We start from the raw sequence: 121,896 nt of genomic DNA, 5'->3' as shown, positions 1-121,896 counted from the left end.
GCAACACCCAGACTTTGGTATATTCAGTATCAGCTCAGTGTCTGCAGGTGATGTGAAATCAGAGATGAAGTCAGCAGTGAGGTGGGTGGAAAAACGATGTAATCCATTTGAATGATATCATACAGCTTTGTGATTCTTTGATTTATTAATAGACAGAGAATGGAATAATAAGGATATTGAGGGACGCTGACACATCTTATAGTACAGATTCAGGTTCAGCTGGAATATTGTGCTCAGTTATGTGTAGCTCACTGTATGAAGGACATTAGACAGGATGCAGAAGAGACTTAATTGAATGATCACAGGGTTGGGGGAACACCAATTCCATGGGGACAATGGAGAATTTGGGGGCTGCTCCCATGGAGAGGGAAGATTATGAGAGGATTTGATGGAGATGTTCCAACTCTTGAAGGATTTCATAGAGAGCAACAGTTTCCCTGCAGTAAACTTGAAGCTTCCAGGTCAAGAGGTGAGAGTAGGTGAAGAGGGTGAATTGGACAATGTCACCAAACAAATGAGAAGGAATAGTCTCACCTCTGTTGCTCTTTCCCAACTTCCCGAAGTACCTCCCATCCAGTGAAGAGCATTTAGATCTGTGGCCAATGATGTAATACAGGAAGTACAGGAATCAATGTCCAGCCAGCAAGCTCCAACTCACGGCAACATAACCAGATCATCTGCTTTAGTGAAGTTGATCCAGAGCTGGTTTCATTGTGTCTCTTCCTCAAGATGCACCATTGGCTCTTTCACATCGACCGGAAAGGACGCAAGACCGTGGGTTATGTCAGATCTGAGAGTCAGCACATACAATTAGCAACACAACCTTTCTGCACAATTGAAACCATTGGGCCTGGACTTCATGCTCATCCCTGGTGTCGGACTTCAACCCAGAGCTGAGTCACCCATTGAGCCACAGGTGTCAGTAGCACCATCTTCATCTGTACCAAGAAGTGAAACTGGTGCAGTTGGGATAGGCAGATTCATGCAAGAGGTCTCCAACTTAGAACAGATCATCCCACGATGGAGATGGAGCTTGTGGAGAGATATCATGAAATAAAAACTGACAAGCATCTGGTAGGTCAGGCAGCATTTATGGAAGGTGAAATAGTTAAAGTTTCGATTGTGAGACCCTTAAACAGACTGAGAATGGGAAGGAAACCAGAAGAATGGTCTTAACCTCAAAGTTCAAAGTTGAAAGTAAATTTGTTATCGAAGTACCTGTACGTCACCATATGCAATGCTGAGATTTGCTTTCTTGCGGGCATACTCAGTAAATACAAGAAACACAACAGAGTCATGAAAGGCCCCAGCCGATAGGACAAGCAAATGACAACAAATTCTGCAATAAATAAATAAATAAACAAACAAACAAATAAATACACAATAAATATTGTGAATATGAGATATTCTCCACCACACATCTATACAAGTTTGTCAAAGTTTTAGTTGCCACACTGAATCTCCATTTACTTCTAAGGAAGTAGAGGCACTGCCTAGCTTTCTTCATACTTATCTTACGTGCTGGGCCTAGGACAGGTTCTCTGAAATGCTAACAGGAATTTAACATGGCTGCCTCTCTCCACCGCTGATCCTCCAATAAGGATTGGCTCATGGACCTCCAGTTTCCTCCACCTGAAGTCACCAATCATCTCCTTGATCTTGCTGACATTGTTTCCCAAATGTGCTGGCAACTGTGCTCAGGCAATAAGGGGCAGTTGTCACCAATAATGACCAGAAAATGCTGATGTGCCACCACCAGCACAGAAAGCACAGGCAGCACTGAAACGAGACTGACACTGAGGAAAGGGTGACCACCTCTATCTCCCAACCCCTCCCCCAGCTGAGACCGATGATAAAGGCAGCGGAAATGCCAAACAGGAGAGGTTAAATTGGAAGGGAGCCTACAGGCAAATATGGATAAGGAAGGAATTCTGCTGAATACCCCAGCCTCGGGAGATGCCATAGGCATCCAGATCCATCAGAGTGTGAACAATACAGTGTCCAGTACATACCAGCTTTGGGAAACCGGGGGTTGTAGAAAGGACAGTAGACCCCCACCCTTACCCCCCTCCTGGAGTCCGGGAGCAGACTAGTGTCCGGCGCCCCCCTGTTCAGAGAGACGGACGGTGTGGGTCAACTGGAGCAGGATGTTGGAGGAGGAACAGTGACCAGTCTCCCCCCCAGACACACCACCACATCACCTCACACATTGGGGGACCACCTGCAATACCTCAGGCAGATTACCAAGGCTGTGGGCGTGACAGTTCAGAGTGAGACCTGTGATTCCAGAACTCAAGTGTGGAGATACAAACAGGCTCTTTGGACATGCACAGTGTGAAGAAAATTGTGACGTGTGTTGCCAAGGTCAAGGGCTGATGTGACTTTGTCAAAAGAGTGTGGGTTACTACATCTCCAGAACTACTGCAGGAGGTCACAATGGTGTCCCATGGTTTGTCTGTGTGGTTGGGTGAAGAGTGTCTGCAAAGGGGTTCAGAGAGCAAGACAGGATCAGAGGGAACTGTGCAAACTCCAGACAGAGTTGGAGCAACTTCTGCTGCAGTCAAAGGGGATGGACGTGAGGGGAGGAGATACAGGAGGTGAAAGGCAGGCAACCCCAGCTCTTCCTGCTGAACCCTCCAAGGTCATCTTCCAACCCAGAGTCCACACCATGGAACAGTGTGAGGAATGCTCACACTACTTGTTCTAAAAGTCTCACAGTGGGTATCTGTGACCCTCAGCCCTGAGGAAGAGGAGGGCTCAGTAGCATCCTCACAGGTGGACATGTCGAGGGTCTGCAGATGCCAGTCATTATGACAGAGAGGTCACGAACAGCACAGCTTCCCAGAACCTCCTGTCCTATACCACTAGCAGTAAATGGGAGAGTCTGGACCAACCACTGACCGTGGAGAAGCTGATGGGCTCCATCCATTCCTTCCACTCGAATAAAATTCCCAGGTGCGAGGGCTTACCGGCTGAGTTATACTCGGCTCTGTGGGACTGAAAGGGATGTCATCAGAAGTTGGTGGCCCATCTGTTGAATGTAGATTACAAGATCACGTCCAAGGCCAGGCCAGTGTTATCTCTGTTCTGGGACAGGTGTCCACCCAGTCCAAAGCTGTGCTGTACCTACAGGAGGATCTTTGACAGCCTTGCCCTTGTCAGACATGTCATGCCTACGTGTCGGATGGGGGGAGTGGATGCCTGCCTGATCATTCTGGACCTGCAGAAAGGCTGTCCTCAGAATATCAAATTCACAAGTGATGGACTTACTCTCCAAAATAAGCTTTGAGGCAGCATTCAGGAATTGTATCCAGCTGCTCTATACAGATGTCTGCAGTACAGTACAAATCAATGGTTGGGAAGGAGAGGCAGGGAACAAATGTGGAGTCAGACTGGTTTTCCATTCCTCCTTCTCTTGTGTGCTGTATAGAACCCCTTGCCAAAGTTATCATGATGAAGAGGGTGACGTTGCTGGTCAGTGGATTGGATCCAGGTAAAAACCTTGTACATGGAGAGAACATCAGCATTAGTTTTCAGGCTGATCAGCATCTGCAACCAGCTGAAGTTGGCATCAGGGGCCAAGGCTGACCACACGAAGAGCGAGGCCATGCTCTTTGAAACTGGCCCGACCAATCCAGTGTCCTTTTCACCAAAAAGCCTTAATACGTGAAGGTGCTGGGGATCTGGTTTGTAGGGGCCAAGGTGTAAACAAGAATTGTCTGGAGTAGTGACAATTGCCAGGTCTTTAACATTTGATATATATGATATATTACAAGTCCTCTTTTCCCAACTTCTGAGCTTGATGCTATTCAAGGTTCAGTTTATTTACTAAGGAAAATAATTGTGAACCTTATTCAAACTTCGGTGCTATTATAAAATATAATTAGAAGAAGGATGGTATGGTAGCGTAGCACTATTACTGCGCCAGCAACCTAGGTTCAATTCTGCCAATGTCTGTAAGGAGCCTTTAGGTTCTCCCCACCACCGCGTGGGTTTCATCCAGGTGTTCTGTTTTCCTCCCTCCTTCTGAAGACATTCGGATTAGTAGGTTAATTGATCACATGGGTGTAACTTGGCCACACCATTTTGTTGGGCAGAAAGGGCCTGTTACTGTGCTGTATCTCTAAATATATATATATAGTGTATAGAGAGAGAAAGAGAAAGATAGGCTTGGAGATAAGATGGAGATAGAGAGAGATATTATGGAGATACAGATGGAGATAGAGAGAGATATTATGTTTGAAATTTATAAAAGGAATTCCTGGGCAAACCAGTTCTTGCCTGCTCTGTCAATCCCTCACTCCTCTTCTTTGTCAAAACAACGGCACAGAGGAATTGTTAAACCCGGGACAGAAATTAATAATCCTTACCGAACAGGCTGAACGCGATGTATTCACCTGGGATAGTTCAGCCCGTGTAGAGTCTTGATTGATGTTGAAGCGTTATGAGTTCACTCCACATCATTCTGCAAATCCACTCCCCGCTGGGAAGCTCCGTGACCCGGAGTACGGACACTTCTCTGCTCTGTGTGTGACAGTGAACAGGGTCAGTATCCCAGAGCACAGATCCGGCACAGATTATCTGCGAACGGGCATGGATCGGATGAGCTTCAGAACCAGAAAACTACATTCCCGGGTCGAGAAACCTGGATCACCCCTCAGTCTCTGGATATTTTCACTCGTTCACCTTTTCTGGCTTCTGCTCCAGCTTGGTGTGGTCGGTGCCGAAGGTAAGGGAATGACTTCAGATGTGAATCCGAGAGCCACAGTCTCCATTTCCGCGCTCGGAGACTGTGGTGTCACCACAACAGATTGCTGACTGAACAAGCTTTTTCTTTCGGGGAACTGCAGCTTTGCAAGCTGAAGTCTGTTGTCCGAGCCATTCGCTTTTTTAACAGCACAGTACATTACAAACATGACAAAGATCTTTAAATTTTGTTCACGTGACTGAAGGTATGCACAACTTACATGAACAAATAAACACAACACACCGGTGCCAGCTGAGAGAGAGAAAGAGGTAGTGTTCGGGGTTTTCAGTTCAATTCCAGACCCTGACTGTAATGGTAAATTGGAGGGACATGTAAAACTTTTCTTTTACATGTCATACAGAACTCCCGCGACATCAGTACATTGAGGTGGTACAAAGGAATATGTACAACAACGGAATGAGGTATGAAGAGTTACAGTTCCCCAGAAAGCTCAGTGCAAGCAGACTATGAGGTGAAAGGGCATGATGAGGTCAATTGTGAGGTCAAGTCTGCATCTTATCGTACTAGAGAACCATTCAAGGATCCTGGAGCAAATTTATTTGCCATAAATATTAACATGTATTCGGAATTTGCTGTAAGCACAAAAGGTCTCAGCCCAAAATGTCTATTGCTCATTAATTTCCAGAGCTGCTGCCTGACCTGCTGAGTTCCTCCACCATTTTGTGTGTGTTGCTGTGAATTTGCTGTTTCTGTGCTAGTGAGACATGAACATTGGCCTTCAGAGATCAAAGTATTGAGTCCAGGAATTGGGATGTTACGTTGAAGTTGTATAAGACATTGGTCAGCCTAATTTGAAGTATTGTGTGCAAGTTTTGGTCAATTACCTACAGAAAGGATGTAAAAGATTAAAAGAGAAAATTTACATGGATGTTGCTGGGACTCGAGGACCCGAGTTATAAGGAATGATTGAACAGGTTAGAACTTTATTCCCCAGAATTTGGAAGATTGAGAGTAGATTTGATAAAGGTATATAAAATTATGAGGGGTATAGATAGGGTAAATGCAAGCAGGCTTTTTCTGCTGAGGTTGAGTGAGACTGCAACTGAAGGTCGGGGGATAAGGTGAAAGGTGAAATGTTTAAGGGGAACGTGAGGGAATCTGTGGTGGTGAGAGTGTGGAATGAACGGCCAGTACAAGTGGTGAACGTGGTTTCGATTTCAATGTTCAAGAGAAGATTGGATAGGTACATGGATGGGAGTGGTATGCAGAGCTATGGTTTTGGTTTAGGTCGATGAGACGCTAAGGTTTCAATGGTTCTGTATGGACTGGATGGGCCAAAGGGCCTGCTTCTGTTGTTTTCTAGGACTAGGACTTCTAATAAACAGCATTCAATAATTATAAAGAATAATAAATGATATAAAATAAATTTAGAGTTTAAAGGACAGATATGGAACATAAATACATAGAAGTATAAATGTAAAAGTGTATAAATACATAAATACCTGTCTCTATTCACAATGTAAACAGCTTTATGAAAAGTAGTTTACAGTGCAGTCCAATGACTGAGGTAATATATGGAGGTGGGTGTAACTGAAATAATTGATCAGATTTATTACCTGGTGAAGAAACTTTTAAGATATGAAGTTTTTGTTTCAATAGTCCCATAATAGGTGGGCAGAAGTTGTCCTTGAGCCTGATGGGACATGCTTTCAGGCTTTTGTATCTATTGCCCAATGGGAGAGTGGAGAAGAGAGAGTGACCGGGGTAGATGGGTCTTTCATCGTCCTGACTACTTTTCTGAGACAGTGAGAAGTATAAACAAAGTCCAGAAATTGTTATGGAACTTTTGAGGTGCAGGTTTCTGGGCTCCATTACCTCTTGCCTGATGTCAGCATCAAGAAGAGGGCATGGCTGGGACAGTCAGGGTCCTTGATCATGGAATTCACAGAAGTTTTGTTTTGACTTTTTACACATGTGGAAATAAGATGCTAAGACATAATCTGATTAGGGATAGTCAGTATGGCTTTGTCAAGGGTAGGTTGTACCTTATGAACCTGATTGAATTCTCTGAGGATGTATCAAAACACATTGATGAAGGTAGAGCAGTTCATGTAGTGTATATTGATTTCAGTAAGGTTCCCCATGCAAGGCTCATTCAGAAAGTAATGAGGCATGGGATCCAAGGACACCTTGCTTTGTGGATCCAAAATTGGCTTGACTACAGAAAGCAAAGAGGGATTGTGGATGGTTCATATTCTGCATGGAGGACGGTGACCAGTGGTGTTCCACGGGGATCTGTCCTGGGACCCCTACTCTTAGTGATTTTTATAAATGACCTGGATGAAGAAGTAGAAGGGTGGATTAGTAAGTTTACTGATGACACAAAGGTTGAGGGTGGTGTGGATAGTATGGAGGGCTGTCAGAGGTTACAGTGGGACAGCGATAGGATGCACAGCTGGGCTGAGAGGTGGCAGATAGAGTTCAACCCAGATAAGTGTCAAATGGTTCACTTTGGTAGGTCAAATTGGAAGACTGAATATAATATAATTTAATATAATTGGAAATTGTTTATATTATAAACACTCCTGGCAGTGTGAAGGATTAGAAAGATATTGGGGTGAATGTCCATAGAACACTCAAAGCTGCTGCACAGGTTGACAGTGTTGTAATGAAAGCGTTTGGTGTGTTGGCCTTCATCAACAATGGGATTGAGTTTGAGCCGTGAGGTAATGTTAAAGCTATGTAAGACCTCAGTTAGACCCCAGTCAGAGTACTGTGTTTGGTTCTGGTCACCTCACTATAGGAAGTACAGGGATGCTATGGGTAGAATGCAGAGGAAATTTACATGGATATTTCCTGGATTGGGCAGCATGCCTTATGAGAATCAATTGAGTGAACTTGGCCTTCTCTCCTTGGAGCGATGGTAGATTAGAGGTGTCCTGATAGAGTTATATAAGATGATGAGAAGCATAGATCATGTGGATAGTCAGAGGCTTTTTCCCAGGGCTGGGGCTAACATGAAACATAGAAGCATAGAACATATAAACATAGAAAACTTACAGCACAATACAGGCCCTTCGGCTCACAATGTTGTGCTGAAAATTAGCACCTTTCAAAACCTTTGAACTAGCTAGGCTTACCCATAGTCCTCTATTTTTCTAAGCTCCACATACTTATCCAGGAGTCTCTTAAAAGTCCTTATCATTTCCGCCTCCCCAGCCACCGCCAGCAGCCCTTTCCACGCACTCACCTCTCTCTGTGTAAAAACAACTTACCCCTGACATCTCCACTGTACCTACTTCCAAGCACCTTAAAACTATGCCCTCTCGTGTTAGCCATTTCAGCCCTGGGAAAAAGCCTCTGACAATCCACACAATCAATGCCTCTCATTATCTTGTACACCTCTATCAGGTCACCTCTCATCCTCTGTCACTCCAAGGAGAAAAGGCTGAGTTCACTCAACCTGTTCTCATAAGGCATGCTCCCCAATTCAGGCAACATCCGTGTAAATCTCCTCTGCACCCCTTCTGTTGCTTCCATATCCTTGCTGTACTGAGGCAACCAGAACTGAGCACAGTACTCCAAGTGGGGTCTGACCAGGGTCCAATATAGCTGTAACATTACCTCTTGGTTCTTAAACTCAATCCCATAGTTGAAGAAGGCCAATGCACCGTATGCCTTCTTACCACAGAGTCAAGCTGCACAGCAGCTTTGAGTGTCCTATGGACTCGGACCCCAAGATCCCTCTGATCCTCCACACTGCCAAGAGTCTTACCATTAAATGCTATATTCTGCCATCATATTTGACCTACCAAAATTAACCACCTCACATTTATTTGGCTTGAACTAATGTCCCGCTGTAACCTCAGACAGCCCTCCACACTATCCACAACACCCCCAAACTTTGTGTCATCAGCAAATTTATTAATTCATCCCTCCACTTCCTCACCCAGGTCATTTATAAAAATCACGAATTGGAGGGGTCCCAGAACAGATCCCTGAGGCACACCACTGATGACTGACCTAGATCTATAGATTTTCAATGTTCTAATAACCAATGAGATGAGCGTGGAATTGGTGTAAGTGGGTGGTGGGTTGTTGGTGGAAACTTGCTGGGCTGAAGGTCAATGCTGTGTCTCTGTCTTACAATGACTAACTGCGATCACATTGCGACTCAAATGCAGGGCATGAATTTGCAGGAAGTGCAAGTTAGTCACTGCTTCACCTGTCAAGACAGGTTTGGTTACGTGGGTGGTGGGAAGGCGAGAGTTTAAAGGACAGATGTTGCATCTGAAAACTGCAGATACTGAAAATCTGACAGATAAACAGGAAATTCCAGGAAAACCTCCAACAGATCAGGCAGTATCTGAGAAAAGAAAAACATTTATTGTTTTCTGTCTTCAAAACATCATCAGTAACTGTTCAGTGTTCCCAGCATTGTCTGTGTTCCATTTTGGGCATTGCATCTCCTGTGGTTGTATGGGGAAGCACCTTATGATACGGAAGTGTTGATGGGAATGGAAGAGTGGATCAGGGATTCACAAAGGGAGTGATTCATTTATAAACTGGATAGGAGATGGGATGGGAGTATGAGTCTGCCAAAATCCTGGCATCAATTGTGAAGACTAGGCTCATAAAGACTGATTGAGGAGAAGGTGAGGAGCAGTGGACCTTTGTTAATGCTCTGTCCAGGAGGAGAACAGGGTGAAAACAGATGTGTGTGATTCAGTCAAGGCCCTTGCCTGTTGAGGAGAAGCTACTGTTTGGGAGGAAGGAAGACCTTTCTGAGGCAACTGCAGAATGATCATCACCAATGAGGCCTGTCATATGGGGAATGCAGCTGAAGGAGAACGTGTTCAATGTTAGGATGAATCTGATCATCAGACCCTCCTGATCTGAGACACCAGTGCAGATGGATTGCATATCCATGGTGAAGATAAACTGACTGGAACAAAGGAATTGTCAATATTCTGATAAAATTCTGATTAAATTGGGCAGATTTCCAGGGAAGGTGGGACCTGTTCCGGCAGGATGGTTTACATCTGAACTGGAGAGGGACAAAGGTAGGTTTGCTAGAGAGGCTCCAGTGTATTTAAACTAGATACGAGGGGGGAGGGGAACCAGAGTGTAGGAAGAGTTGTGTGGGAGAAGGAAGAAAAAGAAGACAGTAAATTTCTTTGTACTGTTAGAGATAAACAGAGAGGAAGAGGTGAAGAATTTCTTAAGTGCATTTATTTTAATGCTAGGAGCATTGTAAGAAAGGTGGATGAGCTTAGAGCATGGATTGATACCTGGAAATATGATGTTGTAACTATTAGTGAAACATGGCTGCAGGAGGGGTGTGATTGGCAACTAAATATTCCTGGATTTTGTTGCTTCAGGTGTGATAGAATCGGAGGGACAAGAGGGGGAGGTGTTGCATTGCTTGTCAGAGAAAATATTACAGCAGTGCTCCAGCAGGATAGATTAGAGGGCTTGTCTAGGGAAGCTATTTGGATCATATCGAGGAATGGGAAAGGTGAAGTAACACTTGTAGGAGTGTAATATAGACCACCTGATGGGGAGCAAGAATTGGAGGAGCAAATTTGCAAGGAGATAGCAGATGTTTGTAATAAGCACAGGGTGGTGATTGTGGGAGAATTAAATTTTCCACACATAGATTGGGAAGCTCATACTGTAAAAGGAATGGATGGTTTGGAGTTTGTAAAATGTGTGCAGGATAGTAGTAGGTACCAACTAGAGAATGGGCAGTGTTAGATCTTCTGTTAGGGAATGAAATAGGTCAGGTGACAGAGGTCTGTGTTCGGGAGCACTTCGGGTCCAGTGATCACAATGCCATTAGTTTCAATATAATAATGTAGAAGGAAAGGTCTGGACCCAGGGTTGAGATTTTTGATTGGAGAAAGGCTAACTGAGGAGATGCAAAAAGATTTAGAAGGAGTGGATTGGGACAATTTGTTTTATTGGAAGGATGTGATAGAGAAATGTTGGTCATTTAAAGGTGAAATTTTGAGGGTACAGAATCTTTATGTTCCTGTTAGGTTGAAAGGAAAGGTTAAAAGTTTCAGAGAGCCATGGTTTTCAAGGGATATTGGAAACTTGGTTCAGAAAAAGAGAGATAGCTACAATAAATATAGGCAGTGTGCTGCTTTTATGGCAGTTATTTAGTTTATAATATTTTTGCTTAGTAATTCGTGTGTTAGCACTTTTTAGTTAAAGTTAGGATTGTTTAAGTAAATTTGTTGTCTGTAATATATCGTGGCATGCGATGACGTCACATCTGGTTTTGCCGCGTCCTGTGGGAAAATACCGGTTTGGGAAAGACGGGAAGGTGGGGGCCACACATGTGCTAGTCCAGCGCAAGAAAGGTTGTCTTCTACGCACCAGAAACATAGTGAAAGCAACGCTGTAAGTCATAGATAATCGATAGGTTGAATTAAAATGTTAACGCTGATTCCGTTAAAAGTAACCACGGTCGATAAGGTTTATGTTTTTGTTAGTTAAAGAGTCGGGATAGTTTGTGTTGAAGTGTATTTAAAGCAGTCAATGGCGTAGATAGATTCTGACTGTATGCTGCACTTTAATGTAATGTAGTTGTTGTAGTTTTACCTTTGCAAGTATTCACGATGTAAATGTGATATGTAGAAGAAAACAAATACTGTACCAATCTTGTATTGTTTTATCAACAGTTTTCACCATACGTTAATGTGGAGGAGTGAACTTACTTAATCTTACTGGTTAATCTTACTGCGACCTTGTTTTCATTGACTACGGTTTACCTCGGCGTTTAACTCGGGTTCCGTTACACCCGAGCAAGAATGTTACAGTGAAAAAGCGTCATTATCAGGTGTTTCAAGTGCAGCAATGACAACTCGATTCAGCATCAAGTCGTTGCCATTCAGCAACAGGGGCAGTAGGGCATCAAGTAAGGCCGCCCAAGTAAGAGCTAAAGCAGAAGCCGCCAAGGTGCGAGTGCGCTACGCCAAACAAGAAGTAGAAATCAAAAAGGAAGCGGCTGCCAGAGAAGCCGAAAACCAGAGGGAAAGAGCAAGGATAGCGTCAGAGTTAGAAGTGCTGACGCTAGAACGAGAAGAAGAAGCTGCCAGGGTGGAAGCAGATTACATAGAAGAGGCAGAAGGAATGCATGATCCGGTTGACGGAAAATCTACTTCAGAAAAGATCAGGTTGGAACGCACAAGCGACTATGTCCAATCTCAAATAGACTGGAAGATTTGTTCTTCCTCTCCACGCTCATTTGATAACGTCTCACTTCATGAGGAGTCTCAGAGAGGCCTGATCGCATCACATCCATCCGAGGAAATCAATTTACGCTCGCAACTCCGCGACGAACTCAAGAGTGAAAGGGCTCACGACAAGTACTTCTCGACACCAAACTTACCAGATTTGGGGAGAAGAGAGGCAAAGACCGAATTCAGAACAGCAAATTCCATAACAGATGTACGCCCTCAGTTGTATACCCGCCGACATGTTTCCCCAGCCTGCATGCCACTTGCAGTCGAACCCGTAGCACGGTATTTAGCACAACGGGATCTCGTCACTTCAGGACTATACCAGTTCGACGATAAACCTGAAAATTACCGTGCATGGCACTCCACATTCACCAATGCTATCAACGGAGTCCAGCTCAGAGCAACCCAGGAGTTGGATCTTATGATGAAATGGCTGGGAAAAGAATCATGCGAACAGGTGAGACGCTTACGTTCAGTGTACATCAACAAACCCGAGCTAGCCTTGAGCAAAGCATGGGCGAGACTTCGGGAGGGCTATGGGGCCCCCGAAATTATTGAAGCAGCGCTATGCCGACATCTGGAAAATTTTCCTAAGGTGTCAGCCAAGGACCACATTAAGTTAAGGGAGCTCATGGAGATTCAAGGCGCCAAAGAAGACGGCTACTCAACTGGTCTAGTATACCTAGATACTCCATCCGGGATTAGACCAATCGCGGACAAACTTCCATTTGGGCTGCAGGACAGGTGGGTGTCTGTTGCCTCAGAGTACAAGGAAGATCGCAAAGGTCAATTTCCTCCCTTTGAGTATTTCACAAGGTTTGAGTGCAAGGAGGCGAAGAAGCGAAACGACCCTAGCCTCATGGGTCCAGGAAGCAGTACAATTTACACCAAGCCAGATAAATCCTCTTCGAATAATTTCAACATTAATAAACCAGTCTCAGTGCTTAAGACTGAAGCCTTTACAACTAACAACGACCCTAGCAAGAATTGTCCATTGCATAACAAACCCCACCCCCTCAAGAAATGCAGGACGTTTAGGGAAAAATCCCTCGAAGAGAGGAAGGCCCTTCTCAAGGAGAAAAGAATATGTTTTAAATGCTGTTCCTCAACCTCTCACTGTGCTAGAGAGTGTATGATCGCCGTGAAGTGCCCGGAATGTAATAGCACTAATCACGATGGGGCCATGCATCCCGGCCCGTTACCGCGAACCGACAACACTCCTTCACCCCCACAACAGGACGGCGGGGAGGGAGAAGCTCACTCCAGGACAACTGTTGTCAGCTCGAGCTGTACAGAAGTTTGCGGTCAAGCTCAGTCAAGCCGTTCTTGTTCAAAGATCTGTCTCACTAAGGTGTACCCTAAGGGAGCCAAAGACAAGGCCATCAAAGCCTATGTAATTCTGGACGATCAGAGCAATCGCTCGCTAGTCAGTCCAGAGTTCTTTAACTTGTTCAACATTGAGAGTGAGCAGTTCCCATACTACCTTAGAACTTGCTCAGGCAACATGGAAACTTACGGAAGGAAGGCTGAAGGCTTCCAGATCGAGTCCCTGGATGGTAAAGTCATTATCTGTCAACCTCCACTCTTAGAGTGCAATGAAATCTTGAATAACCGCACTGAGATCCCGACGCCAAGTGCGGTGCTACACCAACCACATCTCCAGCACATCGTCAAACACATCCCAGAGCTGGATCCAGAAGCAGAAATACTCCTGCTATTAGGGAGGGATGTTCTCCGGGTACACAAGGTTAGGCAGCAGGTCAATGGACCACACGACGCCCCCTTTGCCCAACGCCTGGATCTGGGCTGGGTGGTGATAGGAGAGGTGTGCCCTGGCAACGAACACAAATCAACGGTTAACACACTCAAGACCAATGTGCTAGAGAGTAGCCGCCATATGATTCTTCAACCCCGCAATCTTAGCGGACATCCAGCAGATGTTCCATTGTTTCTTAGTAAAAGAGGACTATCGCGATTTCCTCCGTTTCTTATGGTACAAGGACAATGACATTAACAAGGAAATCATTGAGTACCGGATGAAAGTCCACGTTTTCGGCAATAGTCCATCACCTGCCGTGGCCATCTATGGGCTGCGAAGAGCCATCAGAGAGGGCGCACAGGAGCACAGCGATGACACCGTTCAGTTTGTAGAAAGACACTTCTATGTCGACGACGGCTTGATATCACTACAGAAAGAAGACGAAGCAATCGATCTGCTCGGATGTACACAAGCCTCACTCGCTGAGTCAAACCTCCGCTTGCACAAGTTCGCATCAAACTGTCAGGCAGTAATGGAGGCCTTTCCACACGATGACTGTGCTCCGGCAATCAAAGACCTAGATTTAGATGGAGAAACCATACCCACGCAAAGGAGCTTGGGTCTCCTTTGGGAGATTACAACTGACACATTCACCTTCTCCGTGCCGGCAGTGATCAAGCCATTTACCCGCCGTGGAGTTCTCTCCACTGTTAACAGTGTTTTCGATCCCTTGGGTCTACTTGCGCCAGTTACGATCCAGGGAAGAGCCCTTCTCAGGGAACTTACCTCTGAGCTCTCCGACTGGGATACTCCCCTACCAGAAGACAAGCTAAGCAAATGGGAGGCTTGGAGAGATTCACTTCAAGATCTAAAACAGCTTCATATCCAACGTACGTACACTGCGACCTCACTCACCGAGGCAGCGCACACAGAATTGTGTGTTTTTTCGGATGCGTCTACCAAGGCCATCGGTGCTGTGGCTTACTTGAAAGTGGTCAAGCAGGATGGTCAAGTTGAAGTAGGATTTGTAACTGGTAAGGCGAAGCTCACTCCCCAGTCCGAGCCGACAATTCCAAGGCTTGAACTGTGCACAGCTGTCCTGGCTGTGGAAATAGCAGAGCTTATCCAGGACGAGCTAGACCTAGAGTTCGATGAGGTCAAGTTCTACACAGATAGCAAAGTAGTGCTTGGTTATATTTATAATGAATCAAAACGCTTCTACGTGTACGTTCATAATAGAGTTCAATATATCCGCCTGTCTTCAAAGCCCAAACAATGGCATTATGTACGTACCGAGGATAACCCTGCAGACCATGCGTCGAGATCCTTACCTGCATCCCGCCTGGCTCAGACATCCTGGTTCACCTGACCCCCTTTCTGTATCAGCCACCAACGGAAAAGACTCAAATGAGCGAGACATTTGAGCTGATCGAATCCGAAAGAGACTCGGAAATTCGCCCACAAATACAAACAGGAGCCACCTAACTCGAAGAATCGATACGTACTAACGAATGCTTTCAACGGTTCTCCACTTTGCATTCTTTAGTGAGAGGACTTGCGTTCCTCATTCACATGGCCAGATCACACAAACGGTCGTCCCGAAACAGTAAATGTAGGGGATGGCACAAATGTAACTTACCTCGCACTGCGGACGAATTGGCCCAGGCAAAGGACGTCATCTTTAAAGCAACTCAAAGAGCGGCTTTTGCAGGGGAGTTTTCAGCTCTCCAAGTTAATAAACCAATACCAAAGGACAGCCCCTTGAGGAAATTCAGCCCGATCCTGAAGAACGATATCATCTGCATCGGAGGCCGGTTAATCCACTCCCAACTTCCAGCTGCAGAAAAAAGTCCAGTAATCCTGCCCAAAGACAGCCACGTGTCCTTACTGCTCACTCGCCATCACCATGAACAGGTAAGGCATCAGGGCCGTCACCTGACGGGAGGAGCAATAAGGGCAGCGGGACTGTGGATCTTGGGTGGTAAAACACTGATCAATGCAGTACTTCATAAATGTGTAACCTGCAGGAAACTGCGAGGCAGGTTGGAAGTTCAACGTATGGCGGACATCCCACCAGAACGCCTCGAAGCCTGTCCTCCTTTTACATATGTGGGGCTCGACGTATTTGGTCCCTGGACTATCACTACAGGATGCACCAGAGGAGGACAAGCAGAGAGCAAGCGGTGGGCCATCATGTTTAGCTGCGTGAGTTCAAGAGCGGTACACATTGAGGTCATCGAATCCTTAGATACATCCAGCTGCATTAACGCTCTCATGCGCTTCGTTGCACTAAGAGGCCCTGCAAAACAGTTAAGGTCTGATTGCGGCACGAACTTTGTTGGAGCATCAAAGGAGCTGGGGATGGACAAAACAGTGCAAAAATACCTCAGTCAGCAGGGATGCAACTGGGAGTTCAACACACCACACACCTCTCACATGGGAGGCGCATGGGAGCGGATGATTGGTATCGCCAGAAGAATTCTTGATTCAATGTTTCTGCAGCAACGCACCCGATTGACCCATGAGGTACTGTGCACACTAATGGCAGAGGTCACAGCCATTATAAATGCATGACCACTCCTACCCGTGTCTTCTGACCCGGAAAACCCCTTCATACTCTCGCCATCAATGCTCCTTACGCAGAAGGCAGGAGCTGCCCCTCCACCAGGGGACTTCTCTGATAAGGATTTGTACACAAAGCAATGGAGGCAAGTCCAGGCTCTGGCAAATCGGTTCTGTTCTCGTTGGAGACAGGAATATCTACCTTTGTTGCAACACAGACAAAAGTGGACAGAACCCGGCAGGAAAATTCAAGTTGGAGATTTAGTCCTGCTCAGGGACAAGCAAATCGCCTGCAACTACTGGACAATGGCCAGAATCACTGCCACATTCCCTAGTCGGGATGGACATGTCAGGAAAGTCGAGTTGAAAACTACCGACCAAGGCGATGTGAAAATTTACCAAAGGCCAGTTACAGAAGTCATTCTACTTCTACCTAATGACTGATTTATAGACTGAAGTTTTGTATTATGTTCATTGTGAACTTACGAAGGTCAAGCGGGGAGTGTGCTGCCTTTATGGCAGTTATTTAGTTTATAATATTTTCGCTTAGTAATTTGTGTGTTAGCATTTTTTAGTTAAAGTTAGGATTGTTTAAGTAAATTCGTTGTCTGTAATATATCGCAGCATGCGATGACGTCACATCCGGGTTCGCTGCGTCCTGTGGGAAAATACCGGTTTGGGAAAGACGGGAAGGTGGGGGCCACACATGTGCCAGTCCAGCGCAAGAAAGGTTGTCTTCTACGCACCAGAAACATAGTGAAAGCAACGCTGTAAGTCATAGATAATCGATATGTTGAATTAAAATGTTAATGCTGATTCCGTTAAAAGTAACCACAGTCGATAAGGTTTATGTTTTCGTTAGTTAAAGAGTCGGGATAGTTTGTGTTGAAGTGTACTTAAAGCAGTCAATGGCGTAGATAGATTCTGACTGTATGCTGCACTTTAATGTAATGTAGTTGTTGTAGTTTTACCTTTGCAAGTATTCATGATGTAAATGTGATATGTAGAAGGAAACAAATACTGTACCAATCTTGTAGTGTTTTATCAACAGTTTTCACCATATGTTAATGTGGAAGAGTGAACTTACTTAATCTTACTGGTTAATCTTACTGCGACCTTGTTTTCATTGACTACGGTTTACCTCGGCGTTTAACTCAGGTTCCGTTACACCCGAGCAAGAGCATGGAGTAAATGAGGTGCTCGGGGAATATAAAGGATGGAAGAAAGGATTTAAGAAAGAATTGGAAAAGCTAAAAGAAGATATGAGGTTGCTTTGGCAAGTAAGATGAAAATAAATCTGAAGGGTTTCTACAGTTATATTTAATATCAAAAGGATAGTGAGGGATAAAATTGGTCCCTTAGAGAATCTGAGTGGGCAGCTATGTGTGGAGCTGAAAGAGATGGGGAAGATTCACTAAGGAGAAGGATATTGAATTGTGTAAGGTAAGGGAAACAAGTAGGGAAGTTATGGAAACTGTGATGATTAAAGAGGAGGAAGTGCTGGTGCTTTTAAGGTATATAAAAGTGGATAAATCTCCAGTTCCTGACAGAATATTCCCTAGGACCTTGAAGGAAGTTGGTGTAGAAATAGCAGGGGCTCTAACAGAAATATTTCAAATGTCATTAGAAATGGGGATGGGGCTGGAGGATTAGCGTATTGCTCATGTGGTTCCATTGTTTAAAAATGGTTCTAAGAGTAAACCTAGCAATTATAGGCCTGTTAGTTTGACGTCAGTGGAGGGTAAATTAATGGAAAGTATTCTTAGAGATGATATATATAATTATCTGGATAGACAGGGTCTGATTAGGAACAGTCAGCATGGATTTGTGCGTGGAAGGTTATGCTTGACAAATCTTATTGAATTTTCTGAAGAGGTTACAAGGAAAGTTGACGAGGGTAAAGCAGTGAATGTTGTCTACATGGACTTCAGTAAGACCTTTGACAAGGTTCCGCAGGGAAGGTTAGTTAGGAAGGTTCAATTGTTAGGTATTAATATTGAAGTAGTAAAATGGATTCAACAGTGGCTGGATGGGTGATGCCAGAGAGTAGTGGTGGATAACTGTTTGTCAGGTGGAGGCCGGTGACTAGTGGTGTGCCTCAGGAATCCGTACTGGGTCCAATGTTGTTTGTCATATACATTAATGATCTGGATGATGGGGTGGTAAATTGGATTAGTAAGTATGCAGATGATATTAAGGTAGGTGGCGTTTGTGGATAATGAAGTAGATTTTCAAAGCTTGCAGAGAGATTTAGGCCAGTTAGAAGAGTGGGCTGAATGATGGCAGATGGAGTTTAATGCTGATAAGTATGAGGTGCTACATTTTGGTAGGAATAATCCAAATAGGACATACATGGTACAAGGTAGGGCATTGAAGAATGCAGTAGAACAGTGTGATCTAGGAATAATGGTGCATAGTTCCCTGATGCTGGAATCTTATGTGGATAGGGTGGTGAAGAAAGCTTTTGGTATGCTGGCCTTTATAAATCAGAGTATTGAGTATAGCAGTTGGGATGTAATGTTAAAATTGTACAAGGCATTGGTAAGGCCAAATTTGAAGTATTGTGTACAGTTCTAGTCACCAAATTATAGGAAAGATGTCAACAAAATAGAGAGAGTACAGAGAAGATTTACTAGAATGTTACCTAGGTTTCAGCACCTAAGTTACAGAGAAAGTTTAAACAAGTTAGGTCTTTATTCTTTAGAGTGTGGAAGGTTGAGGGGGGACTTGATAGAGGTATTTAAAATTATGAGGGGGGATAGATAGAGTTAATGTGGATAGGCTTTTTCCATCGAGAGTAGGGGAGGTTCAAACAAGAGGACATGAGTTGAGAGTTAGGGGGCAAAGGTTTAAGGGCAACACAAGGGGGAATTTCTTTGATCAGAGATTGGTAGCTGTGTGGAACGAGCTTCCAGTAGAAGTGGTAGAGGCAGGTTTGGTATTGTCATTTAAAGTAAAATTGGATAGGTATATGGACAGGAAAGGAATGGAGAGTTATGGGCTGAGTGTTGGTCAGTGGAACTAGGTGAGAGTAAGCGTTCGGCATGGACTAGAAGTTCCAAGATGGCCTGTTTCCGTGCTGTAATTGTTATATAGTTATATCGTTATATAAAATTCAAAGGTCAAAGTACATTTTTACTTGGCTTATGCTCAGTTTCTATTAACTTTCAGCTGTTTTATTTAGTGATACAACACGGAGCCAGCCCTTCTGGGCCTTAGAGCCACGTCACCCCAGCAACCCCAAACAAACCCAATTAACCCTAACCTAGTCACCAGACAATTTACAATGACCAATTAGCCTCTTTGGAGGAAATTCTGAGGAAATCAGAGGAACTGGAGGAAACACATGCATTCTACAGGGAGGATGTACAGAGACTCATTACAAATTGGTGCAGGAATTGAACACCAAATGTCAGAATGGTGAGATTTGTAATGGCATCATTCTAACCACTGCACCACTGTAGCACTTGCTGTGTGCAACATCACAGGTAAACTAGTTGCAGGGAAGATGTGTGAGAATCTTGTTGTGTATATTATGGATGAGAGGAGGTAATTTCAAAGGATATGAATGGGCAGGTTTTTAACACCAAGTGTGGTTGCTACCTGGGTGGTGGGACAGGCAGAAACATTAGAGACTTTTCAGAGACCTTTAGATCGACAGATGAATGTGAGGAAAATGGAAAGATATGGACAGTGTGTAGACAAAGAAGCTATTTTAATTTACAACAATTAAATTGGTTCAGCACAACATTGTGGGCTGAAAGACCTGTTCCTGTACTGTATGGATCCATGGTGGAAATTGAGAGAAAAACGGGGTTCAGTGTTTCTGTTGAGGATGACAAGAGATTGTGACAAGCCATCTGCATTGATTCCTGACGAAGGGTCTCGGCCCGAAACGTCAACAGTGCTTCTCCTATAGATGCTGCCTGGCCTGCTGTGTTCCACCAGCATTTTGTGTATGTTGCATTGCTGTTTTGTTTGGTATCCTTGAACAATCTGAGAATTGTTGCATTCCACAATCATCAGTGATCTTGAGGCAAACACAATCAGACGTTCAGATCCACTTTTCAAAGTGTGTGACAAAATGGCTCCAATGGCATAAGGGGATGCATCACATGCCAGTATGATGGGCGGAGATGGGTCATAATGTGTGAGCAGTACATCAGATGTTAATAGTCTCTGTTTCCTTGAATGCTCTTTCACATCTTTCTGACCATTCCCCCTTAGCTGCTGTTTACAACAATGCATACACTGGGTGCAGCACTGTAGCAATGTTGGGGACTAACCAAAGTAGTAGTTTACAAGACCTGAGTGGTAACATATTTCTGGTTTGAGTGTCTGCAGCACTGCTTCAAGCTTCTCTTGTAAGCCACACTTGACAATGACATGTCCACAATATAAGATTTCGTTTTTGAAAAACTCACATTTCTCTCTCTTTGCATGCAGACCACACTCACTCAGCCTGTAAGCACTTTACCAAGGTTCTGAAGGTGCTCTTCATTATTCTTGCCAGTTATGATGTCCTCAAGGTAACATTGTGTTGCTCGGGTATTTTGGAGAACTTGGTCCATTGTTCTTTAACAAGGTGCTGATGTGATGTCAAAAACGAAGTGATTAGATTGAAAGAGTTCCTTGTGAGAGTTGATTGTGAGGAACTTCCTGCTTTTTGCCTCAATCTCCATTTGCAGATAGGCAGTCTCTTGTTAGTGGTACTGTTTGGGCTGCAGTTGCATGTTGATGATACATTGAGAGCTTTGATTGAATGCCAATCTAGTTGGATTTTTCTCAACCATTCAAGTCCCAAAAGTGCTGGCCCTCCATCATTCAACATAAAGCTCTAACTGCTGTGTTTGGCCTCCATACATCACATTCACTTTCAGTTTGCTTTTGGGAGACACTTTTTCACCTGTGTGGGACGTTAGCATCACTGAGGTCTTCTCTAATGTTATCTCTGAAAACAGTCCGTTGTAGTCAGCCTCTGAAATTATAGACAAAGCTGACCCTATGTCCCTGCACCCTCTCCTGATGAAGGGTTTCGGCCTGAAACGTCGTCACTACCTCCTCCCATAGATGCTGTCTGGCCTGCTGAGTTCTGCCAGCATTTTGTGTTTTTATTTATTTCCAGCATCTGCAGATTCACTCGTGTTGCCCTGTATCCAGCTCCATTTTTACTTTTACACCAGTCACACCTGTTGAGATCCATATGATTTTGTAATCTGTTTCAGTAACACTGTGCAGTTCTGAGCATGACAGCTCACCTCCATCAGACTCTGTGTTGTCTGATTTTGTTTTCTGTTCAGTCACTTTATGCATTTGATTAACTTTGTGTTTGAAACTTTTCACTTGGTGTATTTTTTTTTTGTTTGTGCTTTTTGTCAGCCTTGCACACTCTCTCTGTGTGACTTTGTCTGTGACATTTTCTGCAAACATTTTCTTAGAACCAACAATCATTTGCATCATAGGAGGATTTGCCACATCATAAAGTTTTTGCTATTTGCACCATTCAAGGACATTTTCTGCATTTCACATTTTAACCTCTTTTTCTTTAGTTCTGCTATATCATTTGCTGTTGTCTCCAATGGTGTTGCAATGACCAATGCCTTAGGTCTCTTTCTGACTGTAGTCTCTTCTGAGTGCTTTGACTATGCATGCCACATCCAAGCCTGTCCCTTAATGCATCAGAAAATCCATCTCTAAGGTCACAGTGCTGAGAAAGTTTGCACAGTTCTGCAATGTATTCAGATATGCTTTCATCCTTTGAATGTTTTTTTTTGGTAAAATCTAAATCTCTCAGCTATTACCAGTGGTTTAGGGCACAAGTGATTTTGTAAAATTGTAACAATTTTGTCAAACATCTTGCTTGCTGGCTGGCTTATCAGGGGTTACAACCTTGTATAAGAGACTGCTTGTCCTAGCACCCCAGTTGAAACACCATGGTTTCCTTGGCTGTGTAAGTTGAGTGAAGACAAGCTCTGGTCCCGCCAAACTCATGAGATTAAGGGACGCTTGTTCCCACCCCAAACCCTTGTTTGCATGGATGCTGTGTCATTTACTATCCTGTTACAAATTAATGCCATGAAATAACAGAGAGTACACTGTATACAATTAAAGGAAACATGTTTATGAATCTGAACTAAAGGGTTAGTGGAGAATAACAAAAAGAAAAAGGCCCATTTTAATTAAACAGTCAAATGTGCACAAGTTGGAGCTCATCTTGAACTCCTCTGTCACTTACATTCTGGGCCCTCGGTCAATGTGAATGTACAGAGCACTTTCCAACTTCTCACAATCCACCTCGAACAAATGGGTCTGCTACTAGATTTTATGCCATGACCGGTTCTCCTCAGCATCTTCTCTCTTCATCTCCTCTTGAACGAAAGCTCTAAGCCCAACCTTGGTGTCCCTCACCAGAGAAACCTCTCTTTAATCTGATTATCCTATTCAGATGCTACACATTTCTCCTCTTATCTTCAACAGTAACCTGAACAAGTGTGAAAACAGAACAGACTGCTCTTACAGAGCTGCCAAAATGAAATACATTCAGCATAACAGTAAAAAATATGAAGCAGTGCATTACACTCTCCCCACACCAAAATAGTCATGTCCTCCTGACTTTGAAATTATTTGCCATTCACGTCATTAATAACACCACTTTCAGAAGAATTTCATAATGTCCGAACCTCCAACCCATTTGTAAATGATAGTGACTTATCTCACTAGGGGGATAGTCGCAAGCCTCTGTACCCCGAAGCCACATAGGCTGGCCTATCTGGGGGTCTCCTGACTCTTTGAACTGCCATATCCCATCATCTACATCTTCAGTTTCAGACATTCCTTGGGATACTTCTGGTCTACATGACAAGGCCTCCCCTGCTCTATCACTCGTGCCTTCCTGCATCTGAGATCCCTCTGCCACTTGGCTGAGTTCAGTTTCATTCCCAGTTACTTCAGAGCCCAGCCCTCCTTCGTGGTCCAGCTGCAAACCTGCCTGTCCACAGACAGTTCCCCCAATTTCACCTGGCTCAGCGTGAGAACGGTTGCGAACCTCTTCCTCAATTATGGGGGAGTTGGCAAAAGGCAGCATACACCACACCCCCGTTCCCTCATCCTCCAAATCTGTATCCCATTCAGGGGTGGGGGCCGGTCTAATATTTCCAGCTGCTGATCCTTCAGTCTCTCCATGTCAACACAGTGTCCTCTTCCTAGGTGTACGGTCCAGGTCAGGCTCTGGGTCAACACACACCTCTTGTCCCAGAGGTAGAAGGTGGTTCCAATGAAGAGTCTTGATAGGCCCATTCCCATCCTCTGGATTCACCCGGAAAACTGGTACATTTGACATCTGACTCTCCACTACGTAGGGTGTAGCCACCCAGTGGTCAGCCAGCTTATGCTTCCCAGGTAGCGCTAAATTCTTTATAAGGAATCGGTCTCCAGACATGAGTTGGGAGAACCTGATTGTTTGATTATACTTCCTCTTATTTCCTCGATTCTGCTTTTCCAAAACTGCAGCTAATTCATAAGCCTTTTTCAGCTCCCTTCTCATATCAGACACATATTTCAGATAAGTATTTACAGACGGACAGACATACTTTATTGATCCCAAGGGAAATTGGGTTTCATTACAGCTGTACCACCAAGAATAGTGAAGAAATATACCAATATAAAACCATAAATAATTAAATAATAATAAGTTAATCATGCCAAGTGGAAAAAATAAGTCCAGGACCAGCCTATTGGCTCAGGGTGTCTGACACTCCAAGGGAGGAATTGTAAAGTTTGATGGCCACAGGTAGGAATGACTTCCTATAATGTTCAGTGTTACATCTCGGTGGAATGAGTCTCTGGCTGAATGTACTCCTGTGCCTAACCAGTACATTATGGAGTGGATGGGAGTCGTTGTCCAAGATGGCATGCAACTTGGACAGCATCCTCCTTTCAGACACCACCATCATTTTCTTTATTGGACTCACTCATGGGGATCTGGTAATACCCACTCCTCAAGTCCAGCACACTGAACCACAGTGCACCATTCAGGCAGGCCAGCACATTCTTGACTCTCAGTACTATATACTGATCGGGGACTGTATGCCTGTTCAGGGTCCGAAAGTCCACACTCATCCATACCTTCCCATTCTTCTTCCTGGCCACCATGACTGGAGACACGTAAGGTCTTCTGGACTCAGTGATGATCCCAGCTTCCTTTAACTTCCGCAGATGCTGCCAAACGTCCTCCACCTCTACAGGTGCCAGTTGCCATGATCTTTCTGTGAATAGGGTGTTGTCTGTTACCCAGATGGTGTTGTGAATGCTCTTTGAACAATGCATATCAAACTCATCAGTAGAAAAGACATCTTACAGCTTGAACATTTTCTCTATCAACCTCTTCTTCCAACCTCCAGGTACTGGGGAGTCCCCAGAGTTTAATGACTCGGCAGTCACCTTTTCTCTTTTCAGAGAGAGATTCTCCCTGGCTTTTCTCAAAGGGACACAAGACATTACCATCACTGGGAACAGGTGCATCATTGGCATCCCCTACCTGAGGGTGAATTCCCTATCCAAGGCGTTCCTGGCGCTCACTGTTGTCCTGTTCACCCGTACAACTGAGGACTTCTCAGAATCAGAATCAGGTTTGCTATCACTGGCATTGTAAAATTTGTTAACTTAGCAGCAGTAGTTCAATGCAATACATAATATAAAATAACAGGAAAATAAATCAATCAATCAATCAGTTACAGTATACGTATATTGAATAGATTAAAAATCATATAAAAACAGAAATAATATATATTAAAAAGTGAGGTCAATGTCCATTTAGGAATCGGATCGCAGAGGGGAAGAAGCTGTTCCTGAATCGCTGAGTTTGTGCCTTCAGGCTTCTGTACCTCCTACCTGTGAAAAAAGGACATGCCCTGGGTGCTCGAGGTCCTTAATTATGTACACTGCCTTTTTGAGACACCACTCCTTGAAGATGTCCTGGGTACTTTGACCTTCTGCAGTTTACTTTGGTCCTGTGCAGTCACTCCGCCCCCATGCCAGACAGTGACACAGCCTGTCAGAATGATCTCCATGGTACATCTATAGAAGTTTTTGTGTGTGTTTGTTGACATACCAAATCTCTTCAAACTCGTAATAAAGTATAGTCACTATCTTGCCTTCTTTGTAACTGCATCGATATGTTGGGACCAGATTAGGTTCTCAGAGATCTTGACACCCAGGAACATGAAACTGCTCACTTTTTCCACTTCTGATCCCTCTATGTGGATTTGTATATGTTCCTTTGTCTTACCCTTCCTCAGAGCTACAATCAGCTCTTTTATCTTACTGACATTGAGTGCAAGGTTGTTGCTGCGACATCACTCCACTAGTTGGCATATTTCCCTCCTTTACGCCCTCTCGGCTCCATCTCAGATTCTACCAACAATGGTTGTATCATCAGCAAATTTATAGATGGTATTTGAGCTATGCCTAGCCACACAGTCATGGGTATAGAGAGAGTAGAGCAGTGGGCTAAGCACACACCCCTGAGGTTCACCAGTGTTGATCATCAGCGAGGAGGAGATATCATCACCAATCTGCTCAGATTGTGGTCTTCTGGTTAGGAAGTCAAGGGTCCAGTTGCAGAGGGAGGTACAGAGGTAACTTCTCAATCAGGATTGGGGGAATATTGAGCTACAGTCAAAGAAAAGCATTCTGACATAGGTGTTTGTATTTTCCAGTTGGTCTAAGGCCGTGTGAAGAGCCATTAAGATTGCATCTGCTGTTGACCTTTTGCGGCGATAAGCAAATTGCAATGGGTCCAAGTCGCTGCTGATTCAGGAATTCACTCTAGTCATGACCAACCTCTCAAAGCACTTCATCACTGTAGATGTGAGCACTACTAGGCGATAGTCCTTAATGCAGCTCACGTTATTCTTCTTAGGCACTTGTATAATTATTGCCTTTTTGAAGCAAGTGGGAACTTCTGCCCATAGCAGTAGGAGGTTAAAAATATCCTTGAATACTCCCACCAGTTCATTGGCACAACTTTTCAGAGCTTTACCTGGTACTCCATTGGGACTTTTGCCTTGCAAGGGTTCATTCTCTTTAAAGACAGCCTAACATCAGCCTCTGAGACAGAGATCACGGGGTCACCGGGTGCAGCAGGGATCTTCACAGCTGTAGTTATATTCTCCCTTTCTGCAGTTCAGGGCTCAACAGTGCCTCATCAGGTAAGCCTGACTCCTCTTCGTGGTCTTCCAGAGTATCCACCGAGAGGGCCTTGGCCACAGGTGTTCCTGGAAATTTGGAATTCACTCTTGGTACTTCCCCAGACTGCAACACGACTGGTTTTGAGTGGGTGAATCACAGTCCCTCGTTTATGCTCATCATCCAGTCCAGAGCAGCCATGCGCTTCCTCAAAAGCAGCTCCAAACACAGGATGAATGGAAAATGTTTTCAGACAGTTCTCTCCAACTCCAACTCTCCTTCCAGGCTCCCACTAGCCTCCTCACAATAGGAGTATTCGTCCCCATGAGAATTGAAGCTACGTCCTTCTCAACTGGGTCCGGACAAACCAGAACTACTGTATCAAGGGCCTCAGCTACTCCCACATCTGCCTCCGAAAACTCCAGCTTCAATGGCAAGTAACCATCGTACGGATAGTCTTCCATACTAAGATCCCAGATCTCTCACGCACTGAGTGGAGTCAATGGTAAATGCATCAAATACTGGTTGTAAAATGAACAGTGCAGTAACCTGAGAGCTGGTGACAAGTGAGACCCTCACTGGGTCTCTCCACTTAGGTACCCAGGGGTTCACTCTCCGAGGGGATTCCGGGCATTCACACTCCTGCCTGAAGTGTCCCTCTTCAACACAGTTATAACAGAAAATACCTGCCGCTGCCCTTCTCGCGGGACCCCAACCTCTGGCAGCCCTCTGCGTAGTCTATCCCCTTGGAGAGTCCGCTTCCCTAAACTCTGCCAAAAGCTCCTTCACCACTCCACAGGGTGGGTTATCAGTGGTCACCTCAGCCAAGGGGACCACTACTGAGGACTGTACCTTGAGGACGTAGGCCTCCCACATTCTCCTCCTCTGATCAGCTTAACAAGCGAGGGAGGTTGGTGCATCTTACAAAATATTCTTAGACCCTAAGCGATCAGGTCCGGTGAATGGGAACTGTTCACCATTTGGTCCATTCTTAACTGATTCACCTCCGCTGTTTGAATGGCCCCTCTACGTCACAAGCAATTTAGCTGCCTCTGTAACCGAAAAATGTATGCAGAAAGCTTCTCTCCCTTCTCCTGAAACATATTCTGAAACCCCGTTGTAAGCTCCAATGGGCTTCCCATCACGCCAAACACCTTTTCTAGCACAGGCATGTTGGCTGCAGAGGTAACAAAGGGGTTCTGTTTCTTTACAGATCTCACTACATCAACAGCTGGCCCCTTCAAACTTCCAACCAATCTCTGTCTCTCTTGCTCATCAGAGCACTGCCCCTCAGTTACTCACGCGTCCCTTTGTGAGCATCCATGACAGCCTACTCCATACTGTTCAACTCCTTCCTCTCACTGTCTCATCCCAGAACTGTTGGCGATATTCTCTGACATTCAGGTTCGTACTTGCTATCAATTTGTTGTGTCTGTGCAATTACATATCAATTAAATAAAGGCATGCACATGGGAGATGGCTTTAACTGGTGTATTCTCACTACAGTGCGAGAGAGAGAGAGAGAGGGGCAATGTGCATGTGTAGACAACAGTCCATACGTAGTGCTAAGAGTGGGTCATTGCTCTAAAAGAAATAGATTGGCAAGATAGACAAAGGAGAATCAATTGAAGTTGTGAACTTGGATTTTCAGAAGGCATTTGACAAGATGCCACACAAGGCTGTTTAATAAGCTATGAGCCCGTGGTATTACAGGAAAGATTGTAGCATGGATAAAGCAGTGGCTGATGACAGGAGTGGGACTAAAGGAAGCCTTTTCTGATTGGCTGCCAGAGACTAGTGGTGTTCCACAGGGGTCTGTGTAGGGACCAATTCTTTTTCTGTTATATGTCAATCAATCGGCTGATGGAATTGATGGCATAGTTGAAAAGTTTGCAGATGATATGAAAATAGGTGTAGAGACAGGTGGTTTTTAGGAAGTAGGCTACTGAAGTAATTAGATTAGGAGAATGGGCAAAGAAATGACAGATGGAATACAGTGTCAGGAAGTGTATGGTCATGCAATTTGGTAGAAGAAATGAAATGGTTGAATATTTTCTAAATGGGGAGAAAATACAAAAAACTGAGGTGCAAACGGACTTGGAAGACCTTGTGCAGAATTACCTAAAACCTAATTGGCAGGTTGTATCTGTGGTGAGGAAGGCAAATGCAATGTTAGCATTCATTTCAAGAAGACTAGAATATTAAAGCAAGTATGTAATGTTGAAACTTTATAAAGCACTGGTCAGGCCTCACTTGGAGTACTGTGAGCAGTACTGGGCCATGTATCTTAGAAAGGATGTTCTGAAGCTGGAGAGAGTTCAAAGGAGATTCACAAAAATGATTCCCAGATTGAATGTCTGGTCATATGAAGAGCATTAGATGGCTCTGGGCCTGTATTCACTAGAATTCAAAAGAATGAGGGATGACCTCACTGAAACTTACCGAATGGTGAAAGGCCTTGATAGAGTGAATAGAGAGGATGTTTCCTGTAGTGGAGGAGTCTAAGCGGACCAGCATAGACCAACGGACACAACCTCAGACCAGAGGGGCATCCTTTTAGAACGCAGATGAGGAGGAATTTCTGTGGAATCTGTGGAACAGGCAGTTGTGGAGACCAAGTATTTATGTATATTTAAGGCATAGTTTGATAGATTCTTGTTTGGTCAGGGCATGAAGGAATACTGGGAGAAAGCAGGAGATTGGGGCTGAGAGGACAATGGGATCAGCCATGACAGAATGGCGGAGCAGATTTGATGGGCCAAATGGCATAATTCTGCTCCTATCTGCTCTTATACACCTGCCGTGTGAGAGGGAACAGCTGTCAGCAGTTGATAGAATGACCCTGTGTCAGGGATGAGGAGATCAGATCTGGATATTTAAATGTTATGTATCCAATCTGTTGTTGTGTACAGATAGGGTCCTAACTAATTAGATTTAGTGGTCTTTGTTATTATTACTGAGAATACATGTGTATTAAGAGATGGAAAAGAAATGTTTCAATATAATTTTTTTATTCTGACTCTATCTGCCCACTGAGTGTATAAGACAAGGCAGCAGTCAGTAATCAATGAAATAGTTGGGATGGTATTCTTAACAATTCATTCTTCAGAGGTATCCTCAGTATTGTACCTGCTCAGGGATGGCAGATAATAGGAATGAAGCAGTGGAAACAAGATGATAAAAGAAAGGTAGAAATAAAATATTAAGAAAAGCGTCAGTACCACAAGCTGAGTTTTTGAAGAAATAAGCATGAATCTGCATAAGAAAACAGAAAATCCTTCAGGGAGGGATAGCAGAGATAGAAAAATACAGCTGAAAATACACTCAGAGAACACTTTGTGAAACTAGATGCATGCTAAAGAAATGTTTCCAAATTCAGGAGCTTATCTAACTAGCCCCGCCTCCAGAAAAAGAAAACCTGTTGATCCACTGTTTCTCAGCAGTGAGGAAAGGAAAGGAATCGTCTGCCCTATCTAATTTCATACTCTTCAGAGCATTCCTACCTGGGGCGAGGTGGGGGGAGGTGCCCCTGAGTTTGGAGCAGCACGTACTGGTTGTTAAACAAGTGTAGAAATACACAAATGCCATTGTATGAGTAACAAATGTTTCAAAGGTATCATTGCACCAAAACTATATGTTGGGGGGGGGGGGGGGGGTTAATCAGAGTCAGGAAAACAGACCCCTTTTAAAATTTTTCACAGATGGATGGTGAAGTGCATAAGTGACCAGGATGAAAGTGTGGATGGGTGGGTTAGTAGGTTTGCTGATGATATGAAGATTGTTTGCATCGTGCATAGTGTAGAAGACTGGCAAAGAAGAGATCAGTTGCAAATCTGGGCAGAGAAACGTCAGACTGTGTTTAAACCAGTGAAATGTGAAGTGTAAAATGTAAAAAACAAGATCCTTCGCAGTGTTGATGAGCAAGTGGATCTTGGGGTCAATGCTCATTGATAATGTTGACATAGATTGTAGGGTGGTTAAGAAGGCAGATGGCATTTAGCCTTTATTAGTCAAGGCAGTGAGTTCAAAAGTTAGAAAGTTTTGTTGCAGCTTTATAAATCTCTCCCTGCCAGCAGGTGGCGTAGTGGCATCAGCCCCAGACTTCGGAGCGAAGATTCCAGAGTTCAAGTCCAGCCAGGTCCCGAGCTGAGCATCAAGCTAGCAACTCAACCTCTTAAAAATCAGAAGGCCTGCAAAAAAAAGCGCTTTCACAATGGCATCCCGATGACTTCACTCGGAGTTAAGGGCTTTCTTCTTTTTCTTCTTTATAAATCTTTAGCTTGGCCACATCTGGAGTATTGCATAGAGTTCTGGTCAACCATTATAGGAAGGACGCCTTGGATTTGGAGAGAGTAGAGAAGAGATTTACCAGGATGGCATCTGGATTAGAGGACATATGCAATAAGGAGAGGTTGTTTTCTTTGGAGCGTTGGAGTCTGAAGGGAGATCTGATAGAGGTTTATAAGATTATGTGAGGCATAGATAGAGTAGACAGAGAGTATATTTTTTCCAAGGGTGAAATGTCTAATACCAGAGGAGTATTTAAGGAGAAGAGGGTAATTTCAAAGGAGAAATGAAGGGCAATTTTTTTACACAGCGTGGTGGCTACCTGGTGTGATGGTAGAAAATGGAAGCATATGGACAGTGTGTAAACTAAAGAGATTAACTTCATTAGCCATTTGATCACTAATTGAATTGGTTCAGCACAACATTGTGGGCCAAAGGGCCTGTTCCTGTACAGTACTGTTCCATGTTCTATGGATCATCTATGGTGGAAGTTGAGAGGAAAACGGGGTTCAGTGTTTCTGTTGAAGATGGCAGCAGATGAGAGATTATAACACCAGCTCTTAAACTATCAGAAACCACGAGTGCACAACACACTGAATTAGTGACTGTGACATGGACAGTTAGTGATTCAGAATAATTGGGGAGTCATAGAATCATTGAGCATTACACCACAGAAACAGGATCTCCAGCACATCTAGTCTGTGCTGAACTGGTATTCTGTCCAGTCCCATTGACCTGCACCTAGAACACAGCCCTCCATACCCCTCCAATCCATGTACGTATCCAAACCTGTCTTAAACGTTCCAGTCAAACCCTCATCCACCACTTCTGCTGGCAGCTCGTCCCATGCTCACACCACCCACTGAGTGAAGAAGTTCCCTTTCAGGTTCCACTTCAATATTTCACCTTTCACCCTTAACCTATGGCCTTGCTCCTTACTGTCTGCGTCACCCAGGACATGTCCTCTTCTCATTGCTACCATCAGGGAAGAGGTAGAGGAGCCTGAAGGTTTCTGATTCGGCAACAGCTTCTCTCCCTCCATCATCAGATTTCTGAATGGACATTGAACCATAAACACGATCTCTACTCTTTTTTCTCTTTAGCACAACTTCTTTAATTTAACTGTTTTACATAAATATATATATACACCGTAATTTACAGTTTTTTTTGTTATTTATTGCAATGTACTGCTGCAGCATGACAACAAATTTCATGACAAATGCCAGTGATATTAAACCTGATTCTGATTCTGCTCTTCACTTTGTTTGTCACGGTAACACTTTATTCTGCATTGTTATTGTTTTCCCTTGTACTACCTCGATGTACTGATGTGATGAATTGCTCTGGTGTTAAATCTGCTCTTCAATGGGAGTTCAGTGAAACCCTCTCTCACTGCTTCTCCTCTGCGATGTCTGCTGTTCTCTGACTCTTCCACCATGTGCTCACCAAGACCCTCTACCACAACCACGTAACCTTCCTGGGAGCTTGTCTATGCCACCATCTTGTGCCACATGGCTTCCAGCTGCGTTTTCAGGTCTCTAGGTCTGGACCCACTGAGGATTCCAGGTACTCATGTTTAATTGACTGCTTCTCCCTCCACTTTCCACACATCACTCTTTCTGCCATGCAGAGATACCTGGTGACTCTGTCTCAGTATCTGCCACAGCTCTGGGCCTTTCTCTCTCCAGCCTGTCATGGGCCTCTTTGATATTTTATCCTGAATTAGATCCATGCCTTCACCAGCCAGATCTTCGCCTTCTGTAATTCCAGCAAAGGTTGAAAGATTGTCCATCTCCAGACCACTCTGCAACCCTGTGTCTCTCACCTCTCCACCTTCCCTGAACACTCCAAACCTCGTCCCTCCTGTGACACCATCTGCTCTCTTCTCCTCTCTGATCTTTGCCATGTCTTCTCAATTTCCTCTGACCTTCCTCTCTTTGGGGCAGAATGTTTTTTCCTCAAAGAGGGCCTCACCTTTGTACCCTTTTGCTCACATCTCCATGAGTTCCATGCCCACTACAGCATTGAGCTCTTCTTCCATCACCCCTATCTCCAGGCCCACCTCTTCGGCAAGGATTTCACACCCTGTGCTGATGACCCCTTCTCCTGTCTCCTATCTCTCATCAATGAGGCCTCTGCGCTTCTTTCTTGACGAAGAACTAACCATTTCCCCTTCACCACCATACTCCTTCGTCTGGCAGAACTGGACCTCACCCTCAAAAATTTTTCAAATTTGGCTTCCTTCCTCTTTCTCCAAACTTGAGGTGTAGCCATTGGAACTCGCATGGGCCCTAGCTACGCCTGCCTCTTCACTGGCAATGTAGAACAGTCCATGTTCGGCCTTCCCCAGTTATACTCCCCAACTCTTCCACTGCTACAGTGACAACTGCATTGGTGCTACTTCATACACCCATGCTGAGCTCGTCAATTTTATCAACTTTGCCTCGAACTTCCACCCTTCCCTTAAATTCACTAGTTCCATCTCTGACATCTCCCTCCCCAGTCTCGATCTCACTGTCTCCATCTTTGGAGGTAAACTGTCAACCAGCATCTTTTATAAACTTCTGATTTCTACGATTATGTCGACTAACCTCTTCCCTATCTCTTGTAAAAATGTTATTCCCTTTTCTCTGTTTCTTCACCTTCACTGCATCTGTTTGTGATGGAACACAAAGTTTCTAAGGAGCTCAGGGGAGTCAGTTTTCTTTCTGCTGGCTGAAATCAGCTCTGGATCAATAAAAAGAAAGGAGGTGTAAGCACAGTGGTCATTGTCGGAGTGGGCCAGTGTTAGTGGTCCAGATTTGGCTCAACAGTCTTGGGCAAACATATTTGGAAGTTCTAAGTAAGTAAGCAAGAAGGTTTCTGGTAATATTTTTTCATTTAGTACATAGCTAGTGTGTTGAGACTGGGTCCGGAGTTAGTGTGTGTTACTTGTAGAGATGTGGGAACTCTGGGAGACCTGCAGTCTCACTGATAATGACATCTGCATGGAGTGCACAGAGTTACATCTCCTCAGACACTGTGTTAAAGAACTGGAGTTGCAGCTGGATGACCTTCAGCTCATACGGGAAAATGAGGAGGTGACAGACAGGAGATACAGGGAGATAGACACCCTGAAGTTGCAGGATGCAGGTACCTGGGTGACAGACAGGAGATACAGGGAGATAGTCACCCCTCAGGTGCAGGATGCAGGTACCTGGGTGACTGTCAGGAGAGGGAAAGGGAATAGGCAGCCAGTGCAGAGTACCCCTGTGGCCGTTTCCCACAATAATAAGTATAACACTTTGGATACTGTTGAGCAGCGGCTGGGTCTCTGGCACTGAGTCTGGCTCTGCAGCTTCGAAGGGAATGAGGAGAAGAGGAGTCCATAATGACAGGGGATTCCATGATTAGAGGATCAGAAAGCAGATTCTGTGGACATGAAAGAGAAACCCGGATGGTGTGTACCTCCCAGATCCCAGGGTTGGAGTTGTCTTGAATCGAGTCCATGGCATTCTAAAGGGGAGGGTGAACAGCTGTAAGATGTGGCACATATTGGTACCAATGACATAGGTAGGAAAAGGGAGGAGCTCCTGAAGAGAGAATCTAGAGAGTTAGACAGTAAGCTGAAAAGCTGGACCATCAGGGTAGTAATCACTGGATTATTACCTGTTCTACGGGCCAGTGAGGGTAAGAATTGGATGATCTGTCTGAGGAATTGGTGCAGGGGGCAGGGTTTCAGATTTCTGGATCACTGGGATCTCTTCTGGGGAAGGAACCACCTGTACAAAAGGACAGGTTACACCTGAACCTGAGGGTCCAATATTCTTGCAGGCATGTTTGCTAGAGTTGTTGGGGAGGGTTTAAAGTAATTTGGCAGCGGGATGGGAACCGCAGTGATAGGGCTGAGGATGGGCAGTTGGTATACAACTAGTCGCAGTGTGCAGTGAGGCTGTGAGGACAGACAGACAAACGATAGGGCAAAATTGCAGTCAGTGCGATGAGTTAAATTGTAACAGGGGGCCAGAAACAAAAAGGGTGATGAAGGTGTTATATTTCAATGTGCACAGTAGATGGAATAAGGGAGTTGATCCTGTGGTGCAGTTAGAGATTGGCAGGTATGATGTTGTGGGCATCTGAGTTGTGGCTGAAAGAAGATTAGAGTTGGGAGCTTAATATCCAAGTGTACACATTGTATGGAAAAGATAGGCAGGTAGGCAGAGGGGTTGGGGTGGCTCTATTGGTAAATATTCAATTAAATCCTTGGAAAGAGATCTACATCAGAAGATACAGAATCCTTGTGGGTAGAGTTAAGTAACTACAAGGGTGAAAAGATCCTGATGGGAATTATATACAGGCCTCCAAACAGTAGGCAGAATGTGGTCTACAAATTACAGAGGGAGATAGAAAACACATGTAAAAAGGGCAACGTTGTGATAATCATGGGCTATTTAAATATTTAGGAGATTGGGAAAATCGGATTGGAAGTTAGGTTTCAGCAGAGTGGCCATTGTGTGAGTAGGCCAGTGTTAGAGTGGAATTTGAGGGTTTGCCTCATCGAGGCTTAGGGGAGGATTAGTCCGTAGGTAGATTTTTCTTTGCCATTTATTCTTTCATTCTGTCTTTTTGAAGATTTAGACCAGTGGGGGTGCCAGACAGGGCAGTGAAATTCTCTTCTTGCAGGATGTGGGAAGGCAGGGAGACCTTCAGTGTCCCTGACGACAAAACCTACAAGAAGTGCATCCAGCTGCAGCTTCTAATAGACTGTGTGAAGGAGTTGGAGCTGGAACTGGATGAACTCTGGATCATTCAGGAGGCTGAGATCATTTGATCTCAGTCAGGTACACACAGTCAGGTAGTTCCACACACTGTGCAGGACACGGGTAAATGGGTGACCTTCAGGTGGAGAAGGTGAGAGGCAGTCAGTGCAGAGTACCCCTGTGGCCTTTCCCCTCAACAGCAGGTAGGATGTGTTTGATACTGTTGAGGTGGGGTATCACCTAGCAGAGGAAAGACACAGCAGTCGGGTATCTGGTACTGAGTCTGGCTCTGTGCCTCAGAAGGGAAGAGGGAGAAAAGGCAAGCGGCAGTGACAGGGGATTCAGATTGATGAGGGAAACAGAAAGGAGCTTCTGTGGCTGAGAGTGAGATTCCCAGATGATATGTTGCCTCCTGGGTGCCAGGATCAGGGACATCTCAGATGAAGTCCACAGTATTGTTAAGTGGGTGGGTGAGCAGCCAGAGGTCGTGGCCTAAGTCAGTACCAATGACATGGGTAGGAGGGTGACGAGATCCAGTAAAGTGAGTCCAGGGAATTAGGTGCCCAGTTAAAGGGCAGGATCTCCAGGGCTGTGATCTTAGGATTTCTGCCCATACCATGTGCTAGTGAGGCCAGAAATAGGAAGATCATACAGTTTAACATATGGCTGAGGAGATGGTGCAAGATGGAGCATTTCAGATTTTTTGATCATTGCGCTTTTTTTCTGGAAAGTGAAACTTGTACAGAAGGTATGGTTTGCACCTGAACTGGGAGAAAAATATCCTAGTGGGAAGGGTTACTACTGCTGCACAGGTGCGGGGTGGTATTAAGGAAGGAGACAGGGCAAGTGACAAAAGTATGTGATCATAATGCCATTAGTTTTATGGTGATTATGGAAAAGGATAGATATGGTCAGGTTAAGATGCTAAATTGCAGAAAGAATAATTTCAATGGTATCAGAAAGGATATGGAAAATGTGTATTGGGACAGGTTGTTTTCTGGGAAAAGTATACTTGGGAAGTGGGAGGCCTTCAAAAGCAAACTTTTGAGAATACAGAATTTGGATAATAATTTTTGGTAATCTTGATTTTTGAGTGATATTGTGCCCTGGTTAAGTAAAAGGAGATGCATAACAGTACAGGCAGGTAGGAACAAATGAGATACTTGAGCAGTATAAGAAATGGAAGAGAACAATGAAGAAGGAAATCGGGGGGGCTAAAACAAGACATGACTTTGTGCGTGGTAAGTCAAGTCTAACCATTTTTACTGTATTTTTGAAGGTAGTTACCAGTGTAATGCCCTGGTTAAGATTTCCAGTGCTATGTTGTAGGTGTTTCATTTTAGCAAAAGCATTGTGTCCTGCTGGTAGAACGTTTTGGTTATGGCTAAGATAAGGAGACCTGCTGTTCAACTAAGGAATATTGTATCAGCCAATCAGGATGGTGGGATCTGGAGAAAGTTCTCAAGAGAGTGAAGTGGATGGAGCTTTGTGATGCACAGTAGTCAGGTTTGGGGTCATTTTAGCAGGAGCTGCGGAGTGGGACAGAAGGGAAGATACCACAGAATGTCATGGGAAGGAGAGTCCCCATTGCAAGAGGTGCTTTGTGCAGATGAATATCTCCAAGGACGAGTGCCAATACTCGTAAGACAAAGCCGGTTTGTTGAAGATGGCCTTCAAGGGAAGTTAGGACTGTGGTAGGTGTTTTCAGGCAGACTGGGGGTTCAGCACAATGAGTAACGGTTATACCCAGCTTTGGAAAAGATGAGCTCCAATATTAAGACAGGTTTAACAGTTATAGGACCTTTTATTTCTTCTTTCTTTTCTTTCTTTTAATAACTGTTTGATAAAGCTGCAATTGGTAAATATACTTTCTTTATAATATTATGTGGTGTACAATCTGTTATTTCTTGCCAATTGATAATTGGGTGTGGGCAGAATTTACAAAACATTCGCTCAAATTGAGGTTTCTTTAATCAGAACATCATGACCTTCCTGTTTGGTTATGAAAGGTGGCTTCTCACCATTGAGTCAGGTGGCTGTTGTTGCAACAGGAACGTTGAAGACAAGGCATGAATGTTGTTTACATAGACTTTAGAAAGTCCTTTGAAATGGTCCCACATGGGAGGCTGGTCAAGAAGGTTCAGTTGCTTGGCATTGAAAATGAGGTAGTAATTTGGATTGGGCATTGGCTTCACTGGAGAAGAGAGAAGCCAAAGAGTGGAAGTAGATAGTTACCTCTCTGACTGGAGAGCCGTGACTAATGGTGTGCCACAGGGATCACTGCTGGGTCCATTAGTTGTTTGTCATCTATATCAATGATCTGGATGATAATGTCGTATTCTGGATCAGCAAATTTGTGGATGATACCAAGATTGGGGTCTGGTGGATAGTGAGGAAGACTTTCAAAGCTTGCTGCTGGATCTGGAGCAGCTGGAAAAATGGGCTCAAAAATGGCAGATGGAGTTTAGTGTAGACAAGTGTGAGGTGTTGCACTTGGTAGGATCTTCCCAGCTGGGCTTGCAAGATGAGGGGTTGGACACAGAGGAGTGTTTGTAGAACAGAGAGATCTGGGAATGCAGATGCATAGTTCCGTGAATGTGGCATGAATGTGAATATGGTTGTAAAGAAAGCCTTTGGCACATTTTGTGCACAGAAGTTGAGATGCTATATTGAAATTGTATAACCATTTGTGGTCATAATTTGGAGTATTTTGTCCACTTGTGGTCATTTCACATAAGACTATTAGACCAGAAGATATAGGAGCAGAATTTGGCCCATCAAGTCTACTCCGCCATTTCATCACAGTCCCAATCTCTGCCTTCTCCACATATCCCTTCATGCCCTGACCAATTCAAGAATCTATCAACCTCTTCCTTAAGTATACCATACATAAATACTTGGCCTTCAGAGCTTCCTAGAAGCATAGAAAACCTACAGTTCCATAGAGGCCGTTCGGCCCACAATGCTGTGCCTTACATGTCCTTACTTTAGAAATTACCCAGGGTTACCCTTATCCCTCTATTTTTCTCAGCCCCATGCACCTATACAGGAGTCTCTTAAAAGACCCTGTTGTATCCGCCTCCACCACCATCACCGGCAGCCCATTCCACGCACTCACCACTCTCTGTGTCAAAAAACGTACCGCTGACATCTCCTCTGTACCCACTTCCAAACACATTAAATCTGTGCCTTCTCGTTTTAGCCATTTCAGTCCCATGAAAAAGCCTCTGACTATCCACATAATCAATGCCTCTCATCATCTTATACACATCTATCAGGTCACCTCTCATTCTCTGTCGCTCGTAAAAGAAAAGGCCAAGTTCACTCAACCTATTCTCATAAGGCATGCTCCACAATCCAGCAACATCCTTTTTAATCTATTCTGCACCCTTTCTATAGTTTCTGCATCCTTCCTGTAGTGAGCTGAGCATAACTGAGCACAGTACTCCAAGTGGGGTCTGACAAGGGTCCTATGTAGCTGTAACATTACCACTCGGCTCTTGAACTCAATCCCACTGTTGATGGAGGCCAGTGCACCATATGCCTTCTTAACCACAGAGTCAACCCGCGCAGCAGCTTTGAGTGTCCTTTGGACTCTGTCCCCAAGATCCCTCTGATCCTCCACACTGCCAAGAGTCTCACCATTAATACTATATTCTGTCATCATATTTGGCCTACCAAAATGAACCACTTCACACTTATCTGGGTTGAACTCCGTCTGCCACTTCTCAGCCCAGTTTTGTATCCTATCAATGTCCCACTGTAACCTCTCACTGTCCTCCACACTACCCACAACACCCATAACCTTTGTGTGTTATGTACCCGTGACACGTGACAGTGGTACCCTTGTCACGTGACTGGGGTTGAAGCTATACTGGACTTGAGGTAATGGTCTTGTGATGGTGGAGTGACGTCATTTTCCCGCCAGTAGAGGTCATGTGACAGGTTTTTTTTACAGGGTATAAAAGGGGGACCCCTCCCTGTGAGGAGGGGCAGTTCGTGGCTGGATTTGCCATGTTGACTTCATGCCACTGCGTGATTTAATGTTATGACGCAGTTTAGTTGAAAGATGAAGTTTTATCTAATGCCTAAAGTTTAAAAGGTCATTGCCAGCAGTTTCTTTACAATACTGCTAGTTGAGAATCAGTGGAGAGTGAAGATCGGAGTTCGGGAGTTAAAGATCGAGGAGAATCGATTTCAACGGTGAAACGGGTTCGACCTTGTTTGATCCTTATTCGGAAGGATTTTGTTGACTATTCTCGTGTTAATCCCTGGGAAATACCAGAAAGGATTGAGAATGGTGGTAAAGGAAAGGTCAGTGTCTTTAAGCCATTTCGTTCCGTAAATTCTTCATGGGAAACGTTCGACTTTGGGGAACTGAAACAAAACGACATGAAAGAGAATTTAAATCGTCTTAAAAAGTCTCTCCTTTTAAATGGACTGTGAGCATCTTGAACTTTTGGCAATACTACTTTGAAGAACTGTTTTTGCAACATCGCTTCAAGAACTGTTTAAGCTTCATTGCTTTAAGAACTGTTTAAGCTGCCGCACAGTAGCTGATTTCCGGTTACGTTAGTGATTTGTTTACTTTTGGGGGGATTGTTTTCAGTGTTTAATAAACGTGTTATTTGTTATAAAAACCCTTGCCTAACTCATATATTTATTGTTGCCTGAATCCGTAACATATATATGGGGGCTGCATCCGGATTGGATCATTTGAGTTTAAATGCTTGTTGAATTTTGAGTCGGTGTTTTGGAAACGGGGTATTCTTCATTCTTTTGTTTGATTGGCTTGTGTGTGGTATTCAGCAACAATGAATATTGATGAGTTTCTGGCTTCGCCAGGTGCTGAGTTGTTAGCGAAGGCGAGGAAAACTGAGGTATCTGAGATAGCTAGTAAATTGCAACTTAAAGGTATTTTGCAGACTACATCAAAGGCTTTAATACAGAGGAAAATCGCGTCATACTATGTGGATTCGGGTGTTTTTGATTAATCGATTTTAGAGTCGTTTCCAATAAGTAATCTGGAGATGCAGTTGCAAATTGAACAAATGAAGTTGGAACAAAGTAAAGCAGAATTGGAGCGTTGTAAGTTAGAAGTTGTTCAGAAAAAGAGGGAATTTGATTATGCAATGGAGGAATTAAAGTCTGGGAATCAGTCTTCTGGTTCTAAAAAGCCATTTGTTGCTAGTCAAGAAATTAAATTGGTCCCTCCATTTAGTGAAACAGAGGTGGAAAGATATTTCCAACATTTTGAAACTATTGCTCGGATGTCAGAGTGGCCGGAAGATAAATGGTCAGTGTTGTTACAGAGTGTAATTAAAGGTAAAGCACAACAAGTTTACACAGCTTTAACTGCTGCGCAAGCACTTGATTATGATATTGTGAAAATGCATATTCTAAAGTCATACGAATTAATCCCAGAAGCGTATAGAGAAAGATTCAGAAGTTTGAAAAAGTCTGTGGAAAAAACTTATGTGGAATTTGCCTATGATAAAGCTATGTGTTTTGTGAGATGGGTTTCTTCTAAAAATGTAAATGGGGACTATGATACATTGAGAGAGCTGATTTTAATGGGGGAATTTAAAAAAAGCATTCCTGTTGAAGTAAGGACCTACTTAAATGAGAGGGATACTGATAAATTGCAGGACTGTGCTAGATTAGCTGATGAGTATGTTTTAATCCATAAGAATAAATTTCCTCGGGGCAGAATTTTTAAGAGGAAAAATAACATGGAGACTCAAGGTAAATCAGAAATTAAATCAAATGTTAATGAGAAAGGTAAGGAGGAAGGAAAACCTGTGAAGGAAAGACAGTTTGGTTTTATTTGTAACTATTGTAAGAAGCCTGGCCATGTAATAGCTACCTGTTTCAGATTGAAAAAGAAAGAGAAGGAAGCAGTTCCAGATGCTTGTGTGCAACATACTGAAACACCTGTAATATTACAGGGTTTGATAAACACAAATGAGGCTTTGTTAGAGTCTGACCAAGTTAAAAAGGGATATGATCATTTTATAACTGAAGGGTTTGTATCCTTGAAAGAAGGATCTACTCTGGTGCCAATAAAAATCCTTAGAGATACTGGAGCTTCTCAATCACTGATGTTAGACAGTGTGTTGAAGTTTCATGAAAAGTCTGATATTGGTGAGGTAAATTATATAAGAGGTGTTGGGAGTGATTTTATGTCTGTACATTTACATAAAGTAAATTTAAAATCAGGGTTAGTTACAGGATTTCTTAAAGTAGGATTACAGCATAGCTTACCTGTGAAGGGTATTTCTTTATTGTTAGGTAATGACTTGGCAGGTGGACAAGTTTTCCCTGAAGTGCATTTGACAATGGAGTCAGAGGAACCAGAGATAGATAGATAGATAGATACTTTATTCATCCCCATGGGGAAATTCAACCTTTTTTTTCCAATGTCCCATACACTTGTTGTAGCAAAACTAATTACATACAATACTTAACTCAGTAAAAATATGATATGCATCTAAATCACTATCTCAAAAAGCATTAATAATAGCTTTAAAAAAGTTCTTAAGTCCTGGCAGTTGAATTGTAAAGCCTAATGGCATTGGGGAGTATTGACCTCTTCTTCCTGTCTGAGGAGCATTGCATCGATAGTAACCTGTCGCTGAAACTGCTTCTCTGTCTCTGGATGGTGCTATGTAGAGGATGTTCAGGGTTTTCCATAATTGACCGTAGCCTACTCAGCGCCCTTCGCTCAGCTACCGATGTTAAACTCTCCATTACTTTGCCCACGACAGAGCCCGCCTTCCTTACCAGTTTATTAAGACGTGAGGCGTCCCTCTTCTTAATGCTTCCTCCCCAACACGCCACCACAAAGAAGAGGGCGCTCTCCACAACTGACCTATAGAACATCTTCAGCATCTCACTACAGACATTGAATGACGCCAACCTTCTAAGGAAGTACAGTCGACTCTGTGCCTTCCTGCACAAGGCATCTGTGTTGGCAGTCCAGTCTAGCTTCTCGTCTAACTGTACTCCCAGATACTTGTAGGTCTTAACCTGCTCCACACATTCTCCATTAATGATCACTGGCTCCATATGAGGCCTAGATCTCCTAAAGTCCACCACCATCTCCTTGGTCTTGGTGATATTGAGACGCAGGTAGTTTGAGTTGCACCATATCACAAAGTCCTGTATCAGTTTCCTATACTCCTCCTCCTGTCCATTCCTGACGCACCCCACTATGGCCATGTCATCAGCAAACTTAGAATCAGATGAATTCTAACACAGATTCTTCCTGTGTTGTGACTAGAGCTATGGCTAAAAAGATTGATGCGCAGAATGAGGTTGTTAGTCATGACTGTTCAACTCAGGATATGAGTTTTGAGGATGTGTCAGAGACTTTCTTACCTTCGTTGTTTGAACAAGATTCTTGGAGTAAGTCTGACTATGAAGATTTATCTCTGTCTTGGAAGGAGATGATAGCAGAGCAGAATAGAGACCCTGAGATTATAAAATTAAGGGAACAGGCTTTACCAGATAGTGAAATTGAGAAGGTGCCAGTAGGATATTACTTGGAAAAAGGAGTGTTGATGAGGAGGTGGAGGTCACCTACAATTCCTGCAAGTGAGGAATGGAATGTTGTTTATCAGGTAGTTGTCCCTAAAGTTTATCGAAATGAGATTTTGACTTTAGCTCATAGTGTGCCTTTAGGTGGATATCAAGGGTAAGGAAAACTGTGGACAAGATTTTAAAACATTTTTATTGGCCTGGTCTAAGAAAAGATGTGGCGATGTTTTGTAAAACGTGCCATACTTGTCAAATTGTGGGTAAACCAAATCAAGTTACACCAGTAGCTCCATTACAACCTATTCCAGCATTTGGTGAACCATTTTCTAAAGTTATTGTACATTGTGTTGGTCCATTACCAAAGACAAAAACTGGTTATCAGTACTTGTTGACTATCATGTGTACTTCGTCTAGGTTTCCAGAGGCAGTACCACTTAGGAATATAAAAGCTAAAACTGTGACAAAGGCTCTTATAAAATTCTTTACTTATTTTGGATTGCCTAAGGAAATACAAACTGATCAAGGCAGTAATTTTATGTCTGGATTGTTTCAACAGATAGTTTATAAATTGGGAGCTAAGCAAATCGCTTCATCTGCATACCATCCAGAATCGCAAGGTGCCTTGGAGAGGTTTCATTCTACCCTCAAGAATATGATTAGGACATATTGTGTGGAAAATGAAAGTGACTGGGATGCGGGTATAAACTTACTTTTATTTGCAGTAAGGGAATCGGTACAGGAATCTTTAGGTTTCGGTCCATTTGAACTTGTATTTGGGCATAGAGTTAGAGGACCTTTAGCTTTATTAAAAGAACAGTGGATTAGTAAGGAAGTACACATAATTTGTTGGACTATGTTTTGAAATTTAAGGACAGGTTACATAAAGCTTGTAGCTTAGCCAAGGAAAATTTAAAGCTGGCTCAGGAGAAAATGAAAACTTGGTATGATAAGGAAGCTAGGATGAGGATGTTTAAGCCTGGAGATAAGGTGCCAGTTCTTTTCCCAGTGCAGACAAATCCTTTACAAGCTAGATTTCATGGTCCTTATGAAATTGTGTCTAAAATCAATGATATGGATTATGTGATTAAAAACTCCAGATCATAGAAAGTCAACACAACTTTGCCATATAAATATGATAAAACCATATTTTGGGAAACAATCTGATACTGTGACTGTTGTGGTTAGTGAGAATGGGTTTGATTTAACTAGGAACATGATAGATGATTCATCTGACTTTCATTCTAAATCCAACATTGTTTCTGTTAGGTTACCAAATTCAAACATTCTGGAAAATATTGATGAGAAATTAGCACATTTACAGCTAGAGCAGAAATGATAGATGAAGGAATTAATTTTTAAATATAAGGATTTGTTTCCAGATGTTCCGAGAAGGACTACTATAGCTTCACATGATGTAGATGTTGGAGATGCCAAACCTATTAAACAACACCCATATAGGATGAACATAGAAAAATGTGAACTTGCTGAGAAAGAAATTAAATATATGTTAGAGAATAATATTATTAGACATTCTAACTCGAATTGGAGTTCACCATGTGTTATGGTGCCAAAACCAGATGGTAGTATTAGGTTTTGTACGGACTATAGGAAGGTGAATGCTGTAACGAAAACAGATGCATATCCAATTCCTAGAGTAGATGATTGTGTAGATAAAGTTGGAAAAGCAAAGTTCCTTACAAAGATTGATTTATTGGAAGGGTATTGGTGTGTTCCATTAACGGACAGAGGTAGAGAGATTTCTGCATTTGTAACTCCATCTGGGTTATATGAGTATAATGTTCTTCCATTTGGGATGAAGAATGCCCCAGGTACTTTCCAGAGGATGACTAACTCTGTGATTCAGGGATTGAAAGATACTGATGCTTATATTGATGATTTAGTGACAGGAAATGATACTTGGGAAGCACACATTATTGTGGTGGAGAAATTGTTTGAAAGACTTTCAAAAGCTAACTTAACTATTAATTTAGCTAAGAGTGAATTTGGACATGCCACTGTGACTTACTTTGGTTATGTTGTGGGTCAAGGTAAGGTAGCTCCTGTTCAGGCAAAAGTTCGGGCAATTTTAGAGATTCCCACTCCAACGGGGAAAAAAACTCTCAGAAGATTTGTGGGAATGGTAGGATATTATTGAAAATTTTATAAGAATTTTGCTAATGTTGCCCTTCCATTAACTAACCTTTTGCAGAAGAATGTGAAGTTTGTGTGGACAGTTCCTTGTCAAGAAGCATTTGAAAAATTGAAAACAATGATATGTCAGCAACCTGTGCTCAAGGCACCTGACTTTGAAAAACCTTTTTCATTAGCTGTAGATGCTAGTGATGAGGCTGCAGGAGCAGTATTGATGCAAAGGAATGAGGGTGATGAGGTTGATCATCCAGTAGCTTACTTTTCTAAGAAATTTAATAAGCATCAAAGAAACTATTCGACAATAGAGAAAGAATTGTTATCTCTTGTTTTAGCTTTGGAATATTTTGAGGTATATGTTGGTACAACTCAAAAACCACTTATTGTTTACACTGATCATAATCCGTTAGTTTTTCTGAGTAAGATGAAAAACAAAAACAGAAGATTATTAAATTGGAGTTTGATGTTACAAGAGTACAATATTGTGATAACTCATATTAAAGGTAAAGATAATGTGGTTGCTGATTGTCTATCTCGATGTTGAATGTACAATGTAATTTTTTTATGGAGTGTTTTTTTTTACAATTGTAACACTCCTACTGTATTGTGAGTTGTAAGATGTTATATGATGGTATTGTATATTGTGTATATTATAATATTTATACATTTGTTTTTCTTGTAAATAATTTTTGAAATTTTTGTTCTTGTCAGACCAAAAATGTTTTTTGGAGGGAGGTGTTACGTACCCGTGACACGTGACAATGGTACCCTTGTCACGTGACTGGGGTTGAAGCTATACTGGACTTGAGGTAATGGTCTTGTGATGGTGGAGTGACGTCATTTTCCCGCCAGTAGAGGTCATGTGACAGGTTTTTTTTACAGGGTATAAAAGGGGGACCCCTCCCTGTGAGGAGGGGCAGTTCGTGGCTGGATTTGCCATGTTGACTTCATGCCACTGCGTGATTTAATGTTATGACGCAGTTTAGTTGAAAGATGAAGTTTTATCTAATGCCTAAAGTTTAAAAGGTCATTGCCAGCAGTTTCTTTACAATACTGCTAGTTGAGAATCAGTGGAGAGTGAAGATCGGAGTTCGGGAGTTAAAGATCGAGGAGAATCGATTTCAACGGTGAAACGGGTTCGACCTTGTTTGATCCTTATTCGGAAGGATTTTGTTGACTATTCTCGTGTTAATCCCTGGGAAATACCAGAAAGGATTGAGAATGGTGGTAAAGGAAAGGTCAGTGTCTTTAAGCCATTTCGTTCCGTAAATTCTTCGTGGGAAACGTTCGACTTTGGGGAACCGAAACAAAACGACGTGAAAGAGAATTTAAATCGTCTTAAAAAGTCTCTCCTTTTAAATGGACTGTGAGCATCTTGAACTTTTGGCAATACTACTTTGAAGAACTGTTTTTGCAACATCGCTTTAAGAACTGTTTAAGCTGCCGCACAGTAGCTGATTTCCGGTTACGTTAGTGATTTGTTTACTTTTGGGGGGTTTGTTTTCAGTGTTTAATAAACGTGTTATTTGTTATAAAAACCCTTGCCTAACTCATATATTTATTGTTGCCTGAATCCGTAACATGTGTCATCAGCAAATTTACTAACCCATCCCTCCACTTCCTCATCCAGGTAATTTATATAAACCACAAAGAGAAGGGGTCCCAGAACAGATCGCTGGGGCACTCCACTGGTCACCGGCCCCCATGCAAAATATGACCCATCTACAACCACTCTTTGCCTTCTGTGTGCAGGCCAATTCTGGATCCACAAAGTGAGGTCTGCTTGCATCCCATGCCTCCTTACTTTCTCAATAAGCCTTGCATGGATTAACTTATCAAATGCCTTGCTGAAATCCATATACACTACATCTAATGCTCTACCTTCATCAATGTGTTTAGTCATATCCTCAAAAAATTCAGTCAGGCTCGTAAGGCACGACCTGCCTTTGGCAAAGCAATGCTAACTATTCCAAATCATATTATGCCTCTCCAAATATTCATATATCCTGCCTCTTGGTATCTTTTCCATCAACTTACCAACCACTGAGGTAAGACCCATTGGTCTATAATTTCCTGGTCTATCTCTACTCCCTTTCTTGAATAATGGAACAACATCTGCAACCCTCCAATCCTCCGGAACCTCTTCCGTCCCCATTGATGATGCAAAGATCATTGCCAGAGGTTCAGCAATCTCCTCCCTCGCCTCCTACAGAAGCTTGGGGTATATTTTGTCCTAACTTGATGCTTTCCAAAAGCTCAGCAGATCCTCTTTTTTAATATCTATATGCTCAAATTTTTCAGTCATCCCTACAATTGCCAAAGTCCTTTTCTGTACTGAATACTGAAGCAAGGTATTCATTAAGTACCTCCACTACCTCCTCCGGTGCCATGCACTCTTTCACTGTTACACTTGATTGGTCCTATTCTCTCATGTCTTATCCTCTTGCTCTTTACATACCTGTAGTATATCTTGGTGTTTTCCTTAATCCTGCTCACCAAAGCCTTCTCATGGCCCCTTCGAGCTCTCCTAATTTCATTCTTAATCTCCTTCCTACTAGCCTTATAATTTTCTAGATCTCTACCATTACCTAGTTTTCTGAACTTTTCGTAAGGTTTTCTTCTTGACAAGATTTTCCCAGCCTTTGTACACCATTGTTTCTGTACCCTACCATCCTTTCCCTGTATCATTGGAATGTACCTATGCAGAACGCCACACAAATATCCCCTGAACATTTGCCACATTTCTGCCATATATGTCTCTGAGAACAGCTGTTCCCAATTTATACTTCCAAGTTCCTGGCTGGGAGCTTCATATTTCCCCTTACTCCAATTAAACGCTTTCCTAACTTGTCTGTTCCTATCCTTGTCCAACACTATGGTAAAGGAGATAGATTTGTGATCACTATCTCCAAAATGCTCTCCCACTGAGAGACCTGACACCTGACCAGGTTCATTTCCCAATACCAGATCACGTACAACCTCTCCTCTTGTAGGGTGATGTACAAACGTACATACTGTGTCAGGAAATCTGACGCACCGAACAAACTCCACCCCATCTAAACTCCTTGCTCTGGGGAGATTCCAATCAATATCTGGGAAATAAAAATATCCCATCACGACAACTCTGTTAGACCATAAGACTATAAGATATAGGAGCAGAAGTAGGCCATTCATCCCATTGAGTCTGTTCTGCCATTCCTTCATGGGCTGACCCAATTCTTCCAGTCATCCCCATTCTCCTGCCTTCTCCCCATACCCCTTGATGCCCTGGCTAATTAAGAACCTATCTATCTCTGTCTTAAATGCACCCAATGACTTGGCCTCCACAGCCACTCGTGACAACAAATTCCACAGATTTACCATCCTCTGACTAAAGTAATTTCTCCACATCCCTGTTCTAAATAGACATCCTTCAATCCTGAAGTTGTGACCTCTTGCCCTAGACTCCCCTACCATGGGAAATCACTTTGCCATATCTAATCTGTTCAGACGGCCTTTTAACATTCAAAACTGTTATTACTGGATCGTTCCAGAATCTGTCTCCCTATCAGCTCTTCGATGTCCCTGTTACTATTGGGTGGTCTGTAAAAAACACCCAGTACATTTATTGACCCCTTCCTGATTCTAAATTCCACCCGTGACTTCCTCCTTTTCTGCAGCCGTAACACTATCTCTGATCAACTGTCCCACGTCCACACCTCTGTAGCCTCCCTCTCTGTTCTTTCTGAAACATCTAAAACCTGGCAGTCTAAGTAGCCATTCCTGCCCCTGAGCCATATAGTCTCTGTAATGGCAACAGCAACATGGTAGTGATCCACGCTCTGAGCTCAGCCGCTTTGTTCATGGTACTCCTAGCATTAAAATAGACACATCTCAAACCATCAGTCTGAGTGCATCCTTTCTCTGTCACCTGCCTATCCTCCGTCTCACACTGCCTACAAGTTTTCTCTATTTCTGAGCCACTTCCTCTGTCTCTTCAGTTCGGTTCCCACCCCCCCAGCAATTCCAGTTTAAACTCTCCCTAATAGCCTTCGAAAACTTCCCATCCAGGATATTGGTCCCCTTCAGATTCAAGTGCAACCTGTCCCTTTTGTACAGGTCACACCTGCCCCAAAAGGGGTCCCAATGATCCAGAAATCGGAATCCCTGTCCCCTGCTCCAATCTCTGAGCAACGCATTTATCCTCCACCTCATTCTATTCCTATGCTACTGCCATGTGGTACAGACAGTAATCCTGAGATTACTACCCTTGTGGTCCTGCTTCTCAGCTTCTTTCTTAACTTCCTGTAGTCTGTTTTCAGGACCTCCTCCCAGGCAGGTCATTCCTGCCTGTGGCCATTAAACTTTACAACTCCTCCCTCGGAGTGTCAGACACTCTGAGCCAATAGGCTGGTCCTGGACTTATTTCCATTTGGCATAATTTACATATTATTTAATTATTTATGGTTTTATATTGCTATATTTCTACACTATTCTTGGTTGGTGTGACTGTAACAAAACCCAATTTCCCTTGGGATCAATAAAATATGTCTGTCTGTCTGTCTGTTTTCCTACCTATGTCGTTGGTACCAATATGTACCACGACCTCTGGCTGTTCACCATCCCACCGCAGGATATTGTGAATGCGATCAGAAACATCCTGGACCCTGGCACCTGGGAGGCAAACTACCATCTTTGGGGTTTTTTCTGCGTCCTGGGGCAAAGAATTCCTTGGATTCACCACTCTCTGGCTGAAGAAATTCCTCCTCATTTTCCTTCAATACATGGTTAAGTTTTTTTATAGATCCCCAAAACCTCAGGACTTTCTACAGGGGCACAATTGAGAACATCCTGACTGGCTGCATCACTGCCTAGTTCCCTCAATCACAGGACTCCTCAGTGAGTGATGCGGACAGTGGTGAGTGTAGATGTGGAGTGCGGAGTGCAGGTAGTTTTGAGGAAATAAGAAGGCTGCAGAAAGACTTAGACAGGTTAGGAAAATGGGGAAAGAAATGGCAGATGGAATGTGGTGTCGGGAAGAATATGGTCATGCACTTCGTTGGAAGAAATGAAAGGGTTGATGATTTTCTAAGATTTTCAATCTTTTTATGAAGCTCTTATTTCTCTTATTCTTAAAAAAAACAAAAATCCAGCTGAATGTTCTTCATACAGACCAATTTCTTTATTAAATATTGATGCAAAAATTTTATCCAAAATCTTAGCTTGAAGACTTGAAAATATTTTACCAGCTATTATATCATGACCAGACAGGATTTATTAAAAATCGTTACTTACATTTTAATATACATCGGTTATTGAATGTGACATATTCACCATCCAAAAAAATATCAAAGGTATTATCCTTAGATGCAGAAAAAACCTTTGATAGGATTGAGTGGAATTATCTTTTTAAGACCTTAGAAAAGTTTAATTTTGGGCCTAATTTTATTCATTGGGTTAAATTAATTTACTTGTCTCCTACCGCTCAGGTTATTGCTAACTCTCAAATTTCTAAGCCCTTTAAATTACAGCAGGGAACTAGACAAGGTTGCCCTCTTAGTCCTTTACTTTTTGCTTAACTATAGAACCCTTAGCAATAGCATTTCAAGAATCTAAGGACATTTCTGGTATACTAAGGGAAGGTATGACTCATAAAATTTCGTTATACGCTGATGATATTTTACCTTTTATCTCTAACACTGAAACTTCTTTACCTTCGGTTCTTTCTTTAATTTCCCAGTTTAGTTCTTTTTCAGGATATAAGCTGAACTTACATAAAAGTGAGTTATTTCCTTTAAATGACCTAATGTCATCAAATGCCAAATTTCCATTCCAAGTTGTTACAAGTCAATTTACATATCTAGGTGTAACAATTACTAAAGGCTTCAAGAATTTATTTAAAGAAAACTTAAACCCCTTATTGAATTATGTGAAAAAGACGCTTTCTAAATGGTCTCCTCTTTCTTTCTCCCTAATTGGCCAAATTAATTCGATTAAAATGAAGATTCTTCCTAAATTTTTATATCTTTTTCAGGCCTTACCTATTTTTATTCCTATGACCTACTTTGATTCTTTAGATTCAATTTTAACATCTTATATTTGGAATAATAAACAAGCTCATTTAAGTAAAGTTTACCTACAAAGAAATAAAGAGATGGGTGGATTAGCCCTACCCAATTTTAGGTTTTACTATTGGGCTGCCAATAAAAAGAATATTACTTTCTGGTCCTATTATATTTATCGTAAAGATTGCCCATCATGGGTTTCCTTAGAAGTTAATTCTGTAAAAAATTCATCTATTGTCTCTCTTCTTGGATCATACTCTTCTTTTTCAGTAAATAAAACAACAGATAACATGATTGTTAACTTTAAGGATTTGGTCTCAATTTAGGAAATTTTTTGGTTTAGCGAATTTTTCATTATCATCTCCCATTCTCCTTAATTATTTTTTTTTATCCCTTCCATGACTGACAAAGTCTTTAAGGATTGGGATGAACTAGGTATTAAGTGTTTTTGGGACCTGTTTATCTCAGGATCTCTTGCTTCATTTGACCAATCGTCAACTAAATTTGCACTCCTAATAACACATTTTTACAGATACCTTCAAATTAGAGATTTCTTATGTTTCCAATAGGTCCTGATAAAAATTTACTGGACGATCTTTTAAATTTAAAACCTTTTGTTAATGGTTCTATTACGGGAATCTATAACTTGTTGATTGATTCTAGACAAGACTTTTTAGATAAAATAAATAAAAGCTTGGGAGGATGACCTAAATTTTCAGATTTCTGATGATAGATGGAATAGAATTCTTAAACGGGTTAATAAATCATCTTTCTGTGCTCGTCATTCTCTTCTACAATTTAAAGTGGTTCATAGAGCTTACATTTCTAAACAGAAGCTGTCCAGTTTTTATCCGAATATTTCTCCACTTTGTAATAAATGCAACTCTGCTGATGCCTCTTTAATTCATATGTTTTGGTTTTGCCCTAAAATTGAAAAGTTTTGGTGGGAAGTATTTCATATCATCTCACAACTTTTTAGGGTCCAATTTGACCCAAATTCCCTTACTGCCTTGTTTGGTATTATTGCAAATGAAGATATAACTTTAAATTCTCCTAACCTACAGGTTTTAGTTTTTACCTCTCTTTTAGCAAGGAGAGCAATCTTGCTTAAATGGAAGGAGTCTACCCCTCCTACGCATCTTCAATGGCTACGTGATATTATATCTTATTTAAATTTAGAAAAGATCCGCTGCTCAGTCTTAAGTTCGAAACAATCTTTTTATGATATCTGGGGAACTTTCCGAAATTATTTTTCCAATTTATAAAGTTTAACAGTGCACAGACTTTTATGTATATTTTTATCTTCTCTTCTTAAGCGAATATGTTTTTTTTTCTAATTATCCATTATCATCCATCAGCTTTTTTCTTTGGTAGTTGATAGAGGTTTGTCTTTTTTTTATATAAAAATTTTCTTTTATGATCTATGACCTATCTTTAAATTTTTGATTACAGAGTGGTATACCCTTATGTGTTATGCTGTAACATTTTGATCAATTTTATTACAATATATGAATGTACACAAGTTATGTTGAGATGTATCTATGTGTTGCAATCTGTAAATCATGTTTTTTTTCTTCTGAATAAAAATATTGTAAAAACAAAAGAAAGAAAATATAAAATTCTGAGACACACACGGATTTGAGAGACCTTGTGCAGGATTCCCTGAAGTTTAATTTGCAGGTTGAGTCTGTGGTGAGGAAGGCAAATGTGATGTGAGCATTCATTTTGAGAGGACTAGAATATAAAAGCAAGGTTGTAATGTTTCCAGTCAGAACCGTGGGAATGATTGTATTAAACACTGAGCTGAGGCCAATAAACAACATCCTGACGTAAGTATTAGTATTGTCCAGGTGACCAAGGCTACAGATCAAGTCGCCCCACACAGCTTGGTCCTGAAACTGCAGTAAAATGTCCAATAACATCTGTTCATGTAATATTACTCCTATGCTGTAGTTGTCTCACTTTCTCCTGCTCTACAGTTTAAATGATTATATTTTCCTTTTATTCTAATCAGCTGAAAGGGAAGAAGTGGTTGGTGTCCTTGGTTCATCAGTTTTACTGGATCCTGAAATCACCATTGATTCCAGCAAGAATGAAATCCTTTGGACTTTCAAAGCCAACAACAAAAGCCATGATGTTATTTTGGATCACATCCCGGGTGTCGCCACATCGGAACCAAGTGAACAGTTCAAGGACCGTTTACAATTCAACACTTTGAGTGGTGCACTGACGATAAGCAGATTAAATGCCAGTGACCAAGGAGATTACACCTTCACTGTTGATGGGAAAGAGTTGAAAATAATGGAATTGCTTGTCATTGGTAAGAAGTTTCAGATATTTGTGATGTAGTGTGTGATTTATTAATGGCAGAATCTGCCGTAGAAACTATGATCTGAGAGTTTTGTTTCCATCAAAGTCTAAGCAGGATAACCTCTGCTGTGACTCATCAACTGAGTCATCGGAGAGACATTGAAGCTGGTGATATAAAAACAGCAGAATTTCTGCAGAGAATCTGATTCTCCTCACATCACACACAGTCTTACTTATATTTTTAAACATAAATAAAGTAAAAGTGAGTCACCACAATTTCAATAGCTATAATTTCCTACCGACCTCTAACATTTTGAATATTTGTAGAATTACATATTTACAATAGTCATACATCCCAGCCAATAGAATCCTTTTGAAAGCTTCAGAGCACAAACTCCAAACACCCAAAATACATCTCTTTTGTTAAAGTGCTGAAGGATGGCTCTCTGAATACAGAACTGGCCAGAATATTAACTATGTATTGCATTAAACTGCTGCTGCTAAGTTAACAAATTTCACATCACATGCCAGTGATAATAAACCTGATTCTGATTCTGACAAAACAGACCTGTCCTGAACGATGCATTGTGACAGGGATACACTTTGACATTGGGCTAATGCAGACAATGGCCACTTAACAACTTCCCTGATCACACCCTGAGGATTTCAATGACCACCAATCAACATGAACATTCATGTATTGTCTTCCTCTGGGGCTGAATCAGAATGTCCCAAAAGCTCCAACGCCTGGGCCTCTGTACCTCCCTTCTTGACTTCCTCACTGGGAGACCAGTCAGAGCGGATCAGAAATAACATCTCCACCTTGCTGACAATCAACACTGGAACATGTCTAGGATGAATGCTTAGCCCTCTGTTGGTGACAAGGAGGCGTACAAGAGTGAGGTAGAGCAGCTGGATGAGTGGTGTGACAACAACAACCTTACACTCAATGTAAGTAAGGCCAAGAAATTGATTGTGGACTTCAGGAAGGCAAAGTCAATAGAGAATACTCCCCAGTCCTCATCAATGGATCAGCCATGGAAAAGGTGAAAAATTTCAAGTTTCACAATGTCAACACCACTGAAGATCTGTCCTGGGATGAACATATTGATGCAATTACAAAGAAGGCACAACATTGGCTATGTTTCATTACGAGTTTATGGAGTCTTGGTATGTCATCAAAGACTCATGCAAGTTTCTACAAATGTACGTGGAGAACACAGGATCAGAAAAAGCAGCAGAAAGTTGGAAACTCAGCCAGCTCCATCATGGGCACTAACCTAGTATCAAGGACACCTTCAAAAGGTGATGCTTCAAAAAGATGGTATCCATCATTAAGGAGCCCCGTCATCCAGGATGTGCTCTCTTCTCAATGTTACCATCAAGGAGGAGGTACAGGAGGCTGAAGACACACACTCAGCATTTCAGGAACTGTTTCTTCCCATCTGCCATTACATTCCACAATGGACAATAAACCCATCAACACAACCTCACTTTTTTTTTGCTCTCTTTTTACACTATTTAATTTATTTTTTAATATACACTTATTGTAATTCATTGCTTTTTTTATTATGTGTTACAATGTACTGCTGCTGTAAAAGAACAAATTTCATGACCTTTGTCGGTGATATTAAACCTGATTCTGATTCTGATTCAATGATTAGTTTCAGTCACCTTAAACTGTCAGTTGATGGTGGAGGGGCCGGTCGTGTTGAGGAAGCAGAGAGGCTGCGGAAGGACTTTGACAGATTTGGAGAGGTGTCAGATGGAATACAGTGTCAGGAATTGTATGGTCATGCACTTTGGTAGAAGGATTAAAAACATAGATTATGTTCTAAATGGGGAAAAAATCAAAAATCTGAAGTGCAGAGGGATTTGGGAGTCCTTGAGGATTCCTGAAAGGTTAATTTGTAGGTTGAATTGGTGGTGAGGAAAGTGAATGAGATGTTCACATTCATTTCAAGAGGACCAGAACATAAACACAAGGATGTGATGCTGATGCTGTATAAATTACTGGTGAGGCCTCACTTGGAGTATTGTGATTAGTTTTGGGCCCCTTATTTAAGAAAGGATGTGCTGACATTGGAGAGGGTTCAGAGGAGGTTCACAGGGATGATTGCTGGAATGAAAGAGTTATCATACGAGTAGTGATTGAGGTTTCTGGGCCTGAACTCAGAGGAATTTAGAAGAATGAGGATGATCTCATTGAAACCTTTTGAAAGTTAAAAGGCCAAGATGCAGTGGATGTGATGAGGATGTTTGCTCTCGTGGGCGAATCAAGGACCAGAGGGCACAGCCTCAACAGACAGGGATGTGAATCACCTGAGCTGTTTTCCGGTTCATCTGGGGGTCCAAGATGGAGTGGGTGAGGCGCAGATCTGAATGCACAAATTTCTGTATAACGGGTGTGTTATGAAGGATAAACAGCTCTGATGGGCAGAAGGGTGCAGAGTTGCCCATGTTCCCCCCCCCCCCGGGAGAATCACAAACCATTACTGTTGCAATGCTGCTCATGAGAGAGAGAGATGAGGAGAAAACATGCAAGAACATTTGCTACAGATAAGAGAGAGATAAGAGAGGGGAGAGAGACTTGTTGATTCACCGTATTATGACTTTTGAGAGGGTTATTTGTCTTATACCATTCTGATCATTAACATTCCTCAGTGGACAGCCGGAGTGGGCTGGTTTGATGAACTAAGCCATTCAAAACTGATTGATAGCTGAGAACCTGTGAGTAGGGATAAAAGTGAGGTCTGGAGAGACACTCTTCAGACACACCAGGAGACACACCGTTGAGCACTGATTGAGTGTTGGAACCCACGGGAAAGTGTGGGACATCGGAGACTGAACAAAGAGATCGGTCAGTTAAACTTACAGTGTTATAGCAGGGCTGGTGGGGACTTGTGTGTGTGTCCACTCATGCCAGAGTGACGAGTCCACCACAGAAGAACGGTCTAGCTGAAGGACAGAGGGGTCATAACCGAATGGCCACAACGATACGACGGATCAAGAACGCAAAGGAAGGTTTGGCTGACTGTAGCTGTTACTTCTTGCTCCCTCTCTCTCTCTCTCCAACGATTACAACACAACAACCAATATCTACCTCAGCACGCATGAACTGAACTGAACTTTATACTTTTCTATGTCAATTCATTATCCCATAGACATCGATAGAGCTTGTTTATTATTGCTTATTAATATTCCCACACTTTTAGGTTTATTATTGCTAATGTGTGTTATCTATATATTTGCATTATTGGTATTGATTTGCTTATTTTACTAATAAACACTTTTGAATATAGTACCACCAGACTCCAACGGATTCTTCTTTCTATGGTGGTCAGACACCCAGTTACAGGGTACATAACAAATTGGGGCCTCGTCTTCCGGGATTTGATTACCAAATTGAGAGGCCAGTGAATCAGGATAAAAGTCCCTTATCTGATCTGGTTGTGTGGGTAACCAGACGGGAAACCAGCAGAGATGGAAATAGACAAATTTGTAGAAAACCCGACTTTGAAGGCGCTAGAGGGTGCCATGAAGACGGAATTGGTGAGCGTTGCGAAACAACTAAATCTCTCGGCAGTAAAACCGTCGATGAGAAAGTCAGAGATACAGAGGGCCATAGCCCAACATTATGTATCTGAGGATGTGTTCATGTCTGGGGTATTGGAACTGTTCCCTGAGAGGAAATCAGTCGATGGGGAGGTTCAGTGAGAGATGGAAAAATTAAGGTTGGATGCGGAAAAGAAGAAAATGGAGTATGAGATCCAGCTAAAGGAGTTGGAGGCGAGAAGGGAGAAGGAAAGAGCTGAGTTGGAGGCACAAACGGAGAAGGAAAAAGCTGAAAGAGAGGAAAGGGAGAAAGAGAGGCAGCATGCACTGGAATTGGAAAGGTTAAAGCAGCAGGGGAGAGACCGGGCGGCAGACTCAAGTGAGGGGTTCAGGATTGGTCGGGAGATCCAGATGGTATCTCCATTTGAGGAGACGGATGTCGATAAGTTCTTCCTCCATTTTGAGAAAGTGGCTGTGAATCAGAACTGGCCTAAGGGGAAATGGGCCGTTCTGTTACAGAGCGTACTTAGGGGGAAGGCTCAGCAAGTATATTTGGCATTGTCCATGGAGGAGTCTAGGAATTATGAGGAAGTAAAAAGGGCTGTATTGAGGAGCTACAAGTTGGTGGCAGAAGTTCCGGAACTTGAGAAAGCCCTGGAACCACACGTATTTAGAGTTTGCCCGTGAGATGCAGATGTCTTATGAGCATTGGTGTGCCTCAAAAGGGGTTGTTGGAGATTATGACATACTGGTGCAGTTAATGTTGATGGAGCAATTTAAAAGTTGTATCCCTGAGAGTATGAAGATGTACTTGGACGAGAAGGAGACAGAGACTCTGTCTGCGACTGGCAAGTTAGCAGACGAGTACGCCCTAACCCACAAGGCAAAGTTTTCCTCAAATAAGAGTTACCAGAAAGGCAGTAGGGATGGTAGAGAAAGTCTGCCGGCTAAGGTAGAGAATAAGCCGGGAGCTAGTGGTAAAGGTAAGGAGGATGAAAAGCAGGCTGGCAAGAAGGTTCCTAGCTTGACCTGTTATAATTGTGGAAAAGTTGGTCATATTGCATCTAAGCGCTTTGCTCCGAGGAAGGAGACGGGAAAAGGGAAAACAGAGATCCCTACAGGTTGCATTGAGTTGGTCAGCAGATCAATGAGGAAGGCAAGGGTAGATAGAGCACAAGAGGGGCGTGAGAAATTTATTTCGGAAGGGATGGTGTCTGTGAAAGAAGGAGAAACCCCAGTTCCAGTGAGGATCTGGAGGGATACTGGGGCTGACCAGTTATTGATCCTAAGTAAGGTGCTAGATTTCGGTCCTGAAACTGGAGAGGTGGTATTAAGAGGCATAGGAAAAGGGACAGAAGCTGTACCTTTGCACAGGATCATTTTAAAATGTGACCTGGTATCTGGAACAGTTGAAATAGGGGTGCAGTCAGAATTACCGAGAGACGGCATGGACGTCCTTCTTGGTAATGATTTAGCAGGTGGTGACGTGTTCAGCAGTGAAATTAACAAGCAAGCCTGTGAGTGCTGAGGACCCGGCCCTAGATTCTAAGATTTATCCCGCATGCGCAATCACTCGCAGCATGTCGAGAAAGGTGGCTGAGAAAGAGGACAGTTTAAATGAGTCCAGTGTTGATTTGGCTGAGACATTTTTACCGACCCTGTACCAAGAGGGGTTAGAGGGTGGTAAAGCGGAGGATAGTGGATCTAAGGAGAGTAAAGGAGAGGAGGTAGATCCACCTTTAGTCAAGAGGAAATTTATAGAGGCACAGAGTAAAGATGAGAAACAGATATGGCAGTTAGAAGGTCCAGGGTTGGCATGGATAATCTGTCTGGCTTGACAGAGCAGTTTGCAGTTGAAGAATTTAAATGTGTTCCCGATAATGATGTAAGGGCAGTCCTAGATGACAAGGATGCCGCTACCTTGAAGGAGTCTGCTGGGTTAGCAGATGAAGTTGTTTTAACCCGCAAGGTTGAGTTTATTCCGAAGGGGAGTTGCCCAGAGAGTAACTGGGAGGATCAGGGGAACTTAGAATTTGAAAAAGGGACTGGTATTGAAAGCCTGGAAGAGGTAGATGTCCCATTTGAGTGTGGTCAGGATGTGAAGGATGTGGATGCACAGGGTACTGAACCTAGTAATGAAACTCAGGAAAAGTCTGAGGTATCTGATTTAGTTGAAAAGGAATGCAGTCCTTTTGGGTCAGATGGACTTGGTTCACTGAAGAAAGGGTTAACCTTGGTACCAGTGGAAAGTGAGAATTCTCAGTTGTTTGTGTTAGAAGGGGTGTTAAAAGTTAGTGAGGAGATGAAAGCTGGTGATGTGAATATTATTGAAGGAGAAGGGAAAGGTGTTGTTCCTAAATTGAATAAAGAAAATTTAAAGTCTGAATTGGTTTTAGACGAATTGACAAAAGGGAAGGGACCGTTAACTGAACAATGGCTTGTTAACAAGGTGCCTGTGAATCAATGACAGTTTGTTTTGGAATTTAAAGGTAAGCAACTCGCTGATGTTATTCAAGGAGGTGATTTGGAGAGACAGAAACAAAAGTGTTGTTTTGACAAAGAGGGATCACTTGCAGATGTTAAACTGAAAACTAATAGAATGAAGGGTCCTGAAGATAAAATTAATGACCTGCTTAAAATTAATGAATTGTGTGGAAGTTCAGCAAATGGGCTTAGTTTGGAAAACATTGGTGATAAGATAGCTCCTGTGAAAGGAGTCTGTGAAGGCCTATTCCACACTGGTGAGCAAGCTAACCACGTGAGAGTTAAGTGGAAAAGGGACAAAGGTTGACCAAATGCCACTTTGAATAACAGGATCTGGTTTTGAGGGAATTCGACAAAGCATGTAAATAATAAAGACAACACCATGGAAGATTGACTGTTTGAATGTTAAGTTTAAAAGTAAAACAGAGATTAGTATTTGCACAAACTTTTGTAATGTACTATATTATAATCACACATGTATTGGATCACATTTTGTAACACTTAAGCTAAGATCACAACCCTTTGGTATTTTTGGCTAACATGAAAAATAAAAATAGGAGGTTACTAAGTTGGAGTCTGATGCTACAGGAATTTGATATTAAAATATAACATATTAAAGGGAGTGACAATGTAATTGCTGACTGTTTATCTAGATGTTAATTTGAAAGTATATCTATTATTTTTGTAGTTAAGACCACTTCTGTATTTTGTTAAATTCTGTAATTCTGTAAGATGCTGTATTAGTTAATTTTCACCTTGTTGAAAATTCCCAGAAGGATGGGGGTGTTATGAAGGATAAACAGCTCTGATGGGCAGAAGGGTGCAGAGTTGCCCATGTCCCCCCCACCCCCCGGGAGAATCACAAACCATTACTGTTGCTATGCTGCTCATGAGAGAGAGAGATGAGGAGAAAACATGTAAGAACATCTGCTACAGATAAGAGAGGGGAGAGAGACTTGTTGATTCACCGTATTATGACTTTTGAGAGGGTTATTTGTCTTATACCATTCTGTTCATTAACATTCCTCAGTGGACAGCCGGAGTGGGCTGGTTTGATGAACTAAGCCATTCAAAACTGATTGATAGCTGAGAACCCGTGAGTAGGGATAAAAGTGAGGTCTGGAGAGACACTCTTCAGACACACCAGGAGACACACCGTTGAGCACTGATTGAGTGTTGGAACCCACGGGAAAGTGTGGGGCATCGGGGACCGAACAAAGAGATCGGTCAGTTAAACTTACAGTGTTATAGCAGGGCTGGTGGGGACTTGTGTGTGTGTGTCCACTCATGCCAGAGTGATGAGTCCACCACAGAAGAACGGTCTAGCTGAAGGACAGAGGGGTCATAACCGAATGGCCACAACGATACGACGGATCAAGAACGCAAAGGAAGGTTTGGCTGACTGTAGCTGTTACTTCTTGCTCACTCTCTCTCTCCAACGATTACAACACAACAACCAATATCTACCTCAGCACGCATGAACTGAACTGAACTTTATACTTTTCTATGTCAATTCATTATCCCATAGACATCGATAGAGCTTGTTTATTATTGATTATTATTATTCCCACACTTTTAGGTTTATTATTGCTAATGTGTGTTATCTATATATTTGCATTATTGGTATTGATTTGCTTATTTTACTAATAAATACTTTTGAATATAGTACCACCAGACTCCAACGGATTCTTTTTAACCTGCTGGTCAGGCACCCAGTTACGGGGTACGTAACAGGTGCAACAGTTTACCCAATGTGTCCCTCACCCTGATGACCAGCTTCATGTGTGGCTGCATCAGGCTGTGTGTGGAACCTAAATACATGGGCACCAGGTACCACTACGTGCTGAGGTTCTGCCTGTCCCCTGTGTTGCCAAGGTGTTGAAACTGAGGGATGATTCTGAAAAGGGGATGAATGAACCCCAGAGAAATCTGAAGGTGAGGTAATTCAACTTTCTGAGAGATGGAGAATAGAAAAATTTGAAGCCAGTGAATTGCCAGTTTTGGAGCCAGTGTAGATCAGAAGCACTGGGGTCTGGCTTGAACAGGTATAGTGTGAGAGTCTTGGATCAGCCAAAGTTGATGAGGGGTTTGAGGTGGGAGGCTGGTCCAGAAAGAATTTCCACAACATTCTTGTCTGAAAGACAAGTTCCTGTAACCCCAGTAAAGAGTGGCACAATATCTATTCAGTAGTATGTTCTCGTTTGCTGTAGTTTCACAAAGTTCTCTGTTTGTGTTTCACAGCCACCACATTTTAAATGAGTACAATTATTTTTATTAACAGATAAAGTTAAAGAAGAGGTTGGTCTCCTTGGCTCATCAGTTTTACTGGATCCTGAACTCAAAGTTGATCCCAGCAAGAGTGAAATAGTTTGGATGTTCATCGACAGGAGCATTTTGCATCATGTCCCAGGTCACAGCTTAGTGAAACCGAGTGACCAGTTCAAGTTTCGTCTGCACTTTAATACTTCTAATGGTGCTCTGACTGTGAATGGAGCAGAACATGGTGACCAAGGAAATTACACCTTCATTGTGGATGGACAAGAGCTGAGAATAATACAACTACGCCTTGTTGGTAAGTAGTTTTATGTTTCATAGAACATAGAACAGTAGAACACAGCTCTGCCCATTTGGCCCACAATGTTATGCTGACCTTTTAACCTATTCCCAGATAAATCTAACCCTTCCCTCCCATGTAGGCATCCATATTTCTTTCATCCCTGTGTTTATTCAGGAAGTGATTGATACAGAATTCAGCATAGTTTTTGTGGTTGTATTTTCCAGTTGAGGCCAAGTTGTGCACCTCACCTGATCGAATAAACACTGAGGTGTCAGATATTGAATGCAGCCGTCATTCAACCCCCATCACTGTGATGTACCTGTCATCCCAAGGCGGAGCCCGTTCGGGATTTGATCCAACATTCATTGCTGCACTGGCGGGATGAGAGAAGAAGAACTGTTTGTCAAACCTGAGGCTTGGGTTTTCTGTTGGAGAGAACAGAAGGAAATGGTTGTGAAGTGAAAGTGTGGATGGATGGAAAAGGTGGAGAAATGGAAAAAGTAGCAAGAGAAGGGATGGGAGGGGAGGGAGATGCACAATGCATTAGATTAGTGTGGGAAATGGGGAAAGGGGGTGACATGATGGTGAAAGAAACTTCAATAACAATGGTAATAAATAAGAGATGAAATTTATTTATCGAGCACTTTTCACAGGTTGTAGTTCAAAGTTGTTTACAATGGGATAAAAGTACAAATGTGGAAAAATAAAATAAAAATTAATGTAAATAAAAGAGAAAACGATGCTCATTGAAAACAAGATTAAATAAATAGATTTTAAGCTCTCATTTAAAGGTGTCAACTGAGTCTGCATCCCTTATAGTTTTAGTATTGAATTCCACAGTTGAGGAGCGTAGTTCAAAAAAGCTGAACTGCCTATTTTCTTCGGAGGGAGATTTTTTTAAGATTTAAGAGACCGGTGGCAGAAAACCTGAGAGCCTGAGCAGGATTATGAAAGGAAAGTGATTCTGTGACGTACTCTGCTCACAAACCATTAAGAGTTTTAAAAACAGGGAAAACAAGATTAATATTAATTTTAAAAGATACAGAAAGCTCCTGGAGCTGCCAAATTCCACCACACCTAAATTTTATTGGCATGTTTATGTGGGATAAAGCCATTCTCTGCACTGTGAAGTCAGCAATGTATTGTAATAAACTTTTCCATTCTGTTTGGTAATTCCAGGTACTGAGATAAGGACTAGAATTTTGTGAAACTGACCAGGGAGGAAAATGGAAGATATAAAAAGAATTAAGATTGGTGTCTCTGTTTATGTTTTTGAAATCCATACAATGCTCACAATGATCACATTACTCTTGTTGTTTAAACCCTGCTTCTGACATAAATATTCAGCCCCTGGTGATCTGTGAGAAATATTTCGAGCCTGGCTGACAAAAAGGCAACAAACCTGAGGATGTTCTCTGAAATAACAAGAGCAGAATCTTATTGAAAATGCTGAGATGGGTGTCGATTTTCCCTGTGCGGATGGGTCACTGGTGGGTCAAAATGCACTAATGGAGTGTGAGGGAGGGGGTAATTCCACAGCTTATTAAATGTACACCTTCCCCTTCCTCCTGAGGTGCCGTGTCTGATGGTTTCCACGGCAGTGCCCGTTTCATTGATTTCAATGTCTGTTCCTCATGACAAAAGTCAGGAAAGCATTTCCATGTGTGAGGCTGCTCTGTCCCACTGGGAAAGCAGCAAGAGTTCTTGGAGCTGGTGGTAATTCTGGGATGAAAGGTGGTGATGAATCAACATATAGGAGGGAGACTGAATATCTGTCTGAGTGGTGCCACAGCAATAACCTCTTCCTCAATGTCAGCAAGACCAAGGACCTGATTACTGACTTCAGGAGGAAACCAGAGGTCCATGAGCCATTCCCATCAGAGGATCAGAGTCGGAGAGGGTCGGCAACTTTAAATTCCTTGGTGTATCATTACAGAGGACTTGTGCTGGGCGCAGCAGTTAAGAACAAAATGAGGAAAGCGCAGCAGTGCCTCTACTTCCTTCGAAATTTGTGGAGATTCAGCGTGACACTTGAAAGTCTGACAGACTTCTGTAGATGTGTGGTGGAGAGTATATTGACTGTCTGCATCATTGGAACCACCAATGCCCTTCAACAGAAAATCCTACAAGGAGTATTGGATAGAGGCCAGTCCATCATGGGTAAAGCCCTCCCCACCATTGAGCACATCTACATGGAGAGTTGTTGCAGGAAAGCAGCCTCCATCATCAGGGACCCCCACCACTCATTCAGAAACAAGTTTTGACCCTCAACCATCAGACACTTGAATCAAAGCAGAGTGAGTGGGAAGATGGATGATTGGGAAGCTTTTAAAATCCAGCAAAAGGCAACTGAAAAGCTATATGAAGGGGAAAGGTTAAATATGAGGGTAGACTAGCCAATAATATAAAGCAGGATTCCAAAAACTTTTTCAGTTATATAAGGAATAAAAGGGAGGTGCGTGTTGATATTGGTCCACTGGAAAGTGATGCCGGTGAAGTAGTAATTTGAGACAAAGAAATGGCAGATGAACTTAATCGGTACTTTGTATCTGTCTTCACTGTGGAAGACACTAGCAGTGTGCCAGAAGTCCGTGAGTGTCACTGCTATTACAAAGGAAAAAGTGCGCGACAAAGTGAAAGGTCTTAAGGTGGATGAGTCATCTGGGCCAGATGGACAACATCCCAGAGCCCTGAGAGAGGTTGCTGAAGAGATAACAGATGCATTGGTCATGATCCTTCAAGAATCACTTGATTCTGGCATGGTGCCAGAGGACCAGAAAATTGCAAATCTCACTCCAGTCTCTAAGACCATAAGATATAGGAGCAGAAGTAGGCCATTTGGCCCCTCGAGTCTGTTCTGCCATTCAATCATGTGCTGATACAATTTGTCCAATTATCCCCACTCCCCTGTCTTCTCCCTATCCCTTTGATGCCCTGACTAATAAAGAACCTATCTATCTCTGCCTTAAATACACCCAGTGACTTGGCCTCCACAGTTGCTCGTGGCCCAAAATTCCACAGATTTACAACTCTCTGACTGAAGTAATTTCTCCACATCTCTCTTCTAAATGGACGTCCTTCAAACCTGAAGTCCTGCCCTTTGTCCTAGACTCTCCTACCATGGGAAATAACTTTGCCATATCTAATCTGTTCAGGCATATTAACATTTGAAGTTTTTCTGTGAGATCCCCCTTCATTCTCCTGAACTCTAGGGAATACAGCTCAAGAGCTGCCAGACGTTTCTCATACAGTAACCCTTTCATTCCTGGAATCATTCTCATGAATCTTCTCTGAACCCTCTCCAATGTCAGTATATCCTTTCTAAAATAAGAAGCCCAAAACTGCACACAATACTCCCAAGTGTTAAATCACGAGTGCCTTACAGAGCCTCAACATCAAATCCCTGCTCTTATATTCTCTACCTCTAGAAATCAATGTCAATATTGCATTTGTTTTCTTCACCACCAACTCAACCTGGAGGTTAACCTTTAAGGTATCCTGCACAAGAACCCTGAAGTCCCTTTGTATCTCTGCATTTTGAATTTTCTCTCCATCTAAATAACAGTCTGCCTGTTTATTTCTTCCACCAAAATTGATGATCATACACTTTCCAACATTGTATTTCATTTGCCCATTCCCCTAAACTATCTAAGTTTCTCTACAGGCTCTCTGTTTCCTAAACAGTACCCGCTCCTCCACCTATCTTTGTATCATCAGCAAATTTAACCACAAATTCATTATCCCATTGTCCAAATCATTGATGTACATCGTAAAAAGCAACAGTCCCAACACCGACCCCTATGGAACTTCACTGGTAACCGGCAGCCAGTCAGAATAGGATCCCTTTATTCCCACTCTCTGTTTTCTGCCAATCAGCCAATGCTCCACCCATGCTAGTAACTTCCCTGTGATTCCATGGGATATAATCTTGCTCAGCAACCTTATGTGCAGCACCTTGTCAAAGACCTTCTGAAAATGCAAGTACACCACGTCCACTTCATCTCCTTTGTCTACCCTGCTTGTAATTTCCTCAAAAAATTGCAGCAGGTTTGTCAGGCAGAATTTTCCTTTCAGAAAACCATGCTGGCTTTTGTCTATCTTGTCATGTGCCTCCAGATACTCTGTAATCTCATCCCGAACAATCGATTCCAACAACTTCCCAACCACTGATGTCAGACTAACAGGTCTGTAGTTTCCATTCTGCTGCCTGCCACCCTTCTTAAATAGCAGAGTAACATTTGCAATTTTTGAGTCATCCTGTACAATGCCAGAATCTATCGATTCCATCAGGTGAAGGAGTTCTATCCACCCTCAGACCATTAAGCTTCCTGAGCACCTTCTGAGTTGTAATTTTCACTGCACATACTTCACTTCCCTGACACTCTTGAATGTCCTGTATACTGCAGATGTCTTCCACTATGAAGACCGATGCAAAATATTCATTTGGTTCCTTTGCCATCTCAGCATTCCTCCTTACAATACCTCCAGGGTCATTTTCTATTGGTCCTTTCTCTCCCCTTGACTCCCCTTTACCCTTCTATATACTTTTTTAAAAAAAAGCTTTTAGTATCTTTGATATTAGTCACCAGCTTCATTTCATAATTCATCTTTTCCTTCCTAATGAACTTCTTAGTTTCCTTCTGCAAGTTTTTAAGAGCTTCCCAATCCTCTATCTTCCCACTAGCTTTGGCTTCCTTGTATGCCCTCTCTTTTGTTTTTACTTTGGCTTTGACTTCACTTGTCAGCTACGGTAGTGTCCTTCATCCATTCTGATTTGGAATATATCTGCCTTGCACTTCCCTCATTTTTCACAGAAACTCCAGCCATTGCTGCTCTGCTGTCCTTCCTGTTAGTGTGCCTTTCCAGTCAATTTTGGCCAGTTCCTCTTAAGAATGGAGGAAAGCAAAAGAAAGGATATTGCAGTCCAGTTTGCCTAACCCCAGTGGTTGGGAACGTGTTGCAGTTTATTATTAAGGATGAGGTTTCAAGGTTTTTGGAGAATAATAGTAAAATAAGTCAAAGTCAGCATGGTTTCTGTGAAGGGAAATCTTCCCTGACAATTTTGTTAGAGTTCTTCGAGGAAGTAACAAGCAATGTGGACAATGGAGGGGCAGTGGATATCATTTGCTTGTATTTTCAGAAGGCATTTGATAAGCAACCACAAATGAGGCTGTTTAACATGATAAAATCCTATGGTGTTACAGGAAAGATTCAGCAATGGATAGCAGAACGGCTGGCAGGCAGGAGGCAGTGAGTGGGGGAAAAAGGGGTCTTTTCTGGTTGGCTGCCGGTGATGAGTGGTGTTCCTGGGGGGGGTGGGGAGGTGTCGGTATTGGGACTGCTACTTTTCACATTGTTTGTCAGTGATTTAGATAATGGAATTGATGGCTTTGTGACAAAGTTTGCAGATGATACGAAGTTAGTTGGAGGGGTTGGTAGTGCTGAAGAAGCAATGTGAATGTAGCAGGACTTTGTCAAATTGGAAGAATGGGCAGAAAAGTGGCAGATGGAATACAGTGTTGGGAAATGTATGATAATGCATTTTGGTAAAAGGAACAATAGTGCGGACTATTATCTGAATGGGGAAAAGGTTCAAACATCACTTCCTGAGCCACTCATTCATCTGTACCATCATCCTATTCCTGCTCTGACTGGCACGTCTATGAACTTGCAAGTGAACATCTAAAATAGAGATGAAACAGTTTTGAGTTTTTGCTTCCAGCTCTGAAGAAAATTGTTTGGAATCTTTGAATATTTTTAAAGCAGAAGTAGATCCTGAATAAGCAGAGAGGTGAACTGTTATCGTGGGAGGTGGGAACATCAGGTTAGCTGTGACCTTGTGCAATGACAGAGCAGTGTTGCGGGGTTAAATGGCTTTTATTTCCATTGTTGTGTATATATTTGTTGTGTAGAACCAAATGTACTTCAGTACCTTTATACATATCTGGTAGAATGTCACATGGTGAGATTGCATTCTACATCAAGATAGGAATATCATGGTTTCATATTCTCTCCTTTAGATGAGCTGTCAGAAGGTTCCATATTTACCAACATCGAATCACTGGGTTTCACGGTCGAGCTCACCTGTGAAGTCTTTGGAGATTTGAATGTGTATCAGTGGCAGAAGAATGGAGGGGAGATCTCCCAGCGTCACCAACTAACAGATGAAAACAGAACACTTCTTATCTCAAGTGCTTCATTTGAAGACTGTGGAGTGTACACCTGCATCACAACCAATCCTGTCAGCTCCATCCAGACAAACTACACCTTAATGTTGCGAGGTGAGCTTCATTTATGAATGACATTTTGCAGTTAACATTTAGACCATATTGGTGGCTATTGAATGCAGCCGATGCAAATCAGTGTTGCAGCAGAGAGAGGCAAAAGCTGAATTAATTGGGTTCACGGAATCCCAGAATAGTTATCGCAAAGAAAGCCATTCAGCCCTTTAAGAATGGATTGGTTCTATCACTGAGCAAACAACTGAATCCTATTGTTCTGTACTCTCCCCACAGCTCTGTAAATTCTTTCTTTCAGATAATTATCCAGCCCTCATATGAAATTACAGTTGAATGTCCCTTCACTATTCCTGATGATGAATTCTAGACCCGGTCCACTACTGTGCATAAAAAAGTTCCCAAGATATTTTCTGTTCTTCTCCCAATCACCTTCATTCCCACTCTCGACTGGTTTTAGAAAGTTTCATTTTGATTTTCTTCCTCTTTGTACATCTATTCATGAAGGCAAAAATCCTATCTTTGTCAAACTACTTTTATATGTCTTTCTATAAATCTCTTGTTGGTGTAACCTTTTTAGAATTGGTTCCTTGAGTTTGTATGCTCTTCTCATTCTTCCTACTCTTGGGATGGATCAATCGGCAGATAATGCACTTCACCGATCAATTAGAACAAACTGCCCACATGTGCATTTGTGTAGCAGCCCTTGACATCAGGTGGAAAGTAGCACCAGAGTGTGTGGTGACACTTGCAGGCTGCCCTGCCCTCAGCACATCCTCAGGTTGTGTTGGTTGTCAATGCAAATGATACATTTCATTGTATGTTGTGATGTACATCTGATAAATAAATGAATCTGAATAATCCATTCTTGACGGGTATAACGATGCATTGTGACTAATGATTCTCAGAGTAGAGTCAGTTGGTGTCGGCCTGGGTCACAGATCGGTGAGATTAGACGGGGGTTGGAACATTCCCTTCTCGGCAGGAAATGATGGAACATTATGGTTGTTTCATCATTTGTCATCCACTGCCCGTGAGATGTTTAATGATTTGAATTTAATTTTAATTTCAGGGTTTTCCCTCAAGGATGTTATACTGATTGCTGTATTGACTGCAGGACAGGCTATTTCTGCACCATCTCTTCGTTCAGCCGTGTTACCGGACCAGTGGAGGTGGAAAACCCTCAGAGGTATCTGTCATTGATTAATTTGCACTTGTGTGAACTTTCGGACACCACCCAGTAAACCTGAATGAACTTTAACATAAACAAGGGAAAATGTGGGTAATCGATTACACCACTGACCCCTCCCCCCACTTCCCCTCTGTCCCTGTGACCTGTGGGATGCAATTGTCCATTTTTTCCCAGTTTTCAGGTGGTTTGCAGTGACACGGAATACCTGAAACAGTCCTGAAGTCACCTCTGACCAAACTGCAGAAGATATTTGGGAGAAGTGGCCATGAGAGGAGCCGTCTTCATTCACTCGTGTTTGCTGCATTGTGTTGTCTCATCTCATTGTGTCAGCAAGTCTGTTTAGAGGTGGGACTGAGGGAAAGATGCCCTTTCATCCTGATGGTGGCCCTGCCTTTGGAAACAGGGACCTCATTCACATAGAGGGCAGAGTTGTGAAGGGAGTTCTACTCCCCATCTAGTGTCAGGGGGTTGAGCAGTTGTCTCTCAGACCTGCTGGTGAGCATACAGTACATGTGGCTCTTTCTTTCAGACTCGGTGGCAATTTTTCTTGGGTGTTTGCAAAAGTTTATTTTGAAAGAACCTCTCTTTCCAATGCAGTTTTCCACATGGGACTCCTCTGTCTCCCAGAACCAAAGAAGATGCAACACCTGCTTTATTACCTCTTCCCTTTCCCCATTCCTGGCACACATATAACCCTCCAGGTAAAGCAGTGAGTGATTTGTACTTCCAATTCTGTGTCCTCACAGCAGTTTCCTGCACATTGGAGAAACCATTACAGGTTGTGTGACCACTTTGCAGAACACCGAGGGTAACAGTGAGCTTCCAGTTGCCGATCACTTTAGTTTTCTCTCTGATTTCCCATCTTTAACCTCTTCCCCAGTTCCAGCAAAGCCCATTGAGGAGCAGCATCCCTTATTCCACATTGAGTCCCAGGAGCTGCAGTAATGAATTCATCAATTTCAGATAACCAGCCATTCCAGTTTATGTTAGAACTGACCACTTCTGATACAAGATCAGAGTGTGTGACCAAAACTCTGTTTTCCACTCTCCACAGATGCAGAAATGGAAATCTGGAATTCTTTTTTATTCCCAATTTCCAGCAACTGCAGTGTATTGTACACCGTTGTTTTTCTTTCTCTTGTATTTCTCAGGATTTCTCTCACTCTTCTCTATGACTAGAAACATCAAATCTCTGCACAAATGCTGCTTCTACTGCAGTGTCCCTCCAGCATTTTCTCTGATACACTCAGTGACCACTTTATCAGCTCCCTCCTGTACCTAATAAAGTGGCCACTGAGTGTGTGTTCATGGTCTTCTGCTGCTGTAGCCCATCCACTTCAAGGTTCGATATGTTGTCTGTCAAAGATGTTCTGCTGCACACCACTGTTGTAACACGTGGTTATTTGAATTACTGTCACCTTCCTGTCAGCTTGATACAGTCTGGCCATTCTCTGACAAAACATTTTCAGCCACAGAACTGTCACTCACTGGATGTTTTATTTTGCTTTTTGGACCATTCTCTGTGAACTCTAGAGACTGTTGTGCATGACAATCTCAGTAGATCAGCAGTTTCTGAGATTCTCAAACCACATCTATCACCAACGATCAGTGAGAGAGAGATGCAATTTCAACACCAGGGCAACAGGAACATTTGGGAACATTGATCCAGGGGGCAAAGGGATGGGAGGGAACCACAGAGACAGGTGGACCATCTCAGTCACACCCATCGATGGGCATCGAACATGTTGTTGGAGCAAAATTACAGAGCCAAGAGCAAATCAGGGATTATTCTTGTACTTCAGGTTAATCGTTGAACAAATAATTTAGTGATGGGGAGGAAGACCGATGATGCTGAATCAGGTGCTGCTGGATCTGATGGTTTAGAACATTTCTCACCAAGGACATTTACTGTTATGTCTTTTACATTTGGGGAGATGAGATGGAGGATTTGCCATTGGTAACAACTGGGGTGAGAGAGTAACGGTTAAAGTGGGGTCAAGGGTGGAATTGTGATTGCTTCCTGGGGTGCTAGCATTGATTGATGTCCAGGATGGCCTCCAGTGTTATAATCAGTCTGCATAGATTTTTAATGGCTTGCGTATTTTTTATTTCTCCACAGGACGTCTGGGATACAGATTTTATTTTCTAAGCCTGTGGATATGTAATACTTTGTCACTTACCACCATGTACATTGTGTTAATTTATTGGTCTGTGGTTGAAGGTACGTGACCAATACTCTTATCATTTACAATTGTTTAATTCAGAATTGTTTAATGTAGTACACAAATGTTAAGGAGAACTATATAATTATTAAGGTAAGGTTATGCTCAAGGGCTCAATGTCCATTTAGGAATCAGATGGCAGAGGGGAAGAAGCTGTTCCTGAATCGCTGAGTGTGTGCCTTCAGGCTTCTGTACCTCCTACCTGATGGTAACAGTGAGAAAAGGGCATGGACTGGGTGCTGGAGTTTGTTCGTAATAGACGCTGCCTTTCTGAGCCACCGCTCCATGAAGATGCCCTGGGTACTTTGTAGGCTGGTACCCAGGATGGAGCCGACTGAATTTGCAACCCTCTGCAGGTCCTGTGCAGTAGCCACCCACCCCATACCAGACAGTGCTGCAGCCTGTCAGAATGTGATTCGACTCGAAAGAGTGCAGAAAAGATTCACCAAGATGGTGGGCAGAGTTAAAGTAGATTTTCACTGTGGCTCCCATTCACAGAATTTGTCTGAATTTTTCTATCTACGTACATCAGTGAAAAGATATGCAGAGTCAAAGCAGCTGTCAGAAACACTCCTGTTTCCTTCCTCTGTTCACCATCTGACATTCCAACACAAACATCTGGAGTGATGGAGCTGGTGACAGTGACTGACATGTCTGAGTGTTCAATGAATGCCATGTACAGCTTTCTCTTCTCTGATGGACTGTTGACCACATCAGGAAATGAGGGAAATGGTATATGGAGGAATTTAAGGTGGGGGGGTTATATGGGAGGCAGGGTTTGAGGGTCGGCACAACATTGTGGGCCAAAGGGCCTGTAATGTGCTGTACTATTCTATGTTCTATGAAATTAGGTTGCAATCACACTGAATGCAGCCAGTGAGGAATTTCCACCAGTGAAGAACTGGCATCAAGCTCCAGTTATGAACAGCAGACACGATGGAAACTGGTCAGAATTAGAATGGAAATTTCAGCAACTTTCTGTGAAATTTATGGGTTTCTCCATAATCAGTTGTTGTGGATGTTGCGAGGAAGAAACTACGGACCTTAATGAACTCCTTAAGGTCTGGCCATTGGAACCAGAAGGAGCAGCCAGTGCAGAAATTGGCAGCAGGTGACATGTAAAGACTGGGCTGGAGACCCACGTGGAAAATAGAGTGGGCACCGTGAATTATTCATTCTTGCCTGACACTGCAGTTCAGTGTCTTGTTAATCTATACAGGGTCTGCTGGTGCAGGATTGGGTCACAGGTTGGCACACTGGGTGGGAATTGGCATCTTCCCTTCACTGGGACATCAGTGTAAGAGTTTGGTTGTTGCAACCACTGGAAGTTTTCACTGACATTTCTCTGGAGCTTTGTTACATGTTTGCTTATTTGATTTATTTTTAATTGCAGGCCTTTCACCGTTGGACTTTGTTGTGATTTGTGTGTTGATCGTAGGATTGCAGCTTTCTTCATTTTATATCAATGAACTTCCGTATGTGACCGAGATCAAGAAATTACTGAAAGGTATCTGTCATTGTTTAATACACACTTGGATATAAATTTGCAAGCAAGTGAAATGTCACATATTTTCAAAAAGAAAAAAATATCAAATTAAATCTCATCTGAATTACCAGCACCCTGTTCCGACTCTTCCAATCCTCTACATTTAGGTGAAGTTGTCCTGTTCATTCCAGTTATAAGCTGATGTTTTGCAGTGACATAGAATGCCTGGAAATATTTGGGAATTGTCTCTGAACTGACTCCAGAGGGGTCTTTAATAGAAGGGGCCCTGAGAGGGGCTGACTCAATTCATTTGTGTTTCACATTGTGTTGAACTTCAATGTAACATAATCCGTTTGGAGCTGAGGAACGAGGGGAAGTTTCCCCCTTTGATCCTGATAGTGGTAAGGTTGGGAAGGAATAGGACTGTCTCCCTTGTGTCTCTCTTGGATACTTACAACAACATTTTCATTCAACAGCTGCTTTCAGCTCTGTGGCTTTTAACCCCAAGTTCCTTTCCAGCTTATAAAACAAAGTTCAAAATATTGTTATTCCTTCCTCATGTCCTCATTCAGGAACTTCCTGGACAAGTCCACTTCACAAATAAACTTTCAACACAGGTTATAGTTCAAGATCAGTAGCAAAACCTCCAGCTCCTGGCATTAATATAATGAAAAGTACAGTGAAGCTTCAGAGGCAAATTGCACAATAATACATCAGCAAGTCACAGGGAACAATAATGATGCCGGTGACCCTGGACTGAACATAGAGTTCGGTTTGAAAGGAGGAGCACAAGTGCAGAGTCCCATTTATTGTCGAGCAAACTGACTATACAAGAGTTAAAATTATCTTCAGTTAATTATGACACAAGTTCAAGTTTATTGTCTTCTGACTGTACATAATACAACCAAATGAAACAAATATTCTTCCAGAGCACAGTGCACCCACAAAACACAGATCACTCACAGCACGGACAACAAAATATTATCACAAATACATTAATAAAACATAATTCAGAGTGCATGTAGTGTGCAGCACAGGTAAACAGTAAACAGCTTGCTGAGGGGGAGCAGTTTCAAGTTGCTGGGTGTCAACATCTCTGAGGATCTATCCTGGCCCAACATCTTGATACAATTACAGTGGCAGCGGCACGACAGCGGCTATATTTCCTGAGGAACTTGAGGACAACTGGGATGTCACCACAGACACTCACAACTTTCTGCCGATGCACTGTGAAGAGCTTTCTAACTGGTTGCTTCTCCATCTGGTGTGAGGGTCACTGTACAGGAGGGTGAATCCCAGGAAAGCATCTGGACCGGACTGGGTAACTGGCCACGTACTAAAATGCTGATCAACTGTCTGGTGTGTTCACTGAGATCTTTAACCTCTTGCTTCGGCAGAGTGTGTTACCACCTGCATCAAGCAGGCTGAGGCAGAGTGTCTGTGCTGAACATGATACCAAATCAAACTCATCCCTTCTGACTGAACACGATCCATATCCCTCCATCCCCTGCAGATTCTTCTGCCTGAACACGATCCATATCCCTCCATCCCCTGCAGATTCTTCTGCCTGAACACGATCCATATCCCTCCATCCCCTGCAGATTCTTCTGCCTGAACACGATCCATATCCCTCCATCCCCTGCAGATTCTTCTGCCTGTCTGAATGCCTTTTAAATGTCTCCCCCACCCCTGTCAGCCCACTCCAGACACTTGGCACTCTGTAAAATAATTTGCCCTGCACATCTCCTTTAAACTTTTTCCCATTGACCTTTAAGCAACAGCCTCTAGTATTCGACATTTCCACCCTGGATAAAAGACTGACTGTCTACCCTATCTACTCCTCTCAAAATTTTATAAACTTCTGTCAGGTATTCCCCTCCCACTCAGCCTCTGACACTCCAGATAAAACGATCAGAATTTACCCAACCTCTCTTTGTAGCTCATACCCTCTAATCCAGGCAGCATCTTGGTAAAGCTTCTCCGCACCCTCTCCAAAGCCTCCACATCCTTCCTACAACTGGGCAAACAGAACTGCACACAATATCTGTACAATGTCTGCAACTCTGCCAATACTCTTTTTTGTCATCAGAAAAGTTACCATCTAAATTTCCATCCAAGTCACTTCTGCATTACAAACAACAGAGGTCCCAGCACAGATACCTACAAAACACCACGAGTCACAGACCCCCACCCAGAATAACAACCATGCTGAAGAGCGTGGCCTCACTCTTCCCGTGGTCAACCCTGGTCTCCGATGCCAACTCAGACTGGTTGCAGATGCTCATCGATCTGTAATCTGACCAAATGTGGTTTCTCATTACCCATGCAAAGGTGCAGGGCCAGACAACAGACCTGGTGGGATGTAGAGGGATTGTCCAACCCAGCTAACACAGGTCTTAACAGACATCTTTAACATCTCTCTGAAACAGTTCACTGTCCCTGCAGGTTTCCAGGCAGCCACCATCATTTCAGTGTCCGAGAGAGACAGTAATTGGCCGAATTGATTACCACTCAGTGGCATTGACCTCAACAATCATGAAGTGCTTTGAGCAGCTGGTAATGGATCATATGAAATCCCACCTTCCAGCTACATTGGACCCTTCCCAGATCACCCACCACTCAAACCACTCATGTCAGAGAGTTAACCATAAAACACACACCTTCTCCTTTTGCCTTCCCCGAGTCAGCAGTTGGGTCCATTCTGTGAATCGTGAATCCCTCTGGTCTGTCTGCTGCATCCGGCGTGTCTGGAGAAAGCCACGTTTCCATAAAGCATACAATTGAGCCGACTCTCAGCTGCCTCTGATGCAGCAGTCTTGCCCTCAGATCCGTGATTTTGTTCTCCAGTGACGGCACATTTGCCAACAGGATGCCGGGTAGAGGAGGCCTCATCCCCCTGTGTTTCAGCCTGGCTTGGATTCCCCTCTCCGGCCTCACTTTCAGACATGGCGATGAGCCTTAAAGGCCCCACACCTGACTGGTCCGGGACCTTTTAAGTGTTATTAATGTTCCTGCCTCAAACACAATATACAGGTTGAGTAACCCTTCTCTGAAATGCTCGGGGCCAGAAGTGCTTCAGATTTTGGAATATATAATGAGATAGTTTAGTATCGCCATCATTTCCAACTCTGAATTTATGTGCTACCGGTAAGCAGACTTTGTCTTACACTTGTTCATCACACATCCGTACGTCACTGTAAAATTTGTTACATAACATTAATATAATGAAAATATAATGTGTGCAGGGTAACAAAAGCAGCCCAGCAGCATCAGAGAATACCTGAATCAGCTGCTGAACAACAAACAATGGCAGGATTTCAGTCTCCAGTTACAACGTCGTGTTTTCATAAAAACATTACAGCATACTGTATTTTATTTTTAAGATTTTAAGGTATAAAACAATCAGCATTATAAATTTGTTCTGGTGTTAGATTTTCATCAATAACAATCTTTGCAAACTTATCACTGAATTCCTCTGATCACAATATGCCTTTCATTGGGGATAGTCGCTTGGTTTTGTGCGTGATAGTTCATGTCTAACCAATATTTTGGAGTTTTTTGAGGAAGTTGGTCAGAAAGGTTCAGACACTTGGCTTTCAGGATGAGATAGTAAATTGATTAGACATTGGCTTTGTGGGAGAAGCCAGACAGTGGTTGCCTCTCTGACTGGAGGCCTGTGACTAGTGGAGTGTCACAGGATCAACACTGGGTCTGTTGTTTGTCATCAATATCACTGATCTGGATGATAGTGTGGTTAACAGGATCAGTAAATATGCAGGTGACACCAGGATTAGGAGTGCATGGTAGGGCACCGAGGAGTGTGGTAGAACAAAGGGATCTGGGAATACAGGTCCAGAATTCATTGAAAGAGGTGTCACAGTAAGAGAGGGTCATAAAGAAACCTTTGGGCACATTGGTCCTCTTAAATCAACATATTGAGTACAGGAGTGGGATGTTATGTTGAAGTTGTATACGAAATTGGTGAGGCCTAGTTTGGAGTACTGTGTGCAGTTTTGGTCACCTACCAACAGGAAAGATGGAAATAAGGTTGAAAGAATGCAGAGAAAATTTGCAAGGATGTTGGAGGACCTCAGTTACAAGGAAAGATTGAAAAGTTAGTCTGGAGGGAGATTTGACAGAGGTATACAAAATAATGGAGGGCATAGATAGGGTAAATACAAGCAGGTTTTTTCCACTGAGGCTGGGTGGATCAACAAATAGAGGTCATGGGTTAAGTTTCAAAGATCAAAGTTTCAAAATGCATTTATCATCAAAGAATGTAGAAATTATACAACATTGAGATTTGTATCAAGGCAGTCACAAAGCAAGGACCTCGAAAGAACCCAATTGAAGAAAATGAGACCAACTCCCCAGTGCCCAGAGAGAAAGGAGAAGCCTGGAGTAGGCCCAAAGCCTCGGTATTCACTTCATCATTTTAACGGGGTAAACAGCTGCAAAGTTCACAGACACCAAGCACAGCAACCAGGGGCAGTCTCACAGCCTTAGCATCGCAGAGAGAGAAACCCCCAGACTATCTGAGCCAGTGTTTCAATTCAAAGTTCAAAGTACATTTTATTATCAAAGTATGTATACATTATACAACCTTGAGATTCATCTCCTAACAGGCAGCCATGAAACAAAGAAACACAAACACTAACCCCATATATCTGAAAAAAGTCTGTCTAACACCCAATGGGCAGAGAATTTAAAAAAACACATGTCCATAAGAAAGTAAAAGAATAAATTAACCCAAATTAGGAGCCTTGAAAACACCGCCCAGTGATTCGATTCAGACCAGGATTTTGCTGCTGAAGAAGCTGTTCTCGACCTCTCCAATTTGTCACAGTGGTTAGAGCGATCCATCCTCATACCCGGTTAGTTGGACGGGCATCGGACTCCTCTGTCCCATCTTCTCCCCTCTGAACCATTCACTCCAACCAGCACGGCTCCAACTCCAAGTGCGTTGATCTTGCAGCGCACCAGCAGGGCACATCCCGTGAATTCACTTTGCCTTCACTCACTTCTTCATTGCTTGTGGTGGTAGTTTACCACAATTAATTTAAAATAAAATGTTATTAATAATGGTTTTAATCGAATTCCTTTGCTTTTGAACTAGCAGTGAGCTGTCTCATTCCTTCGGTAGTGCTATCTTAAACTGGAAAGGTGAAAGGTGAAAAGTTTAAGAGGAAACTTGTTCATTCAGAGGGTCGTGAGATTCTGCATCGAAGTGCCAGCACAAGTGGTGCATGAGAGGTCAATTTCAATGTTTAAGGGACGTTTAGATAGGTACATGGATGGGAGGGGTATGAGGGCTTTGGTCCAGGTGCAGGTCGATGGGAGTAGGCAGTTTAAATGGTTCGGTATAGACTAGATGGGACAAAGGGCCTGTTTCTGTGCTGTACTTTTCTATGACTCTGTAGGTCCTGGCAACATCCTTACGCCAGTCTCCCGTGCACACTTTCCAGCTGATGGCATCTCTCCTGTAGGAGGGTGACCAAAACTGCTTCACTACTGTAACAGGACTGGGAACCCAGACATTCAAACATCAAATTTCCCACTGACTTAGGAGATGCCAACAAGGATTTGTAATGAGGAAAGGTAGGCTGGTGATGGAGAAACTCAATTACAATGACAGTGGGAATCTTGAAGTTGGGTGTGGGGTGGGGGGGGTGGTTAGTGGTTGGTCTATGAGAGGGGTAATGTTGGAGGTTTAATAGGTGGAAGATCAGTCCTGTCAAATTTGTTAACATTCAGAACTGGAAGGGAAATTAGTAATGAATGGAAGGTATGCTTCATGGGTAAGTTTAATGTGGGGAGGTAGTGGGATAAAATCCAGACTGAGATAAAATTCCATGATGGGCAACAAGGACAAAGAGAAAGGAGAGAGGCTGATGAATACTCTGACCCACAAGTCTCCATGGAGACAGGAGACTGATGACACTGGGATCAGGAACAGAAAACAAGTTGCTGGAGAAACTCGGTGGGTCAGCAGCATCTGTGAAGGTAAAGGGGTTGCACACACAAAATGGTCCTGCCAAACGGTTTCGGCCTGAAACATCGACTCTGCTTTGTTCTGCCTGGCCTGCCGAGTTCCTCCAGCATTTTGTGTGTATTCCTCGGATTTCCAGCATCTGCAGATTTTCTCTTGTCTGAGGTAAAGGGGTTGTGAACATTTCAGGTTGAGACCTGATGCAGCTTGTTTTATTTTTACACAAACATTCACGGTTTGGTTCATATCGTTGAAAAACATCAGGGTGATGACCTGGTGGATAACTTTGGATTCCAGTTCATCTTCAAACAGTTCAGTGGGCAAGAGCTGAATCTATTTGTGATTAGTTAAACCAGTTTATCAGACAGGTGTTCAGGCCTGTTAATCTTGAGTGCATAGTGATGGAAGTTGTGCCAATGGGCAGAGTCTCAGGTGAATGAGTTATAGTTATAATGGGGAAAGGGGATTTGGTGATATGAAGAGGGTTTGATTCAACACCTCAGTAACTCCTGCAATGTGGACGATAAGGTTGGGAATGTGAAAGAGCATTTGTGAGGAAATTGAGAGAAATTCTTTTGCAGTAATGTGGGGTCTGAAGAGGGTGGGAATTTAGGTGGTGGGTGCAAAATAAGAAACCAGCTGTTCCATCCCCCTTTCTTGAGAGCAATTGGAAATGAACAAAAACCACTACAAGAGAGGTGTCCTTGGATCGTGTGCACTGCTCACCACTGGATGTCCTGGACAACCTCTCCCCTTATCTGTATTAAATATCCCAGCATTTGGACAGTTCAGCCTGTACCCTTGAGCTGTTCAGTTTCGATGTTGGAATAAGCCACTGCCTGATGCTGTGAGCAGCTGTTCCAGTCCTCGGCATCAGAACAGGATTCACAGTCAAACAGTGGAACCTCAGTGTTACAGCTGGGGTTGGTTTTTGTTAACACTGGCAACTTGATGTCCGTCTCAGCCCTTGAGATCATGAGAGAATACAGCAGAGAATATTGACAGTGGCTGTTGCCTTATCTACTGGACATGTCCAGAGGGAAGCTGCAGTCTATCTGTTTCCAAATGCACAGTCACTGGCTGAGGGTTTATCTAAGTTATCAAATGTAAAACAAATCCTGGTAGCAGCCACAAACTGTGTTTTGTGTCTCTCTGAGCTCCCCATTTGCTGCAGTGGTGAGTGAACTCCTGAACCTCCTTCAATCCAAAGCTCTGACGTCTGATCCATTTCAGAGTTGTTTGGGTTGCTTGATGTTTAGGACATGCAATATCATCACCAATCGAAACAACCTGAGTCAAGCTCTGTTACCAGGACATTTGTCCATTGATGCATGTGTTACATCATTCATATTGTTTGGTTATCAAATGTTGTACATTTCTTTTTATTTTTGAAAAGGTTCTAAGATGATCAGAATTTGGAGGAAGTTGAAAGCCGTTTGTGATGTTGTCCTCATCAATTGTTTCATCATTGCCTGGATCGTCAGCGATATGAGTTCTGGTATGTGGTCAAATAAACCTGTATGAAAGTGATGAACTCAGTTCTCTGCAGGGTGGTTGGAATGCATTGAGTATCTCAGTCAGTACATTGTCAGATGCTTTATCAGGACCACCAGCATCTGCAGTCCTCAGACCCACAACTGGGTGCAGGGAAACCTGCTGGAGGTTCAGACGGTAATGGCCAAACATCAACAGTTCAGAACCACCAGAAACACAGCACAGGCCAGTTGAACACATACAGGTCAGATAAATCACTGGAGAGCACATAGGTAAACCAGACTGAGTGATGGAACTTGGGTGATTCGGTGAGTTTCCAGTGAAATTGTGGGACAGCCGCATAACCAATTGTTGTGGATGTCAGGAGAGTCAAACCATGGACCATGTGGGATGTCTGGCTGCAGTGTCGTGCACTCCTCAAGGTGTGGCCATTGGAACACCAGAAGATGCAGCCAGTGCAGAATATTGACAGCAAGTGACCAGGATAGATTAGACTGCAGGGAATAATTCAGGTCTGGAATAACAGGTCAGCATGTTGTTATCCCACATCGGAGGCCATGCAGAGTCAGTTGGTTCAGTCATGTAGACAAAGTTAGCAAGTCTGGGCAGAGGTTGGTACATTTCCTGCCCTGTGGAGATAAGTGGAATAGTTTGGTTCTTTGCATCAACAGGCAGCTGTTATGGTCATTTACCTGATGAATTGTTACAGGTTTACTCATTTGAATTTGTTTTTAATTACAGGCCTTTCCATCGCGGGAATTGTCACTATCGTCTTGTCGATCGTACTGCCAATTGTGTTCATTTTAATACTGATGTGCCTGGTCATTAAAAAGGCTTTGGACGAAGGTATCTGTCATTGTATTTTCACTCTTGTTTATCTACTCCAGACACCCCTCCAAGTAATTTTAGACTCATTTTAATAAAAAGATAGAAAAGAAAAAAAGCTGAATAATCCTCACCTCCTCCGACCCCTCTGGATTCCTGTGACCTGTGGGATGAAATTGTCTGACATTTTTCCCAGTTATGAAATTCTGATTTACAGTGTCACCACACTGGAATGATTCTGGAGTCACCTCTGATCTGACTCCAGAGGGTCTTTAGAAAAAGTAGTCTGGAGAGGAACGTGTCTCAGCTCACTGGTGTTTGATCATGGTGTTGTCAAATTTCAGCATCATATCAGGTTGGTGTAAAGGATCCAATGATGGTGAGGTGAGTGAGTGAGTGTTTGGGGCCTTTCTCATCCTTGATACAGTTGGGTGTGGGAAGGCCTCTCCTTCAGGCTGCCAGGAATCTTGATTGGATATTTACATCAATTTTGTTTACAACAGCATCTTCTAATCAATGAATGCAAGGGAACACCACCTTCTCCCTCTTCCTCCCCAAGTTATAAACCATTCAAAATTCAAAATATTAACATTCCTTCCTCATGGCCGAATTTTTGCCAGTCCTGTCTAAGTTCACTTTGAGAATAACTTACCCACACAGACTATAGTTATCCAAGAACAGTACCAGTAGCTACTGGTGTTTGTAGTGTAAATGTTCTCTGCTGATTCACAGACAAATCACCAAATGAAGTCTGTCACCAAGAGACAGGAATCAGGAAAAGGGCAGATGACCCCAGGTTTGGTCAGGGAGTTGTGTATTAAAGAAGAGTTTAATGGATCAGGGAGGGATAGAGAGCTTTATTGGGGGTAAATTCAAGATAAGGAACAAGACAGCTCAAAGCACAAAGTGATGACAATCAGGTCGTCTCAGGTGGACAGGAGGAAAGGGATGCAGAAATAAAGAAACTTGTAGACTGAGAGAGACGGGGAGTGAAATGTAAAGTCAGAGGGGTCTGAAAGAACAGATCAGCATTTTAATATTGAGCCATTGTCTGAGGGAGAACCATGTGGGACAGTAAACTGGGTACATTACCATCACCAGGGAAGAGGTACTGAGCACATTGTCAGAGCTTCCATCTGCCAAGTCCCAGGTCAAGATGGACTTCATCCTGGCCTCTAAAAGAACAAGATAGAGATATACTTTATGAATTAGTATTAATTTTTTCAAGTTCTCTTGATTGGGAGAATGTTCCATTAGATATGAAATCCATTTTCCACTCCTCAGCCCTCTTCCCTAAGTGGTCAAATTCCCTCTGCAACCCACAATAACCTTCACTATCACCAACAACACCTAATTTAGTGTCATCCACAAACTTAATGATCAAGCCTTGTGCATTTGCATCCAAATCACTGATAAAAATATCAAATAACAGGAGTCACTACACTGATACCTGCATCACACCACAAGTTACCAGCTTCTATAATGGAAAATAATTTTCAACCACCGCCCTCTGCTTTCTACCTCAGAGCCAATTTTGAATCCCCCTAGAACCCCGAAGATTCATGTCAGGATCATGTCAAAATAGGTAACATTCATTGTCCTATCTACCCTTTTGGTTATCTCTTCAAAAAAACTCTGAATGATTCATCAACCATGACTTCCTGTACATAAAGCTATGATGTCTCCTCCTAATCAGATTTTGTCTAATGAAATCCTGGTGGATCCTATTGCTCAGAATTCCCTTCAGTCACTTCCCCACCACTGATGTCAGGCTGACCAGGCTGTAGTTCCCGGGCTTGTCCTTGCTGCCCCTCTTAAACAACAGACCAACACTCAGCATCACCATGGGAACAACAGAGGTTCCAGTGGGAGGCTCACCATCCCCCTGTCAGGGTAAACAGACTGGGAATATCTGTGGCTTTACCAGCATCACCCACATTCTCAGAACCAGTGTGGAGGAAGTGTTGCACGTTGAGAGATCTCCACTTATGGATGAGACACTAAGCCAGAGTCCCATCTGCCTTCTTTGGGAAGATGTAAATGATCCTTCAGTGTTATTTCTAAAAGAGCAAAGGATTTCTCCCCAGTATCGGAAAAATAATTCTGTTAACCAACATCATAAAGCCAGCTTTTACATGACTGTTTGTTCAGCCTTACTCAGTACAAACTGAGTCTCATTCCCTCCAACAGTGGCTGCACTTAAAGTACTTCACTGTCTGGACCAGAGACTGGTAAAAGATGTTGTGAGATTACAGGTTCTGTTTCTCACGTGGAGAAGTTCACTCTGCCCCCGCTCACAGGAGTTGGCTGAATTTTTCAGTTCCTGTGTGACGTCATTGAAATGATATGAAGAATGTAAAGAGCTGTCAGACACACTCCTGTTCCTGGCACGATGCAACATCAGACCCTGATATCTGAAATAAAGTCGCTGGTGACAATCAGTCTGATGTGCAGGTGTCAGTCAGCTGTCTGGGCATCAACCTGCCCTTCACAAGGAGACTTTCTCTCCTCGAATGTGCCCCTGACCAGATTGTGGATATCAGCCTGAGCTCCTCTGGCTAAATGAGTGGGAGAACTTTTGTGACAAAATGTGGAATCGAGTCAGAGGTTGAGAGTTTCAGAGACTTTCCAGTGAAATTGTGGGGTAACTCCATAACCAATTGTTGTGGAAGTTGGGAAAATCAAACCCTGGATCATGTGGGTCAGTGTAGTGCACTCCCAGAGGAGTGGACATTGCAACACCAGAAGGAGCAGCTGGTGCAGAATATTGGCAGGAGGTGACCTGGAAAGATTGGACTGGAGACCTCTGAGGACAACTGATCAGGACTCGTGAATTGTCTGTTCTGGGTTTCCCACCGTACAGGACATGCAGTCGATAAGACTGGGCAGAGGTTGGCACCTGCCCGTCCCTGCAGGATGAAAGTGGAACAGTTTGGTTGTTTGCAACATTGTGCAGCTGTTGTGGTCATTTCTCTGGGGAATTGTTACATGTTTTCTTATTTGAATTTATTTTCACTTGCAGGTTATTCCATCAAGGACACTTTAATTGAAGCCTTGCGGTTCATTGGCCTGATGTTCCCATTGGTGAATGTTCTGCTTCTGTTTTACTTGATCTACAAGAAGATTTTTGATGAAGGTGTGTGACTTTGTGTAATTTACCTTTGTGTATAAGCTCCAGTCGTCTCTCCGAGTAATTTGTGACTAATAAAGACATTAATGAAGTGGAAAACTTGAAAAATCACCCCACTTCCCCCACAGAACCCCCCCCCCCCCCGACACACTGTCTGGTGTTTGACACGTGGTGTTGTTCAACTTCAAAATGAAATCAGCTGAGGAATGAGGGACAGAATCCCCTTTATCCCAGTGATGGTGAGGTGTTTGCATGATAGGTATCCCTCTGACCCTCGATAGAATTCAGTGTTGGGAGGCCTCTCACCGATCTTTCCTGGATATTTGCAATAGTTTTGTTTTCAACAGCACCTTCCAGACAGTCAGCACAAGGGAACAAATTCCCCCTCTTCCTCTCCAAGTTGTAAACTATCCAGGGTTCAAAATATTGACATTCCTTCCTAATTCAAGCAAGGCCTGGCTAAGTTCACTTTGAGATCTACTTCATCATACAGGCTAAAGTTGTCCAAGAGTAGAATCAATGTTTGTACGGTAAACATTTCCGGCTGTTTCACAGGCAAATGACCAAATGAAGTCTGTCACCAAGCCAAGTAAAGCAAGATGAGGGCAGATGACCCCAGGCTTGGTCAGACAGTGGAGTATCAGAGAAAAGCTTGAAGGACTAAGCAAAGGTGGTGAGCTTTAGTGGGTTAAATTCAGAGGTAAAGAACAATTTGCTGAAAACACAAAGATCAAGCTTGCTGAGAAGGAGGGGATTAGAACAGAAATATAAAGGTTTATAGACTGCAGAGAGGAAGGGGGGAAGTGAGTTGGAAAGTCAAAGAGATTTCTGAAAGTATTGATGAGCATTGAGCTGTAATCTGAGTGAGAGCCAGTGTAGAGCAACAAATCTGAGAAAATGACAATCACCAGGGAAGAAATACTGAGTCAATTGTTGGAGCTGCCATCTGACAAGTTGGATATCCAAATGGACCTCATCCTGGGGTCTGAAAGAGGCAGCTAATGACATACTTCATGCAGCAATTTAAATGTTCTCACTATTCTGAAAAGTGCCCATTAAATTGGACAACAGCAAACGTGATTGCTTTATACAAAGATAGCAAGAAACGGCAGGAGAGTATGGGTGAGGGTGATGTGTGGATGTGAAACTTGAAAAGGAGATGGGGTAGAATATAGAGACAGATGAATCTGGAGACAGATACAATTTTCAGTACTGGAGTGATGGGTAACATTTCGAAGGGTTGATCCTGTGGGCAGATTGAAGGAGCAGAGACAGATGTATGATCTCGATCACAACCATCATGGCATCCTGATAACTTGCTGCAAAAGTTAAAGGATGGAACTAAGGGATTATTTTTACATTCAGTATAATCTTTCAACACGTCTACATAAAATGTTCCAGCATGTGGACTGTTCAGCCTGCACCCTCGTGGAGTTCAGTTTTCAACTTGAACCAGAACACTGTCCGATGCCATTGAACAGCTGGAAACAGTGATGTTGTGATTCTCTGCATCAGAACAGGCTGTACTGTCAGACATGGAACTCAGTCACTGGCAAAATGTTTAATTGCAGTCCTCCAGGTCACTGGGATAATTCAGCAGAACTGATTTACAGTGGCCTGATATCCCATCTACTGGATGTACACATGGACAAACTACAGAGTACCTGTCATTTCCACTTGTGATGCCTGTGGGTCAGTAAGTTATCAAATGTAGTGTTTCCAGAGGGAACCAGAAGATGCTTTTGGTCCCTCCCTGGTCTCTCCACTTGTTGCCAGTGTGTGAGAGCTCTCTGAACCTCCTTCAGTCCAATGCTTGAATGTCTGGTCCAGTTCTGAGCTGGTTGATTGTCTCATGTTAGGACACTGAATATCACAATGAACCTGACCAAGCCCAGGTTCATCTCTGTTCACTGCAGCACTTCATTGATGCAAGTTTTGAATAAGTTGTGTAGATTGTAACTCAGGGGGATTACTACCATCAGGGAGGAGGCACAGGAGCCTGAAGACACACATTCAATGATTTAGGAACAGCTTCTTCCCCTCTGTCATCAGATTTCTAAATGGTCTGTGAACCCATGAAGACGACCTCACTATTTTTGCTCTCTTTTTCACAACTATATATCTCAGTGTAATTTATAGTCTATTTCATTTATTGCTCTGTACTGTTGCCACAAAACAACAAATTTCATGACATATGTCAGTGATGATTAACCTGAGTCTGAATTCTGATTCTGAGAATTTCAAACAGTTTTTATTTCTTTTTTTAGGTTGGGTGTTCTTCCAAACTAGTACTTTTAACCTGATATTCTTACTTGCCATTTCTGTCAGCACTTCGATTCCAGGTAAGTGCTCGAACATAATACTGTATTTACATGAAATGATGTACTTGGTACTGAGCAGAGGGATAGAATGAAGTGTCTCTGTCAGAACATTGTGAGCTGCTTCACCTGGACCACAAACACATACAGTCCTTGGCCCCACAGCTGAGGACTGGGAAACTGCTGGAGGTTTAAAATATCTGAATGTCCATTTTAGTTTAAATCTCTGTTCAGAACAACTGGCCGCACAAAATTTCAGACAATTATAGACAAATTATGGAAAGTCAGAGTTTATTTCTGAACATAATCTCAGGACATGTCATTCCTTTCTGGACTCGGTATTGAATTCAGTAACATTAGGTAACTTGCTTTCTCTGTTTATCTTTGTCAGAACCAGCCAGATAGATGATATAGATGACAATCAATGGACCCAACACCAGTCCCTCGGCCCTCTACTGGTCACAGGCCTCCAGTCAGACAGGCAATGATCTACTACCTGTAGTCTGTATAGAGTCCATGAAGTTGATCCCATTTTGCCTTGCTTCTATAGCCTCTGTGTCTATCTGCTGAGTAAATACAGATGTAAAAAATGCATTTAAGATCTCCTCGATCACTTTTGGCTCCACACATGTATTACTATTCTGATCTTCCAGAGGACCAGTTTTGTCACTTGAAACCCTTTTGCTCTTAACATATCTGTAGGGTCCCTCAGGATTATCCTTCACCTCATCTGCTAAAGCAACCTCAAGTCTTTTCACCCTCCTGATTTCTTTCTTAACTGTTCTGTAATTTCTTATACTCCATGAGCACCTCATTTGTTCCTACCTGCCTGTACCTGCAATGTACCTCTTTCTTTTTCTTAAACAAGGCCTCAATATCTCTTCAAAACCAAAATTCCCCACACCTGTTATTTTTACATTTTATTCAGACAGGCACACACAAGCTTTGTATTCTCACAATTTTATTTTTGAAGGCTTCCCACTTACCAAGTGCATATTTGCCAGAAAAAATCCTGTCTGAATCCACACTTACTAGATCTTCTCCTGTACCATTAAAATTGGCCTTTCTCCAATTTAGAATCTTAACCTGCAGACCAGACCTATCTTCTTGCAGATTTTCTTCAAAACTAATGGGATTGTGATTACGAGGTGCAAAGTGTTCTACATACACTTCTGTCACCTTTCCTATCTCATTCCCTAACAGCAGATCAAGTATCACACACTCTTTTGTTGGGACTTCTAATACTGATTAAGAAAATTTCCTGGACCCATTTGACAAACTCTATCCAGTATGGTCCCTTGACACTATGGGAGTCCGATTCAATATATTGAAAGCTAAAATCAGCAACTATAACAACCTTATATTTCTTGCAACACTCTGCGATCTCTCCATAAATTTGATCCTCTAAATCCCATGGACTTTCACCACGTGTCCCATCATGGCCGACGTGAGAAGAACCCTGTGCAGGGTCGACCCACGGAAGGCTGCTGGACCAGACCACATTCCTGGTAGAGTGCTCAGAGGATGTGCAGACCAGCTAGCAGATGTTCTCACTGACATCTTCAACATCTCCCTGAGCAGTGCCACCATTCCAACGTGCTACTAGGCCGCCACCATCGTCCCTGTGCCGAAGAAGTCTTCAGTGTCCTACCGTCCCGTTGCACTCACATCCATCATCATGAAGTGTTTCGAGAGGCTCGTCATGAGGCATATCAAGACCCTGCTGCCCCCTGCAGTTTGCGTATCGTCCCAACCGCTCAACTGATGACGCCATTGCCACCACCCTCCACCTGGCCCTAACCCACTGGACAAAAAAGACACATACGTTCGGATGCTGTTCATAGACTTTAGTTCAGCATTCAACACAATCATTCCTCAGAAACTGATTGGAAAGCTGAGCCTACTGGGCCTGAACACCTCCCTCTGCAACTGGATCCTAGACTACCTGACTGGGAGACCTCAGTCAGTCCGGATTGGGAGCAGCATCTCCAACACCATCACACTGAGCACGGGGGTCCCCCAGGGCTGTGTGCTCAGTCCACTGCTGTTCACTCTGCTGACCCACGACTGTGCTGCAACACACAGCTCGAACCATATCACCAAGTTCGCCGATGACACGACTGTGGTGGGTCTCATCAGCAAGAACGACGAGTCAGCTTACAGAGAGGAGGTGCAGCGGCTAACAGACTGGTGCAGAGCCAACAACATGTCTCTTAATGTGAACAAAACAAAAGAGATGGTTGTTGGCTTCAGGAGGGCACAGAACAACCATTCCCCGCTGAACATCGACGGCTTCTCGGTAGAGATCGTAAAGAGCACCAAACTTCTTGGTGTTCACCTGATGGAGAATCTCACCTAGTCCCTCAACACCGGCTCCATAGCAAAGAAAGCCCAGCAGCGTCTCTACTTTCTGCGAAGGCTGAGGAAAGTCCATCTTCCACCCCCCATTCCTCATCACATTCTACAGGGGTTGTATTGAGAGCATCCTGAGCAGCTGCATCACTGCCTGGTTCGGAAATTGCACCATCTCGGATCACAAGACCCTGCAGCGGATAGTGAGGTCAGCTGAGAAGATCATCGGGGTCTCTCTTCCCGCCATCATGGACATTTACACTACACGCTGCATCCACAAAGGAAACGGCATTATGAAGGACCCCATGCACCCCTCATACAATCTCTTCTCCCTCCTGCCATCTGGGAAAAGGCTCCAAAGCATTTGGGCTCTCACGTCCAGACTATGTAACAGTTTCTTCCCCCCCAGCTATCAGACTCCTCAATACCCGAAGCCTGGACTGACACCTTGCCCTACTGTCCTGTTTACTATTTATTGTAAATACCTGCACTGTTTTTGTGCACTTTACGCAGTCCAGTGTAGGTCTGTAGTCTAGTGTAGCTTTCTCTGTGTTGTTTTTTTTTACGTAGTTCAGTCTAGTTTTTTGTACTGTGTCATGTAACACCATGGTCCTGAAAAATGTTGTCTCATTTTTACTATGCACTGTACCAGCAGTTATGGTCGAAATGACAATAAAAGTGACTTGACTTGACGTGACTTTCGTATAATCTGTAATGTGCCCCATTAACGTGTTCACACTTTTCTTATTCCTCAGTTCCACCATAATGCCTCACTAGATGAGTTCTCCAGTCTGGCCTGGCTGAACACTGCTGGGATATTATCCTTGAATAGTAAAATATCCCCTCCTCCTTTAATCCCTCCCACTCTGTTGTGTCTAAAACAACGGAACCCCAGAATATTGAGCTGCCAGTCCTGCCCCTCCTGCAACCAAGTCTCCCTAATGGCTACAATACCATATTCCCAGGTGTTGATCCATGCTGTGAGCTCATCTGCCTTTCCTATGATACTTCTTGCATTGAAGTATACACAGTTCAGGACATCAGTCACACAATGCTCAACCTTTTGATTCCCGTCTGTCCCCACAACCTCTCCACTATCTGTTCTGACACTCTGGTTCCCATCCAGATGCAACTCCAGTTTAACAACTCCTCCCCATACCCCGTGCAGCACTCGAAAACTTTCCCACTCGGATATCAGTCCCCCTCCAGTTTAGGTGCAAACTGCGACTTCTGTACAGGTCCCATTTTCCCTGGAAGAGAGTCCAATGTTCCAAGAATCTGACACCCTCCCTTCTACACCAACTCCTTAGCCATGTGTTAAACTGTATAATTTACCTATTTCTGGCCTCACTCGCACGTGGCCTGAGTAGCAATCCTGAGATCACAACCTGGAAGTTCTGCTTCAACTTAGCACCGAACACCTGAACTCACTTTACAGAATCTCGTCACACTTCCTACCTACACGGACCACAACTTCTGGCTGTTCACCCTCCTACTTAAGAATGCTGAAGACTTAATCCAAAATGTCCTGGACCCAGGCACCCAGGAGGCAGCATAACATCTGGAAATCGCATTCTTGTCCACAGAACCTCCTTTCTGTTCTCTAATGAATGAATCCCCTGTCACCACAGTTCACCCCTTCTTCCCCCTTCCCTCCTGAGTTACAGAGCCAGACTCAGTGCCAGAGACCTGACCGCTGTGACTTTCCTCTGCTAGGTCATCCTCCCCTAACAGTATCCAAGTGGTGTACCTGTTGTTGATGGGGATGGCCACAGTGGTACTCTGCACTGGCTGTTTAATCCCTTTCCCTGTCCTGACTGTCACCCAATTTCTCGTGTTCTCTACCTTGGGTGTAACTACTTCTCGATATGTCCTATCTATCAACCCCTCAGCTTCCCGAATGATCTGGAGTTCTTCCAGTTCCAGCTCCAAATCCTTAACACAGAGTGTGTGAAGCTGTAGCTGGAAGCATTTCTCACAGGTGTAGTTGTCAGGGACACTGGAGATCTCCCTGCCTTCCCGCGTCCCGCAAGAGGAGCATTCCACTATCCTGCCTGGCATCTCTACTGTTCCTAACTGAGCAACCATAAAGAAGGAAAAACAATAAAATGTGTGTGGGGGGGGGGGGGTAGTGGAACTCTACCTGCAGCTTTGTTTTTGCTGTCTTTGACTGAAAACTCTCCTCACTGAAGCCTTGAAGAGCTAAAGCCTCAAAATCTCCACTCTAACTCTGACCACTCCAATGATGGCTGCTCCACTAGCCACTGCCTCACTCTAATTTGTTCATGCCAATCAATCCTGAATTCTGGTTGGACACTGCCCAAAGCACCAAACTGCCACAAGTCACTGCATTTTCTGCACAATGGGCGAACTGGAGTGAACCATGTCTTCTCAAGCGTCCAATCTCTCCAATAGAGCGCTGTTCAAACAAATATCTAAAGGTCATTCTCCCTTTTCTGACAGTGTCTAGGACCTGCAATATTAACTCTGTTTCACCTTCCACAGATGCTACACAAACTGCTGTGTGATTCCAACATTTGTATTTATTATTAAGCACAGAGCTAACAGATTCCAAATAGTGAATATCTAAAAGCACTAGTGATCCAATACCCATGGGGAGCAGAGTTTCTAATTATTGATTAATATAATGTAATGAACGGATATTGAAATTTGTCAAAACTGGAGGAAAAGCAAGTTCCAATGAGGAAATTTGGACTGTACAATAGGATATCGATAGATTCAATGAGTGGGTGATAACTCAGCACATGGAGTTTAACACAGGAAAGTGTGAGGTGGGACCCTTGAGTAAGAGGAATCAGACTGTAATGTCAATGGAGAGGAATTGTAAATGACTGAATTGCAGGGGGATCAAGATGTTCTTGTAAATGAATCACAAAAGATTTGGTGCAGCAAGTAATTAGGAACAGGAGTGACATATAAATGTTAATTGCAAGGGATTTGGAGTTTAGAAATGAGGAAGTACTGTTACAGTTGTGCAGAGTGTTGGGGAGTCCATTTGATCTGTGCAGATCCCCTTGTTTAAACACAACTGTGCTGACACTGCAGGGAGTCCAAAAGTGATCCATAAGGGGATCATTGGGATGAGTGATCCAGGGTTGAGTGGCTTTTCACACCACAAGCAGTTGGGAAGTATTTAAAGAGATGGATAAATATTTGAAAGATTGGGGAATTCAGGATTGTGTGGGACTGGGACAAAAGAGGAGATGGATAAATATTTGAAAGATTGGGGAATTCAGGATTGTGTGGGACTGGGACAGAAGAGGAGATGGGTAAATATTTGAAAGATTGGGGAATTCAGGATTGTGTGGGACTGGGACAGAAGAGGAGATGGATAAATATTTGACAGATTGGGGAATTCGGGATTGTGTGACACTGGGACAGAAGAGGAGATGGATAAATATTTGAAAGATTGGGGAATTCGGGATTGTGTGGGACTGGGACAGAAGAGGAGATGGATAAATATTTGAAAGATTGGGGAATTCGGGATTGTGTGGGACTGGGACAGAAGAGGAGATGGATAAATATTTGACAGATTGGGGAATTCGGGATTGTGTGGGACTGGGACAGAAGAGGAGATGGATAAATATTTGAAAGATTGGGGAATTCGGGATTGTGTGGGACTGGGACAGAAGAGGAGATGGGGCCTGAGGCAGATCAGCTCCAATTGTATTGAATGGTGGATCAGGTTTAAGGAGCTGATGGCCGACTCCCCTCTTATTTTCTTGTGTTTAATCATCATCATCGAGATGGCGGCGCGATGCAGTGTGCAGCGGCCTCTCCAGAGTTGATATCTGTTATTTGTCAAGCGGGGTGTCGTGCACAATCCTAATCTGATGAAAAATGGATGTGGGAACATGGAGGAACATCTGGAAATCTCTAGGAAGGCCTTTCTCGGTGCTGCTGTTGTTGTGAGGTCCAGGTCTCTGCTGGAAAGGACAGGCCCCCCAGTCCTCGGGGTCACATTGCCGGTGGCGGGGGCATCATAGTGCGCTCGGCAGAGGATGGTGCTCAGAGAGGCTGTGCCGGAGGGGATGGTTGGAGGCTCGGAGGTTCGATGGACTCGGAGTCCGCTGCAGTTGGGGTGCTTTCCCTGTGTGCTGCGTCTGCCAGGCTGAGTCCGGCGAGGCGAGGCGGCGCAGTGAAAGTCCATAGCGGGGGTATTCCCTTCTGCCGCCTGTGTGGGATGATGAGTCTATTGGGACCCTGAGGACTTGTGGAAACTGTACTGTGGATTTTTTTGAACTTATAGTCTTTTAACATCTTTGGACTATTTTTACTGTGTCCATGGTCTGTTTTTTTATCAATTATAGTATTGTTTGCACTGTTGTAACTATGTGGTTTGTGTAGATCTTGTAGCTTTAGTTTTTGGTTTGTTGGGTAGTAGAGTTGGTCTCCTGACTTGGTGTATCTGGGTAGTCTTATTTTGTCTGGTGGGTTTGGAGCTCCTTTCTGGGGATCGCGCTAAGATGGTAGCGCGATATCAATACGCAGCAGCCTCTCCTACCTGGATTTGGGGATTGCCAAACGTTATGTGGATTTTCTGGCATAGTCTGTTTTGTCGTGTGCTTTTGTGATATCATTCTGGAGTAACGTTGTTTCATGTTTTAGCTGCATTGCAGTTGTGGTTTCTAAATGACAATAAATCGAAATTCAATTCAATTCAATTTAATTCAATGTTTATTATCTTCTTGCAAAAGAACAATGTATTGTGGTCCTGAACACAAGAGATTCTGCAGATACTGGAAATCCAGAGAAACACACACAAAATGCAGGAGGAACTCAGGAGGTCTGACACCATCTATGGAAAGGAATAAAGAGTTGATGTTTCGGGCTACCCTTCATCAGGACCAGAAAGAAAGGGGAAAGAGCCAGAATAGGAATGTGGGGGAAGGGGAAAGAGTACAAGGTGAAAGGTGAAGCCATGTGGAGGGGGAGGTAGGTGGGTGGGGGAGGGGTGAAGTGAGAAGCTGGGAGGTAATAGGTGCAAAAGGCAAATGGCTGACAAATGAATCCAATAGGACAGGAGAGTGGCCCATGAGAGGAAGGGATGGAGGAGGGGCAGGGGCTTCTGATAGTGAACTCATCAAATTGTGGATATCTCAACACCAGAAGGAGCACCCAGTGCAGAATATTGGCAGCAGGTAACAGGGAAATACTGACTGAGGAAGAGAGAGTGAGTCAGTCTATTCATGGCCGGTGTAACAAATCAGTGGCTTGTTCACCCAGCACAGCCGGTAGAGTCAGTCGGTGCAGACCAGAAGTCAAGGTTGACAAGACTGGGCAGTGATGAGCACATCTCTTCCCTGCAGGAGATAAGGGGAACAAATTGGTTGTGGCAACAATTGGCAGCTCTCCTGCACATTTTTCTGGTGCATTGTTGCATGTTTGCTGATTTGAATGTATTTGTAATTGCAGGTTTTTACAGCGAGGACACTGTCACATTTGCTGCGTCAATCACAATGGTGGTGTTGCTTCTGGTGACTTTTATTTCATTTGTGATTCTTTGGTGGAAAGCACTTTGGTATGTAGGTAAGCGTTATTGTCTACACTTGTATTTAAACTTCAGGCATCTCTCCAAGGAAATTGCAGTTAATTTTAAAAGAAAAATCACCCTCACCACCACTCTGGGTCCCTGAGACATGAGGGATGAAATTACCATGTATTTATGCCCAGTTGTGGAGTGGTGTTTCACAGTGACACCACTGCTGGAACGATTCCGGAGTCACCTCTGACCTGGTGTCAGAGATGGTACTTGAGGGTAAAATGTCTCAACTCAATTGTGTTACACACATTATGTTGTCAAAGGTGCTGTGACTCGTGTTGTAGAGGTGAGTAGTGAGGGACCACTCCTCACTGCACACACGTGGCTCCTCCATGGAGAGAGGTAGGAGCACCAAGTTTCTGAGAGTGCACATAATTGATGATCTTAACTAGTCCCTCAACACCACCTCTTTGGATAAGAAAGCAGAGCAGCATCTCCATTCCCTGAGGAGATTGTGGCTAACCCCCATCCCCATCCCCCATGATAACCAGTTTTTACAGGACCCAATCGAGAGTGTCCTGACCGGCTGCATCTCTGTCTGGTACGGGAATTGCAAGGCATCTGATCACAAACCCAACAAAGGATCACAAGTGTTGCTGAGAGGATCACTGGGGTCTCTCTCTCACCCAGTAGATATATTTATCAGGAGTGTTACATACACGGGGCACTTAGCATTGTCAGTGATCCCTCCCATCTATCCAGTAATCTTTTTGATCCCCTACCATCAGGCAGGAGGTACTGTAGCATTAGGACAAGAACTGTTGGGATGAGAAACAGTTTCTTCCCTCCAGGATGTAAAACTATTGAACTTCATGCCACCACCCAGGTCTCATCGTGTATGGAGCACCAGTAGTGTTATACTGTTTACTTTTCAGTTGTATTATATATGCACCTTGTTATTGGTTAATTTATTTGTGGTGATATTACTCTGTGTTATGCACGTGAGTTACATGTCCTGTGTTGTGAACATTAATCCAGAGGAAAGTGGTCTCATTTGATGGTATACATGTATACGGTTGAATGACAATAACTTGAAAGTTGCTCATTAATCCTGATGAAGGGGAGGTGAGAGAGTGGTAAAGCCCCTCCTCATGACATGGATTTTAGCAAAGTTTTGTTAAAGTTCCTCATGGCGTACTCAAGAAACTAAATGTCCACGGGATCCAAGAAAAGATGGTTTTGGAATAAAAATTGGTTCAGAGGGAGGAAGCAAAGAGTGAGGATCAATGGGAGTTTCAGTGTCTAGAGGGCCATGTGTGGTGAGTTAAGCAGGGCTCAGTAATAGATCCCTTGTTGTTTAAGGTTCATGTCAATGATTTGAACTTGAATTGAGGAACACGATCAGGAAGGTTCCTGTTGATCACAATATCAGCAGTTTGGTTGACAGTGAAGAAGAAAGGTCTGGGTCACAGGAAGATATCACCGGTCTCCTTGGATACACAAACGAGGAAATGGAATTCAGTCTGGAAATGTTTACAGCAGTGCTTTTGGAGAGGGCAAACTAGGCAAAGGAACAAACAGTAAACAGAAGACTAAGGCATGGAGAGGAACTGACAACTCTCAATGTTCATGGGCACAGATCCCAGAAAGACGGGTTGCTAGGTTACCTGGTTTCTGTCAATTGCAGTAGCATAAGTGTGGTAGACTTGATGTGGATGTGGAGAGAAATGGTTTCAAGGGGAAGTAATCAGGAATGGACAGTTGAGTGAACTAGCATAGATGGGCTGAATGGCCTCCTTCCATGTGGTAAGGAAAGTGGGGTCTTGCCTTTTGTTTTGTGCACAGAGCTGGTGATGGGAGATGTGAAAGGGTGAGGAACAATACCTGAGGACAGGGAACTATTAGCAATGGCATTAACATTGGAACCAGGAGAGGAGGTTGGTGATGAACAGGATCTAACAGAAGGAGGGTTGAGCATGAAAAAGAAATGGATAGAATCCAGACTCAATGCAATTTCAACACCAGGGCATCGAGGGACATTTGGGAGGGTTGGTCCAGTGGGCAAAGGGAAGTAGGGAAACTACAGGGGCAGATGAACAGTCTGAATCCCAGCCATTCATGGGTTCAGTGCACATTGTTAGAATATTTCAGCATGGTGAATTGTGGAAACAGTGGTGAATTAGGGGTTCTCTTTGCATTTCTGCATAGTCTTTGAATAAACAATTGGTGAAGGAGAGCAGGACCTGATGATGCTGAATAGGGTGCAGCCAGATCTGATGATGGGCGTTTAAAGTTATTTTTCACTGAGGACACACCCACACTTGCATCTCTCATTTGAGGGAGTGCAGATGGAGGCTCCACCACAGCAGACACTCAGATGAGGGAGTAATGTAGGTTTTCACAAATAAAATGAAGTGAGACGTTTTAAGTTTAATGAAAGCCATAACACATTCTATTGAACTCCCAAACCAACACAGAAAAACGTGCTAAAACCCTTTACATAATAATGTCATCTCGTCAGATCAGCCTCTTAAAGTGAAACCCCAACTCAATGACGATGGTTCTGAATTATATACATTTCTGCCAATCACATTACCCTACACAGGCCCCTCTGGAATTAACTAAAACCAGCATTGTGAGCCTGTCTGAAGCTCGGATCAGCAGCCCGGCTCGGGTCCTGTGCTCGTCCAGAGGTGATGGCAGGGGCATGGCAGTGGAATACTCCAAATCTCGGTGGGCTGGTTTAAGGCGATCTTCTGAAATATGTTCAGGTTTATCCCTCTTATCAATGATAAAAGTCTTTTCCCTCCATTCCAAAACGCAGAATGGGCCATCGTAAGGGAGCCTAAGGAGATGTTGGTGTGCATCGTGGCGGACAAAAACAAACGAGGTGGAATGTAAAGGCACTTGGGAATCCTTGTGCAGAACATCCTAAAGTTTATCTTGCAGGTTGAGTCAGTGGTGAGGAAGACAAATGCAATGTTAACATTCATTTCAGGAGGACTAGAATACAAGAGCAGGGATGTGTTGCTGAGGCTTTATAAGGCACTGGTGAGGCCTCACCTTGAGTATTGTGAACAGTTTTGGGCTCCTCATCTAAGAAAAGATGTGCTGGCATTTGAGAGGGTTCAGAGGAGGTTCACAGGGAGGATTCCGGGAATGAAAGGGTTATCATATGAGAAACGTTTGATAGCTCTGGGCCTGTACTCGCTAGAATTCGGAAGGATTTTGAATTTTGAAAGGCCTAGACAGAGTAGATGTGGAAAGGATGTTTCCCATGTTGGGGAAGTCTAGAATAAGAGGGTACAACCCCAGAATAGAAGGACATCCATTTGAAACAGAGACGTGGAGAAATTTCTTTGGCCAGAAGATGGTAAATTTGTGGAATTTGTTAACACAGGCAGCTGTGGAGGCCAGGTCGTTGGTCGTATTTGAGGTGGAAATTGATAGTTTGTTGATTGGCCAAGGCATTAAAGGTTACGGGGAGAAGGTCAGGGAGTGGGACTGTGGAGGGGTAAAAAAGAATTAGCCATGATTGAATTGCAGAGCAGACTCGATGGGCCGACTAGCCTAACTTTGCTCCTATGTCTTATGGTCTTGTAGCCTTCTAAACAACAATTACTGAACCTGAGGAAATCTGCAGATGCTGGAAATTTAAACAACAGCACACACAAAATACTGGTGGAACACAGCAGGCCAGGCAGCATCTATAGGGAGAAGCACTGTCGACGTTTCAGGCCGAGACCCTTCATTACTGAACTCATCAGAGTGAATGAATTAAAAAATCTGGGTGAAGGAAAAGTGTCCCTTGGATATTATGGTGGACAATCCCTCAGACATGTATCACTGGTTACCGATGGACTTCCTGGACAACCACTATCCTTATCCATGTTAAATGTCCCAGCATTTGGACAGTTTAGTCTGCACTCACAATGAGTTCAGTTTTTTCTTGGACCAGAACACTGTTTGAAGCCTTGAGCATCTGGGTGTGGTGATGGTTCAGTCCTCAACAACAGAACAGGCTTCACAGTGGAACTTCAGTGCTGTAGCTGGGGCTGGGTATTGTCACCACAGGCAAGACCACATCAACTGAAACCTTCACCATCTCTAGAATAATACAAAGCTGATTTGCAGTGGATTGTTACCTCATCTGCTGGATCTGTACACAGGGAGACTGCAGTGTATCTGCCAATTCTGCATGTGCAGACCCTCGATAAGGGATTACAGAAGTTATCAAATATGTGTTTGTTTGCGTTTATCTGTTGTTTCCTGGATTCTCTGCTTGCTGCCAGTGTGAGAGAGATCCCTGGACTTTCTTCAGTCCGGTGTTCTGATTTCTGCTCCATTTCTGAACTGGTTGGGTTTCCATGTTTAAGAAGCCTGACTGACTCAGGGTCCATCTTCATTACCAAGAACACATTGTAAATTGATGCTTATGTGATATAATTTGTGTAGATCTGTTACAACGGCTTTCAAATTGATTAGCTTTCATTTATCCAAAGATGATGATAGATTTGGAAGATGGACATCCATCGGTAATGTTGGTTTTCTCATTGTCGTCGTCATTGCAACAATTTCCTGGATGGTGTTTAAAGGTATGTGCTGAAATATTATTCTGTATTTTTATGTAAATGATGAACTCGGTTCTCTGGAGTTTGGTTGGAATGAAGTGAGTATCTCAGTCAGGATGTTGTGAACTGCTTTACCAGGACCACCAGCACCTGAAGTCCTCAGTCCCACAGCTGAAGTCCTTTCCCATAGGGGGATCTGCTGGAGGTTTAGACTTTAATGACATTTCACTGATGCTCATGGAACTGAAGGCAAAATGTTGACCTGAGCAGACAGTTGCCTCAATGGGACAAGGCAGAGTGTGGGGATAATTTGCAGGAGATCACATGACCCATGTTGGGAGAATGTGACTAATGGTGTCCTGCAAGGATCTGTGATTTGCCCCTGACCTGGAAAGGGAAGGTTTGTTGATGCTTCATGATGGGATTTAAACTGGAGTTACAGGGAGATGGGAACTAGAGTGTCAGAACAGTCAGTGGAGAGGTTGTGGAGGCAGATGTTGGTAAGACTACAGATGAAGATCAAAAGATTGTGCATGGTGCAACTAGTGTCCTGAGCTGCAAATATTTCAATGCAAGAAGTATTGTACAAAAGGAGGATAAAGGTGTCCAGAGTTGTTCCACAGGGGTCTGTGTTGGGACCGATTCCGTTTATGATATATGTCAATAATTTGGATGATGGAATTGATGGCTTTGTTGCAAAGTTTGCAGATGATATGAAGACAGATGGATTGGCAGGTCGTTTTGAGCAAGTAGAGAGGATACAGAATGACTTAGACAGATTAGGAGAATGGGAAAGAAATGACAGATGGAATACAGTGTCAGGAACTGTATCGTCATGCTCTTTGTTGGAAGAAGGGAAAGGGTTGACTATTTTCTAAATGGAGAGAAAACACAAAACAATGAGGTGCAATGGGGCTTGAGAGTCCTTGTGCAGGATTCCCTAAAGGTTAATTAACAGGTTGAGTCTGTGGTGAGGAAGACAAATGCAATGTTAGCATTTATTTCAAGAGGACTAGAATAGAATCAGGTTTATTATCACTGGCATGTGACGTGAATTTGTTAACTTAGCAGCAGCAGTTCAATGCAATACATAATCTCACAGAGAGAAAAAAATTAAATAATAAATAAACAAATTTCACGTCACATGCCAGTGATAATAAACCTGATTCTGATTCTGAATAGAGATGAGGAGGAATTTCTTGAGCCAGAGGGTGGTAAATCTGTGGAATTCTTTGCCGGCCAAGTCTTTGTGTACGGCATATTTAAGGAAGAGGTTGATAGATTCTTGATTGTTTAGGGCATGAAGGGATACAGGGAAAAGGCAGAGATTGGGGCTGAGAGGAAAATTGGATCAGCCATGATGAAATGGCAGAGCAGACGCGATGGGCCAAATGCCTAATTCTGCTCCTATATCTTATGGTCTTATGGTCTGAATAAAAGGTCACGGGGAGATAGAGAGTCCTGCTGCTGCTTGAGGGTATCTGGGACTGGGAAACTTGGAACAGGAAATTTAATTGATGAACATTGGTTTGTTCCAGTGTTTTACAACTGGGAATCCCTTTTCCTGTGTGAAAAAAGAGTAACACACACTGTACAAATGTAACCGGTCACCCTCATGCCCCATCATTTCCATGTCAGAGACACGTGATGCCATTCCCTGTGCAACACTCCCCTCTAGTGGTAATGAGGGGTGACTGCATCATGTGTTTCTGGCCACCCCTGTAACAATTGGTTTCATACCGCAGCTCTGAACTGGGACACCTGCAGCTATTAATTACTGACCTTCATCCCTCAGGGCTCCCAAACACCCTGACAACAACCATTTATTCTGCCGGTGCTGATTTTCTTTCCCCTTCCCTCCATTCTTTCCTGTAACTCTGCTGATTCTCTCTGTTTTAGTTTTGCCATTTGAGTGAGTGTGGTGTAGATTTCCCAGATCTGTATCCGGATCCCGGGGGTTCTGGTCTCAATCCCCGTCCCCACAAAGCCTCCGTAACACTGGCCAAGTGGAGCTGTGTCATTTGTCAGCCATGAACTGTTCGAGGGAATAAATCACCTGCTCCTGGAATTAAAAACTGGATCTGCTGGGAATCCTCAGCAAGTAGCAGGTGAAGCACAGACAAGAAATAGGTTGCAGGGAAATGGGGGGGTGGTTGGGAATGGGGTTGATGAGATTTGCTCTGAGAACTGACAAAGTGTCAGTGACGTCCCTCTGTATCATGAGGAAATATGAAACCAGCATCACTCATCAGCTTGTCGGTTTCTGTCACACTGCTTTTTGTTCAGCCTTGCTCAGTATAAACCACATTCCACATCCCCTCCCACACTGACTGCACGAGATCATTGGCAGAGATCTGCTCTTGAACAGAGTGTGATGAAAGGTGTGTGAAATTGGAGAAGTTCACTGCTGTCCCTCTTCACAGGAAATTAGCTGAGTTTTTCAGTTCATGTGGGCATCAGCCTTCTGTTCAAGAGGCAGCATTCTCTCCTCTTATCACCTTGATTTAGTCACAGATACCGTTATTCAACTGTTTTTAATTGCAGGCCTCAGACCAGAGGATGTAGGAGTTGCCATTACATCAATGGTGGGACTGGTGTTTTCTACAGCATATGTTATTATATTCATGTGCTGGTCAAGGAAAGGATCTCCAGGTACCTGTTACTGTCTAATTTGCATTTCAGCAGAAATACCAAGTGACTCATGTTGACAAAATGAACTCCTCCCACAACCCCCACCTCCATCCCCACAAAGTCTCTGAATTCCTGTGGTACCCAGAATGCAATTGTCCTACATGATTGACAGGTTGAGATATGAAGTGGTGACACAGAATGTCTGGAGTTGTTCTGGAGTCAACTCTGACCCGACTGCAGAGGGGGTTTTGGGAGAAGTGACCCTGAGGAGGGAGTGTCATAGAAAAATACAACACAGAAACAGGCCTGTCGGCCCATCTAGTCTTTGCCAAACCATTTAAACTCCCATTGACCTGAACCAGCACCATAGCCCTCCATACCCCTACCGTCCATGTACCGATCCAAACTTTTCTTCAACGTTGAAATCAAGCTTGCAAGCTCCAATTGTGCTGACAGCTTCTTCCATGTTCTCACGACTTTCATGTTCCCTTTAAACTTTTCACCTTTCACCCTTAACCTGTGAACTCTTGATTGTTGTCCCACCCAACATCAGTGGAAAAGGCCTGTTTGCATTTACGTTGTCTCTACCCCTGATAATTGTGTGTGCCTCTGTCAAATCTCCTCTCAATATTCTACATTCCAGGAAATATAATCCTAGCCTGATCAATCTTTCCATATAACTCAGGTCTCTCAGAGTGTAAATTTCCTCTGCACTCGTTCAACCTTGTTTACATCTTTTCTGTAGGTAGGTGACCAAAACTGCACACAATACTCTAAGTTAGTCCTCACCAATGTCTTATACAACTTCAACATAGCACCCCATCTCCGGTACTCAGCACTTTGATTTATGAAGGCCAAAGTGCCAAAAGCTGTCTTTATGACTCTATCTACCTGTGACTCCACTTGTCTGCAACAAACACCATCTGCCATTTTTCAGCCCATCTTACCCCTTCCTCATGCCACCCTGCCAGGGATAGGGTCCCTCTTGTCCTCACCTACCACCCCACCAGACATCACATCCAGCACATAATTCTCTGGAACTTCTGCTATCTCCAACAGGATCCCAACACCAAGTACATCTTTCCCTCCCCGCCGCCCTTTTTCTGCTTTCCACAGGGATCGGTCCCTATGCAACTCCCTTGTCCATTCATCCCTCCCCACTGATCTCCTCTTGGCACTTATCCTTGCAAGTGGAACAAGTGTTTCATCTGCTCCTACCCCTCCTCCCTCACTACTATTCAGGGCCCCAATCAGTCTCTCCAGGTGAGACGACACTTCACCTGTGAGTCTGTTGGGGTCATATAATGTATCCGGTGCTCCCGGTGTGGCCTCCTTTATATCAGTGAGACCGGACGTAGATTGGGAGCCCGTTTCACCAAGCATCTACGCTCCATCTGCCAGAGAAAGCGGGATCTCCCAGTGGCCACCCATTTAATTCCACTTCCCGTTCCCATTCTGATATGTCAATCCATGGCCTCCTCTAGTCACGCTGAGGCCACACTCAGGTTGGAGGAACAACACCTTATATTCCGTCTGGGTAGCCTCCAACCTGCTGTCATGAACATCGATTTCTCTAACTTACGGTAATGTCCTCCACTCTCCTTCACCATTCCCCATCCCCTTTTCCCTCTCTCACCTTATCTCCTTGCCTGCCCATTGCCTCCCACTGGTGCTCCTCTCCCCTTTTCTTTCTTCCATGGCCTTCTGTTCTCTCCCATCGGACACCCCCTTCTCCATTCTTCATCAATCAACTTCCCAGCTCTCTACTTCATCTCTCCCCCTCCTGGTTTCACCCGTCACCTTGTGTTTCTATCTCCCCTCCCCCACACCTTTTAAATCTACTCCTCAGCTTTATTTCCCCAGCCCTGCCGAAGGGTCTCGGCATGAAACACCGACTGTACTTTTTTCCTTAGATGCTGCCTGGCTGCTGAGTTCCTCCAGCATTTTGTGTGTTGCTCAGACTTCCAGCATCTGCAGCTTCTCTCTTGTTTGCACCCACAATGAACCTTCTCTTTTTCTTCATAACCAGGCCTCAATATCTCTGGAAAACCAAGGTTCCCTACACTGGTTATCTTTACCTTTTATTCTGTCAGTCACATACAAGGTCAGCACTTTCAAAGTTTCATTTTTGAAGTCTCCCACTTACCAAGTATGTTTTTGCCAGAAAACAGCCTGTCCAGTCCATACTTGCCAGATCCTTTCTGATACCTTCAAAATCAGACTTTCTCCAATTTAGATTTGCAACCCGTCGACCAGCCCCATCTTTTGGCATATTTGCTTTGAATCAAATGGTATTGTGACCTCTCGATGCGAAGTGTTCACCTACACAAACTCCTGTCACCTGCCCTGTCTCATTCCCTCAGAACAGATTCAGTATCGCACATTCTCTCATTGGGACTTCTACGTACTGACTGAGGAAACTTTCCTGAACACAGATGACAAACTCTATCCCATCTAGTCCTTTTACACTATGGGAGTCTCTGTCAATGTGTGGAAAGTTAAAACCACCTTCTTTGCAAAAGTCAGCAATCTCTCTGCAACTTTGTTCCTCTAAACAAAGTTTCAGAGTTTGCATACGGTAACATGTACCACACGCCCATTTCCTCATCCTCTGAGTCCGTACAGCATTCAGTGGTTAGGTCCTTTTCAGCTCTTTCCGCTGATTGCCTCTCTGCTCTTCTCCTACTAGGTGTAGGGTCCGTGTCAGGCTCTCGGCCAACACGTACCTCCTGCCCTGGAGATAAAATGTGATTCCAATGGAGAATTTTGACAGCCATTCCCGGCTTCTGGCTTCACCCAGGAAACTGGCGCATTTGACATCTGGCTGTCCGCTATGTAAGGCGTAGACACCCAGTTATCTGCCAACTTCTGCTTCCTCCAAATAGATCAAATGCAGGACTTACAGTATTCTCAAACCTCAGGCTTCATTCGGGGCCAATAGAACCGATCTCAGACCAATCTTTAGCTCTTGTTGTTAAAAAAAATATTACTTATAAGGATGATTAGTGAGGGCAGAGAGATCTGTATTAACTGACAAGTACCTTTATTGTTTAAACTAACAAGAACGTGAATTCATACACTAAATAACTAGTGTTCACTCCCGCTAAGTATCCCTGACTGTCCTGAACAGTGAAAGAATAGCCAAGGTATTACCTGGGCAAAGGAGTTTATGCTCGTCAGGCGTTCCTCGTTGCCCTGATTCACTCACCACGTGTTTCACACAGGGTTCCTCACACTTGTATCTGTGATGGTTATTCTTCAAAGTTACCACTACCAGCACACACAAAGCATCCACTTTTATATCAATTCGTTATCGATTCAAATATCACATTCCAGTGTCATTGACCACAGGTCATGTGTCTGACTTAAACACGTTGTTATTGGCTCTGCTCCAAGCCAGAATGAATTTATTACCCTCTTCCCATCAAGTGACAGTCGATAATTTATGTTCTCAATCAGCAACGAACTCGAATCACTTCAGGCAGGCATCAACCCCAACATTCACAAACCTGCATGTCATATCCAACCAAACAACATCTCACAAATAACTTCTTATTGGAAATGATCTCCAGTCCAGCAGATTACCTGAAGTATCATTGTGGCTTCTTTAAAACATTGATCAAGCCCAGCATGTCAAGCTCACAAGATGGAGAATAGAGTGTCTTCACAAAATGGCAGCCTCCATCCCCAAGCATGCGGCGGGAACAAAGACAAATAGTCTGTCTGCTTCCACTGTCCTTGATTCATTTGAATTGACTGATTTATAGATTGTCATTCTTTCTGACCAACAGTCTTGTCAAACCCCAAGTAACCAGAATCATCATGAAGTGACTTCAACACAATCCTCTGATGCTTCTCAGACAAAACCAACTAGGAATGCTGAGTCCTGTCTGGGGGAGACGTGACCCTGTATAAAACCTGGTTCCTCAACTCCAGTTTGTTCCATTCCCTCATCAGTAGGAGTATGGTAGGGTGTTTCATCCTTTCAACTTGGGCCATATCCCCTTCTGCAACAGATGACCAAATGGCACCTATACAAGGGTTGTCTCACTGGGCTACTGCCAATCCCACAGGACTCAATGCAGGCAACTGCTTTGTATCCAGAGCTGTCAAGTTGCAATAAACTTGTGGAATGGCACAACCCGAAGCTCCCAAATGATCCACAGCTCTATCCTGCCACAGCCTTGCTGCTGATTTCCCCGTGGTAGAAAGCTGGCACATTGCTTTAACACCAGAGGCAGGAACACTCTCCCACTCTCCGTCCATTTCCAGAACCTCATGTGACCGTCAGGACAATGAATCCACATCAATGTTCTGATTCCCCAGCCGATATTTCAGGCTGAAATCATAAACAGACAATGGTGCTGACCAACGGTGACCTGTGGTATCCAACCTCACCAAGGTCAGGATTGTTGTCTGTCCTCACCTCCAACTTGACACCATATAGATGGTCACATAACTTATCCACCACAACAATTTTCAATGCCAGAAACACCAATTTGTGCATAGGGTAGTTTCGTTCAGAGGGTGACAGACTCCAGCTGATGAAACCCTCGGGGCTGGTGTCAGTGTGCAGGACGTACAGCAACTGGGAGTTTGCAAAGCTCAACACAGGTGCTTCAGTCAGCAGCTCTTTCAGCAGCTGAAAGACTCTTCACATTTGGCATCCCATCTTTATCCAAAATACTCCGAAGGACTAAGATAAACATTACCTTCTTCTCTTTTTGTTCTCCTCCCTTTATTCCCCAAGGGAGGGTAACCACACAGAAGCTGATTCAAAGGGTGGCTTTCTTTGGAGTAATCCTTCACGAATCTCTGGTAGAACCCACAGAATCCAAGGGATGAGAGTAGAGTTCTCACATTCTTGGGCCTTGGCCATGTGGTCACCACCTCGACCTTGGACAGATAACATGGATATTCCATCCTGAGAGACTATGTGCCTGACGTAATTGACTGACATCTTGCAGAACTGGCATTTGTCCAGTGACAGATTTAACCCTTCAGTTTTCAGGTGGTCTAGCACCTTCATTAGTCTCGTCTTGTGCTCCTCCAGTGTGGACTCGAACACTATGAGATCATTCATGTACACCAGTACCTCAAGCAAGTTCATGTCCCAACAGTCCTCTCCATGAAATGTGCACAGTGTTGGAGATCATATCTTCCAAAATCTGGGTGTGTCCCTTACTCACGGCGCCAACTCATCATCACCGATCACCAGTAGAACTTCCCATCTTGGACTCCTTTGAATCACACCTTCCTGTTGGATCAAATCCTGCAGCTGCCTCTCCCGATCCTCTCCTCTCTCCATCTCCCGCCAAAAGACCGAGAACACCACCGGTGTCTGTCACAAATGTCTCTCCGCCCAGCTTTCTCCAGAACCTTCTCCCAATTCCACCATCCTGATTGGCTGACTGGTAGTCCATGTCAATTGCAGCACTGGATCACTGGGATAATACGACTGAGCTTATTTACAGTGGGGTCTTGTCACATTTGCTCAGTGTGTACACAGAGAGACTGCAGTCTTCCTGCCATTTCCATCTTCATGGCCTGAGGATGACGGATACCCAGGTTTTACAATATATTTCCAGAACTAACGACAAGGTCTTTAGTCTCTCCGGGGATCTCCACACACTGACAGTGGAGTGAACTCTCTGAACCTCCCTCACTGCATTGCTCTGACACCTGGTCCTTTTCCAACCTGGTGGGATTGTCTCATGTTTAGGACATTCATTATCACAGCCAACCTGACCAATCCCAGTCCATGTCTGTTATCTGGAACACTTGTCCACTGAAACATATGTAGAACTGTTTGTGTTGATCAGTTTTGAAACAGTTTGAAACAGTTCTAATGTTGTTGTTCATTTCTCCCTGTGGACTCTAGAAGACAAGCAGTGGTGGTGGTGCCTGAATATTTGTAACATTGTGGCTCTTGTCTTCATCCTCATTGCCCTCATTTGCAGGATTTTGTCTAAAGGTATGTGCACAAATATTCTTAAATTACATTAAAATGGTCGCTATGTTACTCAGTGCAGGAATGGAATGAGTATCTCAGTCAGTACATTGTGAACTGCTTTATATGGAACACCAGCACCTGCAGTCCTCAGTCCCACAGTCTACAGCTGGGGACTGGGAGACCTGCTGGAGGTTTGACCCAATATAGACACTGTAGGTTATACAGGGAGTGTCCGGACTTCCAGAAGCTACTTGATAAACTCCCAAAGGTGAACCTGATGGAACTGAAAGCATACGACTGACCAGAGTGGAGAATTGATGGTGGTGAATCTGTTGTGACTGCAACTTTTCATCAGGTTGGGTCCAGTGATGGGATTTTAAACAGTCACAAACAAGTTTCCAATGATATTGTAACAGGGCAGAAATAAATCACAGAAAGTTGGTGCAAATGGGGAAGAATTATGTCAATGGATTTTAACGCAGGTGAATACAAAGTCTTTAATTGGATTTAAAAAGGACAGAACAGATTAGTTTCTAAATGGTAATCCATTAACCCTGTGTGTTCTGTGTTCATCAGACAATAACGTGTCATGGACATGTACACAGTGTCAGCAATGCAGTCAGTGGAATGTGGGTCTTTAGACACAGAGTACCGGAGTACAGGGGAATAGGAGTTGTGCTACAGACATCAAAGCTCTGGTGAAACCACATCTGCAGATCTGGGCCCCACGTCACAGGAAGGACGTATTGGTCTTTGAGGGAGGACAGTGGAAATTTGCTGGAATGTTAAATTACATGCAGAGATTACAGAAACCAGGGTGCGCTAGACAGTTAAGGAGTGAAATAATTACAGTTTCAGGATGTGAACAGTGACTGACAGGTTGATTAGAAACTGTTTCTGCTGGTCAAGGTGTTCTGGATTTGGAAACTTCAGTACACCCAACCAGCCCAACAACAAGCATTGACTCTGCTGGTGTTGTTTTGTTCCGCTTCACCCAGCTCCTTCAGTTGACTCTGCTGATCTCCATTTCAGTGAGGTGTGGATTTCCCAGAGCTTCATCTGGACCCTGGGATTCCAGTCCCAGTCCCCACCCCACAAATATCAGTCACTTTATCCATGTGAAGTTGTCTCACAGGTCCCCCTTGGTCCTTTTGAACAGCTCAGGCTCTCAATCACCTGCTCCTGTTCCAGGTCTGTGATCATGTGCTGACCACGAGAGCCTTCTGAGTGTGTGTCACTGTCCAGCTACCACCAGTAAATGGAGAGTCAGTCTCACCAATCACCATCTCCGTGACTTGTAAATGCCTGTCACTGGGTTACAGCTCAATAATGACCAGATAGTAATGATATCAGGTATCAGGTGAAGACAGGGAGGCAGTTTATTGTCACTGGGTCAGTATCCTGGAGTCCATACCAGTGTTACCATGAGAACAGCAGAGGTTCCTGAGGGAGACTCACCCTCACCATCTGAGGACAAGATGTGGATCTGGTCTGACAGATCGAGATAATATGGCCGGTATAAGAGGGTGGAGACAGAAGGTGCAGATCAAACTCTGACAGGAGATGGGTGGATCCAGGTGAGGAGGGATAATGGTCAGATATAGGAGGGGAGAGTGGGGTTCACACCAGAATGGGAAGGTGACGGGTGGATCCAGGTGAGGAGGGATAATGGTCAGATATAGGAGGGGAGAGTGGGGTTCACACCAGAACGGGAAGGTGATGGGTGGATCCAGGGCAGGAGGGATAATGGTCAGATATAGGAGGGGAGAGTGGGGTTCACACCAGAACGGGAAGGTGATGGGTGGAGATGACAAAGGGCTGAAGGTGTTTGAATCTGTTCAGAGGGAAAAGTGGAAAATGGAATAAATGGAATAGGGGGCAGGGCAGATGGAGAGGAGTGGGAGAGGGGAACCAGTTGGGATGGTGTATGTGATGGACAGATGGAGCAGTGGGAGAGGGGAACCAGTCGGGGTGGTGTGTGTATGTAATGGGCAGATGGAGAGGGTAGAGAAGGGGGAAGAGTTATCTGACTGATGGAAAATGAGGAGAGAGGGAAGGACTATCAGGTTTGGAGGAGGAGAAATAATGTAGTGTTAACATTTGCCTTTTGCAGAGTAATTAGTGCTGACTGTGTAGCTGTTATCAATGACATAACCTTGGATCTTGGTGTATGGGGAATTTTACAGGTTTCACATGTTTACCTCTTTCTGGGAATTAGTTTTGTGTTTGTATTTAATAAATACATTTAAATGAACAAGAAAAAATCTGCAGATGCTGGGAAATCAAGCAACACACACAAAATGCTGGAGGAACTCAGCAAGCCAGGCAGCATCTATGGAAAAGTGTACAGTCGATATTTCTGTTCAGCAGTCTTTTCAATTTGATTGTTTGTCTGTCTTTGTTTGTGTGTAGTTATTCATTGTCTTTATTGTATTTCTGTATTCTACTGTGACTTCCTGCAAGAAAGTGAATCGTAATTTAGTAAATGGTGACATATTCATATTTTGATAATAAATTTACTTTGTCATATGATTAACTTGTTGCTTTGTCTCATAAATGCCATTGGACATATGACTGTGTTAAATGTACGTTTAAACTGGGAATGGGTGTGGAGAATCAGTGTGAATTTATTCAGTGAGTTCACTCTGTACATTTCAGATCAAAGCTGCAAGATCAACGTTCCACTCTGGATCATTTTAATTACATCAGGGGTCACAGTTACAACAGCATTATCCAGATTCTTTCCAGTTTGCAGTAAGTATCAAAATCAAAATTTTTTCTAAAGAACTCAATCACTGTGAAAACTTTTCCCTGATCTCACCGTCACTTAAGCTTCTAAAGGGAGCAGTTGAGGGGAAATCTCCAGCACATTATCAAATCTGTCCTAGCTGGCTGCTGTCAGTCGGGAACAGTTCTGGCTCAGATTTTGCTGGATTCTGTTGAGATTCTGCACACAGAGGTGCTGGGATCTCTGTGTAGGTGAGATGATGGGGTTTGGGACTCCTGCTGGAGTGTGGAAGTCCAGAACTTTCGATATGAGTTGGAGAAATTTCCATCTGTGCCTGCATGGAAATTATTGCAGTGAATTCAAGTCATGGGAGTTGTGTATAATTGGAGAGATCAGGATCTGCTTAGGGATTGTCAGTAAGGACAGAGTCAGGAAAATCATATCTCTCTAATCTGAGGAGATGATGAAGAAGATTTATGAAGGCAATGTGAAAGATGTTCTCCATGTGGACTTTAGTAAGTCATTTGACACGGTCCCACATGACAGACTGATCCAGAAGCCTAACACACCTGGGATCCAAGGTGATCCAGCTAAAGGGATCCAAAATCAGGTTGGTGACAGAAGGCAGAGGTTGTGTTGGAAGAATGATTTTTTTTTCTGATTTGAAGTCTGCATCTACTTGTGTACAATGGTGAATGGTTCTAGGATTTCTGCACTTTGTGATATATTAATGACTTAGTCATTAGTTTAGGAGGAATGATTATTAAGTTTACAAATAAATGAGAATTGGTGGTGAGGAAAATTGTCCAAGTCTGCAGTAGGATATGGATCAGATGGAAAGTTGGGTAGAGCATTAGCAAATGGAAATTGATTCCAACAAGTACAAGGTAAATTTTGCAGAGCTGAAATAGGATATGGACTTCTGCAGTACGTGGTAGAAATGTTCAACAGAGAGACTGAGGATTCCAAGTTCATAGTAAGACACACAAATTGCTGGAGGAACTCTGCAGGTCAGGCAGCAACTATGAAAGTTAATAAACAGTCGATGTCTGGGCTGAGACCTTTAATCAGGACTGGAAAGAAGGGGGAAGAAGCCAGGAAAAGGAAGAGGGGAAGGGGAAGGAGAACAAGCTCGAAGGAGATCTGTGAAGCCAGGTGGGTGCAGGAGGGGGATGAAGGAAGATGCTGGGAGGTGCTAGGTAGAAAAGGCAAAGGGCTGGAGAAGGAATATGACAGGAAAACAGAGTAGAATGTGGAAGAAACATAGAAAACCTACAGTACAATACAGGCCCTTTGGGCCACAAATCTGTGCCAAACACACCCTTACCTTAGAACTACCTAGGCTTACCAATAGCCCTTTATTTTCCTGAGCTCCATGTGCCTATCCAGGAGTATCTTAAAAGACGCTATCATTTCCGCCTCCACCACCACCACTGGCAGCCCATTCCACACACTCACTACTCTCTGCGTAAAAAAAACTTACCCCCAACATCTCCTGTGTACCTTCTTCCAAGAACCTTAAAACTATGCCCTCTTGTGCTAACCATTTCAGCTCTGGGGAAAAAAGCCTCTGACTATCCACACGATCAATGCCTCTCATCATCTTGTACACCTCTATCTGGTCACCTCTCATCCTCCATTGAGAAAAGGCTGAGTACACTCAACCTGTTTTCATAAGGCATGCTCCCCAATCCAGGCAACATCGTTGTAAATCTCCTCTGTTCCCTTTCTATGGTTTTCACATACTTCCTGTAGTGAGACAACCAGAATTGAGCACGGTACTCCAAGTGGGGTCTGACCGGGGTCCTATATAGCTGCAACATTACCTCTCAGCTCTACAACTCAATCCCACGATTGATGAAGGCCAATGCACCATACGCCTTCTTAATCACAGAGTCAACCTGCCTAGCAGCTTTGAGTGTCTTATGGACTCGGACCCCAAGATCCCTCTGATCCTCCACACTGCCAAGAGTCTTGCCATTATTGCAATACTCTGCCATCATATTTGACCTACCAAAATGAACCACCTCACACTTAACTGGGTTGAACTCCATCTCCGGAAATGGAAAGAAGAGGGGTAATAGGCAGGTGAGGAGAGGGGGCACAGTGGCAAATAGAAGAAGAAGGAAGGGAAGGGAGAAAAATTACTGGAAGTTGGAGAAATCAATTTTCATGCCATTAAGTTGGAGGCTACCAGATAGAATATGAGGTGTTGCTCCTCCAACCTGAGAGTTGCCTCATCATGGCAGTAGAGGAGACCATGGACTGACAAGTCAGAAGGGAGACTGGAATTAAAATGGTTGGCCACCGGGATGGTGGATGGTGTGGAGAATGATGTGCTGGATGCAGAGTCCCATGGGTGGCAGGTGAAGACAAGAGGAACTCGGTCAGTGTTAAGGATACAGAGTCCCGTGGGTGGGAGGTGAAGACAAGAGGAACTCGGTCAGTGTTAAGGATACAGAGTCCCGTGGGTGGTAGGTGAAGACAAGAGGAACTCGGTCAGTGTTAAGGATACAGAGTCCCGTGGGTGGTAGGTGAAGACAAGAGGAACTCGGTCAATGTTAAGGATACAGAGTCCCGTGGGTGGTAGGTGAAGACAAGAGGAACTCGGTCAGTGTTAAGGATACAGAGTCCCGTGGGTGGGAGGTGAAGACAAGAGGAACTCGGTCAGTGTTAAGGATACAGAGTCCCGTGGGTGGGAGGTGAAGACAAGAGGAACTCGGTCAGTGTTAAGGATACAGAGTCACGTGGGTGGGAGGTGAAGACAAGAGGAACTCGGTCAGTGTTAAGGATACAGAGTCCCGTGGGTGGTAGGTGAAGACAAGAGGAACTCGGTCAGTGTTAAGGATACAGAGTCCCGTGGGTGGGAGGTGAAGACAAGAGGAACTCGGTCAGTGTTAAGGATACAGAGTCCCGTGGGTGGGAGGTGAAGACAAGAGGAACTCGGTCAGTGTTGAGGATACAGAGTCCCGTGGGTGGGAGGTGAAGACAAGAGGAACTCGGTCAGTGTTAAGGATACAGAGTCCCGTGGGTGGGAGGTGAAGACAAGAGGAACTCGGTCAGTGTTGAGGATACAGAGTCGCGTGGGTGGGAGGTGAAGACAAGAGGAACTCGGTCAGTGTTGAGGATACAGAGTCCCGTGGGTGGGAGGTGAATACAAGAGGAACTCGGTCAGTGTTAAGGATACAGAGTCCCGTGGGTGGGAGGTGAATACAAGAGGAACTCGGTCAGTGTTAAGGATACAGAGTCCCGTGGGTGGGAGGTGAAGACAAGAGGAACTCGGTCAGTGTTAAGGATACAGAGTCCCGTGGGTGGGAGGTGACGACAAGAGGAACTCGGTCAGTGTTAAGGATACAGAGTCCCGTGGGTGGGAGGTGACGACAAGAGGAATTCGGTCAGTGTTAAGGATACAGAGTCCTGTGAGTGGGAGGTGAAGACGAGAGGAACTCGGTCAGTGTTAAGGATACAGAGTCCCGTGGGTGGGAGGTGAAGACAAGAGGAACTCGGTCAGTGTTAAGGATACAGAGTCCCGTGGGTGGGAGGTGAAGACAAGAGGAACTCGGTCAGTGTTAAGGATACAGAGTCCCGTGGGTGGGAGGTGACGACAAGAGGAACTCGGTCAGTGTTAAGGATACAGAGTCCCGTGGGTGGGAGGTGAAGACAAGAGGAACTCGGTCAGTGTTAAGGATACAGAGTCCCGTGGGTGGGAGGTGACGACAAGAGGAATTCGGTCAGTGTTAAGGATACAGAGTCCTGTGAGTGGGAGGTGAAGACGAGAGGAACTCGGTCAGTGTTAAGGATACAGAGTCCCGTGGGTGGGAGGTGAAGACAAGAGGAACTCGGTCAGTGTTAAGGATACAGAGTCCCGCGGGTGGGAGGTGAAGACAAGAGGAACTCGGTCAGTGTTAAGGATACAGAGTCCCGTGGGTGGGAGGTGAAGACAAGAGGAACTCGGTCAGTGTTAAGGCACTGAGATGATGTTTGGAGGGCAGATGCCTGTGAAGTGGAGGAGATGCGAGTGAGGGAAACGTCAATTGTGGAGGAAGGGAAACCCTGTTCCTTAAAGAAGTAGAACATATCTGATTTCCCAGAAAAGAAAGCCTCACCCTAGAAACAGATGGGATGGACACAAAGGAACTGATAAAGGGAATGGCATTTTTACAGGAGACATGTTGGGAGGAAGTACAGTGAAGATGGCTGTGGGATTCGGTAGGTTTACAAAAGATATCAATAGACAGATTATTCCCAGACATGGAGACAACAAGATCAAGAAAGGAGAGAGAAAGATGTGTCACAAATGGACCAAGTGAATTTAAGGGCAGGGTGGAAGTTGGACCATAGCTCCAAGTTCATAGATCTCTAAGAAGGAACATTGGTTGCTAGTGTGGAGAAGAACACACATGACATGCTGATCTTTATAATTTGGGACACCAAGCAAGGTCAGAAATAGAAAGACAGGCCGGATGAATTTGTGGCTGAGGTGCTGGAGCAGGGGGAGAGGTTCAGGTTCTTGGGATTTCTTCTGGGGATGGAAGCAACCTGTACAAGAGGGACAGGTTACACTTGAACCAGAGAGGGGCCAATATCCTCGCAAGAACCTTTGGGGGTGGGATGGAACTCTGAGCAGGAGCAACACATGGGATAAAGCAGTAATTTGCAAAAGCAAGTTTTGTATTCAGGATAGGCAGGATATCAGGATAAAGGGAAGGAAAAGAATACTCATTTAATTCACAGCATGATGATTATGAGGTAACGTGAGTGAACTCAGAATGTGGATCGGCTCTGTGGACTGGGATGTTACAGCCATAACAGAAACATGGCTGAGAGAAGGGCAGGACTGGCAGCTCAATGCTCCAGAATATAGATGCTACAGCCATGACTGTAGATAGAGGATTGGGAAGCTTTTAAAAACCTAGAGAGAGCAACTAAAAAAATTAGTTAGAAGGGAAAAGATGAAATATGAATGCAAGCTAGCAAATAATATCAAAGTGGATAGTAAAAGTGTTTTCAAGTATGTTAAAAATAAAAGAGATGAGATTGGATATAGGACTGCTAGAAGGTGAGGCAGGAGAAATCATAACGGGGAACAAGGAGATGGCTGATGAACTAAATGCGTATTTTGCATCAGTCTTCACTGTGGAAGACACTAGCAGTATGCCTGATGTTGTAGTGTGTGAAGGAAGAGAAGTGGGTACAGTTACTATTACAAGAGAGAAGCTGCTCAAAAAGCTGAGAGACCTAAAGGTACATAAGTCACCCGGACCAGATGAACTATACCCTAGGGTTCTGAAAGATAGTGTTAGAGATTGCGGTGGCATTAGAAATGATCTTTCAAAAATCATTGGACTCTGGCATGGTGCCAGAGGACTAGAAAATTGCAAATGTCACTCCACTCTTTAAGAATGGAGGAAGGCAGCAGAAAGGAAGTTATAGACCAGTTAGCCTGACCTCAGTGGTTGGGAAGATGTTAGAGTCAATTGTTAAGGATGAGGTGATGGAGTACTTGGTGACACAGGACAAGATAGGACAAAGTCAGCATGATTTCCTTCAGGGAAAATCCTGCCTGACGAGCTGGTGGAATTCTTTGAGGAGCTTACAAGTAGGATAGATAAAGTGAATGCTGTGGAAGTTGTATCTTTGGACTTTCAGAAGGCCTTTGACAAGGTGCCACACATGAGGCTGCTCACCAAGTTTAGAGCCCATGGCATTACAGGAAAAATACAAACATGGTTAGAGCATTGGCTGATGAGGAGGAGGCAGTGAGTGGGAATAAAAAAATACTTTTCTGGTTGGCTGCCAGTGACTAGTGGTGTTCCGCAGGTGTCAGTGTTGGGACCACTTCTTTTTATGTTGTATATAAATTATTTAGAAGATGGAATAGATAGCTTTGTTGCCAAATTTGCAGATGATATGAAGATTGGTGGAGAGGCAAGTAGTTTTGAGGAAATGGGTAGAATGCAGAAGGACAAACAGATTAGGAGAACGGGCAAGAAAGTGGCAAATGAAATACAATGTTGGAAAATGCATGGTCATGCACTTTGGTAGTAGAAATAAATGTGCAGACTATTTTCTAAATGGGGAGAAAATCCCAAAATCTGAGATGCAAAGGGACTTGGGAGTGCTCATGCAGAACACCCTAAAGGTTAACTTGCAGTTCGAGTCGGTGGTTCGGAAGGTAAATGCTATGTTAGCATTCATTTCAAGAGGTCTAGAATACAAGAGCAAGGACGTGATGCTGAGGATTTATAAGGCACTGCTGAGACCTCAACTTGAGTATTATGAACAGTTTTGGACCCCTCATCTTAGAAAAGATGTGCTGGCACTGGAGAGGGTCCAGAGGAAGTTCACAAGGATGATTCCAGGAATGAAGGATTATCACACAGGAATGTTTGATGGCTCCAGGTCTGTACTCACTGGAATTAAGAAGGATGAGGGGGATCTCATTGAAACCTTTCAAATGTTGGAAGGCCTAGACAGAGTAGATGTGGAAAGGATGTTTCCCAAGGTGGGAGAGTCTAGGATGAGGACACAGCCTCAGGATAGAGGGGCGCCCTTTCAAAACAGAGATGTGGAGAAATACCTTTAGCCAAAGGGTGGTGAATTAGTGGTATTTGTTGCCACATGCAGCTGTGGGGCCAGGTCATTGGGTGTATTTAAGGTAGAGATTGATAGTTTCTTGATTGGACATGTCATCAAATGTTACAGGGAGAAGTCCTTGAACTGGGGTTGAGTAGGAGAAAAATAAAGGGTCAGCCATGATTGAATGGTAGAGTAGACTCGATGGGCCAGATGTCCTAATTGTCCTCCAATGTTTTCTGGTCTTATGGACAGAGGTACAGATAAACGAGGAGGGGATGATGCCTTTTGACTAGGGAGGACATAGCATCAGTGATTAGAGATGACATCCTTGGAGGTTCGTTCAGTGAAGCCATGTGGATAGAACATCATTTCAAACTCCTGGGAGTACACATCACACACAATCTCTCATGGTTCCAGAACACATCCTACATGGCAGGAAAGCTCACCAATGCCTCATTTTTTGGAGGAGTCTGAGAGAACTGGACTTTGCACATCCATACTCACGTCATTCCACAGATGCACAGTAGAGGGCAGCCTAACAAGCTGCATCACTGCTTGGTACGGAAACTGCACTGCGGCGAACAGGAAGCTCCACAATGGGGAGTTAAAACTGACCAACCCGTCACTGGCACCAGCCTACCTGCCATCAATGACATATCGTATGTAGAGTACGGTGTGGGAAAAGGATCAGTAACATCATGAAGGATCACACACACCCTGCTCATGGACTGTTTGTCCAACTCCCATCAGAGAGGAGGCTGCTTAACATTCACAGCAAAACACACAAAATGCTGGAGGAACTCAGCAGGTCAGGCAGCAACTATGGAAATGAATGAACAGTCGATGTTTCGGGCTGAGAGCCTTCTTCTGGGTTGAGATGAAAGGGGGAAGATGCCAGAATAACAAAGTGGGGGGAGGAGGAGGGGACGGAGGCCAGCTCAAAGGTGATAATTGCAGCTGGGTCAGTGGGAATGATAAAGGATGAGAGAAGAAGGAATCTTATAGCAGAGGAAAGTGGACCAGAGGAGAAAGGGAAGGAGGAGGGGACCCAGGGAGAAGTGATCAGCAGGTGAGAAGGTGAAAGGCCAGAGTGAAGAGGGGAGGGGAGGGGAAAAAAATTACCAGATGAAGAAATAGATATTCATGCCATAATGTTGGAGGCTACCCAGATATAAAAGCGTTCCTCCCCATTCAGCCCCTTCCCAGCACTTAACCCTACAAGCAGCCTAAGTGCTACACCTGCCCATTCACCTCCTCCCTGACCTCCATTCCCTCCAATGAGGCAACACTACACCTGCCCATTCACCTCCTCCCTGACCTCCATTCCCTCCAATGAGGCAACACAACACCTGCCCATTCACCTCCTCCCTCACCTCCATTCCTTCCAGTGAGGCAACACTACACCTGCCCATTCACCTCCTTCCTCACCTCCATTCCCTCCAGTGAGGCAACACTACACCTGCCCATTCACCTCCTCCCTCACCTCCATTCCTTCCAGTGAGGAAACACTTCACCTGTCAATCTGCTGGATTTGTCTATTGTGTCCTGTACTCTCGATGAAGCCTCCTCTACATCAGTGAGACCCGTTGTAAATTGGGGGATCTCTTCATTGAGCACCTCTGCTCCATCCACCTAAAGCGGAAATTCCCAGTGGCCAAACATTTTAATTCTCATTCCCATTTCCAATCCGACATGTCAGTCCATGGCCTCCTCTTGTGCCAAGGTGAGGCCACCCTCAGGGTGGAGGAGCAACACGTTTTATTCTGTCTAGGTAGCATTCAACCTGATGGCAGGAATATCAATTTCTCCTTCAGTTATTTTTAACCCTCGCCATCCTCTTTTTCTATTTGCCCCGGGGTCCCTTCCTCCTTCCCTTTCTCCTGTGGTCCATTCTCCTCTCCTATCAGATTATTCTTCTCCAGCCCTTTACCTTTCCTACCCACCTGGCTTCACCTGTCAACTTCCAGCTTGCCTCCTTCCCCTCCCCCCACCTTTTTATTCTGGCATCTTCCCCCTTCTTTCTCAGTCCTGAAGGAGGCTCCAAGCATGAAACGTTGACTGTTTATTCATTTCCAAAGACTCTGAGTTCCTCCAGTGGGTGTTGTTTTGGACTTTCAGAATCTGCAGAATTTCTCACATTTACGTAGCACCCACTCCAGGAACACCAGCTTCAAAAACATTTACTTTCCCCAAGCAGTGAGGCTGATCAACACCTCCACCAGCTAACTCCACCCCTACTTTATTATTTCCAATCACTGACATTATGTACAGTCCCAGGTCACTTTATGGACATACCATCAATCTATGCATGTAAGCTGTCTTAAGTATTTATATTTATTTTGTGATTTTTATTATTAATAATGTGTTCTTCATCTTCTGTATTTTTTTGTTACTGCATTGGATCCAGAGTAACAATCATTTTGTTCTCCTTACACTTGTGAATACGAAATGACATTGAGCAATCTCTCATCTTTGAAAAGTTTCCTGAGTAGAGACACCTAGACAGAGGGTGCAGTACCGGACCTCCTCTTGGAGAATGAGGCAGGGAAAGTAACTGAGGGGGCAGACAGTGGGCACTTTGGCTCTGGTGACCACAGTTCTTGTAGTTTTAAGATGGTGATGGAAAAGCAAGCAGAGGTCCATAAGTTAGGGTCAAAAACTCAGCTGGGCTAATTTTGTGGGAATTCAGCAGAATCAAACGGGAGGTTAAATTGGATAATGTGCAGTTTTATGTGGATAAATTCTCAGGGCTTGACTGAGTATATCAGACTGTATGGGAGGCTAGAGAAGAAATTGTGGAAGCTGTTGAAGAGATATTTGCTTCATTTTTAGCCACTGGTGAAATTCCCAAAGACTGGAAAGAGGCTACTGTCATTCCGTTTTTTTAAGAAAAGTAACAAGGAGAAGCCAGGAAATTACTTGAAGTAACTAAAAATGTAGGTGAGAGTAGGGCAGTGGATGTTGTCTACTTTGACCTTTGCAAAGTGTTCACGGTCCCACATGGCAGTTTAGGTCCCGTGGAATCCAGGGAGAGCGATTCAGGTGAATTCAAAATGAGTTTTTAGGTAGGAATCAGAGGGTGTTTAAAGGTTGTTTCTGGGAATGGAGACCAGTGATTAGTGGTGTGCTCTATGGGTCAGTGTTGGGACCCTTGTTATTTGTTATTTATAGAATGATTTGGATGTGAATACACAAGACTTGGTCAGCAGATATCCAGATTGCACAAAATGAGGAGATGTTGATGATCGTGAAGAAGGTATTCATAGATCACACAGTGATCCTGATCATTACAGAAGTGGGCCAAGTAGTGGCAAATAGATTTCAATACAGATAAGTATAAGGTTTTGGATGCATTTTGGAAAATCAAACCAGTGTGGGACTGGTACTCTGAATGATCGGGCACCATGGAGTGTAATGGAACAGATAGACCTCGGACTACAAGTATATCGTTCATTGAAAGTGGTGTCACAGGTAGACAGAGTGGTGAAAAGGGCATTTAGCACGCTGACCATCTTTAGTCAGGACATTGAGTAGAGGAATTGGGACATTATGCTGCAGTTGTATAAGTCATTGGTAAGGCCACACTTGGAGTACTGTGTACAGTTTTGTTCAGCCTGTTGTAGGAAAGATGTAATTAAACTAAAACGAATGCAGAAAGGGTTTACGAGGATATTGCCAAGACGAGAGTTATAGGGAGAGGTTGGCCAGGCTAAGTCTTTATGGATTGGAACATGGGAGAATGAGGCCTTGTTGAAATGTTTAAAATAATGAGAAACATAGATAAGGTGGATGGAATCAGCCTTCCCCAGGGAGGGGAGCCCAAAACTAGGGGGCAGAGATTTCAGGTGAGAGGGGAAAGATTTAACAGGGATCTGAGAGATACATTTTCACACAGAGGTTGGTGAGTAGATGGAATGATCTGCCAGAGGAAGTGGTTGTGGGAAGTACAATCTTATCATGTGGGAAATACTTGGATCGGTACATTCAGGGAGAGTGCTTGGGGGGATATGGGACAAATACAGTAAATTGTTACGAGCTGGGAGAACAATGTGGTCAGCATGGACTGGTTGGGCTGAAGGGCCTGTACCCGTGCTGTATTCTCTATGATTCTACATTGCAACTTTACAAAACACTGGATAGGCCACACTGGGAGTACTGTGTGTAGTTCTGGTCACAACACTACAGGAAGGATGTGGTTGCACTGGAGAGAGTGCAGAGGAGATTCGCCCGGATGTTGCTGGATTGGAGGAGTTTGGTTCTGGGGAGAGATTGCATCGACTGGGCTTGGTTTCCCTGGAGTGAAGGCAGCTGAGGAGTGACCTTTATAAGTATACAAGGTTGTGAAAGGCATAGATGGGGTAGAGAGTGAAAATCATTTCCCGTGGTATGGTAGGGATATCAAAAAGAACTTTAAGTTTAAGGTGAGAGGAAGGAGATTTGAAGAGAATGTGTAGGATTAGCTTTTTAAAACAGAGAATGATTGACATCTGGAACACACTGACAGAGGAGGCATTTAAATATAAAGGGTTTAGAAGGGTACAGACCTCGTGGACAAATGGG

The 121,896-nt window shown here is 43.6% G+C and overlaps 1 protein-coding gene across 1 annotated transcript; it reads left to right on the top strand.

Annotated features, from left to right (window-relative positions):
- Window positions 1–4,364: 4,364 nt before the first annotated feature.
- Window positions 4,365–101,219, top strand: LOC140721225 (uncharacterized). The gene is made up of 14 exons (XM_073036083.1): window positions 4,365–4,729; window positions 53,236–53,541; window positions 61,852–62,142; window positions 68,148–68,408; window positions 69,436–69,552; window positions 71,675–71,776; window positions 73,171–73,284; window positions 80,649–80,750; window positions 81,488–81,592; window positions 84,594–84,707; window positions 86,969–87,043; window positions 94,808–94,921; window positions 99,377–99,469; window positions 101,191–101,219. Exons 1-14 carry the CDS (start codon window positions 4,432–4,434, stop codon window positions 101,217–101,219), a joined length of 2,121 nt encoding a protein of 706 aa, XP_072892184.1. The 5' UTR covers window positions 4,365–4,431.
- Window positions 101,220–121,896: the final 20,677 nt, after the last annotated feature.

Source organism: Hemitrygon akajei, chromosome 2, assembly GCF_048418815.1.
Source record: "Hemitrygon akajei chromosome 2, sHemAka1.3, whole genome shotgun sequence".
Taxonomy (NCBI): Eukaryota; Metazoa; Chordata; class Chondrichthyes; order Myliobatiformes; family Dasyatidae; genus Hemitrygon; species Hemitrygon akajei.
Note: the sequence above shows the minus strand (reverse complement) of the source record. Positions and strands in the feature narration are given on the sequence as shown.

Excerpts from the sequence above, each read along its gene's own strand:
- LOC140721225 (XM_073036083.1), top strand. The coding sequence starts at position 4,432 with ATGTTGAAGCGTTATGAGTTCACTCCACATCATTCTGCAAATCCACTC. Across the intron at positions 73,285-80,648 it reads GATCAAGAAATTACTGAAAG|GTTCTAAGATGATCAGAATT; the intron begins GTATCTGTCATT and ends ATTTTTGAAAAG. Across the intron at positions 99,470-101,190 it reads TTCCTGGATGGTGTTTAAAG|CTCTGAACTGGGACACCTGC; the intron begins GTATGTGCTGAA and ends TTCATACCGCAG.